The sequence below is a fragment of the Medicago truncatula genome, chromosome 1 (assembly GCF_003473485.1).
Source record: "Medicago truncatula cultivar Jemalong A17 chromosome 1, MtrunA17r5.0-ANR, whole genome shotgun sequence".
In the NCBI taxonomy this organism is placed as follows: Eukaryota; Viridiplantae; Streptophyta; class Magnoliopsida; order Fabales; family Fabaceae; genus Medicago; species Medicago truncatula.
This window is the reverse complement of record NC_053042.1, coordinates 8,459,044-8,593,250: the sequence shown is the minus strand read 5'-3', so window position 1 is coordinate 8,593,250 and position 134,207 is coordinate 8,459,044. Positions and strand designations below refer to the sequence as shown.

Sequence of the window (134,207 nt, the reverse complement as noted above, 5' to 3'; positions counted from 1 at the left end):
TGACTGACTTTCCTTTCTTTGTTTTTTTTCAAAAAATAAAATAAAAAATAAAATAATAATAAACAAAAAATAAAAAATGACAAATAAAATAAAAATAAAATATTAATTAATAATAATAAAAAAAAAAAAAAGGCCCTTTGAAATCTGACATGAGGTACTTCAAAGTATCCTCCCTGCCGAAATTTTGTCTGAAATGATTAAAAAACGCGACTTTTAAAATACAATTAGACCTTTAAAAAAAAAGACTTGACCGTTACGACTAAAACTTTTAAAAATAAAATGCGTCTAAAAGTTATATATAAAAAAACGGATGAAGTGATTTTAACTGTTGTAAAAAGCGAGCAGAGACTTAAATGCAAGATGACAGTTTTTTTTTTTTTTTTAATAATTAAAGACGACACAAAAACGAGTTTTACATGGTAAGAGAAACGGATAAAAGATTTCAAACGGGCCAAATTTGGGGTATGACAGATGCCCCTATTTAAGTTTCTTCGTCACGAAGGTTTTAAAAGGGAAAACTTTTAAACCACAGGGTCGAGGAGACTTAAATATAAACAAAACGCCAATTTTGGACCGTTTGAAATACCAGAGATGCGATGCTAATGAAGGTGATGATATGACCGAATATGATGCAAGTATGAATGTACAGTTGATGCATAAAGACTGACTGGGGAACAAAAGGATAGGTATCACTAGGGAAGGAAATGATAGATAATGCTTATGATTGCTGTGAGGTAGCTTGAAACGACTAGAGTATAAATGATAATGTTTGTTAATATTGCTTCAAGGTAAAGGTAAGGACATGATTAGCCGACGAGTGGCGAAAATAAAGACATGATTAGCCGACGAGTGGCGAAATTAAAGACATGACGGGCCGACGAGTGGCTAAAGTAAAGACATGATGGGCCGACGAGTGGCTAAAGTAAAGACATGATTAGCCGACGAGTGGCGAAATTAAAGACATGACGGGCCGACGAGTGGCTAAAGTAAAGACATGACGGGCCGACATGACGGGCCGACGAGTGGCTAAAGTAAAGACATGACGGGCCGACGAGTGGCTAAAGTAAAGACATGACGGGCCGACGCGTGGCTAAATTAAAGACATGACGGGCCGACGAGTGGCTAAATTAAAGACATTGTACAGCTTGATATGAGTGGGGATTAACTTGACAAAGATACACCTGAGGGGAACAATAAAATTGTCTGAAGACGATGGGGCAATTGTATAGACTGGTTACTGGCGAGACCTGCCACTTTGAAACATGATTGGTTTTATAACATACCTGAGTTTAGACACATTTTGAGGATAATGAAGCAAAATATTGGGTAAAAATGCAACTATGTATGGATGATGTTTATATGCGTGCTATGTATGCATGAATGAATGAATATGTATGAGACTCATATGATGGTGTAATGGTAAGATTGTTGAGACAGGACTGAGCAGGTCTACGAGGAGAATGGCCCGGCATCACTGTACAAACACTCAAAGCCTTCATTGGGGATAAAGTCACGGGGGATGAATCAACCATTGTTAGGGTACAACCCTTAAACATACTGCTGAGGTAAGTCCTCACAAACTGTGGTAGAAGTCGCCATTTCATCAATGCAACACCGTACTGTCTTGTCTGAATAGTCATTGCTTTTTGTATATATTTTTGAAATCCCTAACTTTTGCCTGGATCGTCCTTTCGGATTTTCAATCCACCGGGGAAACATTTTTCTTTTTCTCTTTTTGTATGCCCCTAATTTTACCTGGATCGCCCTTTCGGGTTTTCGATCCACCAGGGCGCTCTCTTTTTTTTTTTTTTTTTTTTGCAATGACTATTTCTTCTTTGTTGAACCTGCTTGTTTCGGACCAACTGTTGACATGTACTTATGTGATACATGTTTTTAAAGATAATATGTTTGTCATTTTTTTTGTTTTTTTTTTTTTTTTTTTTTTTTTTTGAAAGAAAACATAAAATCCTTAGAAAGGTTTTCAAAAATTTTGCTTCAAATACTAATACTAAAAACGAAAGAAAGATTTTTTTTGCACATAGAATAAACAAGAATTCCAACAAAAGGGGCACAAGCTCAAATTGATTTAATAGAAATGGTGACCGGCTAAAGGCATGACACCACAGATTACAAGGAGTTGGAATATGGTAATTATATGGGATAGGTACATTGAACACAATAACCGCTATACTTCTTAACCACTTTGAATTCCACAATTTGGATGCTTCAATAATAGAGAACTTCTGACAGTCAAGGTGTCTCGGGCGAGTGATGTTTCATCTGATGCAGTTACTTGTCTCGATCCTTAATTTTTGCATAGATCGCCCTTGCGGGTTTTCGATCTATCAGGATAATTTCCCTTTTTTTTTTTTTTTTTTTTCTCTAATTTTTGCCTGGACCGCCCTTTCGGGTTTTCGATCCACCGAGACGCTCATTTTTGGTTTAAGCCGCCCTTTCAGGTTTTCGACCTACCGAGCTATTCTTTTATATATTTAGACAAAGTATTTCTTGACTGCATCAGAATTCACAGGACGAGGTAACTCCTCTCCATCCATATTCGTAAGAATTAAAGCACCACTAGAGAAAGCTCTCTTCACCACGTAGGGACCTTCATAGTTTGGCATCCATTTGCCCCTAGGATCTGGTTGAAAGGATTTGATACATTTGAGCACAAGATCTCCTTCCTTGAATTCGCGGGGATGGACTCCTTTATCGAATGCTTGTTTCATCCTTGACTGATATAACTGTCCATGACACAAAGCAGCCATACGTTTTTCCTCAATCAAATTCAACTGGTCGTACCTGCTCTGGCACCATTCAGCTTCAGACAATTCAGCTTCCATCAAGACTCTTAAAGAAGGAATCTCAACCTCTACAGGTAGTACAGCCTCCATACCGTATACCAAAGAGAAAGGGGTTGCCCCTGTCGAGGTTCGCACTGAGGTACGGTATCCATACAGAGCATAGGGTAACATTTCATGCCAGTCCTTGTAAGTAACTACCATCTTCTGTATGATCTTCTTGATGTTCTTGTTTGCAGCTTCAACTGCCCCATTCATCTGTGGTCTGTAAGGAGAAGAATTGTGATGTTGAATCTTGAAGTCATCGCACAACTCTTTCATCATGTTGTTATTCAGATTTGTGCCATTGTCTGTGATGATTCTGTTGGGAACACCATAGCGGCTGATGATGTTGTTCTTGATAAACCTGACCACTACCTGCTTGGTCACATTGGCGTAAGATGCTGCTTCAACCCACTTGGTGAAATAATCGATAGCCACTAATATGAAACGATGTCCATTGGAAGCTTTTGGCTCAATCCGACCAATCATGTCAATGCCCCACATGGAGAAAGGCCACGGGGAAGAGATAACATTGAGCATAGATGGTGGTATATGAATCTTGTCAGCATATATTTGACACTTATGGCATCTCTTGGCGTGATTGTAGCAATCGCCGTGCATTGTTATCCAGTAGTACCCAGCCCTCAATATCTTCTTCGACATGGCGTGACCGCATGAGTGAGTTCCAAAAGAGCCTTCATGAATCTCGCGCATCAATTTTTCTGCTTCATGCTTATCCACACATCTAAGTAGGACCCCATCAAAGTTCCTTTTATACAAAACGTCTTCGTTAAGGAAGAAACGGCTTGACAATTTTCTCAATGTTTTCTTGTCCTTGTTGGATGCCCCAGGTGGGTACTTTTGAGTTTGAAGGAAAACTTGGATATCATGATACCATGGCTTGTCATCATCAATTGCTTCAGCTACAAACACATAAGCAGGTCGGTCGAGAAATTGGACATTGATTACTGGCACAGTATTGTGACCATTCACATTGATCATTGAGGATAGAGTAGCTAAAGCATCTGCCATTTGATTCTCATCGCGGGGCACATGATGTAACTCTACTTTGTTGAAGAAAGTCAGCAAACGCCTTGCATAATCTCTGTAGGGAATCAATCCAGGATGACGAGTTTCCCATTCTCCTTTGATCTGGTTAATCACAAGAGCGGAATCTCCATAAATGACAATTTTCTTGATCCTCAAATCGATGGCTTCCTCGATACCCATGATGCAAGCTTCGTACTCTGCGATGTTGTTTGTGCAATCAAAACGTAACCTCGCAGTAAAAGGGATGTGAGTACCCTTAGGGGTAATGAGTACCGCACCAATTCCACTTCCATAGACATTAACAGCTCCATCAAATATCAAACCCCATTCGGATTCAGGATCAGGACCTTCACCGAACACTGGTTCGTCACAATCTTTTGCTTTTAGATACATAACCTCTTCATCTGGGAAGTCGAATTTGATTGGTTGATAGTCTTCGATTGGTTGATGAGCCAAATGTTCTGCCAAGATGCTACCTTTGACTGCTTTCTGAGTGCGATACTCGATATCATACTCGGACAATAACATCTGCCAGCGAGCAATCCTTCCAGTTAAAGCTGGCTTCTCAAATATGTACTTGATAGGATCCATCTTGGATATCAACCAAGTTGTATGATTAATCATATAATGACGGAGACGCTTGGCAGCCCAAGTTAAAGCACAACAAGTTTTCTCAAGTACAGAATATCGGGACTCACAATCAGTGAACTTCTTACTCAAATAGTAGATAGCGTGCTCTTTCTTTCCGGTTTCATCTTGTTGACCCAAAACACAGCCCATGGAATCTTCCAGTACTGTTAAATACATGATCAAAGGTCTTCCGTCAACTGGAGGAACAAGAATTGGAGGTTCTAACAGATATTCTTTGATTTGATCAAAAGCCTTCTGACAATCATCATTCCACTTCACCCCTTGATCCTTGCGGAGTAACTTGAAAATTGGTCCACATGTGGCGGTCATGTGAGAGATAAATCTGGAGATATAATTGAGTCTACCAAGAAAACCTCTAACTTGCTTCTCTGTCTTTGGAACAGGCATTTCTCTGATGGCTCTGACCTTGTCGGGATCAACTTCAATACCCTTTTGACTGACGATAAAGCCTAGGAGTTTACCAGATCTAACACCGAAAGTACATTTGTTGGGATTCAACCGGAGCTTGTACTTTCTCAACCGCTGAAACATCTTCAACAAATACTCAACATGTTCTTCTTCTGTGCCAGACTTAACAATCATATCATCTACGTAGACCTCAATTTCTTTGTGAATCATATCATGAAAGATTTTGGTCATACCCCTTTGGTAAGTGGCACCAGCATTTATCAAACCAAATGGCATCACCACATAGCAGAAAGCACCCCAGGGCGTGATGAAAGACGTCTTTTCTCTATCCTCAGGAGCCATCCTGATCTGATTGTAGCCGGAAAAACCGTCCATGAAGGAGAAAACCTTGCACTTAGCAGTATTATCAACCAATACGTCAATGTGAGGTAAAGGAAAATTATCCTTCGGACTAGCCTTGTTCAAGTCCCGATAATCAACACACATTCTGACTTTGCCATCTTTCTTTGGAACAGGCACTATGTTGGCCAACCATTGAGGATACTCTGATGTGACTAGGAAACCTGCATCAATCTGCTTTCGCACTTCCTCTTTGATCTTGAGGGCCATATCAGGATGAGATCTTCTCAATTTCTGCTTTACCGGAGGACACTCAGGCTTCAAAGGCAGTCTGTGTTCAACGACATCAGGATCTAGACCCGGCATGTCCTTGTATGACCATGCGAATATATCAACATATTCTCTGATAAGCTCAATTACTCTTTTCTTGACAGATACATCCAACGATGCCCCAATCTTGATTTCTTTCTTGTCTTCCTCAGTACCCAGATTGATGATTTCTATCTCTTCCTGATGAGGTTGAATTGTCTTCCTTTCTTGTTCCAACATCCATTTAATCTCATTTGGGACCTCTTCATCCTCCTCTACCACAGCCTCGTAAACCGGGACCTCAAAGTTGGGAGAAAGCATGAGGTCACTGTGTTCAACGGATTCACTTATGTTCAGTCTGCACATGATTCATGATTGATTTTAATGAGTAAATGCAGACCTTTGGTTTTGAAATTTAAAAGAAAAAGAGAATGATTTTTTTTGAATTTTTTGTATTACCATTTTTTCCAGAAAAAGCAACAAAAAATAAAAAGTAATAAAAGCCGTGATAGAAACGACGATTTTTATTTGTAATAAAAGTACTAGAAGCAAAACAAAGCCCTACATGATTTCACTTTCGCCTTGGGCAGAACGAAAGGAGTTTTCTTAAAAACAAAAAAAACAACAAAAGACAAGACAAAAACATTACTTAGAGCGGGGTGTCACAGAAGGAATGTCAACAGCAATCCAGTTGCAGCAAGCTCCTCCAGGCGTCACAAAGACCGGTGTCACTCCTCCAGGTGCATCATCCAAAATTGCATTGGTCTCTGGCGAATCATGAATGAAACCAGCACTGTGGAAAGAACCTCTGGTGGGGTCGAACATCCCAGGCTTACTGTTAAGGAAACCAATTCCCTCTTTACGCTTGTTTTCTGGCAACTCCACTAGCTGACCCCAGCCTTCGGTTTTGCCTTCCTGAATTACTCTCCGGGCATCCTTCAACGAAGCCATACAAGTCTCAATCTTACCGACACTTTCTTCGGCAGAGAACCCTTGGAATGATGGCCCGTCTGAACCACTACCACCGATGACGGAGAAAGCAGACAAATTGCTGATTAAAAAGGCCGATTCGCCACTCACAGTGATCAACTTTCCACGACTTACAAACTTCAATTTCTGATGGAGAGTAGATGTCACAGCCCCAGCGTCATGAATCCATGGTCTGCCGAGCAAACAGCTGAAAGAAGCCTGGATTTCCATGACTTGGAAAGTAACCTGAAATTCATGTGGGCCGACCGAAATTGGCAAATCTACCTCACCATACACCGATCTCCTAGTTCCATCGAAGGCCCTCACCGTCACCTTGCTAAGTCTCAAAGGAGCCTCGGAGTACGCCAATTGGTCGAGAGTTGACTTGGGCATCACATTAAGTGCAGAGCCGGTATCTATCAGGACGTTGGATAACGAGTCCGTTCTGCAAAGTACAGAGATGAGTAATGCTTGATTATGCTTATTCCCCTCCGCCGGGAGATCTTCATCACTGAAAGTCAGACTGTTACACGCGGTCACATTCCCCACGATGCTTTCGAATTGACCCAGAGTTACATCATAATCCACAAATGCCTGGTCTAGTACTTTCCTCAGGGCATCCCGATGAGCACCAGAACTTGCCAATAGGGCCATGATGGAAATCTTCGCAGGAGTTTGTAACAGCTGGTCCACCACCCTGTATTCACTCTTCTTGATCAGCTTCAAGACTTCATCGGCATCCTCAAAGTCAAACTCTTTGGCCTGCTCCCCAGCTTTACCTTTACCGGCGTTTCGCTCTTTTACTGGCTCATCGACCGGAACACTAACACTCTTCGGACCCACCGTAGGAAGGATGCGGCCACTCCTCAAAATCCGGCTATTCTCTGCGATATTATCCACAGCAACAGGTGAAGTTGTCTCACTTCCGGGCTCTAGAATTGTGCCTTCATACTTGTAGGGTACAGCTTTCTGAGCAGTAGTAGGCGTGGGCCTAGGCACACAGATTACCAAGGGAGTACCAACGGGCTTTGTACTGTTAGGGTTTATCACCAGCGGCCTCCTGGCTCTGAATACCGGAGTGACAACACAGACGTCCTTGCTCTCGGGTTCCCTTGTAACCACAAGTTCCCTTCTATTTAGGAGACCCTGCACATCATTCTGGACTTGTATACATCCACGAGGATCCATCGAACATATGTCACAAGCTTCATGATTGTGGTTGAAGAGAGTTGCTCTACACATTTTCACATGTATCGGTACCAGAGGAGTCTTGATATCACATACGGAGAGAATGCGAGCCTCTTCCTGATCGTCTTGAATCATATTAACAGCAGGCCCATGAGTAGGCAGAGGATTGTTCTGAGCTACAGCATCAGGGTCGGTGAAGGTTAACTCTTTACTATTTATCAGTTTCTGAACCTCTTTCTTAAGAGCAAAACAACGCTCCACATCATGGCCTGGTGCCCCTTGATGGTAAATACAATGAAGGTCCGGACGGTACCAGCGTGGGAGAGGGTCTGGAATGCGAGGAGGTGGTATTGTTTGGACCAGATTCTGTGCAAGTAAAGAAGGGAGCAATGCTCCATAGGTCATTGGCAAGGGGTCAAATTGTTGCCTTTGATTCTGCTGATTGTGAGGAGCCTGAGGACGGGGTTGTTGCTGTGGTCTTTGTTGGTATGGTTGTTGGGGGTAATATGGTTGTTGAGGGAATTGTTGTAGGTTGTATAGTGGTTGGTATAATGGGGGATAATATGGTGCAGGTCCTTGAGGTCTGGGTGATTGATAGTTTGGGTTCTGGGGTGCGGTCATTTGTGGGGTGATGTTGGCAACAAAGGGGTGATTAGGGTACACGGGCTGAGGTCCTCCATGAGCCACCATGCCAACCTCTTGAGCATTCCTCTTTGGGTAACCATTCCCAAATTTCTTATTACCATTGGACGAAACCCCTGAAGAACCACCTGAAGAACTTCCCGAAACAGCTGCTCCCTTACGAGCCCACTCCTCGATACGCATTCCTGTTTCCACCAAGTCAGTGAACTTCTGTGATGCACAGACAATCATCTTTTCTGAATAACAAGGGCTCAGGGTTTCATAGAACAAATCTGAAAGTTCCCTCTCATCCAAGGGAGGACGAATCTGAGCAGCTTTTTGAATGAAGCGTTGTGCGTATTCTTTGAACGATTCTTTATCTTTCTGGGTTAAGGACTGCAACTCTTTGCGACTTGGCGCCAGATAGGTATTATATTTGTACTGTTGCATGAAGGCCTCAGCCAACTGTTCAAAAGTAGTGACTCCTTTCAACCCCATGAACCAGGTATGTGCCGGACCAGTCAAACTATCCTGGAAGCAGTGAATGAGTAAGGGAACATTATTCTTGTAAGCTATCATCTTCCTAATATACATAGTTAGATGATTTTGTGGACATGTGTCCCCTTAATACTTCTCAAATACAGGCATCTTGAACTTTGGAGGTATGTTTACATCTGGTACCAAGCAAAGGTCATATATGCTTTGGACGACTGTTTCCTTTCCCCGCATATTACTCATCTTCTTCTCTAGAGCACCGAACCTTTCTTCCCAATCGATTACTTTATCATCCCCCATTATACTGTCGGAGTGATAAATCTGCTCTTCATGTTGTGGCCCAACATGCACAGTAGGACCTGCTTGAGTCATGGTAGCTTGAGGAATCGGTTGACTCATCTGGAAAGGTGCTGAAGTCTGTTGACCCTGTGTGAATGGCATTTCAGTAGCGCCTGGACCAAAACCCCCGTTAGTTGCAATCGGCATGCCCCAAGGGTAGCCTGAAGGCATGGAATACTGAGGAGTAGCAAAGGGACCCTGGGGGCCAAGAGGACGGAAGCCTGAGTTGCCCATAGTTGCCATATTACCAGAAGAAAAATCAGTTATCAGAGGCTGGGTGAGGCCGATAGTTGTAGTAGTAGTCGGAGATGGTTGCGGGGGACCCTCAGGTGCAGCTGTGACAACCACAACAGGAGTTGAATTGGAGATTGCTGCTTGCTCTCTCTCAGCCATCATAGTTTCCATCATAAGTGCCATTCTTTCCATCTCTCCCTTGAGGTTAACCAGTTCCTCTCTGAGCTGAGCGTTTTCCTGTTCTGCCGCTAACATCCTTTTCTTGATATGAGCTCGAGTGTTGTGAATGCGAGTGGGTTTGTACTGAATACGCCGGGCCACTTTGCTTTTCTGAGGCAGAAATGAGGAGAGTATGAGACTTGGATTTTGATACTTTTTATGAATGCAATATGATGCATGATATGCTATATGCTAAAATATGCAATTTTTATATTTTTTTTTTTATTTTTTTTTTATTGAAGGACCTATAGAAGCAATTTTGTAAACATACCAACCTAAACAAATCATAAAAAAAACAAAGTTGATTACAAGATAATTCCCCTTCTAACAACAAAGCCAAGAGATAGACTTTCAAAGTAAAACAAGATAATTCCCTTTTAACAGACTGAGCCAAGGGATAGACTCCAAAGTAAATAAAGGAAACAACTAGTAAAAGCGTGTAAAACAAACTGAAAGACCCTCGAGCTCCTGAAGCGAACTAGTCTTCAAAATCAGAATGCGGCCCATCAAAGAGATCCATACGTTTCTTCTTCCGCCCGGGAATTTGATCAAGTGCGGCATCTTTCTCCTTGATACTTTTTCTCAGCTGGGCGATTACCACATCTTTCTTATGGCTATCATAGGCTTCTTGCTCTAGTAGGACCATTACAGCCTCATACTCCTGATCCTTTTTCTGATACTCTCTTTTCCACCTATGTATTTCACGTTCCGCTTCAGCTAAACGCTCTTGGTATTCCTTCTCGGTGTCAAAGGTCATGGGTAGGGGTGGTGCTGGAGTGATTGCAGATACAAATCTTGATATCTTGTAAGGCATCCCAATTTGGACAGCTCTATCTATCACCCACTGAGTGTATGATTCATGAACGGCACCTGTCTTCTTCCCTAACTGGCCTTTGTCTCTTCTACGAATGGTGTGCCAAGCTCGCACAACCTGCTCCCTCATGCCTTTACTGTCATCTATGTTGAGGTAATATACATTCTCTAGATAGATGCTGAGAGGTTTCCCTTCCATGGGATATCCGAACTGGCGTCGGGCAAGTGTAGGATTGTAGCTAATTCCTCCTTCCAACCCAAGAAGTGGTACATTGGAGAATTTCCCACAACTGTCAATAATGGTTCCTTTGTCATAAACCCGATCGTACCACACTACCTCGGCTGGAGTAAGGGACATGAGTCTTTTTGACCAAAGAAGGTTTTCTGGATTGGTGGTGAAGCGAGGAGTTCGGGGTAAGTGAGAGGTGATCCACCGATGTAGCAATTGTGCACAACAAAGGATAGTTCCACGACCAGCTTGGGTGCGTCTATGGATGGAGAGATAGGTATCACCTAATAAGGTAGGGACAGGGTTCCTTGACAAGAAAATTTGGATAGCCTTGATGTCCACAAAGTTGTCGAGGCTAGGGAAGAGTACGAGGCCATAAATAAGCAAGGCAAGGATGGAGTTAAAAGCATAGGCAACCCCCATTTTGTCAAAGAATGTGGTTCTTTTGTAAAGGAAATCGGTGGAGAAACCCAAGAATTTTCCCCTAGTGATGAGATGTGCTTTCACTTCGTCCGTTTCAAGATGGAGGGCTGCGGCAATGGTTGAATGCTTGGGAGTTTCCTCGAGGCCACTGAAAGGTACTTTGTCCAACACTGGTAAATTAATCCAACAAGAGTACTCCTCCAAGGTGGGAAGGATCTGGTAATCTTGAAAAGTAAAGCAATGGTAGCTCGGGTCATAGAACTGAACAAAAGCGTTGAGAAGCCCTTCGTCAATATCTGTCTTAACAACACCCATCAGATTTCCATATTGCTTGTAGAAATCGTCCGTACAAACCACTTTCTTCCCTAGCTTCCTCAAACTCAAGAGATCTGGCTTCCTGAAACTATATTGCCTAAGGCTCCTCATATCTACAATGTTTACAACAAAGCTTTTATAAGTCCTTCAAAAAAAAAAAAAAAAAAAAAAAAAAATTCGATGAATGGAAAAAATATTTATGAATGGATGCATGTATGCATGATAATACTAAAGCACATAGGATGCTGGAGTCAAAGGGTAACAACGCCATTTGGTAAGGACTAAGGTTTTAAATTGCACTTGTAACAAGGGTTCTACCAAGTTCCCAAAGTCTTTAACCACTTCCGAATATTTATCGGGTGACGGGAGTACTCCCATTCCAATTATATTCGTCGGAAAGTCTCGTTTGGGTGTAGTATCGCGTATCAACTAATTCAAGAGTACTCTCGATTAGCCACCGCACTACGTCCTAAAAGGCCAAGATGGGTTAAATGTGACTAACGGTCCTCAACTTCAAAGGTCACTTGAAAATAGCATGCCAAACATGAGTACTCACGTTGACAATATATACTTCCAAGATCCCTCCGTTGAGTGGGGTTATCACATGTGCCAATACCGAAGAGTACTCTTGGCATGGAACTATGATTATACCACCGTCCTATCTTAAGTTTCCCTCAAGCTCGGGTATAGAGCTTATCTCACCACTCACGTAAACATGTAAGAAAATATTTACAAAGCGTAAACAAATAATAAAGCACAAAATAAAGAAAGTAAGGTGGGTTTAACCCGCATAGGATCTTGTCCCCAGTGAAGTCGCCATTCTGTGCTCCCCGATTTTCGGATATCAAACCATTGATTGATTTGAATCGTCAATCTTTGAACTCTCAATTTTTATTCGTGGGAAGGGAAAAAATGAGTAAAAACCCTTATCGAGACTTTGGATTCGGGGGTTGGTTTCGAATAGGGAAGGTGTTAAGCACCCTAAACGACTTCGGTATTCCGAAGGAACCGCTTACCTAAATTATCTTGTGCTAAATTCAATTGGCTTACTTGAAAAATTATTACCTAAAATCTAAGTGAAAGAATGGAGGGAGAAGAAGTATGTTTTTGGTTATTTTTATTTGATTTGGAAGGACAAGTCCTCTGCCTACGTACCCTTTTGGGAAAGGGATCAAAACCGACGTAGTTCCACTCAAAAATTTCTTTGGTGGGTTAGGTTGATTTTAAGATTTTTTTGAAAATGGTTTTAAGAAGAGAAAGAGGCCTCAAGGCTTGAGATAAAAGAAATGAGTGAGGTTGATTGATTTTAAATTTTGAAAATGATTGAAGTTGAATTAAAATTGATTGAGAATTTGATTAAGAAAATAAAGGGAAAATGTTATTAAGAAAATGATTTTTGAAGTTTCGCATATTCGATTTTTTTTTGAGAAAATGATTTTTCTAAACTAACGGTGAAAACTAACGTAACGTTGTAAAAACTAACGGAAAGCGGTAAATAAAATGTGGTAGTGTCGGTGCATGTGTCGGTGCTTGTGTTACCTAGATTATTACATCAATTCCTAAATACAACCCTAAGGCCTTTATGCCAAAATAAAAATGCAAGAAATAAAATTACATCAATTCCCTATTTATACACACTAAATCAATGACAAAATAAGATGATGAGAAAATTAAATGTGCATGCTATGATTCAAGAAAAAAATTAAATCGTTAGTAAGCATATCATGGTGAATGAGACATAAGAAATAAAAAGCAAGGAATAAAGACAAGCAACAATTAAGATCATCATATAAGAAATAAATAGAAAATTTTAAAAGAAAACAAATAGGATGGGTTTTAAAAATTAGAGAAAATTAAGATAATAAGAACAATATTTTTGGAATTTTTAAAAGCATTAAAATGTCAAAAAAAAGTGTAAAAAGTATTAAAAAATGATAAAGAACAATTAATTAAAAAAAAAACAAAATTGGCTCAGCAGGATCTAATCTGGACCGTTGGATGAATCCAGAGGTCCAGATCTGAATCCCAAGATCTCATCACAGCCATAGGATCTAAGATCCAACGGTTTTAAAAATAAACAGAAAAAAAGGAAGGATATACTGGAAGCACAGTGACCGTCAGATCAACGATCTGACGGTTCAAACAGAAAACACACCACAGTCCATACAGCAGAACACACACAGGATTTAAAGACAGATCATACGGTAGCCGTCAGATCAAGGAATGACCCAGATCTGATGGCTACTAACGCGATGGAGCATCGTATGGTTATGAGTACGCGCGCGTGTGATCCGGCAAAAAAGAAATTACTATAAAAGCAAGTTTAACAAAAAAACAACACAACTCTAAAACACTTCTCTCTCTAAGTTAAACTTAGAGAGAGAAGCTCTCCCCTCCCTCAAGAACAACACGGCCGGAGAAGATGAAGAGGGGCGGCCGGAGCTGCTCCGGCGTGGTGGTCGGCCGGAGCGCCGCCGCGCCGAAGTTTTTTTTTTTGCTTTTTTTCGAATTTTTTTTACATCAAACCACTCCTCTTCCCTTCCTCTACTCGAATCCGGTGTTAGTTTTAAAAAGGGTAGAGAAATTTGAGCTAGATCTACAAATTTAGTTTCAAAAAAACTTCATACAAAACACAACATAAAGTTGAAAGAAAACCATTACCTCTTTTTCCGATCTCCCTCTCTTTGTTTGAATCCGGTCCGGTTCTCCTCCTCTTTTTCCGGTTCGGTTTGCTCCTCTCCTTCCGATCCGGTTTGCTTTTTGCTCCAATCTGGTTCCGGTTCGGTTTGCTTCCTCTTCTTTTCGTTCTTTGTTTCAGATCTGTTTGTACAGTTTAGATGATGATGATTTGTGTGGTTGTATGGATTGATTTGAGGTTTTGCTTAAGTTTTGTGTTGCTGGATTTTGATGAATCTATGAATATTCTTCATGAGTTCATGTTATTTTCTTTGTAATTTTAGTGTTTGATCTGAAAACTGGTTGGGAAAGTAGAAATTAGGGTTTTGTGAATTAATGGCTACTGCTGAAAATTCTCTGACTCATGAACAGTAATTTCGGACCCATTTCTCAATGATTGACAGTGTATTTATAGTGACAAAATAGGGTTGGCTCTGGTACAGATCAAAGACCAAAATACCCCTGTTGGAGACTTGGGGACAAAGACTTAACAAATAACAAATAAAAAATAAAAAGAAAAAGAAAAGAAAGAAGAAAAAGAAGAAAAAAAGGAAAGAAGAAAGAAAGTCACGTGACTGACTTTCCTTTCTTTGTTTTTTTTCAAAAAATAAAATAAAAAATAAAATAATAATAAACAAAAAATAAAAAATGACAAATAAAATAAAAATAAAATATTAATTAATAATAATAAAAAAAAAAAGGCCCTTTGAAATCTGACATGAGGTACTTCAAAGTATCCTCCCTGCCGAAATTTTGTCTGAAATGATTAAAAAACGCGACTTTTAAAATACAATTAGACCTTTAAAAAAAAAGACTTGACCGTTACGACTAAAACTTTTAAAAATAAAATGCGTCTAAAAGTTATATATAAAAAAACGGATGAAGTGATTTTAACTGTTGTAAAAAGCGAGCAGAGACTTAAATGCAAGATGACAGTTTTTTTTTTTTTTTTTTTAATAATTAAAGACGACACAAAAACGAGTTTTACATGGTAAGAGAAACGGATAAAAGATTTCAAACGGACCAAATTTGAGGTATGACACTAATTAAGATCATTTTGGTACTTTAAACCTGGTAATAAAAAATTGTGCACTTTTTGTGAAAATAATATGGTTGTAGCTTCTTATTATTTGGAATGAATTCATTCCTACAAAATTGCCTTATAAAGTGAGGGGTTTCACGTTTTATAAACTCATTTTGAATTATATTGGTTTTGATTTTTCTCAATATACTTCTAACACCACAATTTTGGGTTTGGTGTTTGGAAGTAAACGAGGGTGATCAATCAATAAGCTCTAATACTATCTTAGAATTTAGGTTCGACCTAATTCATAATTTCAAAATTAGCTTGTAAGATAAGATACGTCACTCTTTCAAAATTATCTTTAAATACTAGAGATGTCACTCTCTATAAATTTATTTTTTAGTATGTGAAATTTGAGTTTTTCCCAATATAACTTTTCAGGCGCATTCCTTAGTTTATATTGCTTTTTTTTTTTTTTTTTTTGAAGAATCTTAGTTTATATCGTTAGTTAACTTCATTTATTTATTAATAAGGTTTAACGGTACTAAGAACTTCCACAATGGTACTAAGCTTTCACAACGGTAGTTTTTACGATGTTAACAATATTCACTCAAATACTCTCTTTTAACATTGATTTTTTTATCATATGAAATGATGTGAATGTGATATTGAATATAGAAAGAAAGAAAATAGATGACAATAGAAAATAAACAAATAGTTAATTTAGTCTCTATAAACTATTAAAATCAGCTAAAAGATTACTAATTATATTTTCATCTATCAGTTTGGTCTATAAACTAGTTCACTTTGAGACTTTGGTGGGTGATGCATGAGAATAGACAGTTGATTGATTTTAATAGCTGAAGGGCCACATTTGTGAGAGGATAATTTAGAAACTAATAATTGATTGTTTTAATTTTACAAGGCGTACATGATACGTGCAAGGGTGGATTACAGAGATTAGAGGCATTTTTCATTATGTAAGAAAATAAATATAACATAAACTAAATACTGAAGTACATAATTAATTAATATTGTCTCAATCGTCGCTGCATATATGGATTGGATGGTTGGTGCATCTGTCTGTCTGTATAATGAGATGAGATGGTAGAAAATGATTGAAATGGTTGGCGTATAGTATAGTATATGATAAATTCGTCACATGTGAGGGGATGGCCTACCTTTGGCGTCAGTCACTGACTTAACCACAGTCGTCAAACGAAGCCATGTGATGTGATCATGCATTGAGGGAGACAAAAGCACACACGATGCAAATGCTCAGCAGCACATTTTGTAATTGTATATGACCCCATCCATCACCGACATCTATTTCACAACTAGTCAAGTAAACTTATCATTACAACTAATTACCTGTATCATACATTTTTTAAAGAATGAAAACACTTGGTTGTATTCCGACGCCAAAAATGAGGGTTATGTATTCCCGTTGATTGGTTATGTGTGTTAGCTCTCTAACTTCGTCAAGCAAGTTAAGATGTGTTCTTCTGCTTTGGTCCGATATCTATTCTTTTTAGAGAAATGATATTTGTACAACCATTTTTGTATAACTTTTGTACAACCTTCTCTCTCATATTTACATTATCTTCTTATTCTCTCTCTTCATTTTTCTCTCTCCATTGTTTTTGACCAATGAGAATAGAGAACAACAAGGTTGTCCCAAAAGTTATACCAAAATAGTTGTTCAAATATCATTGCTCTTCTTCTTATAGGCCAACTTGAAATGATGTTGGTGTCAATTCGACTAATGTCATTGCATATGATCCATACAAGAGTTTGGAAGTTTTTTTTTTTTTTTTTTTTTTTTTTTTTTTTTTTTTGTGAAAAATTATATTGTAATGTGATATGTCTATAGAACTACTATTAGATCTTCATCCCATTCTTCTTATGTCTCGTCAAATATCTTTTGTAACCCGCAAATGGTGCATTGTTCGTAGATTCGACCTGCACATTTGTTTGAGGGTGCTCAAGTGAGACAAAGTTTAACTTGATCTTGAGTTCATCGTATAAATCTTGGAACTTTGACATGAAAATTGAGTTTCTTAGTCTGTCATGATAGTTTGGTTGAGCCCATGTAAGTAGATGACATTTTTCATTATGAATTTTTTAATCCTTTTGTCTTCTATCCACTTAGAAAATAGTCAATGATAATTACAATAACTTTAAACTGACCCGATGTTTGTAGGAATGGTTCAAAGATGTCGAGTCCCCATGCATTAAAGGGGCGTATTGCAACAATTTAGTGAAGTCGTTAGCGTGTTTGATATGGCTGATTGGCGAACCTATGACATTTGTCACATTTCTATATAGTTTCTTTACGATCTGCTTGTAAGGTTGGCTAATAATATCTTGGCAGACCTTTGAAGCCAGGGTCTTTGATGTGCAATGGTTGCCATAGATTCCTTTGTGTATTTGTTTCGTCACATATTATGCTTCCTATTCTTCGAGACATAACAATAAAGGTTGGAAAAACCCTATCATGTACAACGTTAGTAATGATAGTGTAGTGTGCTACAACTCCCTTGACTTTCCAAGCTTGCTCCTCGGCGGTGGGAAACATCTCATTTGAGAGGCAGTCTCGTAGTTCCTCGATGCACGTCAAATTAGTGGTCACGAACACACTTTTTTTTTTTTTTGAAATAGATGTTGCTTGCATGGTTTGAAATTAAAACCATAGGCTTATGTTGGCTAGATACCTTCATACTTTCCAGTTTATTCTTCTTTGGTATTTCAATCTCAGGAAATGAGATTTATGAAGACTTCTTTAAACTTTTGGATAAGTATCCTGACCTTTTCCAACTAACTAACCATGGCTTATTCTCTGACATGTTATTCGCCACTGATTTGGTTGACAAATAGTTGCGAATCACTATTAATTTGAAAGTGGGATACTCCCATATCCCAAGAGAGTTGCATTCATGATATTAACGATTAATATTCTTATTATATGTTGGCACTTTTGAAGATGAATCCTTCAAAAATAATGCCTTATCCACTTCCATTGATATGGGATCTAGAATCTGATCATGAACAAGGCTCATTGTTCTTTGCAAGGTGGATGCGTCATCTTAACAACAAATTCCGCTACGACTTAGAACTTAATTGTTTCTCTTGGCTGAAAATCGATCTGAAGTTTGAAAAGCTCAACTAACCAAGTCACCATCCTCTTTGAAAGTTCAAGTTTTTGCAAGACTATTGATCGAAAAATTCATGTTATCTAAGCCTCTGAGTTGTAACCACCAAAACGTATACTAGTTTCTCAAATTTCTAGTATAATATCTTGACTCATAAAAACACCTTACTAACGAAGTACATTGGATAATGTGCTATTTCTCTTTCTTTAACTAGTGTCGAACTAACAGCTACCCTATATATTTTAATTGAAATGTCAACTTGCTTGGAGTTGTCCTAGTTAAGACTAAAGGTGATGAAGGATAGTTGGCACGGTGGGGTCCATTGAAACCATTATGACTTCTTTAGGGCTTGATAAAATGACAGTGAACGATTTGCTGACTTAGAGAGAAAACAAGATATGGATATTGTGAGACCTACCAATCGTTTCCCTTCTTTTATGTAGGTTTAGATTCAGATCCCAAGGATGGTTTTGCACTTGTCGGGGTTAATTTTTATTGTCCTTTGAGTAATCTTGAAGCCTAAGAACCCTAAAAGTACACTTCTTGGGAATAGTCCTCCTCTGTTTCGATAATTGCAACCTTCATTCTAAAATTAGTCATTGTTGAGGGGAAATTTTACAATCTCCCTACTTCGTAAGTGCAATCTCTTCCATAACAATGTAGTATGTTGCTCCTTTTCTTAACTCGCCAAGAGTATTGGAAAGTCGTCGCCAATGAATCAACAAATAGTCATATTTTGAGACATGACACCAGTAAGTAGAGTGTTATAGCATGGTTCAAATTTGTGATCAGACATATTTCTTTGTTGAAAGGATCCATGAACGAGCTCAAGATTCTTTTGGTTTTTGCCTAAGTCTTACCAAGCATGTAGATATTTTTTTTTTCTGTTATATTGTTCATTGTGAACCAAGTCATGCATATCTCCTTCAATTGTTTCCAAGACTTGAACCTTCTCGAAAGGGGTTAGAACCATAAAAAGCGGCTCATTTTAGAGTGCATGGAAAAATGTTTCACTTGAGAGTATTAAAGGCTCGTTGCAGCTTCATTATGGAGTTAAGGGAAGTCGGGTGCTCTCAAGGGTTTGTCTTTATGCCATAATCTTCCAAGGTTGGGAGTCTAAAACACACTGACATGTCTTCTTTGTTAATTTTTCTTGAAAAAAAAGAGTTTCATTGTTGCATCATTCATCGAGATGGACACCGCTCTTTACTGAGGTTGACACACCTCTCCCTAGATTTGAACCTTACAATTGGGTCATTTAACTCATTATCAAGTAGACTTCTTTGTTGGATAATCCATGAGATAATTGCGTTGGTCCATTTAGGCTCGTACCATTATAAATTTATTTTAACATAAATAAATATTTTTAAATATTAACAATTAACTTTAATCCACTATTTTTCTATAAGAAAAAAAATTAAATTGCATTGACCTTTTTTAATGTTCCATATAAGTTTGACTTCATCCTCAATTACCCTCGTCAATTTTTATTGTTATTTTTTAATCTAACAAAGCACCTTGTACTTTTCTTTTTGGTCCTAAGAACTTGCACTTTTTTTTTTTTTATAGAAAAAAAAGAGAAGAAAAGTGCACTTTTCTTTTTATTCTAGCAAAGTTACTTGTTGTAACCTTTATATTATAAAATACTAGAAAAAAGACGGGTCCGTCTTTTCACTCTTTATATTGCACTAACGTTTGAAAATTATGCACGGTGTTTTTTTTTTTTGACAAGTTTTATGAACGGTGTTTTTTAATGAAATTTTGATTTTGATTAAAACTAAAAATATAAATGTTTGTTGCTTTCAAGTTATAACAAACCAAACTAACCATGATTATCTATTTCAATGACACCAACAATATAATAAAAAAATATAAAATAAATTCTTTTTTTTTGTGACACCAACAACAATCTTTATTATAGAAAAAGTTGTTTAAGAGTATAATTGAGATAATAAAAAAGTAAGTATAAATATACTCATCTAGTCTGTTACACTTTTTAAATGATAAAAGAAAAAACTAGACATAAATATATTTATATCGTGTTCGTTACATTTTATTTAATATTTAAATTTATTCTTATCTATTTGTTACATGTGTTATTTGTATTGAAAATTGATGACATTTTTGTAAAGGGAAAAAGTCAGTCCAAAAGAGCTGAAAAATGTTATTTTCTTTATATATAATATAAATTAACTTAAAATGTTTACGTTAAACTATTTTTCAAAATAATTATTAAAATAAACTAAAATCAATATTTGAATTTTCTTCATGAATTATTCAAAAAGACATTTTTTTGTTTTAAATTTAAAAAAGTTTGCCATTCAAATTGACAAGGAACGTGGTTTTTATTAAATTAATTCTCATGTAAGAATTTTATGAATGAAAAAAAAATAGGTGTCTTCTTAAACATATTGACCATTTGACTTTTTCTTTTTTGACTCACTATTTGACTTAATATAATTAAATAAAAAATGTTATATGATACAAAGTATAGTGCAAAGAAAATGATCTATCAGGTATTTGTGAAATTTGTTCTTCTTTTAATTGTTATTTTATTTATTAAAATCGTAAAAGTTAATATTTTAAATGATTGATATATAGTTAAAAATGAGGTGTATACATGGTTTTTTGACTAGAATTTAAATTGGTCAACTTGTGGGAAAAAGAAAATCTATTGGTTGGAGTTTCCCTCTATATTTTAATTTTACTAGTACCCTTTTACGGCTATATATATATTGATATTGATTGATTCTTTGAAACATGATACATATACACTCTGTACCACACTCTTTGTCCATTCCTGGCCATGTGCTGTGCGGTGCCCATTTGATATCATATTCATCCACCTTCCACTTCCCTTCCCTTTGTTTATTTATAGTATTATTAAAAAGGTGTCTTTATTAAGTTATCTAGCTTCTTCACTTCGAGTTCATTCATTCATTCAGTGAAATGGCACCGAACTTGGTGTTATTATGTGTTAGTGTTTACCTCTTTGCCATCACTACAACTATTATTGTTGCTGAAGATCCATACAGGTTCTTCAACTGGAACGTTACCTATGGTGACATTTATCCACTTGGTGTTCGCCAACAGGTATATTTATATTCTCACTTTCATCCTTATACCTTATCGGATCTGAGTCATTGTGATTAATTTGTGACACACATGCAGGGAATACTTATCAATGGCCAATTCCCAGGACCAGACATTCATTCTGTGACAAATGATAATCTCATTATCAATGTCTTCAACAGCTTGGATGAACCTTTTCTCATTTCATGGTTAGTACCTTTCACATTTCCTATATAATTTCTATACCATATGATATGTATAAATAACAAAAAGAATTAAACACGAAAGCATGTTATGTTATTATAGTTGGTTTCTTTTAATGATGTTCCTGTTAGTTAGTATATATTCATATTCATCATACTATTTAGTACTACATTTTGGGATGTTTGTTTGTTGGGTCACACCACTTGTACTGTGTTGTGTGGCTGCAAAGGATAGGAAAATGATGAAACCTTACAAAACACACATACTATCATCTTATCTCTTGTAGTACTATGCTGGTCATGGTGGGTCAACCCGCCAATTTTGTTAACATGGATGGATCCACCCAGATCTACCAGCTTCACTTGTTATATCAATTAGTATTTTATTCATATAGTATATGGAGATGGAAAGTTTACTCTATTACTTTCTAGTATCAATCACTTTGAATTTCTTCTATTCTATGCTTGCTTGCCTCAAAAGTCTTTTTAATTGGGTTGGCCCCATTTACTTTAATCATGCTTTGCTGTTAACCATCAAATTGAGCTAATTATCTCCTTGATTAAGTGAAATAGTAGTATATTAGGGACCACTTTTTAAATTATAGTGAATTTGTGATAATAACTGATAAGACATATAACCTTGCAAGCCAGCCAGAATTAAAATTATTTGAAAGAAAATGTATAATAAATGATGACATGGCATGTCACACAGGAATGGAGTCCAGCAGAGAAGGAACTCATACGAAGATGGAGTGTTTGGAACAACATGTCCCATTCCACCTGGAAAGAACTTCACATACATACTTCAAGTAAAAGATCAAATTGGTAGTTTCTATTATTTCCCATCTCTTGCATTCCACAAAGCTGCTGGTGGTTTTGGAGGAATTAGAATTCTAAGTAGGCCAAGAATTCCCGTTCCCTTCGATGATCCCGCTGGTGATTACACTGTCCTCATTGGAGATTGGTACAAGTCCAACCACACGGTAACTAATCATTTACTATCTTCATCATCATTTTCAGACCATGATTTTCATTTTCAGTAAAATTGATTGTATTGTATTATGTGACAGGATTTGAAGGCCCAACTTGATAACGGAAAGAAGTTGCCTTTCCCTGATGGAATTCTTATCAATGGTCGTGGGTCTGGAGGATCATCTCTCAATGTGGAGCAAGGTACTGCATTACCTACGTGAATAAGAATCATAATGTTGTTTTATTTAGCTTTCCTCAACATTAGTACTAAACTTGTCATAAATGTTACAGGAAAGACTTACAGGCTTAGAATATCAAACGTGGGATTGGAAAATTCACTCAACTTTCGCATACAGAACCACAAGATGAAGCTGGTAGAAGTGGAAGGAACACACACCCTCCAAACCACCTATTCCTCCCTTGACGTTCACGTCGGTCAATCATACTCAGTTCTAGTAACCGCAGATCAACCTAGTCAAGACTATTATATTGTTGTTTCCTCTCGATTTACCAATCCTGTACTCACCTCCACTGGAATTCTTCGCTACAGCAACTCTGCAGGCCCAGTTTCAGGTCCACCCCCCGGTGGACCCACCATCCAAATCGACTGGTCCTTGAACCAAGCCCGTTCTATTAGGACAAACCTGACGGCAAGTGGACCAAGACCAAATCCGCAAGGATCATACCATTACGGCATGATAAACTTAACGAGGACAATTGTACTATCAAGTTCAGCTGGACAAGTTAATGGGAAACAAAGATACGCAATTAACAGCGTGTCTTATGTTGCCCCCGACACTCCTCTTAAGCTGGCTGATTTCTTCAAGATAGCAGGTGTTTACCGTCCTGGAAGCATCTCTGATAGACCTAGTGGTGGTGGTATTTACCTCGACACTTCTGTTATGCAAACTGACTACAGAACATTTGTTGAGATTGTTTTCCAAAATGACGAAGACATCCTTCAGAGCTATCATCTAGATGGCTACTCTTTCTTTGTTGTTGGGTGAGTATGATTTTCCATCACAAACACATATATTTAGATAATTTTCATTTTCTTTAAAATCAGCATCAATCATAATATTAATAATAACCTATATATGAATGTTGCAGTATGGATGGAGGACAATGGACAAGTGATAAAAGGAACCAGTACAATCTTCGAGATGCAGTTTCGCGTTCCACCACTCAGGTATATCCAAAGTCATGGACTGCTATCTATGTTCCACTTGACAATGTGGGAATGTGGAACTTGAGGTCAGAATTTTGGGCACGACAATATCTTGGGCAACAGTTTTATATGCGTGTATACACAACATCAACATCACTCAGAGATGAATACCCTATTCCTAAGAATGCATTACTTTGTGGTAGGGCAACTGGAAGACATACTCGACCCCTTTGATGACTTACTTAGCTACCACATGAATCAATATTACTTACTTAATTAGCCTTTATTAGAAGAATATGATCAAAAAAGCAGCTACCTTGTCTGCTTCTTCTTTTATTGTTCGATTGCTTTCATTAATTATTGATGTTGAACTATAAATGACCCCTACTCGAGGTCACATTCTTTCTCATAAGCAAACAGAAACAATATATTATATTCCATTTATAATCTTCCCAAATTTTATTATTATTTGTTACCACCACACAATACAGAGTAAAAGTAATGAGAAATTTGACCTTGGAAGAGCACTCTATGTTTTGACTGTCTCTTTTCTGATTAACTGCTCTCAAAGTACTAAGAATATTTGGCTATGGAAATGCAGAACTTTAATTTCAGTTTGATTGCTTTTGTTAACAAATGCTAGCAACACACTCTTTTCGTGGGTTCATGTGAATTTTTAACCAATCAAAAATACTATTTATATTTTATTTTCATTATAGTAATGTGACATATGACAATTGAAACACATGATGCTTTGATGGATGCAAAGAAGAGTTTGAGTGAGAGTAAAAACATCACTTTGGTCCTCAAATTATAATGGTCAATCAATTTTAGACACTAAATTTTCCTAATAGGAAAATATGTTTTTGAATTTATAATAGGTATATCATTTTAATATCTTTTTCCTTTACAAAATATGAGCTAAACGATAAATGCTTATGTGACATCCTCGTTTGGACACCACACAATTGTCATGTCATAGAAATCATTTTATCTGAAGATAGTTAAACTACACAAAGATTAATTTATGTATAAATGAGAAATTACCGGGAATAATTTGCCTATAAATAAAAAATTACTAAGGACTAATTTGACATATTTTTAACTTTCACAATATTAGACAACAAGTTTACCACACTCACCCCACTAAACTTAAATGACAAATTCTATGGTACACCCAATAAATTTGGGTGTATCGGTACACCAAGTCGTAAAATTAATAATAAATGAGTTTTTCTTTTGAAGAAAAATAATTATTTTCTATCATTGACAACTAAGATAATTAAATTTTATTTACCAAAAGCTTCGACGAAATAAAATTTAATTTTTAAGAATTTTTATTACTCATAACAATGAATATTGATTATTTTTTATGACAAAATGTAAATTTTTTAATATGATCCTTATAAACAATGAAATGATGATTTTTCTTATGAAATGATGTTTTTTAAATATAAATATTGACAAATACCTTTTTATTTCATTAAATCGTTAATTTATATATTTTGTGAAACAAGAGTACCGTGAGTGTACCATAGAAGTTTCCAACTTAAATAAGTACGTGTAATTTTGATATTTGTACAAATTTATTTATAAAATAAAATAAAAAAAAGGAATAAAATGAATTTGCAGTTTACAGAGTTAGAGTTGAGTGACAGTGTAATCCTGGGAGAGGAGAATGGAGTCGTCGGAGCAGCAGCAGAAGGAGTTAGAAGAAGTGATCAAGTCTCTTCCTTCCGACGTCGTCAACGATCTTCTCTCCCTAGGGGTAATCAATCATTTCGTTACTTCTTCTTCTTCTTCCTAATTAATTAGTAATTATTACTACTAAGCAATTTCAATTTCAATTTCAAATTTGATTGGCAGTTATGTGTGCGGTGCATCTTTCGTGTGTTTAGAGTTGAAGCCAGCAGCGTCTATGCTTTTACATCCCTATCACCAACATATGGTGATAATAATAAACTCTGCACCCTTTGCTTAGGGATCCTTCAGTTTAGGTTTCACGATGATAATAATAATACAAATGTCCCTCTTCTCATTTCTGATATGGTTAAACGTCAAGGCTATCACTCTCATCATGATTCCTTTTCCCTGGAAATAATCATTCCTTCTATTATCCTCAACAACGATAACACTCTTAGGCAATACATCAAAATCAAATATGGTTTCAAAGATAATACTACTTTCATCTCTGCTAAAGATGCTTTCAACTTTTCTCTACTGCCTCCACTTCAAACTCTCCTCGGTGGTCGATGTAATTCAAATCAACAGGATGCTTCTTTCCACATTCGTTTGACATACACCGCTTCTAAAGATGATAACAATAATAATAATAAGAGAAGAAAAACAGGTTTCTCCACTTTTATCATTGTCTTCCTTATAATCATTTTATATTTCCTTTCATTCACAATTTATTCCACATTTTTATAGATGAACACAATACTACTTTCACCACTTCTCTTCAAGATCAATCCTCTCATTGCTGTAAATTCTTGTTGGAAACGGTAATTCTTCATTCTTTTCCTTTGAATGATGTTTTTTTTTTTGCTTTCATACTATAATAATCAAAATTTCTAAGCTAATCAATGGCAGACATTGTCTATTATTATGATTATATATTATTCTATTGCTAATTAATTTTTCTTGCTTTTTAGGCAAATCAACCTTGCCATTTTACTTACTCTTGCTACAGAACACCTTTATATTTTGGTGGAAGATACCTCAAGGTAATGCCTTTCTTATGTTATTCCCCTGTTTTCCTAATTGAACTAACATATTGCAACTCTTAACTATATCAACATTTCTTTGACGTGCTCATATTTTTACTTTTTGAACATCAAGATGGAAAATTTACTGCCATATCATTGGTTCCTCTTTTTCTTACTCGACCCCCCATACTTTGTTCAATCGAGGGAGTTCCCATCTGTGTCTTTGATCTCTTTCTCTTTTTCACTCACTTTTTTCCTATCTCCTTACTACCTCTTTTTCTTAAGGCCTGGCCGTTGTTGATGCTGATCTATTTACTATTTCTCAACTTCCCTTTCTCTCGCCATGTTTGTGTAATACCTGTATATTTTGATAGAAGGTACCTGAAGGTAAAAAAAATAAAAATACTCTAACCAGTTTTCTCAAATGTGGCACCAATAAGCTGACATATTCAAATGTGCTGATATGCATATTACACATACTAAAAACTATGTAGAGATGTTCAACTGTTGTTTTAATGTGATATGCAAGGGTGCTTTCTTTTGTTTGACCAGTTGTCCCAGAAAGAGATTCTCGTATATGGAATATAATTTCCATAATTTTTTCTGGACATTGGCATATTTCTATGACTTTCAAAGTAATGATCGACTAAGATTGAATCTAGCTCGTGCAACCTAAAATTTATACTGATACTTTCACACAGTATTCACGGAATGTGAGTCAATCACGCTGGATCATTGATGATGAAAGAATGGGGGAAGCGTCAGTTGAGGTACTGTCTGCTCTTGCAAATTTCAATTGTTACAAAATACTTCCTTTTAAAGTTGGTTGTGGTAGGTGACAATAGTGTATACTTATGTAACGTTGTAGGAAATAATTGGTGAAAACATACTTCAAGCATGCCAAGCTGATAGTTTCAAGTTTCATGCTGCTGGAAGAGAAGATATTGATGTACTAAAATTCATGGTTTTGATGCATTATTTTTGAAGTTTATTGGTGGATAAATTTATCTGATGTGTAATTAATCTTCTAGGTCCGAATGCTGGGGCCTGGCAGGCCATTTCTTGTTGAGGTGAAAAACGCTCGACAAGTCCCATCTGAATTGTCTGTAAAAGATATAGAGAAAAAGATAAATACCACGGAGAATAAATTGGTAATGTTCTAGCTGAATTGATAACATTTGTATGTACGCTATTTATTTCATGGCGAGTAAATGCACAATGCCATATGTTCATGTAGGTTAGAGTGAAAAATATGAAACTTGTTGGGAGTCAGGGCTGGGACCTTATGCGTGAAGGCGAAGCTGAGAAGCAGGTCTTGCATTTTTCTTCTTAATCGTATACTTATTTTATAGTCAATGATTTGCAGCTTTGATTCATTAATTGTTTCATCCGAGTCATCCTTACTATTCTAATCTTCAAATTGTATAGAAGCAATATGCTGCTTTAGTGTGGATTTCTCGTCCTCTGAAGGATGAAGATCTTCAACATGTGACATCACTCAAGGATTTGGTGAGTTTTATGTTGTTGTATATTACTTGTTAAGTTGTCACCGAACTTGTGCTTTGTAAGAAAAGTTTAACATAAACTGGCAGAACTTTGGTTATTATTTCGGTCTCTGCATGATTGATATAAGTTAAGTAGAGCTCAAAGATGTGTCATCTTTTATTATAACACATCCTGGTTGTAAATTTTACTCGTTTAAATCTGTAATTTATCCATATAATATGCTTGCTCATTGAGTCCATTTCCGAACATTGCTTATATTGACCCTCCGTTGCATGTTGTCTGATGTATCTACTCGTTTCATGTTCAATCAATCACATAAGTTTGTATCAAAATTGTACTGCCTCTGTTTCAAAATGAATGTCGTTAAGGTTTTTACACACATATTAAGAAATGCAATAAATAGAAGAAGATAATAGTAATTTTACCAAATTATTCTTATTAACTATTGGTGTGTTTCCCACTGTCATAAACGCAAAGTGAAGTATAATGCTTTGGGAGTAATATCCATTATATTATTTGGATGGTACAAGTTGAAAAAAATATTACTACTACATTGAAAACTAAAAGTGACATTCATATTTAAAACAATATTTTTTTACTAAAGTGACACTTATTGTGGCTACTATTGAAATATTTTTTTACTAAACAATATTTTTTTACTAAGAGAATATATACAAAAAACTATTGAAAATAATAGGACCCATGTAACAACTTCAAGATTAGATTGAAATCTATTTAAGCAAAAATTTAAAGACTTAAAATGAAAAATTGAACCAGATATTAAATTTCATATTCTTGACTCCTTTGAAGTTTTGCTGTAGCTTGACCGAGGTCTGTTTTACCCTTGGATCATGCTTGTAATCATTGGGATAATCTCTTGTGGGATTTCTGCATAACTGGAGTTTTTTGTTTTAAATTGCAACTCTGGAAACCACGTAATTTTCTCTTGTTTTGTGCAGAAAGTTATGCAGAAGACCCCAATAAGAGTGCTACACCGTCGCAGTCCTTTAGAGCGGGAAAAGATCATTCATTGGTATGACTATATATTGATAATTTTATGCCAAGCTCACAATCAAGGCCACATTTAAACTATTAACTGAAATTTTCAATCCCTTCTGTTTCTCCAAATTTTTAGGATGAAACTAGAGACAATCGCTGGAAGTTCCCAATATTTTCTTTTGCATTTGTGTACGCAGGTATTGTTTTAAAGTTCTCTCTTATGTATTGATTGTAAATGAAAATTCTCAATGACTGAATTTAGTTTTAAATTAGAGCTAGACACAGTTATGTTTTTAACACCAATAATTTGGTAGCTCCAACCATAGGCTGTTAGACTTGATTTGCAATGAATGTTGACAATTTGGCAGAAAAGTTATGTAAGCTGGTTTTTACTATAAGTACTTTATTTGGGCAAATGGAATTACTATCACGTAGGAGTAACTGACTGCCATTTTGTCTAGCTATTTGCAATGAATGGTGACAATTTGGCAGAAAAGTTATGTAAGCTGGTTTGTACTATAAGTACTTTATTTGGGCAAATGGAATTACTATCACATAGGAGTAACTGACTGCCATTTTGTCCAGCTAGAGGACATGGCAAGAGTACTATTCCCCCTTGTACCACCCCATCAATAATTATGGGTCATGATGGTCAGCCAAATCTGCAATCACTAATTTATAAAATCTCTGCAGGCTGGGACCTATATCAAGGAGTTCGTTCATGGGGATCTTGGACGCACGCATCCTAGGTATGACAATAAACACCCAAGACTTCTGGGAATTGAAATAATATTTATTCCTTACATCCAATTATATATATATATATACACACACTACTGCATGCCCTCAACTAAATAAATACCCAAGGCTTATGGGAATTGAAATAATTTATTCTCCGTAACTTTTGGTTTTGCAGCATTGGATCTATGTTGGGTTGTAGAGCTGAAATTTTGCAACTTGATGTGACAGACATCAAAATGGAATGTTTTCTGACTTAATAAGGGTATCTTATTGCCCCAATTTTTAAGTCTTAGTTCTTATTGATTTAGATAGAATTGGTTTTGAGAGTGTTACTTGTATTTTTTATTTTTTTTGAATAATTGACAGTGTTATTGTTTAAACATGAATTCATACTGGAAATGATATTTTATATATGAGTATGAATCTAACTTGATATTCCGAAGTTTACAACACTCGCGCACATTCCGCACTAACTATTTGCAGTAGACTCCAGTACTATTTGAAATGATATTCTAAAAGTGAGTTTAAAAAATTGAACTTGGATGAAATTATGGAACTACTGTGCGATGAACAGGAACTGGCCGCTCTGTTTTGAATCACACACGACGTGTCCATTGCATAATTCGGTTTCCATATTCTTTACTTTCAGTCAAATAATAACATCAAATTCCCGTTCATTCATGTTGAAAAGTGTGTTTCTCATGCGATGAGAAAAACATAAATGAGTGAAATATTGAGTTTTTGACTGAGTGAGTCTTGAGCTAACTATAATTCGATGACTGACGCAATTATTATCTTGAAGTTGAGCAGCTTTTTTCCAGTTCTAGTAAAACTAGCATGTTCTCCTGAACTGTTCCTTCTCGTACTGCCAACCCTATTATATTGGTCCTATTGTTGCATGTTTTGCTCCTATATGGTTACTTTTGAATGAATTAATTTTGGCTGAAACTGAGTTACATTTGCTTTTCTTGTGTCAATGTAACATGAACATGGTATTACTGAAGTAGCAAACACAGTTGAATTGAATCTAGAGAATTATTGTTCCATAATAATATGGAGGCCGAAATTGGCCACCTCCTAGCATGGTTTTGATTGTGTACATTTGGAAAATAATTATCATCTAAAAGTATATTTTTGAAACATGTATGCGTGATTTTTCTAGAAAATTTGAAGGTGAAGAGTAGCATCCTAATATGGAGGCTCATATTATATCGGATCCAATTCATAAGTGCTTTTAAGTAAGGTCTACAATTCCTTAAATAATATATGTTCGGGTCATGCTGACTAGTGTCCTTAAGAAATTTGTTAAGGAAACAAAAGTAAATTTTATATTGAAAAAGTTTCAAGATAGTTTTATTATATTTGATTACTTAACAAGTGTCACAAGTAGTTACCATTTTTATGTAAGTTTTTAAGATCTCTTTAGAAATAAGTATCACATCACAAACCTAAAGGTTTGTCAGTTGCCCGCCACAAGCTGTGGACATTACAAACTAACAATGTAACCAGATGATAGAGGTCCTGTGATTTACATCCATCCAATCCAATAGATGGATTGTCCTCAAAGAAGGACCTCAAATGAGTCAAAATAAAGGGGGTTCGACCCACGTTGCTTCAGAAGATGTTAAGTAAGCAAATTCTCGATCAAGTTTATGTTCAACCACTTTCACCTCTCTGGTGGGGTTTAGTATGGGAAAGAGGAGTTCTTTCCCTTCATGAAAAAGTTGAACCACAACCATGAATTTATTAATTTTTTAATTGGATGGTTAGGATTTGTGACGTGGTAATTGTTGTGAATTGTTGCATGACATTGTGGACTGCAGCAGTGGTCCCCACCTTCTAATTAAACAACAATAGTATTTCATTTCATTTCTTCATATTCTTCCCTATTATTCTCTTCATCTTTAATTATCATCTTTAAAAATAAAATAAAAAATAAAAACCCAGAAAATCATGATAGTAAAATTCTAATTCATTATTTTTAATTAATTAATTTTTAAATCACTAATAAATCCCCAAATCAACCTTAGTTTCACCCAAATCTGGAGAATTAAAGGATAATCCATATGAAGACTTATTAGAGTTTCGGTTCTCTCAACCTCTCCAGCTTGTTCACCTGGATCCTCAACCATGATATAGAGTTTTTATCTGTCATAGGAAACAAAATCACTGGCAAATCACTTCGCCGGAAAAATCCCAACGCATTTAGCTGAGCTTTGTTCGACTCTCGTGGAACTTTATCTTTCTATTAATAATCTCAGCAGTGAAATCTTACGTAAGTTCGGCGCGTGTACTTCGTTGCCATTGTATGATTCGCGGTGAACTTCTGGTGGAGGTTTATCGTTGTTGCTTTTAACAACTTTGTGCCTTTGTGGATGTTTAAGGTTGTTGCTGCTGTTGTAGAAAACACAGTATATAATTATTGTTTTTGTTGAAATTGAGATTGGGAGTTTGTGATTGTTGAAAATGTTATTGTTGTTGTTGATGATTGTTGTTGTTGTTGTTGAAATTGAGATTGGAAAATGTTGTTGATGATGAAGAAAAAATTGTTGTTTGTTTTTGTTAAAAATAGAGAATTTACCTTAGATCTTGAATATGGTTGTTGGAATTGTTTGGAGCAAAATGAAAGATGAATTTTTATGCTGCTGTTTTATGCCAGATCTTATGGTTACTTTCTTCCTGCAATTTTGTATGTTTCGTTTCTGTGAATGTGAACTAATTGAGGAGAGACAATACACTAAAGTAAATTAAAGGGTGCAACAAGAAGAAACAAAAAAAAACATTAAAAAACAAGTTTCATTTTTTTTTTTTAGCAACGGGTTGCATAATGCCAGCTGTCCTGAGAAAGGGAGCTTTCCCATGGTGGGAAACAACTCCTGATTTCCAGGCTAAACGTCACCACTTTCTCTACTTTAATCACAAAAGAAGGTGACATTTAATTTGGGAAAGACTAGTTTTTTCCCATCATGGGAAAGCTTTTTCTGACCATTGGATCAAGTGTATAACACATCTTTATTATGGACTCTCAATATTAAATCTAACCACTCATGTTCCTCTTTTCCCACCACCATCTCACCTGATTCCTATTCTATTGGTCAAGAACTTCAAGCCGGTGAACGTGATCCTCATCGCTGATTCCCTATCAATTAATAATAAACACAGTTCTTGAAAAGAGAAGAAAAAAATTTCAATGTTGCATTTTTCTCACAATTCCCCCTTTTATAGTTTGTTTTCTATGTTGCCAAAAAGGTTGGTAAAAATCATCAAAAGTAAACAGCAATTATCATGAAATACCACCGTCGTCGCCGCCTCGGTTCCAGATCTGTTTCCGTCGGAGCTTCTGCTGCTTACGTTTGGTGTTAATTCATGTTTGGTGTTTGGATCTGTTAATTCACGTTTGGTGTTGTTGCTGTTATTCCTGGATTCTTGTTGTCTTGTATTGATTTGGGGTTATGAGATTTGTTGTTTTTGCAGAAGAAAAAAAATTATGGGTGAATTTGAGGGTTCAATTTCAATCCTTCTATTCCTGCGTTTTTTCCTTCATATTAACTCATTTAATTGTAGATATTTTTTAATTAATAATAGGATTCAATCAATTTAATTTGAGATTCAATAAATGTTGAATGGTGAATGATTCAATCAGTTCTTGTTTTTTATAGGCTTGTTTGTTCACATTATTCCGGGTTTATATGAACACAATTTGAGATGATGAAGAGGAACAAGAGGGAAGGAGAAGAAGAAAGGTATAAAATGAGGTGCATTATATTGTGGTGAGTGTCTATGATAACATTATGATCTATATTTGATCTAATGGTCAAAAAAATACTTTCCCATGATGGGAAAGAAGTCTCCTTTCCCAAATTAAATGTCACCACAAAAGAATGGTGTGTGTTCACATGGGAAAGGTTAATCCTTTCCCACCATGGAAAAGTTGATTCAATGATTAGATTAAGTGAAGAACATATTCTTAACATGTTCTTTCAACACTAGATTTTTCTTCACACTATCTTCTAACAATTTAAAAATTTTGAAAATTAATTTTCAGAAATTAAAAAAATATAAAAATATAAAAAAATTCATATAATTTTTTTTTTAATTCTGTAATTCATCGAATGTTAGAATTTTATTTTTTTTTGCAAAGAAAAATAAAATTTTGGAAAATAAGATAAGTTTTTATTTTTCTAAAAAGAATATATTTTTTAATTTCATAATAAAATAAGAATCCTAAAAAAAAATTTGAAATTAAAGTTTTTTATTTTTCTAAGAAAATAAAATTCTGGAAAATTTTGAACAATTTTTTTTTCATTTTTTAAAAAAAAATTCTAACATTCAATAAATGAATTACAGAATTTAAAAAAAAAATTATCTGAATTTTTTATATTTTTTTAATTTCTAAAAATTAATTTTTAGAATTTTAAAATTGTTGAAAGATAGTATGAAGAAAAATCTAGTGTTGAAAGAGCATGTTAAGAATATGTTCTTCACTTAATCTAATCTTTGAATCCAACATTCCCATGGTGGAAAAGGATTAACCTTTCCCATGTGAAATGCCACCCAAAAGAATAACATGATAAAGTTTTCAATGGTCATATACTGTCCAAATATTTCACGGAAGGAAGGCTGTTCCATTCCTATAATACAAAGGGGGAAATACATTTTTTTTTATATATAATAGAGTGATAAATTTTCTAATGAGAACGTCCCGCCCCCTAAAGAAATCACTGAAAATAACTATCCCTCTATGCCACTGCCATCAAGACATCACCTAATGCTGATTCTTTCTTATCAATTGTCATGGGTGGAAAAGGAAGAAATGAAGTTGCACCACATTACTCAATCCAACGAGCCTCTAACATCTTAGCCATAAAACCATACCGGTCAGCGGCTTCATCAATCTGCAGTCAACAACTTGTAAGTATAGCTTACCAAGCCAGTACAACAATACAAAATGGATGCTAGAAAGAAAAAAAAATATTACAGTTTTCTGTGTCGGACGCCCAGCTCCATGTCCAGCCTTGCATTCAATTCGAGCAATTATTGGGTTCGTCTGGGGACTTTTATCCAGGCTAGTAACAAGGACATACTGCAAGGTCTGATCAATATTTGGAATACAAGTTAAAAGTTTTGAAGCTTGCAAATTAAATTCATAACTCAATAAATCAGAATGCAATAAATTCAATTATGGGAAGCAGACAAACCGCCAATAGCTTCAATGAATGTAATGGCACAACACGATCATCATGATCAGCTGTCAATAGCATTGTTGATGGGTACTGAATCGACTTATCTGGATGCTGTTCCCATGGTCTCCGGACATTATGCAATGGTGAGTACCTGAAACACCATAGTATTATCATAAGATGTCGCATACACATATATAGTCTTACATAGCAGCCTGCAGCATCACTTATTAGCAAAACTTTCAGATATCTGTTTATGTAATGTACAGTTTCATCTTACTATTTAACGATAGGTTTAACGAAACTCACTTGATTAGCCAATGAAATTCTTCTTCCTTGTCAGAACAGCCAAAATCTGAGGTCCAAGCATGACCTGAATAACAAAACACCAAATCAATATACAACATTACTTTTACAAAATAACAAATTAGTAGACACTACAAAGAGCGAATCAGAACAAACCTATAGTGAATTTATGGAACCGTAACATGTCCATAACACCAACATGAGCCAGTGCACAACCAAAAAGATCAGGTCTCTGTTCAAAATGGGGTACGATAGTAAATACAGATAGCTCAATGCAGGGAGCACAATACAAATGCAACTTCCAATTGAATAGAAAATGAAACAAACCTGATTTATGCAAGCACCAACAAGAAGTCCACCATTGCTTCCACCTTCAATGCATAACTTTTTGGGTTGGGTATAACCGGCTGATACAAGGTATTCAGCTGCAGATATGAAGTCATCAAAGCAATTTTGCTTTTTCGAAAGGGATCCTGCTTTATGCCACTCCTCTCCGTATTCTCCACCACCACGAATATTTGCTATGCAGATAACAGAACCTAAATGCCTTGCAAGGACAATACGACTGACACTGAAAAATGGTGTAAGACTGACGTTAAAACCACCATATCCATATAACAAACAAGGGTGTGAACCATTCAAAATTATATCCTTTCTGGAAACAATGAACATCGGTATCTTGGTTCCATCTTTACTAGGCGCAAAAACCTGAAATGTGTAGCTTTATGTCAAACAATCGAACACAAGCAAATGAAACAACAATAAACAAATAGATTCCAAAAGACGGCAATGGCCACACTCATTAAAAGACTCAAGAGTAATGATATTTCACAGGACCTAATTTATAATACAAAATTGGAAATACAGTAACATATGCACATGATTGAGTATTTTTCTTCACTTAATTTCTTACCTGATTGACGTGAAAATCAGAGCGATCAAACCCAGGGACAACAATCTCACGAAATATCTTCACATCAGGAATCCGTGTTCCTAGGTTGCATTGATATATGATACCAGGAGTCAAAAAGCTTGTAAAGCTAAAGAAAAACACACTATCTTCACGCTGTGCAGAAATTTCACCAACTGTGCCTATGTCAATTGGTAATTGATGCTGCAGGGAACCTGTCTGTAAGTTTCTTACTTGTAGAACATATTTCACATCACTCAAGTAGCTTACTATCAGTTGGTTACTGTTTACAACATATGCCGACCCAAGTACATCTTTTTCAGATTCTTGGATAACATCAGTCCACGTATTTGGTTCTCTCAAATCTACTCGGACTAGTTTATATTTTGGAGCATCTTTATTAGTTAAAAATGTAAACACAGCGTCATCATTTGCAATGGGCTGATACTTGGCATCAAAATCATCAATAAGCTTTACAAAAGTGAGGAAGGAATGTTTATTCCGAAAACCTTCCAGACCATTAGGAAGTTCGGACAAGTCAAAGTAGTATATTTTGTTAACTGGATCACAACCCTCTTCAATAGAGAGAAGAACATACTACAAAATCAAATAAAGCAGTAAGTTTTTTAGGAAATTAGTCACATGTTCTCAACCATACAAAAGCAAGGAAAGAACAGTACCTTTCCGTCATCAGTGACACTTGCTCCAAACATATATTTAGGGTTGTGAGGATCTCTCCAGCACAGAATATCTTGTGATTGATCCGTACCCAGAAAATGATAATATAGCTCATGATAAAGGTTAGAATCAGTCTCAGTCCCTGCATCTACTACTTCCCCATCCCTACATTGTAAATTAGTAAAGTAATCAATCAAGAAAAAGGAAGACTGATTCTAGTCTTTCCTACCATCATCAGCAACGCTATGATTCACTTACTGTTATTGAGAAGATCTCCACATAAATACTTAACCGGAAATATGAATTGAAAAACAGAATAACAATTTGAAAGTAACGGCTTACTTGATTGTTGGAGCCGGATAGCGGCTGTAAAAGAAACCTTTGCTATCATGCGTCCAACTAATAGAGGAAAACTTAACCTGAATGAAAATAAATTCCAATCAATCTTGATTCACCGTTCAACTCTTGAGTATCCTAATTTTAAGTTACTAAAAGAGTATGAGATATTACTGACCCAAGACAAAGTATCAGGCTCAACAACCTTGTCATGAACACGCATGACCTTTATGGTGACCCAATCACTACCGCTTGAACTGAGCCCATAAGCCAAAAACTTAGCATCTTGGCTAATCGAGAAGCTGTTGAGTGAAACAGTACCATCTTCACTAAGGACATTGGGATCAAGCAAAACCTCGGCTTCACCCTCGAAACTATCCTGAAATAATTAACACAATGGTACTACTACTAAATTTACCTAATTTAAATTGGATACATAAATATAACTTGAATAGAAGTCCAGTGCAGCTCAGATGATAAAAGGTTGCAGAGTTTATGGCTACTAAGCAACTTGAAACAAAAGAAACAAAAATAGTAGATGAGAAAGTAAGTTACCTGAACATAAAGGACGCTTTGAGGTTGAAGACCAGTATTGTGGAAGTAAAAGTAGTGATTAACACCTCTTTTGAAAGGAGTGGTATAACGAGGATGATCAAACACCTTTTTGATTGTTTCACCAAGTTTGGTTCTACAATCACATGTCTTCAGCACTGAATCAGTCAAAACAACCTGTTTCTGTACAAAGTCTTTGACTTCTTCAGCATCAGGATTTTCAAGCCAACGGTAAGGGTCGGGAACATTAACGCCGTGATAGTTGTCAATGACGGAGTCGTTTCTGCGAGCAATGGGATATTGGATGGTTTCATCAAACACAGAAAGTGAACCCATTTTTCTTCTATAGCTGTTATTGTTAAGAGAAGAAGAGTAATGAGATTTGAATAATGTGTTGGTGGTAAATAAACGAGGAAGAAAGTTTGGGTATCTGATGCTGCTACGGTAAGAAGAAAAATGAAAAAGAATGTGGCGGGAATGGACACTAAATGACAACATTGTTTCGCTTTCAATAGGGACCAAATTTCTCTTTCAGAGACTCTCACTTCACATTACAGAGAAAGGAGGGAAGGATTATGTCGCCATTTTCAACCATTATGTTGTGTCCTCTCACTTACAAGGATAATTAATATATTTCTTTATTTATATATTCTTTATTAATTTTTTGGTTCCGTCAATTTAACCCAGTTTATATGGACGTTGTATATTATATTGGAGTTTGAATCTCATACAATCATCTTTAAAATATGAATTTCTTTTAAAGGATTAAAATATGAATTTTTAGTCATTAGACTACTCGATAAAAAATACCAATTTTTAAGGTATGATACTCAAACACACAAGTTAGTGTATCATCGTAATAATTTAGAGTGACATGCTATTGTCACACCAAAGCACATGACAACCTGAAAAATGATAGATGAGTCAACATATCATAAGGGCATCCTGGTGAGGGATCATCGGTCACGGGACTTCACATAGCGGACCCTTGACGCCCTTATCCAAGAAAAAGGTCCTCCCACATCATAACGAAAAGAAGGGAGAGCTCAAATGATGATGAATACATACATGCCATAATCCCTAGGAAGGAGGGAGCTAGCTAGCCAGTGCACAACCAAAAAGATCAGGTCTCTGTTCAAAATGAGGTACAATAGTACAATACAAATGCAACTTCAAATTGAATAGAAAATGAAACAAACCTGTTTTATAAAGCATTTATAAAATACATCAAATAAAACATTTATAAAATAACATTGGTATGTGACACATTTTAATTGGTACCTTAATGGTACACATCTGCTATCCCTAATAAGTCTAGTAACTACTATTTCCAATAACTTTGTTATCAATTGTGATTGAGAGGAAAAGGAAGAAATGAAATCTCGCACATTACTTTTGACAGCTCTACTCAATCCAATGAGCCTCTAACATCTTAGCCATAAAAGTGTACGTGTCAGCGGCTTCATCAATCTGCAGTCAACAACTTATTAGTACAGTATAACTTACCAAGACAATAACAACGAAGCTAACAAGAAAACAAATTAGTAGTATATTACAATTTTCTGTGTCGGACGCCCAGCTCCATGTCCAGCTTTGCATTCAATTCGAGCAATTATTGGGTTCGTCTGCGGACTTTTATCTAGGCTAGTAACAAGGACATACTGCATGGTCTGGTCTGCTCAATATTTGGATTTGGAATACAAGTTAAAAGTTTGCAGCTTCCAAAATAAATTCATAAATTATGGAAAGCATACTAACCGCTAACAGCTTCAATGAATGCAATGGCACAACACGATCATCATGATCAGCTATCAATAGCATTGTTGGTGGATACTGAATTGACTTATCTGGATGTTGCTCCCATGGTCTCCAGACATTATGCAATGGTGAGTACCTAAAACAACTTACTTAACTATTATCATAAGATATCACATCACATCACAAATAGTCCCCTACATCAAAGTCTGCAAAATTATAGTTTCAACTTAATATTTAATGACAGGTTTAACCAAACTCACTTGATTAGCCAATGAAATTCTTCCTCTTTGTCAGGAGAACCAAATTCTGAAGTCCAAGCATGACCTGAATTACAAAACACCAAATTAATTTTCATTATTACTATCACAAAATAACAGATGAATACACATCAAGACAAACCTATATGAATTTGTGGAACTGTAACATGTCCATAACACCAACATGAGCCAATGCACAACCAAAAAGATCAGGTCTCTGTTCAAAATGGGGCACAATCGTAAATAGAGCTAGCTCAATGCAGGGAGAACAATACAAATGCAACTTCCAATTGAATAGAAAATGAATCAACCTGATTTATGCAAGCACCGACTAGAAGTCCACCATTGCTTCCGCCTTCAATGCATAACTTTTTGGGTTGGGTATAACCGGTAGATACAAGGTATTCAGCCAAAGAAATGAAGTCATCAAAGCAATTTTGCTTGTTTGAAAGGGATGCTGCTTTATGCCATTCCTCTCCGTATTCTCCACCGCCACGGATATTTGCTATGCAGAAAACAAAACCTAAATATCTTGCTAGGACAATATGGCTGACGCTAAAAGATGGTGTAAGACTAATGTTATAACCGCCATATCCATATAATAAACAAGGGTGTGAACCATCCAAAATAATATCCTTTCTCGCAACAATGAACATTGGGATCTTGGTTCCATCTTTACTAGGAGCAAAAACCTGAAATGTATAATTTTGCATATGAAATAATCAAACACAAGCTAATGAAATGAAATAAGACAAACCAAATTCCAATAGACAACAATGGCCATACTCACATAAGAATAATTAAAACTCAGAGGGCCTAATCTATAATTCAACTTTAAGCGTGAGTGAGTTTCATTTTTACCTGATTGACATGAAACTCAGAGCGATCAAACCCGGGAACAACAATCTCACGAAATATCTTCATATCAGGAATCTGTGTTCTCCCAATGTTGCATTGATATATGATACTAGGAGTCAAAAAGCTTGTAAAGCCAATGTAAACCACACTATCTTTACGCCGTGAAGAAATTTCACTAACAGTGCCTATGTCAATTGGTAATTGATGCTGCAGGGAACCTGTTTCTAAGTCTCTTACTTGCAGAACATATTTCACATCACTCAAGTAGCTAGCTCACTATAAGTTGATTACCGTTTACGGCGTATGCTTCCTTGAGTACATCTTTTTCAGATTCTTGGATAACATCAGTCCAAGTATTTGGTTCTTTCAAATCTACTCGGACTAGTTTATATTTTGGAGCATTTTTATTGGTTAAAAATGTAAACACAGTGTCATCGTTAGCAATGGCTTGATACATTGCATCAAAGTTATCAATAAGCTCGACAAAAGGAAGGAAGGCATTTTCATTCTGAAAACCTTCGAGACCATTAGGAAGTTCGGACAAGTCAAAGTAATACATTTTGTTAACCGGATCACACCCCTCATTAATAGAGAGCAGAACATACTGCAAAATAAAAATAGTCAGTTTCTTAGGAAATTTGAAGTCATAAACATAATGAAATTGCGTATTTGGACACACTAATGCACCTGACCACGGAAAATTAAATTATGCCTGACTTATAAAGCTTTGACTTTAACCATAGGAACTACAAATTTGATGATTATCTAGTAGAAACCATAGTTCAAATTTGCAAGACAGAAAAAATGAAGACCTTTGTTCGATGTAAAGGAAAAATAATATCAGCGTATGGTAACTGCCAATGCTATTATTAATGAATATGTTTTCTCATGAAGCATATGCGCATACATACCAATATTTTTCTTAATGGTTTTTCAGACAATAATTAGAATATTGCAACGTTTGAAAGTTTAGGCTTTCATGTGAAGATCCCTATATTTATTTACCAAAAAAAAAACTATTACCTACCTTATGACATGAAATTAATTATAACACTCATCCTTGCATAGAAAAATATGTCTAGCAAGGCTTAAACAGATACTATAAGAATAAACATGTCATTAAAAAGAACAATAACTACTAAACTAGTCACACATTTTCTTACTATGTACACAAAATGAATGAGTATCGATAATATTGATGATTGAAAATTATATGAAAGCACGGAAAAAATGGTACCTTTCCATCACCAGTGACACTTGAGTCAAACATATATTTAGAGTTCTTAAGATCTCTCCAACACAGAATATCTTCCGACTGATCCGTACCCAGAAAATGATAGTAGAGTTCTTGATAAAGGTTAACAGTAGTCTCAGTCCCAGCATCTACGACTTCCCCATCCCTACATTGTAAATTAGCAAGCTACTTGAAAAGAAAAACAAAAAAAAAAGTGAATGATTGAGAAAGGCAACGTACGTATCTGAACATAAAGGACACTTTGAGGTTGAAGACCAGTATTAGTGATTAGCACCTCTTTTGAAAGGAGCGGTATAACGAGGATGATCAAACAACTTTTTGATAGTTTCACCAAGTTTGGCTCTACAATCACATGTCTTCAATACTGAATCTGTCAACACAACCTGTTTTTGCACGAACTCTTTGACTTCTTCTGCGTCAGGATTTTCAAGCCTAACAACAGCGAAAACAAAGCTGGGTTAATGTCTTAGAACGGTAAATAACGATAGGATCATAGGAACTACATGCATATGGATATGGTAACCACATGCATCATTAAATTAAATGAATGAACTTAAAAAATCAATTTTACTTATATTTAAAAATGGATGGAGTATATCTTATTTATAATTTTAATTAAGCTTAAATGCACTTTTATTATCTTATTTTAGAAAATTTAATGTTTTGGTCCTCTATTTTAAGAATCGATTTTTGATCCTTTCTTTTTTTTCATTCTGAATTTTGATCCATCATCTAATATTTGGATCATTTTAATGATGTGCATCATTTATCTATGACAATGCAACATTTATTAGGCCAGATTAAAAATACACGTCAACAAAAATATATATAAATCATAAATAAATATGTCACATCATCAAATAATAGTCTAAAAATGAGATGATGGACAAAAGATATTAAATTGATTTTAAAACACGGGGATCAAAACTTTTTTTTTTTTTTTTTGTTTAAATAGGGAGATCAAAAGGATATCTATGCCTATTTAATTATTTCAATTTATTTTAGAATTGCATAAATTGTAAATACTTCCTTTATAACTAATACAAGTTTTTATAATTCAAAATATTCTTTTTTTATTATTTTAAAAAAGGATTATCTTTAACCCCTTTTAGATCTTAAATTTGGATCCTCGTGAGCTTAGCTCAGTTGATTGGACAATGCATAAAGATATGCAAGGTCCGGGGTTCAAATCCCCGGCCACTACCAAAAAAGATCCTAAATTTGGACACCAACCAAAAACAAATATACAATCATGTTGAAATTGCCTTCAAATTGTGATGTTGTGAAAGCTGAAAATCGTGGCGCGATTTTCAGAGGCGTGGCGCGATTTTGCTGGCAGAATGGATGGTTTCTGCTGAAGCAAATCGTGGCACGATTTTGTGCAGCCGTGACGCGATTTGTGGATAAGGTTGTCGTACCTTGGGTCGTACGCTTCAACCGTGGCGCGATTTTCCTAGGCGCGACGCGATTTTTGTCTGTCACTGTGTACTATTTAAGTGTTTCAGCTCATTTTTGAAGGAAGAGGAGAGAGAACTTCAAGAGAGGAAAACTTGGGAAATCAAAGGAGTTAACTTTAGGGTTAAGGGTCTTTGATTAGAGTTCTCTTGGGTTAAGAAACATTGTAAACACATTGGGTGAGTGAAAATCATTGAGTGTCTTGTTCATTTGTGAGATTGGGAAAATGGGTAGAAATTAGGTTTGTTCTTTGTGAGCTTGTTTAAGCTAATTTCTTGTAACTCATTTGTATCCCTTTGTAAGAACTCATTGATAGTGGATTGGAGAGATCAATCTCTCCTCCAGAGTAGGTCAAGTTTGGACCGAACTGGGTGAACAATCTTTGGTGTGTTTGTTTTCTCTCTTCTTCTCTCTTTATCTTGTGCTTGTGATTTTGTGTTTTTCACTTTGATTCCTAGATTAGATCTAGGTGTTGTTATTGTTGATTATTGCTTGTGTTCACTTTGATATTGGTTACTACTTTCCTTTGCTCCACACATCATAGTTTGTATTGGTGTGATTTTGAGTCCGAATTCACAACAAATCACATTATTTTAGTTAAGGAACCACATTACATTGTTAATTACGAATATTTATCAGATTATATTCTGAATGTATTTTATTTTAATTCATATTTATTTTTAGCCTAAACTAAGGGAAATGTTAACTTGTGCCCGTATGACATATGTTAAGAATTCCACTAATAGAAATTATGTATTGGAAATTGTGTTAATTTATTGCTTAAATAGTTTAATATTCATTTTTTCAATAAATTTTTACCATTAATAAATGAAATTAATGTTTAACATGTTCCCTAAAGCATAAGTTAACATGACCCAAAATGAATTTAGTGCTCGATGTCGCCATTTTGAGCTCAACATTCTATGCGCATTAATAGCAATTCACGTCGGGTTCAATTCCCTTTCCCTGATTGATTTCTTGTCAAAAAAAATAATTCTATGCATAATAATATTTTTGGCGGGTGGGATTCCATACATATTGAGTTTATTTTGATGCCCTCTTATATTGAATTGTTTTTATAATGTTTTTTTTTAATTGTAACAGGATACTGAAACCTCTTGACATTTATTCTTTGTTTGTCGGGATATAATTTTCTTCCGAACCAGATTTTGGCTCAATCAACGGTTGAATTCAACAGGTCCACTTACCATTACACTGCCTTAAGAGTGCTCGAGGAAGGTCACATGTGCGCCCCATCACATAGAAGCACTATATCCTAGAACGATCCCGATTGTTCAACAGATCTTCAACTAACTCCTGCGATCCACGTCGGATTTTGCATGAACAATTACAACGATAGGATCATAGGAACTACAAATTATTGTTTTGTTATTTTGTAGTGATAAGTGTTGACTACAATACAAAATGGAATTAAAGCTTACTAAATCATTACTCAAAGTTGCAATTAAAGGTTAAAATTTGGAGTAAGTTATTCTATTAGCATTTGTTAAAAGACACTAACTAATTTTTATGAAGGTGTTTTTTAGCAAAGTTATAACTAAAAAGTGAAAATCACACCTTGAGGTGTGGATTGCTAAAATACACCTTCATAGGTGACTTCTAGCAAAACTATATATATATATATATATAAGATCCGTTGACACTAAATCTCAACTGTACATTTTATTTAATCAAAGGTTAATATGTTTCTACTATCTGTGTATTCTTCCTCTTAGTGGCATACAATTATTATTTTTGAAAAACTGAAATTAGGAACATGAAATTAGAAACATCGTCACATCTTGATACTCTTTATTTCTTTTAAAAAGTTTGTTATCATCTGCCACTATCCATTAATATTGTTTCTTGTTTGCATCTCTCTTCCCTCTTGATTAATTCGGTATCAAATCCAGGATCTCATGTATCAATCTCGATTTGGTGATTAGCCATGAATGAATTTGCACATCTAAATGTAAAATAATGATATAGAATAATTAATTTTATTGTGTTAGTAACATGGAAAACTCTTTGAATTCAATTGAATTGTTATCAATCCTCGGTGCATATACAAATTTCAGGAGTTATCCATGGCTTTGATGTTCTAACTGAGATAGGTGAGGACACATGATTTCAGGCTTTGTTACCTTACCATGATCGGCTAATTTCATTGTTGGTTTTTCAGAAACTAAATTGATATAAAGCGTGATTATGATTCGGTGCATAAAGAAAGTTGAAAATTTATGGAGACCATGTAATAAGAATTATAAGCCTTTGATTAACTTTAAATGAATGGTTGAGTTTTAGTGTCAACAAGGTGTCAACCGTTTACTATTTTAATCCAAAGGGCAACAATTGTGAGAATTGCTGTTCCCACATGTTGTTTGGCTGTGCCACACGAGTAAAATACGAAAATGCCCTTCGGCAGTTTGCTACCGAAGTTTTTAGGCAACCGGCGGCAGTTAACTGCCGAGGAAAACCTCGGTAGTTAACTGCCGAGGAAATCTGAACTTAAACAATTTCGGTAGTTAACTGCCGAGGAAATCTTCATCTATAAAACATTTCAAAATCATTCTAACAGTATTTTTACACAAAGTTTTAAAATTCATCATAACAGTTCAAATAACAAATAAATATTGGTGCAAATGCACAACTTAATTAAACCAACATTTTTGTACATTAAACAAAGTAAAAAAAGCCCATGAAATTAAAAATAATGTCATCAAAGTAGAAATATACAAATATACATAACTCAATGTCATCAAAAGACTAAAACTAAAAAATAAGTCATAAAAAAGGAAAATAGTACTACTGGTCCTGATCCTGGTGCCTCCTCCTCGGCCTTTGGGCTCTCCTCCTGGTCAAAATCGACGCGATCTGCTCCCTCATATGGGTCATGGCCTCATACCACTGCTGAGGGGTCATGCTCATGACCTCCTCCTGGCCTAACTGCGCATCAGCGTAGGCAACAGCGCCACTAACCATGTCATAGGTGTCAGGCGAGCTTCTCGCCTCATACCGCTGCCACTGCTCTGCAATGATCTGCTCTTCATTTGCAGGCCTCGGAAGATCTCCTGGAATAGGTGGCAAGATCTGAGGGTGAGACACCCTAGTGTACCACAGGACATAGCCATCCGCCACCCGCCATGTATCCTCTCCTGCCTGCTCACCCCGAGCGTCCACCTTAAGCGTGTGAGTGCGGAAGTCGACGAACATCTGCACAATGGAAGGCGGGGGGAGGTCCCTAACATCAGTCGGATGTCTGGGGATGGTCTGCACGTATCCGTACTGCCTCAAAACCCTCTCGGGCAAGTGACGGTACACCCTACGAACGCCGCACATAATCCATCCAGAATACCAGAAAACCTCCTCGAAGTCCTGGATCTCTCTGTGCTCCTCGTACGGCCTCCAGCATACATCATCTAACTGTATACGATCGAGCAGTGACCGATACGTGATCCCCTCCCCATGACCCTTCTAGAGCTTCCACCTCGCTGCAACCGGATAGTTTTCCAGGTAGTCAGTGTTGAGATCAACACTGAAAAACCCTGGAAAATGCGCCAAAAACCATGCCTGCACAAACCAAATAAATAACATTTATAAATTATTACGCACGGAAAAATATAACAAAAAATTAAAAGTTCACAAAAAAATAAAGTTAACATAAATATAAAATTTCAGTTTTCTTACAGTGAGCAGTGTCACGCTCCCCCCAAGCGCTCTGTGTCCAGGCCTACATGCATCCGCCAACTCGCCGTATAGGTAGGCGAGGGTCATAGCTCCCCAGGAATAATTACGCATCCCTGCGTAGCCGTCCGCCATGGTCGTCAAATATATCAGCTCGATGCGCTTGTTGCTTCTATCACCAAACAACAAGCATCCGACCAAGTACAGAAGGTAACACCGGACGCAGTATGTCCTGAACCTCTCCAGCTCCTCAACCTCCTCAGGATCCTCCGTACCCGCCAATACATTGGCCCTACCAAGGTACGAGGTATAGAAGTCCCTCAGCCTGGGGTAGCTAATGTACCCACCGTACTCCTGGTTGCAGATCTTCTCAGCCTCATGATGGGCCACACCCAGATACGTCATCAGCAGCGCCGCTCCCTCATGCTTGGGCATCTTCTTCCCATGGGCCAACATCCGCCCCTCAATAGGAAGATGCGTGAGACATGCGACATCATCCAATGTCACAGTCATCTCCCCCATCGGCATGTGGAAGGTGCTGGTCTCCGGATGCCACCTATCGCATAAAGTAAGCAGCAGGGCATGAGGCACGGTGGAGTACCCCAAGTAGACCAAGTCATGTAGCCCGCTCTGCTGAAGCGCATCCCAAAACCAATTCTCATTCCCGTTAGGGCGTCCGAGAGTGAGAATCTTCGCCCCATGATTAATCGGTTTAAGCACGCGGGTCTTACGAACCTGAAATAATAGAAAAAAAATATGGATATAATAATTAAACATAAAAACACATAACAATGTATAACAGTGTATATAATAATTAAAAACACATATAAACAAAACAATTAAACATAAAAAATAGAATTAAAAAAATAAACATATAACAGTGTATATAATAATTAAAACAAACACACATTTAAAGAAAATAATTAAACATAAAGAAAAAGAATTAAAAAAAAACACATATAGAGGTGGATATAATAATAAAAACAAACACACATTTAAAGAAAATATTTTAACATAAAGAAAAACAAATTAAAAAAAAAACACATATAAAAGTGGATATAATAATTAAACAAACACACATTTAAATTAAAGAAAATATTTTAACATAAAGAAAAAACAATTAAAAAAAATACACTTACATTATTTGAATTATACCAGAGTGGCAACGCCACATGACCGGCATAAGAGTGGAGCAAGGACAAGTCAGCCGGTCCACCAGGAAAGGGAGGGTCCGTAGGTAACACCTCCGGTGCAGCAGCTGCTGCAATGTCATCCTCGTCTCCTGCATCCTGCTCATGTGGTATATGATCCTGGTCATATCCACCGTCCGTCACATCATGATGTACCTGATCTTGATAGTTCAGGTACTCCACCCCAGTCTGGTCAACAGGCTGTGACGGGTCAACAACCTGTGTGTTATCGCGATTTTCGGGTGTCAAGTCATTAATTAGGCTTGAACCTTTCAATCTTTGATATTCTCTTATTTTTTCTTGGGAAGGGCAAAATTGGGAAAAAACCCTTAGAGTCTAAGTTCGGGGGTCGTTTTCGCTACGAGAAGGTGTTAGGCACCCGGAACGATTATGGTATTCCATAAGAACCGTTCTCCTAAATTTATTTCTACGCTTTATTTTTATTGCCTACTTATTTAAAAAAGGAAGTTTTATTTGAGTGAAGAATGGGGAAAGAAGATGATTGAGATTTTATTTTACTTGGCTTGGAGGAGTTTTAACTCATTGCCTACGTACCCTTTTAAGGGATCAAAACCAAACGTAGTTCGTTCTCGAAAATTGTTTTTGTTTTTGTTGGTTGATTTTAAGTTTGGAAAAGGAATTTTGAAGAATGGAGATGAGAGGCCTCAAGGGCATGAGATTTGGAAAATGTGAGGTGGAAGTAGTTATTTTGCAAAATAAAGTCTAAGTATGATTAAAATTTATTAAGTTTTTTTTACTTAAGAAAACAAAAGGAAAATGAGGAGTTTTGACTCCTATTTTAGAAAAAAGGTTTTCAAGTGAGGTTATTCACACTTTTTTTTGGAAAATGATTTTTGTCTAAGCGTTGTAAAACCTAAGCATACATCTAAACATACATTCCCTAATCATGCATCTAGAACATCCATGTGGGGTGTGTGCATGTGTCGGTGCTCGTGTCGGTGTACATCACTTATAGTGTCCATAGTCCTTTACATTGAGTCCTAAATACATGCTATGGTCTTGCAAGGAATTAAAAGGAAACTAATCTACCTAAAATTATTACAAACCCATTTGATATAGAAATGAATAGAAAAAATAATGCCTAAACTATGAGATGGATGAAATATGAAATGAAATGGTTAGTATCATAAGGCATAAAAATGGTAAAAAGGTAAACAAAATTGAATGGAATAGCAAAAAGAGAAGAGCAATGAAATGAAATAAAATGACAAAATATGCCTAAAATTGGTTATAACACTTAGACATGCACATGACCTATAATTCTCTCATCATAGCAATGTCAAAGGGGTTTGATTTTGAGCTATAATGTGAGAATAAATAGGATACATTCAAGCCAAGAATTATGACACATTTTTAAAGATACTTTGTACTTTATTTCTTGATAAAAACACACATTTCTTGCAAAACAAGAAAGAAATGAAAATCTACATCCACAATCAGCAAAACACACATATGATCAGCAACACATTCACCATGAAATTGCACACCAATCATCCACATCACATGCCAACATTTTATGAGAAATATACCACAAAAAAAATGCACAAACTTAGATCCAAAACACAAATTAATCAAGAAAAATATCACACACATTTTTATCATTTTTAAACCCTTAAAAAAAAATCACAAAAGTATTAAAATGTATCAAGAAACATATAACAATTTTTTTAGGAATTTTTAGAGAAAAAATTGAGCACACAGAGGTTCAATTAGCAAAAAAGCAGGGTGCAGATAGCAAGAAAATAGCAAAAAACGAAAAAAGAAAAGTCCAAACCAAAACCAAGGGATCCGGATTCATAGGGAGCGTTGGATTGATCCAGGGAGGGAAACCCTAGATCCAACGGCCAGGAATGAAGGGGATTGGACCGGTCCGGTTCACTGGCTTATATATATATGCTTACACCGGTTTTTCCATTTTTCTTTGTTCTCTCTCTCTCTAACCTAAACCTAGTGAGAGAAGCTCTCATCTCTCTCCTTTCTTCCTCGCCGGATTCCTGGAAATGAAGATGATCTTCATCTTCTCCGGGGAAACTTGTTCCTCCGGCGTGGTGGCCGGCCGCCCCAAGGGTGGCGGCGCCGCCGCCGGAAGTTGAACAACCTTCTCCGTTTTCAAATTTTTTTACACTTTTGGAAATCCTTTTTCGTTCTAAACACGAATCCGGCACTGATTTTTTCGTACAAGGCTTAAATCTTTGTAGATCTACACTTTTATTCACGGTTTTGAAAAAGATTTTTCTTGATTCTTTCTTAGTTTTTTTTGTTGAATGAAAGCTTTGGAACTTTGCAGATTTACATTTGATTCGTGTTTGTTGATATTTTCAAGCAAGAAAGGTTCGGTTTTAGTGTTACCTGAGATTTTGCTTGGAGATTTTGTTGAATTTCTTCGTAAACACTTGATTCTTCGTTTTCTATGTTGTTGATTTGGTTGCTGGACCGGAAATAAACCGGTGCTGTTCCTTCTTCTTCTTCACCGGTTCAGATTCTGCTTCTTTTTCTCTTCTTCTCAAGCTTTCGGATCCTTCGTGATCGTGCTTGAATTCGTCGCCAATGGTGATGAATTCGCACTGGAATTGCGAAGGATTTGATTCGATGATGATGATTCGCACAGAATCTCTGAGAATCACAGAAAAAAATGATGAATTTGATGAATCTGGAAATCTAGGGTTTATGTGATTGTTCTTGTGATTTTTCTGTTTTGATCTGTAACTGCCAAGAGAGAGAAAGTGTTCTCTGTTTGTTGAGGTGGCGTGTGATTAATGGAACTCTCCTGTAAATTCTGACACTGTGTTGTATTTATAGCTGACATGTGTACTTGAGACCCAATGGGGTGATGACACCTGGACTTGCACTGTATTTGATTCAAGGACCTTCCTGCAAAATATAAAACTTGGGGACTGGACTGCAATTAAAAAAGGACCTAAATGCAATTAAAAAAAAGTTTTGGACTAAAATGCAAATTAAAATAAAATTGGTAATTTAAAAAAACGTAAAGTGAAACAAAAAATAAAATCAACAAAACGACTAAAACGAACCAATTACTGACATGAGGTATTTTAAAATACCTCCCTGCCGAAATTTTGACAGGAAAAGATCAAAATGCCCCTAGGGACTAAACTGACCCAAACTGACTCAAATGCAATTTTTGAAATGATTTTTAAACAAAGACTCAACAATGATTTGTACAGACCAGTTGAAAAGACTCAGAGGCAAACATAGGGACTAAAATGGGTTCCACTGCAGGAAATGACCAAAATACCCTTTTGTATGATTTTTGAAATAAAGCGCAAGAAAAGTAATGCGATGTTTCTGAGAGTTCTTAAATGACTTGTAATGCAAGAAAAGACACTTTGAATAATTTTATGCAAGAAAATCGAGCTTGAACGTACTTTGAGACAGAGACAGTAAAATATGCAGATGAAAAGAGAGCAAAGATTCAGAGTAAAACAACAGCGAATTGACAAGTATCAGTGTTAGAAAAGAAATTTGAACGAGTATTTTTAGGTCCAAAATCAGGGTACAACACTGTGACTCCTCAGGCTGTGTAGCCTGAGAGCTTCATGAGCCATCTCCCCTCCGACCTCTACCCCTCTTTGGGATGTGGGCACTCTGTCTCTCCCTGCGGTGGCTCTGAGTCATGGCACGCCTACCACCAATCATCTTCGATAGATCAATGGGGTCCTGATCGGCCATATCTACAAAAAATAAAAAATAAAAATTAATATCATTCAACCACTTTATCAACAAACAGTAAACCTAAACAAAACCTACACTTTCACATTCAACCTAAAAATAACCTAAACATAACCGCTTTCACATTAAACCACTTTACCAAAATAAAGACATTGATTGAACCTAAACATTATCATACACATTATCATTAACATTCAAACGCAAAAAATCAAATGCATTATCATACACATTCAACCTAAACTTAACATAATTCAATATACACATTCAACCTAATTCAATATACACTTTTTCAATATGCATTCAACTTAATTCAACATACACGTTTTCGAATTACAATCAAGATCGTATCCAATACCTAAACTAACTAAATAATCAATAAAATTGTCATTGACACATTTTATCAAACACTTTGTGTGCAAAGTATCAAACATACTCAAAATGTGTTATTTTGCCACCAATCAAAACCACATTATACCCTAACATCATTCAATCATCAATTAAACCAACTACATTCAATTATAAACTACATGCACTCATAAAAAATTCAATTCATACATTAACCCTAACCACATGAAAACTACCATTTTTTTAAAAAAAAAACCTACCCAAACTAACATTATGATTAAAAATGAGTCAAGATACTTACTTGTGATTAAATGGAGATGATGCACTTGATTTTGCTGAAAAATCGAATTTGGAGAAGTTGGATGGTTTGGAAGAATTTTGAAGAATGAAGCAATACTGAAAAACTGAGTTTCTACGTTCTGGTTATGTTCAGTTTTCCTCGGCAGTTAACTGCTGCCGAGGAAATCCTCGGTAGTAAGCTGCCGCCGGTTCACAACAAACTTCGGTAGTTAACTGCCGAAGGGCATTTTCGTATTTTACTCGTGTGGCACATCCATACTATATGTGGGAACAGTAATTCTCAACAATTGTTTGTGAATTTTATTCAACTGCGTTTTTTTACTTGATTCGCACCCGCTCCATTCTTCTTTACCGCAGTCAAATATTCTCCTCACTGATCTAAATTACACAATCAGCAGATTAATTTTTTGATTTTTTTTTTCTCCTGCATATGACAATGGACAGCAATTCAATTGAAGGCTTTACCATTTTATCAAAACCATAAATTTAATTTACATATTCAATTCTTTTTAAAGGATGACACTATCCTTTGAGTATATAAATTGATTGTTCAATCATGGTGTTTAACCTAAAATTCCACCAATTCAATACAAGCAAACTCAACAAAAAAAAAAAAAACTTAACCAAAATACTTGTATGTTCAGTACCCTCGCAAAGAATTATAGCGATCCATACAATTGAATTAATAATGATCCAAACAAACAATTAGCCAAAAAGAAAAGGGAGATGCAAACAAGAATAATATTAAATGTCAAGATTTGGAGTAAGATATTACACTTACTCTTGGAGTCAAAATATCCCCACCCTATATATATATATATATGTAAAAACCTTACTTTGATACAAGATATAAGTTGTTATTTGTAACAAATTGTTCTTGCTAAAACATTTTTACAATTAAAAATAGAGAAATGCTAACCGGTGCCCTTGGTTAAGGATATAAAAAAGGAAATTATATAATAGTTAATGCATTAAAATTGTGTAATTAATTTATAATAAAGTCAAAAACAGTTTCATTTTATAATAATAATTCTCTTTTATGGTATACTTAACCAGTGTCCCGAGGATACCGGTTAGCAGGACCCTTAAAAATATCACCTCACTTCAATTCAACAATGATATTAAGCCCTCATCAACTAGAATACAGTTTTCTACAATTTTTTTCACCGAATATTTGTGACTGATAAATTAAAAGAGCCTTTGAAAAGGATTTTTGACGGATAAATTTAAACAAAACACGTGACTAAATCTGTGAGTAATAAAGATAAAAAATATGATGAGTTCAAAATTTGTCATTGATAAAAATAAAAGAACACTAGACTAATTTTTATCATATGAATAAAATTATAACTGAAATAAATCATCCCCATCAACCCGTACCCGTGCGGATGCACCGGTATCTTACCAGTATAAATTTAAAAACCTTAAACGACATTCATTCTAAAACGGTGTGGACAATTGTTAAGAATTTAAAAAAAAAATTAATAACTTTTATATTAAAAATAAGGGAAATGTTAACAAGTGCCCTCAAGGTACTTATAAAAAGACTAATGAAGAAATGTTGTCTTGGAAATGGTGCATTCAAAGCATTGAAACTTTATGTAACTTTTTCTACTTAAAATTTATCAATTATTTCTATTTGTATATTTTTAATTACTACCTCCGTCCCTAATTATAGGGCTCTTTTAAAAAAATAACGGAAATTAAGAAAGTGGATATTTGTATTAAATATGTTTGTAATTAGTATTGTTTTTACAATTTTATCCTTTAAGAGAGATGATTTATGTTTTCAACATGTTATTTATTGCTGATTGAAGAAAAAAAATGTATAGTTAATAGGGGCATGTATGTAAAGAAATAATTAATGTAGTTGGAAATAACAAAGGGGTCTTATAAAAAGGGACAAAAAAATTTCTCAAAAGGGTCTTATAATTAGGGACGGAAGTAGTAGTATTTTTTATGGTTCAATGCCTTAAATACACCATTTATGAATATATTCCCGTGTGTCTTGTAAGACCAAGTGCAATGGGTAGTTGAAACCAAGCTTCAACATGTTGAAACCATTACATGTGTGTGTTGAAAATGAAAAAAAAAAAAATGATGTGGAGGTGAGAGGAGATGAAGGGGTTACAGGGGACACGTGGCGCCTTCGAATTTGCTGAAGCAGGCGCGTGAGATACACGCGCAAACAGGGCGCGTGACCGGTCAGGAGTTGCGGAGAGAGAAAGAGAAATGGAAAAAGACAGGACACGTGGCGCGTTTCGATTGACTGTTTGAATTTTTATCATCTTAATATTTTGGACTCAATTATTTCATTGCAAATAATTTTATTTTATTTTTTACCAAAATTCGTGATTTTTTCTCTCTCTATAAATAGAGACTTGGATCATTTGATTTGGACACAGAAAAAAAAACCAAATTTTTCACTCTCTTAATCTTATTATTAGCATTTCTTTTGAAGTTTTAGTCTTTATTTAGTGAAATGGATCCAATAACAATCAATTCAACACCCAAAATTCTTCTAATTACCCATTTAGCTACCAAAACCCCAATAATTATCAACACCCAAATCAATTTTCCAACCAAAACATGCCTAATTTTGGTTTTGCCTCAAATTTCAATCACCCATCCTCTGTTCCAAACAACTTTAATCCATATTATAGATCTATGATGGGATATCCATCTCAAACACCCTCATTTAATGGTTATATGCCAATGGTGAATGAAAATTTTCAGAGTGTTGGTGAATATCCTGAATTTTCATCACAAATAAATCGTGGTGGAATGACAAGAGCTAATGAAGTCACTCCAATTCCAGATGATACAACTCCTAAGAGCAAGAAAAACCAGCAACCATCATGGAACACTAAACAAAATTTGGTGCTAATTAGCGGGTGGATAAAATATGGAACATGCAGTGTTGTCGGGAAAAACCAGACAAGTGAAGCATATTTGGGTATAATTGCTGAGTATTGTAATGAGTATTGCTCATTCGATTCTCCGCGCGAAGTAGTTGCATGCCGAAACCGTTTTAATTATATGAGCAAATTAATAAATAAATGGGTTGTGCTTAAGATGGCGCTAAGCGTTTGCAAGGAAGATGATGTTTTGGCAAAAGCCCAGAAATTATATGCATGTGGGAAGAATGTTCAATTTACTTTAAAGGAAGAATGACACGCTCTCCATGATCAACCATGTTATGGTAGTCAAGTAGGAGGAAATGTTGGCTCAGGTAGCGGATCTAAGAGATCTCACGAGGACTCTGTAGGATCTAGTGCTCGTCCAATGGATAGGAAGGCAACTAAAAAAAACGGTAAAAAGAAAAGCAAGAACGATACCTTGGAGAAGACGGAAAAGGAGTGGGTTCAATTCAAAGAATTAAAGGAGCAAGAGACTGAACAATTGAAAGAGTTAACCTTGGTGGAACAACAGAAAAACAAGTTGATGAAAGAAAAGACTGAAGCTAAGAAAATGAAAATGTATCTAAAGTTAAGTTCCGAAGAGCATCTCGATGACCGGAAGTAAGAGCTGTTGGGAAAGTTGGAGCTTGAGCTGTTTAAAAGTTAATTTTAATTAAATATTTGTTTGTATTCAGTCAAAATTATCAGTGTTGTCTAGTCCCCAATGTTTGCTTTAATAATTATCAGTGTTGTCTAGTCCCCAGTGTTTGCTTTAATAATTATCAGTGTTGTTTAGTCCCCAGTGTTTGCTTTAATAATTGTCAGTGTTGTCTAGTCCCTAATGTTTGCTTTACCAATTATCTGTGACTTTTATTTCACATACTATTTGAAGGTCTTCCTCCATTTGTTGGAGCGTGTGCCCACTGTTTAATAAAATGGTACTATCCGTGACTTTAATAATTATCCCCACTGTTTGCTTTAATACAATACAATAACTTATTTCGAATCCGTCAGTGTCCACCACACAATGTACTGATATATAGGGACTCATATCTACTTCTAATATCACAAATCTCATTCATATCTACTTCCAATATCACCAAAAACTATCAATGGATCCTTTTGATATCGAAGCCTACAAACAAAAACATGATATTGAAGACACTTATATCGTCAACCGATTTATTCAACGTCGAAAAAAAATAGAGGAAGGTAGTGGATCTCGTAGTAGATAATATTTAAATAGAGATCATGCAGTGGCAAACCAAAGAATCATTGACGACTACTTTGCCAATGAGCCTACATATGACGATGCAATGTTTCGTCGTCGATACCAGATGCAAAAACACGTTTTCCTTCGAATCGTTGAAGACCTTTCAAGTAGTGATAACTACTTCACCTAACGAGTTGATGCCGCCAACAAAGAAGGTATATCACCCTTAGCAAAATGTACGACATAAATGTGAATGCTAGCATATGGTGTGACAGCAGATGCAGTTGATGAATACATCAAAATAGGAGGTACTACAACATTGGAGTGCTTACGTAGATTCTGCAAAGGAATCATACGATTGTATGAGCAAGTGTACCTGAGAGCACCAACCCAAGATGACCTTCAAAGAATACTACATGTTAGTGAAATGCGGGGGTTCCCAGGGATGATCGGAAGTATTGACTGCATGCACTGGGAGTGGAAAATTGTCCTAAAACATGGGAAGGTCAATTTACCAGGGGGATAGGGGAACCACCACAGTTATTCTTGAAGCAGCTGCATCTCATGATCTATGAATCTGACATGCCTTTTTTTGGATGTCCAGGAACGTTGAACGATATCAACGTTCTAGACCGGTCACTGGTGTTTGATGATGTGGAATAGGGAAAGGCTCCAATGGTGAATTTCTTTGTGAATCAACGTCCCTATAATATGGCATACTATCTAGTTGATGTATCTACCCTTCTTATCCAACTTTCGTCAAATCGATTAGACTTCCTCAAAGTGAACCCGATAAGTTATTTGCAAAACATTAGGAGGCATGTCGGAAGGACATCGAACGTGCTTTTGGAGTGCTTCAAGCTCGATTTAAAATCATCCGTGAACCAGCTCACTTGTGGGACATAGCCAATTTAGGTATCATCATGAGGTCATGCATCATATTACATAATATGATTGTTGAGGATGAACCAGATACATATGTTCAACGTTGGACCGATTTTGAGCAATCTGAGGGGGGAAGTGGATCTAGTACACCGCAACCATACTCGACCGAGGTGTTACCCACTTTTGCAAATCATGTGCGTGCTAGATCCGAGTTGCATGATCAAAATGTTCATCATGAATTGCAAGCAAATCTAGTGAAGCACATATTGATAAAGTTTGGAATGTTTCGTGATTGAAGATGATTTGTATCGTGCTAAATAAATGACTTGTGTGTTGTGTGCTTGTTTGTTGTCTTGCATTTTAAGCTATTTGTGTGTCGTGTGCTTAGTTTGTTGTATTGCATTTTAAGTTAAGAAAATAAAAATAAATTATTTAAATAAATTTTGTTTTTACAAAAAAAAGATTGTTAAGTGTTTCTTTAATCTAATTTAATTATAATCGATAATTGTAATTTTATGTAATTATAAAAACAAAAATATAAAATTAAATAAGAATAAGAAATAAAAGGTGGTGGGGTAGAGTGTTGAATGAAAATATCATCAGAGAGGTAAAAGTTAAATGTGTGTTGAATTAAGAGAGAGAAAATGATGTGGAGTGTTGGGAATTGAAAAAGTGGGTGTTGAGGGTTGTTGAATGTTTTTAACCATTTACAATGGTCTAAGAATGGAGCAACTGTATAATTACCTCTCACGCGCTGGATCTGAAGGAGTGTAGTTTGAATTGAATTGAATAAAAAAGTAAGAAGAGGTTTATAGTTAATGTCAAAATGCAATGATGAGAGTAGGTAGCTAGGTACCTTGAAGTTGAGAGAGACCTCGTGGAACCTAGAAACAAACAAAACAGATAAACAAAGAAATTAAAACTTCAATCTCTAAATTAGGCTTAGCTAGCTAGCTCGCTCAAAGTTTTAGCCGTATTTTTATGCTTACATATAAAGCAGCTTCCCTATTTTCAAATGAAACCCAAAGCAGCTAGCTAGCTAGCTTGCTTATTTTTACTTTTGATATACTGTAATAATGAATATGAAGATATGGCAGTAATTTAGTGTCAGGAATGCATGAGCTATGGATTTTCGTATCTCCTTTCCAACTTTTTGTCATCTATTCAAATCATGATCAACTACTACATGAATAAACATATCAGCATGTCAGAATCATATCATGGAATATTACCTTCATATTCATCTTCTATTATCAATAAAGGACATCATCATCTTCCTTCATTTCATATATAGGAAACAAAAAACTTGACTTAATAATTTGTTTGGTAAAGTAAAGAAAAATAGAAAACTAATTTCCCCCAACCTCGCTGATCTGATCACCATAGATATAAGATGAGCCTCTTCTAATGTAAACCTAGCCTCATCCAAGAATAAATTACTAGAAAATAAAGGCATGGGAAAGTAGGAAAACATAAACCAGCTGCTAGCTAGGGTTTTCATCAAACAAGATGGATTATATGCATACAATGGTGATTGTATGAAATAATAAATGAATTATTAATAAAATAGAACAAGCTATTTTCACAAATTAAGCTCTGACACTGCACACAACCATACTAGTATATAGGAAAAGAAAATAGAAATGGCACGAAATGAAAAATATAAACAAAGGGAGAAAACGAAACTGTGATTCAGGGCAGAAAGCTGGTTGTGCTTGATAGCTCTCGTGGTAGTTAGAGTTAGGCACAAGTTCATCAGATAAGAAAATAGTATATCAGGAAGGCTTTACAAAGAGAAGCTAACAGTGGTCTGTTGGCAGTATGCCCACCTCCTACAGCAAAGCTACAGTGAGAGAGAGAGAGAGAGAGGAAGTGGAGGTGGACAGAATGCCAAAAAAACTCTGTAAACAACCCTTTGCTAAGCCCACATGAACAAGATCCAGTTAAGCTAAATTCATCTGTGTGCACATATATATGGTAGAATCATCAACAACATATGAAACAAGAAGCATTAAGGTAATAAGATGGATGACAGCCAAAGGGCAGCAGGTAGGTAGATTGATGGTGCCCTTATTTAAGATAGATGGGTATGTGATGGAGCATCATTGTGTGTGTGTGTGTGTCACAATAAATAAGATAGGAAGTGAAATGATGAGCAAGATTAATTATTCATTTATTAAGAGAAGAAAACGTAGGTACAAGTGCGAAAAGATTGATAACTAATTCAGATTAGATGCTTCATTCTTGGAGCAAATTTTGGAGTAATGTACTCCATCCATCCGCTTCTTTTTAATTGTTATTATTATTATTTTATTTTTTTTGTATTTTACATAAACCGATGTTATTACTTTTCATATAATATTTTTCTTTTTTCAATTAACCATTCATTTAATGTTATTTCATATATCTCTATGATAAATAATTAAGAATAATATTGATAAAATAATATTTAATATTACATTAAATTTTGAAAGCGATAGTTAAATAAAAATATTTTTTTTTTTAAAAAAAGACAATTAAAAAGAAATAAAGGAATACTTAGACGCACGCAAAATACACATTTCCACAATATAATATCATTTTTATTATTTATTTCTTATTATTATTATTATTATTATTATTATTATTATTATTATTATTATTATTATTATTAGAATATTGTTTCTTTTGGCGTAAACAAACTTAAATAGCATGAACAATACAATTTGATTTCAACGCTAACACTTGAAGATGTGTAATAAATCATAGTCGATTTCGCTAACTCATAAGATACTACACTAGTTTGTCTCTTAAAAAATTCAACCTACGAATTTGGACATAAAACAAACAATCTAGAAATACAATTTCTAATAATAAAGTTAAAATAAGATAAATTGGTGGGAGGGTTAATGAAATTATCAACAACCACTTTGGCCTCAAGCTTAAATAATACATCCTCCAGTCATTATTATAAACAAAACTTTGCATTTTAGATTCATTTATTTAATGATGTATGTGGTCTATAATAAAGACCACATACATCATTAAATAAATGAATCTAAAATACAAAGTCTTGCTTATAGCATACAAGTATTAGCTTCACCTTCCCTTTACCAACACCAACAATAAGGAGGGATAAATCACCATTTTTCCTTTTAGAAATTGCTCTTCATGACCCCTCAAACACATTCCTACCTCCATTTTATTATCCATTAACACGGCGTTGACATTACAATTTAATTCTTTCTGTGGGAGTTTCCTTCACTTGCGCATGTCTAACGGAGTTATAAGAGCAAGCTGTGATGTATCTTTCAAATTCACCCATTGCCATTAATGGAGAAACCCGGTAGTACATTGTAGCAAACTCATACCATAATTTCAAATTACGACTTTTCTTAGTGTTCACTTGGATCGTACACCACATGCTACACTTCACCTGAAACATTTTGTTTGGCAACTATAAATAAGACAATTTCATCAATTGTTAAAATATGAGGTTCAAATATATTCTATTGTTACAAAGTAACAGAGATGCCAAACATTTTGGCCATATATAATTACCACAACGAATACTATTTTGAGCGAAAAAAAAAATACATTTGTAGTTGCAAGTTTTATCCTTGTCGATAAGCAATCTCTAAGTATTCTCCACATGATTTTTCTTAGACCATGTCTAATGATAGTGTTGAATGCAAATCAACATGTATTTTTGCTCCAATGGGGTGTTGAAGATTGTTGAATGATGATGTGGATGAGAGAGGTGTTGAAACCATTCAACAATGTTGAACCTGCAAGCATAGGTATGCATGGCGCGATTTTGTTGGGCAAGCAAGGCGTGTGTGCAACACGCGCCGACAAGCGCGAGTGGTGCAGCAAGAGGCGAAGAGAGAAGATGCTTTGTGGATAGTGTGTGACACATGGCTGATTTTGATGGTTGTCTGATTTTTTATCATCTTAATAATTTCAACTCAATTTATTTCACTCGAAATTAATTTTTTTTTAACTTTTTTTTACCAAAATTCATGAATTTTTTTCTCTATAAATAGAGACTTGGTTCATTTGATTTGGACACAGAAAAAAAAAACCAAGTTTTTCACTATCTTAATCTTATTATTATCTTTCTATTAGCAAACTAAGTGAAGTTTTAATCTTTTTTTTAGTGAAATGGATCCCAATAATAACCATTTCAAGACCCAAAATAAATTATTTTACAAAATTTTGTTTTTCCAAAAAAACTAAAAAATAAATTGTTGATTGTATTATTTTAATTTAATTATAATCGATAATTGTAATTTTATGTAAATATAAAAACAAATACTCCCTCCGTTCGTTTTTAAGTGTCACTTTTGGAGAAATTTTTTGTTCCTATTTAACTGTCACTTTCAAAGTTCAATGCAACATTAAATGTTGTTTTACCAATATTGTCCTTAGTTATTTGAGAAATGATATTTGTACAACCACTTTATTACAACTTTTTGACAATTTTCTCTCTCATACTCACATTATATTCTTATTCTCTCTCTTCCTTTTTCTCTCTCCATTATTTTGGACCAATAAAAAGAGAGAAAATGAAAGTTGTCATCAAAGTTGGCCCAAGTGGTTGTACATATATCACTACTCTAGTTATTTATTGCGGAGAGAGAAATATATGAAATAAGATATTAAATGAATAAGGTCATTATAGTAAAAGTATAGCTTATTGCATCAAAAGTAGTATCAATTGTTGATTGTCTTGGTTTATGTAAAATGTCAAAATGTGACAATTAAAAAGGAACGGAAGTAGTATAAAATTAAACAAGAATAAAAAATAGAAAGTGGTGGGGTAGAGTGTTGAATGAAAAACCATTGGAGAGAGTAAAAATTGAATGAGTGTTGAATAAGAGAGAGAAAATGATGTGGAGTGTTGAGAATTGAAAAAGTGGATGTTGAATGGTGTTTGAAAGAAAAAATCATTGTTGATGGTCTTACAAAAAATATGGCAATAATAACTTTGAATTGTGTGGTTAATGTGTGATCAAATTTTTAATTATCTAAAATATGTTCTTTTCGATAAGTGTTCCTTTTGACAATATGTGGAGTCTAGATAGATTATAATAGACAAATGTTAACATGTGTCTTAAGAAATTTAAAATAGAAATAAATGTTTAAAAGTTGTGCATTCAACTTTATTTACTAACTTTTAAAGTTAAAATTTTATTCTATTTTATGAAAAACTTCTAATTTTAAATTCATTAACTTGTATCCTAACGACACAAGATAACAAGACCCATTATTAGAGTATCCATACATCTAGCTTGAAAGAATAAACTTGTGTGTGCGCGCGGCAATGTGGGTTGGGTACTAAATAATCGATACTCGCATTGTTATTTGAACAATTTTGCAAATAATTGCATGTGTCATGTTTGTATCATAGTCAGAAATTTTACCCTACATGTTGTGTTTTTTGTGGGTACACAATAGATATAAGTCTAAGAGTTATGATTTATTTTTTTTCTTTTTCGACAACTTTTAAGATGATTTTCTTTTAGTCTCTTCTTATTTCCCAAAAACAAGAGAGAGAAATGGAGAGAAAGTATAACAATATGATGATGAAAAGTATAAAAGAGAGTTGTCTAAAAATTATCATAAAATAGTTATAAAGATAATTTTTTTTGGTCTAATTGCATAGTATTATATCCTTTCTTTTTTATTATTATAAATTTAATTTTTATAAAAAAATAATAAAAGATAACATCTTTAGACATTTTTTTTTTGTTGGGAAATTCATGTTAAACAAAGGGATATGTTAACAAGTGCCCCAATAACATTCTTTAAAAACTTTAAATAGTAAATTTTTATGTCTGTGAACGGGTATGCTTGTGTTTCGTCATTAGTATATGCATGCGTCACTTCTCTCTTGGTAGGTCCTTTGGTTTTTGGGTGGTTTTTTAAGGGGTTTTTGTTCGAGCCGACGTTTTTGTGGCAACCGATTTTCCCTTGTATGTATTTTTTCTCCACCCGAGCTAATTAGTGCTTCTTGCACGAGCTTGTTGGTTAATAATATTTTCCATTTCAAAAAAAAAAAAAAAAGAATCGGAAATTGAAGTGTTAAACTTTTTCAAATAATAATTTTTTAGTTGAAAAATCTTAAAGAGTGCTCTAAAGACACTCGTTAACGAGACCCTTAAACAAACCATCATAACCTAGCTCTTTTTATGTGATAATAAACTGCATATTTTCTCTAATAATTTGCCTAGGTTAATTGATGTATAATTGGAAATGGACGTCGTTTATTTATTTTATGGACTCTAATAATGGAGAATAGTGGCATCTAGTATATGGCAAGGAACGCAGCCGTACTAGCTGATTTTCAAAAACTAAATGATGAAGTCTATTGACGATGATTTATTCGATGTTGATGTGGGTCATTCTCATCCCAGCGAGATCCTCTCTACCTGGATAGCATTTGTGTACCATAATACTCCTTCCGTTCCAAATTGTACGTCACTTTAGAAAAAATATTTGTCTCAAATTATATGTCGTTTTACAATACCAATGAAACATTAATGTTATTTTTTCTATTATATCCTTAACTATTTATTACTCTCTCTTCTTTCAATTCCTTCATTTATTATTCTCATATCATTTATTAAGGACAATTTTGTAAAACAACTCATAATATCTCTTTCCCACATAATATTAATTACATTTCTTAATATGTGTGAAATGTCCAAAACATCATACAATTTGGGACGGAGGGAGTAGTATATACCATTGTCCAATTAAAATGTGTCACGTGGCACGCCCTTTAAAAAAGTATATTAAATAAAACATTTATAAAATAACATTGGTAGGTGGCACACTATAATTGATCAATGATATATACCATTGGTACTTTAATATACACAAGTGGAATCCCTCTCAACCTCTTCATCTCTATGGCACATTCTTTCTAACAGTATCACTCTTTGTTAATTTATCTTGAACCTTATTTTTTATTGAACATGAGACTTCAATTTTCTTCAATATATTCTCTCATATACGACATAGTTAAATTAAAATCTTTAGTTAAAACTAAATTACATTTGTACACCTTAACTTAATTTTATGGCAACTTCTATGGTACATCCAACCATTTGAGTGTATTGGTACACCAAATCCTTAAATTAATAGTTAAATGAGTTATTTTTTGTAGGAAAAAATTATTTCTATCACCTATAATTATAATAACTACATCTTATTTACCAAAAATGTCAACGCAATAAAATTTGATTTTTCTGAATACTTATTACTCATAATAGATAATTTTGATTATTTTTTACGGTAAAATGTAAACAAAATTAGTATGATTTTTATAAAAAATGAAATGATGTTTTTTCTTATAAAATAATATTTTCTAAAATATATATGTCAACAAACACCAATTTTCTTCATAAAAAATGATAGTTAATTTATAAAAATTGTAAGTGAGAGTACCGGTACACCGTAATTTGCGGGTGTACCATAGAAGTTCCTTAATTTTATACTATAATAATTTAGTTGGTCATCGTGAGTTTAGCTTAATTGATAGAAACAATGTATAAATCTTTTAATTTATTTGCATATGAATTTTCAAAATTCTAATCTAAGATTCATAGGTAATCATAGATGAAAGACCATAAATTTGAAGATTGATAGTCCATAAAAAAAGAAAACAATGAATTTGAAGTTTGAAAATCTATATGCAAATGAATCAAAATGACAAATATAATAAAAAAGAAAAAGGACCAAATCGTTATTCATCCACGATGGTAATTTTGCCTCTAGATATTTATTATCAAATGCCTTAAGATACTTACCGCTCTCTTCATTCACAATTTTTCGTTTAGAACGAAGCGGTTTAAGAGGAAGGTAAGCATTAGAAGTTTCAAGAGAGGAGTTTCTCTCCTCGCTCCAAGTTTTTCTAGGATATGTTTTAATATAAATAGGTTAGTCTCCTAGCCACCACATAGTTGCAGTTTATTGTTACATATTACAGAAACAAGCAGCTATTATTTCCACAAAGCCTACTAGCTGCCAAAAACAAAAAGAGCTACATTTTCATCATGTATTAGAGTTAGAATTATAATTAAAAGCATACTATTAAGAAGCACATAATTCCTCATCATTTCAGTACACAACCAACCATGGAGAGGAAGGGTCAAGCTACATGAACACTACTTGTGCCATACAGCATAGTTATAGCCACATGTTGAGAGTGTCCATTCCCTCCCAGATGGGCTCCATGAACCATCTCCAATCTTCATGCACACTTTCTCCCCAATGATTGCAGAGTAAACGTTGTGCTTGGCCTCCAGAATCCTAATAGGTGATCTGCTATGAATATCTTGACGCTTGCGAGTGTCAATCTGCAGTTAAATGCAGATTGGTATACTAGGTTCTTTTTGTCAAAAGAAAATGCGGCATAATACTAGTATGTTTTTTTATGAACAAATGACACCAGTATTTTACGTACCAACTTCACAATCTGCTCATGAAATGAGTTATTCCAATCATAAAAGTGGTCATAGAAAATTGTTGGTGTCCCAGGATGAGTCAATATGTATGCATACCCCTGCAGTAATCAAAAGTAGATGCAGATCAACATTTTATAATCATAATTATACTCTGTTTGATTAAGAGTGTAATTAGTTAGCAGGATGGGGGCTAAAAGTCAACACTATTGTCAATTTTTTGCAAGTATCCCAAATCGAAAGTCACGATAACTAAAACAAACATGGACATGAGGCAGTGTAGTTAATTGAATAGGTAACAGACAAAGGAAAGAGAGAATTGCTGTTGACACATTCTATAAGGCTGAGGCACATGAGTAATATACGTTTTTGTCCCCTCGGTAGTTAACAACCGAGGAATTTGAAATCGGCTGCAGTTAACTGCCAAGGAAAATCTCGGTAGTTAACTGCCGAGAAATATGTTTCATCAGATGAAACAGCCACCTGCTTCCCCTACACACTATTTTCATCATCAACTTCAATACTACCATCCAATCCCCAAATCCAATATTTTTTTTCATCAAATCTTGATCCAAAATCATTCAAGCATCAAGCATAAGAGGTATCAACACACTTTTGAGGTAAAAAAAGAGGTATTGAGCATTTTAATCCGTTCATTTTTTGGTTTTGTTATGGGTATCTACGTCTGTTACGTAGAATTCTGTCATAGGAAACCTCGGCAGTTAATTGCCGAGGAAAATTTCGGTATTGTAATGTTACGTAGAACACTTTTGCAATACTTATTTATTCGTTATTAATGTTTACGCATTTGATTTATTCGTTATTACATTTCATTTAATTTTGTTCTAATCTATGATTCTTTTCTTAAAGCTTTTGTCAAGTGAAACATGTCCGGGGTTGCAAAAATTGAAGGCCGTGTTAGGTACTCCGCTTTTAAAAAGACAATTAAGCTTATGATAACGCCGACAGACTCTCTTGATGATTTGAAGGCACAACTTAACACTTATTTTGAGCATCTTGGTGAAAACCAATATACACGTCACTTGTTTGGTCAAATGCCATACATAGACCTAGGAGAAGATAGAGATGAATACGCATGGAAAACGACAAGCTATATGTCTTGGCTTATTCGCGACGATAGCGACGTCGGATTTATGTTTCAAAATATGGTAGAAGATAATATATTATACATGTATGTTCGTTCTATATGTAATTGCGTTGAATGTAAGTAGGGATTTAATTTAATCATGTGTAATGAGTTGTTTAATTATGGACACTTTTTAACGTTTTGATGAATTTCAAACGTTTGTGTAATTTGAACCAAATGTCGGTTTGATTTAATTATGGACAATTGTAAAAGATATTGTATTTTTCTTGTTTATGACCAAGTTTCAATGTTGTATGATTTATATTGCCTTTGGAAATGCTATGGTTTAATTACAGGTAAAAACTGGTCGAAAAATGGCTTAGAAATGCTTTAGAATTATGCAGAACCCACTGTCTGCATAATTGTTTTCCTCGGCAGTTAACTGCAGTCGGTTTCAAATTCCACGGCAGTTAACTTCTGAGGGGATAAAAACGTATTTTACTCGTGTGACACAACCTTAAGCAATGTGTCAACATCAATTCTCAAGGAAAGACAACGTATAAGCGACAAAATTATTAAATTTTAAGATTTTGACTGACAAGCAATAAAATTTTTTATGCACATACAAATTCTTGGTATCATATGTAACTACTTCTCTCTGGACTGGAAAGCATTATTATTTAAAAAAACACTAACGGCCAAAAAATATGTACCTCCATAACATGATCAGAGGGGAAGGGCCAGTGAGCCTGCACAGAGAGTGAATCAAGAGCATGAGTTTAGGATTTTAATCGGAAAATGCAATGTGTTATTGCCAAAAAAATTATAAAAAAAGAAGGTATAAGTAAAATGATGTAGAAGAAAATGTCATATTCGCAGTGGTTAAAAGGCACCTTATTAATCAGTAACCTTTAAACCTAAATATCCCTTCTATTCCTTAATATTTCAATTCACATAGCAAAATTTATTTCCAAATGCAAAATTAATTTTACATAAATCAATTATACCATAACCAGGCTTGTAGTTTCCATACGAAATAAGAAAAATGCATATAAAGTTGCGCTGACCATACACACCCCCACTTGAGCATGTATTTCAGTGTGTTATTTTGAGAAATAGTGAACTAAAAACCTGAGTTGAGCCAGTATCATGATTATCTACAAATGTGACTGATCTTGAAGGCCACCATCCAATCACACCAGGTGGCTTCCCTTGAGCATCACGCAGACGCCAAAATTCTCTCTTGACAGCTTCCTACAAATAATGGTAACATGAAAAAATGAATTCAATACCTGATATACATGAAACTGCATGCGTATCAAAGTTTGTACAAAGAAATTAACTTATTGACTAGCAAAAAAGGGTAAGATCTAACTGCAATGCTTAGTTTTCAAACCTTCATTTAACATACTTAGGACAAAATGTTGGGTACCTGGAGAATTCCCTTCGTTGTGAAGTCAAATGCAGTTGAAAGCTGTCCAGTGCCATCAATCCAATTGATTATTCGTTGTCTATGGTTATCTGCAAAGAGTAAAAAATAAGAGAGCTGAGTGTAAAATGAAAAAGAAATATTGAAAGGCCAATGTATTCATATACTTAGTAACCAAAAAGTATTCATTTATTTGATGAATTAGAATTTTAAGCAGTATACCTTGGTTATAGTCCAAAGTAGAACCGTTGTAGTTGCATGTATCCCAATACTCCCCAACAGATAACATTGGCTTTGGTCCTTCAATATATTCTTTCACATATTTTGGTGAATATCTACAAATGACAGAATTGAGGTATAAAACTATATATAACTCCTGAATATATAAAGCAAGAAGCCAAAGGAAAACCCTCAATATTCTAAAGGTGTAGTGTAGCACATCTTACCCTTTTGCATAATCAAAACGAAAATCCTGAAAGCCTACATTATGGCGAAGCCACTGAAGCCATCCTATGATATCCTTTCTCACAAAATCTTGAGTATGGTCGATATTGGGAAACCCGTGGAAAATGGCCCCAGTGTTTCGATTACCCTGAAATAAACAACACAAAGATACAACAGGAGGAACATGGGATTCAAATTCGAATAAAATGAAAATATATTTGGATGTATCATATATGTTACCAGTCCACCAGTAGATGATGTTACAGCACGTTCATCCCACGGTAATGGAATTCCATCAAAACGATTATACATCCCTCCATGTCCTTGGGTGGTACCAACACGATGATTGATAACTATATCAGCCATTGCTCTGACTTTCTGTTGCTTCAACTTTTGAAGTAAAGCTTTTAATTGATGCTCAGAACCATATTTACTATTAAGAGAGTAAAGGTTCTGAGGAGTGTAACCTGCAAAACAGAGGAAAGACAATAAATTATTGCACTTCAAGACCCTAGAATCGTATGCCTAATACTTCAAAGGCAGTTGATTTAACCTTCAGGCGAGAAGGAATGAGTTGGCGGTGGCAACCATGCTGAAGTGATTCCAGCTTTAGCTATGTCCGGAACTTTGCTTTCTAAATTTGCCCACCAATCGTATTTGTGAGACTCCCAGTTAAATGCCTACAAAGCAATTTTCTTCAATTGTGAGATTTATTGTATGCGAAGTTCACGTCAGACTTAGATTAAAAGACAAAATATGTGACATGATAAGCATGTAAACAAGTAATCCATCCTATTAGTTTTACGATCATCATATAATAGTATCAAAACAGACAGAAAAATGTTTCAAGAAAAGTGAAATAGACAGATGAGGCAGTAATAGCAACATCAACAATATTATGTATGATTACTATGGAACAACCTTGTCTTGAACATTCTTCTTCTTCTTCTATTATCATATTAAGGAGGTATGACAACATGAGACTTTACCTGAAAAAGTATTTCCTTTCCATCTCGCAAAACTGCATCTGGCCCTTGGTGTGAAGAAAGATTGATGACTTAAAAATAAAATAAAAAGGATTGATGAGAAGATGAGCTCAATAGTATATAGAGTAATTGAAATATGATCTAACCAATAACATTTAAGCTTGATGCTAGTCAAAGATACTTGAAAAAAGAATTGGCTAAAGGAAATTAAGCAAGTCCCCTAAGTTAGTAGAACAAGGAATTCAATATTCAAGATTGTATAAAATCAATTTTCACGCACTCACCTGAGACCTCGTTATTGTGTGTGTGAGTTTCAGGTGGTTTTTGTCCCTTGGTCGTCTGCATAGAAAATAAATAAAATTAGTTAGTGAGGTTGGTTATAGGGAAAGCACACGGAGATCATTCGGTCAACCACAATCGAAAAATTATAAAGTATTTGTTTTGTTGCATACATACAGTTACACTGGTGGAGTTACCCATGTTGATCAGCTCCAACGCAATGATCGAATTGAGTTGTTTAGAGTGTCACATGGAATGGTATGGTATTAAGAGGTTATTTGTGAGAAATAAAAATAATAAATATCTGGAATTGGAATTGGAATAACAGAAAGATAAGAAGAAGGGAATAGGCATTTGATTCATATTCTCTTCTTCTTCTTCTGTTAGCTTAGAATTGCAAAGCTTCAATAGTAAGCGCCCGATAGTTACTTCTCATTTTTGTCTCTTTTCAAATCGTGTCTATTTTCAAATTACACCTGGCTACCAATTCTCTAGAACACTCTTTAATATTTTTTTTTAAATTTCACTCAATTAAATTAGATCAACAAGTAACATAAAAAAGAGTCATGCATGCTTCAAAATAACCACTCCCACAATAAGGGAAAGATTTGTAAAAAACATTTTTCACTGTCTTTCCTTTAAATTTAAGAAAAATACTAACAAGTACTTTAAATATTGTTTAAGAATCCAAAAATACAACTCTTGTATAAAAAAATGATGTAATTATGACTTTGACTTGTGTTTGATTTATAATAAAGACTATGTATATCCCAAATATTTGTAAATATTTGGATGGTTGATAATTCTATCTTAGTGGGATAGATTTGTTTGTTTTGATATTTGGTCTTTCTCTTATATAGTGATCGATATGTTGATGAACTTGGCTGCTTTTCCTTGTTTAGCAGTTCAGGTTTCTTTTGATTACAAGCAACGCTTAAGCTAGATGCTAGTAGTATCTTTGCATTTTAGGAGTAGTTTTGGCTCGTTTTCTCTTGTGTTTTCTCTCTTTGTATAGGGTTCAGGCTCTGCCTTTTATTGTTTTCTTGAGCCTTTATCAAAAAAAAAAAAAGGACCTAAGTTCATGTATATTTTTTCCCTGTGGAAGAAAGGCACGATGATACAGCATTAGTTAATTTGTTTTGCTTTGTTATACATATGCAATCATGTAATTATAATGGATTTCGTTAAAAAAATAAAAATAATAAAGATTATATATATCGTTAATTGAATGAACCTAAAATGTAGATTTTTGTTTATAATAAAGATCGAATGAATGTATTTATTATTCTCATATAAAGTGGTGAGATTCACATAAATTTCACAAAATAAGAGAATGAGTGTTGAAAAATGAATTGTTGCTAGAACTTCTCTATTTTATTCATTATAAGTTTACGAAAAGTACTAGTTAAGAACACCAATATGAAAAGATTTGTATTGAGAATATTATAAAAAAGTTAAGTAAAACAAAGTAAAGTATTTAAGTTTTTGCATTTTTATTGTTGTTTTTAATAAACAAAAATATTTTTAACTTTTTAACTAATGTCCTTGAGGCACTAGTTAACATATGAGTTTAATAATAATAATAAGAGAAATGATATTTGTATAATTTTTTATAACAACTTTCTCTTTCATATTCACATTATATTTTTATTTTCTCTCTTTATTGTTTTAGTTTTCGTGTGAGTATATACTTTTCTTTATAAAAATATGGTTGTCCATTGGTTGTCAAACAAATGAATGAAATAACACAACTTTTATACTAATATATACTATATATAAAGAGAATAAGGGATTTTTTGGTGATTTTGGGCCACATTTTTTTTTATTCCAATTATACCCTTAAACAAATTTTCTTATAATAATGTTATGAGTCATGTCAACGAATACCTCGGGTCACTCTTTAAGGATTATAAGAGAAGAAACTATTTCATAAAAAAAAAACAAATAATTTGATTTTCAATGCATTTACTACATGCATTTTCATAAAAAATTACCATTTAAAGGTCTTAAAAATTGCTCCGGAGACACTTGTTAACATTTCCTAATGTTATATTGTCATGTTATTAAAAAAGATAAGAATTTTTGTAGTATTTGTTATATTATTGTTGTGATTGAAAAGGTAAATAAAGTTTGTTGAGTTTGTTACATTTGAAAGTCATAAATATCTATATTTTTAATTTTAATCTATACCAAAATTTTTTATATAAAATATTGTTTGTAATTTACACGCAATTTTTTTTATAAAATATAGTTGATAATCTACACACGTTAATGCATAAAAAGAGAGAAAAGACGGATACAAGTCTTTTCCGTCAGGAATAATAATAATAATATTTGTTCACATGAGAATAAACATCACATTCATTTTGTCCATTACTTAGGTTCGGATTTCGAACCATTTGGTTATTTGATCAAAATAAAAAAAAAAAAATTTATAATTATGCATAGATTTATTGTAAAAAAAGAAAAGAATTATGCATAGATTTGCACAGGAAGCGACATAAACAATGGACGCCCACAGGTTGTTTTTCTGTCCTTTGAAAGGTGACAAAGGATTGGTTGTTGATTTGATTCAATAAAAGGATTTAAAACTTGGTTAGTTGATCATTAGCACTTATATTTATTATAATGGTGACAGTGTGATAATCAAGAAATGTAAAGGAAACATACATTGTCTTTGTCTAGTTTATTTATTTTTGAATAATGTCTTTGTCTAGTTAAAATCCACGTAGACTAGGGGTGCACACTGCGCTACCTCATACATTCATTTAAACTCATATAACTAAGTGTTGTTGAATGAAAAGTGTTAAGTTAATTATATAGAGAGATCATGGGAGATAGAGAAAGTTGCAACAGTAGAGCTTTGATCAATTGTGGATGGAGTCGTGGTCGGATTGAGAGTCTCAAAATTGAAGTATACAATGAGATTCTTGGTAGACTCAAGGAATTGAATGTCTCAGAGGCCACACTTCCTTATTTTGAAGATGAGCTTTGGGGGCACTTCAATAGCCTTCCAACTAGGTATGCACTGGAAATGAATGTTGAGAAGGCCAAAGATGTTCTTATGCATAAAAGGTTACAACATATGGCACGAACTATTTCTAGTACACCTGCAATTGAAGTCCGCCTCCTCCAGGTGATTTATGCGAACTTTATGGTGCCGACTACCAATTATCCAAATGATCATGGCATCAATATCTTTCATGCAGGTTCGTTCTACTTCTGGTGTACATTCGAGCAAATCCTTTCATTCCAACTTACAAAAAGAAACCATTACTGATATTCCAAGCAACATGAGGCATGATTATGTGAAAATTGACACATCCTTTTCCTCTATAAAGTAATATTATCTGCTCTTCATTCTTCTTGTAATGTCTTAAATATGGATTTATCAGACTTTACCAACTGTTGCCTTTTCTCTTATCATGCTCCTCAGTATCCAATATCCATCCATCCTTGGCCTTTGATTAATTATTTAACTTGAACTTGATCTTGGTGCAAGCCGGTTACAAGTTCAAGATAGGGATAAAGGTTTGAATTTTTATTACATTTAATTTGATGATCATTATGTTGTATTTCCTATTGTTCCTTAGTTTACATTTTTCCCCCCCTGATAATTTAATATCCCCCTCTTCATCCTTGCCTATGGTATCATGTCGGCTAAGACTCATTAATAGAAAACAAATATATTATCTTCTCATTTTCAATCTCTATTAGTCTATTTTACTTCTTGCTCAAGTAATCTTTTTGAAAAACAAAAATGATTGTTTAACACTTTTATTTCTGTTTATATATCACACTCTGCTAATTATAAAATCGCAGACCAATGCATGAAATCACAATTTCAACCAGCGATAAGCCAAAACTATTCAGTCAGGTATCAAATCTTATTATTTTCTGTACAAACATTTCTCTGTAATATTTTTCCTACATATTATGGTAATGTTCGTAATAATTACAAGGCATCACAGTAATTTATAATGGTACTGAGATTACAGTTGACTACCTTACTCTCTGAGATTGGGCTGAACATTCAAGAAGCACATGCCTTTTCCACATTGGATGGATATTCATTGGATGTTTTTGTTGTTGATGGTTGGGCAGGCCAGGTAGTTTTCTTTTCATACTTAGTCTTAAAACAATAGCTTATTCAATTGAAAATTCTCTTCACATTTATATAGCCACCTTATAACTTGTTTTGAAACCAATTGTGCACAGTCTGACAACCTAATTGTATCACTATTAGACTTCGACAGAATGTACTATACAAATTCTTTTTCGCTCTACTTTTTTTTTTTTGAATTACTTCGTAATAAGTTACTTGATTAATCTTCACGCATGCATTTTTATAGGATATTGAGAGCCTCAAGCATGAAGTGACAAAGAAAATGCAGAAACTCGAGGTATGCCACATTTGTGTGTCCCTTGTTACACCTCTGCTCACTGAATATATTATAAGATATAATATTTTTACTTCTTATCAGGAAGATCAATGGTTACCCCTGCACCTTTTCCCCAAGGTATACATCGTTATATTGCGTCTATAATCTCACCTATAGCTCATGCATGGTAGATAGTTTAATGCTCTTGTTAATAAATTTATCAATTTTGAAGATATATTGGAATAATAAGTTAATTAACTTGACTTACTGAGGTAAAAAAGGGATTTATTATAGCAACAACTAAAGAACTTTTCTCAAATCAATTGCACATATGTTTGGTAAGGTAACCTAGTAGTTGTAGACCTCAATATGATGTACTAGAGTACTTACTTTGGTATCTAATTTCTTTGCTTGAACATAATTAATGTTCATATGTGAATTTTACAGGAGACTGGAACACTTAAACATATTCCAACAAAGAATATTCCAACAAAGAAAATTAAGAAACTCGAGGTAGTTACACCTTTAGCTCATTGAATTTGCTTTCAGATTTAATTTTTTTACTCATCATAAAAGATATTGATGTTTCTCTCCCCAATTACTACATGCTTTGTTTAGGGTAGATGTCAGTTGTCACCCTTGTTAGTAACATAAAATGATCAAATTTAAATGTATTAGTATATAAGAAGATTAGTACCGTTTGGTATCAATTTTTTGTTTGCTTTTGCTTTTAATTTTAATTATAAAATATGTCACTTTGATTTCATTACTTTTCAAATAGTTATTTTAAGATTATGTACCAATACACATCTACAAAAAGTTCACAATGTTGAAGAACAATACAATCTTTCTGTAAATAATATGAAATTATAATTAAGTTTCATTACTATCGAAGCTTACCCTCATCTTTCTGTGTTTTTTATTGGAACCAAGAAGCAGCCATGGTGCAGTCTTCCTAAGGAGAGACCAGAGAAAATTGGAATGAACTATATCTTTAACCATGTAAACAAACCCATCAGTAGAAATGATGTATGGGAAATTGAAGCAAGTTGTTTAAAATATGAGAAGAAAATTGCCTCTGGATCAGTCAGTGATTTGTGAGTATTAAGTAACATGTAATCTATTTGGTATTGTTTTGAATCAATACATGTTGATTTATTGCTTGATTGACACAGGTATAAAGGCACTTACATTAATCAAGATGTGGCTATCAAAGTATTTAAGAATGGTAGTCTAAATGAAAATATGCACAGGGAGTTTTCTCAGGAAACCTTTATCCTAAGGTTTGTTCTATAAAGTCTTCATGCAACATACTAGGTCTATTATATAAAAACAGAAATGCTTTCATCCAAGATTAGATACATATGAGATGAAAGACATGGTAGAAAGGATGCATTACTATTTTTTATTTATGTGTGCAATGGTCACTCTTTACTTATTGTGGCTTTTCCATCAAGAAAGATTCTATTTTCGGTAATTCTTGGATTTTTCTAATTGAACTATTGCAGTAAAATTCAGCACAAGAATGTTATCAAATTTATTGGTGCCTGTACAAAACCAAGTTTTCATCTTGTTACAGGTAAATGTGGTCATTTTGGGTACAGTTAATCTTGGTTTTCATTGTTTGTTTACAGACAAAAAGTATTGGGAACTCTATTGTCATTTTCAATACATATATGTTTTTTCTCAGAATATATGCCTGGTGGAAATATGTACGACTTTCTGCATATACAGAAGGTCGTGCTTACCCTTCCTTCATTGCTCAAAGTAGCAATTGAAGTCTCCCAAGGAGTGGCTTATTTGCATCAAAACAACATTATACATCGAGACCTCAAAACTGCTAATCTTTTGATGGATGAGAAAGGGGTAAGTGACTATTAATTTGTCATTTCTTTTGATTTTACAGGTTCTTGTTCTTGAATAATGCTTTCAAATCATACTATAACAATATAAACCACTCTAAAACTGTAGTTGTGTATATTATTGCATGCTAGCTTATTATACATTAAAGCTCATGTCGACTGGAAGGCAAATCATTAGAAGTGCAAAACAATTTCATATTGATTGAGCCAAAAAATGAAACAAAATTGTCAATAATTGGCCACCTTAATAAAAACCAGGAACTAAAAGCAGCTTGATTTGTGAAGATTTACAGTAAACATCATATGAACTTATGTCAATGTGAACATCGTTCAAAAACTTATCCAACAGGTAGTCAAAGTTGCTGATTTTGGTGTAGCCAGATTGCAAAATCAATCCGGTATCATGACTGCGGAAACTGGAACGTACCGGTGGATGGCTCCAGAGGTATGTGTATATCGATATATTTGTATATAACATTGATCGCTATTGGCTACTTAACTTTAAGAACATCCCAGTTTGCCATATATTGAACTTATTATAACTTGTGATTCCCTTAAACTTTAAAAGGTTATTGAGCATAAGCCATATAACCAGAAAGCTGATGTTTTCAGCTTTGGGATTATTATTTGGGAGCTGCTCACAAGAAAGGTAATTATCGCTACATCCAATTAAAAATAACTGAAGAAGCTGGTTAATTTCAAAGACTTGATTTATGTTGGTTTCATTTAATTAAGGTTTCTTTGACTTCACTTATGATCTATGTTTCATGATTGAATCCCAGCTTCCCTATGAAGATTTATCCCCGTTACAAGCAGCAGTTGGAGTAGTACATAAGGTATTCGCTTAGAAATTTTATTGCTATGTACATTAATCCTTATACCTATTGCTTCTTTGGACGGGTGGTATTGGTCGAACTTATAATCTATAAGTTGTATTTTAGAATTTTCTGTTACCAAGAAATTGCCAGTGTCAATGAAATGACACTAATGTTTTGAATGAAGGGTATCATATCGTATCACAAAAGAGAATTCAAGGATGACAAACCGCTGTCACTCACTGGATTTGCAAGATAAGAAAATGTTATTAATTCATAATCTCGACAAAAATAATTCAGTGAAAATTAATTAGATTTGAGGCATTTAAAATGCAGGATTTGAGGCCTGAAATTCCAAGGGATACTCATCCAAAGTTAGTCGAGTTACTTCACCGCTGTTGGCACAAAGATCCCTCCTTAAGGCCCGACTTCTCAGAAATTATTAAGTTTCTACATCACATTAACAACATGGTATGGGGAGGAATATAGCTAGATAGACTTCTTGTTACCGTTGCCTTTTTTTAACTTCTAAAATGCTTTGTTTTCGCCCTTATGTACTTGTACAGATTGCAGGGAAGAAAAAGAAGGTGAAGGTTAAAGGCAAAGGGAATGCATGGGCATGCACGATATAGTCATTGGCCAAAGGCCACGGCGTGGTGAAAAGCTTGAAGACACATGTACATATGTGGAAAAACGAACACAATCTGTGTTCAAAATTCCATTGGGATTCAAGCTGTTTTGTATGATATTACCAATAGAATAAGAAAATATCAATTAAAACTCTAACATTGTCACGACTTTAAATTGTATATTGTATATCTGTTGAGAAAAATGAGTGCATTTTTCTGCAAAAGGAGTAATTGTATGCAATGAGGAAATAAATTGGAAAAACTGTGATCTGGTAATTATGGATAGTTATCTTCTACTTTATGCAATGACTCATGAACTAATTAATATTACAAACAAAATAGGACAGGTTTAGCAATAGGAACTTTTGAATGAGTATAAGGCGGCTATATTTTATATTTTTTTTGAATGGAATATTTTGAAGGAATACTTGATCTTCTCATCATGAGAAGGTAAATAAGATTCATAGCCTTCATTTACATTAGGGGAATGATTCAGAAATCCTTATACTTCTAAGAGTGAGGGCAGTAAGTATGTTAAGAATATCTTAGTCAACTGATGTATTGGGTGAAGAAGAGCAGCATGGAGGTGATTCATTGTCCTTTAGGAGATTCTTAGAATTTGGGTTGGGGTGTGCTTGTTGTAAATTTCTTTTTAAGTAGTATAGATTCTCTGAGGATATATGAAAAAATAATTGTTGATGTTTCTGATTCAAAATTGAGGAGTGTTATTTGAACAATCATTTAGTTGATAACTTATGTGACAATCATAATTTACAAAGAAAAAGTTGATATTTGCACAAAAACTAAAACAATAGAGAGATAAAGTAAAAAATGATGTGAGTATAAGAGAGAAAGTTGTCACAAAAGATTCAAATATAATTTCTCTTGTCTATTTTGGGTTAAAGTGAATTGGGAAAAAAAGAGTGGGGATGTAGGAAGTGGGCCCCGTCAATAAAGGGGGATAGGAATCAATAAAGCAAGCCAACTGGTATTACATTCATATTTGTGGTGTAGAACATACCAACAATAATACAAAAGATAAAGCCTTGCTTACTTACCTAACTTCACAAGTGCAGTGCAGAAGAAATGGCGACACCAGTGAAAGTGTACGGACCAGCCTTGTCAACCGCCGTCTCAAGAGTGTTGGCATGTCTCAATGAGAAAGAAATCCAATTCCAACTCATCTCTCTCAACATGTCCAAAGCTGAACACAGAAAACCTGATTTCCTCAAAATCCATGTAATAATAATAATAATAATAATTCATACACTTCACTTCTTCTACCTTGTTGTTAGTCATCATCATAATTTTTGACATTGCTTGTTTAATTTTCAGCCATTTGGTCAAGTACCTGCATATCAAGATCACGACATTTCTCTCTTCGGTAAGTAATTCATTAATTAATTTAATCAGTTGCTTCTTACTTAATTAATAATCAATTAGTATTTTCAATTTAAATTGTATAACATCAGAGTCAAGAGCGATATGTCGGTACGTATGCGAGAAAAATATAGAGAAAGGGAACAAACAACTGTATGGTACAAATCCATTGGCAAAGGCTTCAATAGATCAATGGTTAGAAGCTGAAGGACAAAGCTTCAATCCACCTTCTTCAACTCTGGTGTTTCAGCTTGCATTTGCTCCTCGAATGAAGATCAAACAAGACGAAGGAGCAATTCGACAGAGTAAAGAAAAGCTCAAGAAAGTGCTTGATGTGTACGATAAGAGGCTTGGGGAAACTCGCTACTTGGCTGGTGATGAATTCACACTTGCCGACCTTTCACATCTTCCCAATATTCACTACTTGGTGGCTGCTGCTGATGCCGACACCGCTGATTTGTTTACTTCTTCGTCAAGAAACAATGTGTCAAGGTGGTGGACGGAAATATCCACACGTGAGTCGTGGAAAAAGGTCATCGATTTGTACCCAAAACCTTGATTCATTAATCACATTCACACATTTGGAACATTGGTAGCTCTTTGATATTCTAGACCAAACAGTCCAACCATGTCCCTAATGCTTGAATGCGAGATTTTTTCAGACCGGAGCAAGTCCCATTTCCTTTTACCCCCGCACTCATAGACGTTAGATCAGCAGATTAATAACGACCAGTACTATGCTTTCTATGCATTTTATAATATTTTTCAATTTCTATCGTGATTGTTGACATGGCTCCTTTTCTTTATTTGTATGATGAACATTTTGATTCGAGTGATTTAGGATGCTAAATTGTTAAGCTTTGATTCTAAATTTTGATTATCTTGAAAAATGTCACCTCCAGTGATCTAGGAAGCTAAATTATGGCACACTAGCTATTCCTTTGGCATAAAAACTAATATAATCTAATCTAAAGTGGATTTCTAGGGGTACGAACATAAGAGACTAAAGTATCTAATTTTTGTAAATTACAGGGATCTTCACCTCTATTCTCTATTGTTCTAATCTTGTCCCTAACTCTTTCCCTTTGTAAATTACAGGGATCTTCACCTCTATTCTCTATTGTTCTAATCTTTGTCCCTAACTCTTTCCCTTTGTAATCCCTCAACTGTTTTCTTCCCCGTCTCCCTTTGATCTTGTTTCTATTGTGGATTTGGAATACTCTGTCTCCCAAAAGCGACATCACCCCTGCCCATGCTTTATTCAAACTTGGGACCATAGCATACACTAGTGGAGTTCCAGGGTTTTCATTCAAGATTATGATAGCAACAAGTATAAATTAGTAACAAATCACTTAACTTGGATAATAATAATTAGAAGGCCTTTGTGTGTGCTTTGGTAGGCTTAGAGCGCCAAATATTATAGGGAGGTTCAGTCTGTGCTGCACTCTGAAGTCAGCTTGTGAATCAAGCAATCCACATCAAACAACCAAAGTTGAATATATAGTAATTTCTTTTTGTTTTTTTTTTTGTTTTTTGTTTTTTCCACACATCAAAGACCTTCCAACATCTTAATGCCCCTATTTAGGTCACAAGCTTGCATTACCAAGCTCGGCGATTCTTCTAATTTGTCAATCTATTATAAATATTATAATCTTACATAAAATTAACGATGTGGGACTTCTTTAAATTGCTAATTTTTTTAAGTGCACTATTTGCTACTATTATTATTATTAGATAAGTGGATTCAAGGATAATTTACCTCTCTACTATATATGTCAGTTGCAAGAAGCAAAGATAATTCATTGTTTCCGATCCTCGTTGAAGACTTGAGGGTAAAAACAAAGACATTTAGCAAGAAATAGAGGAATTGTTGAATCCACAGATCCCCCTCTCCAAGTGCTGAAAGAAACGCCAATGGGCAGAGAGATAAAAAGAGATTGGTTTGTGTAATAAGAGAAGAATGAATGAATAATATTTAGATATGAAAGTAATGTTTATGTTTATGAGAGTATTATTAGAGATGATAGAATTGAGTTTGGGACGTGTCAAGTACAGATAGAAGGTTATGGAAGTAGATCTTTGGATTTGTATGGCAGTGGAATTTGGTCGGTTAGACCATCTACAATGCATGCCTTCAATTTTAAGGTAATAAACGGATCTTAGGTGTATACATTATAATTTACTTGTATACATTATAATTTTTTAACAACAGGGTATAATAAGCATTCAATCATTCAATCATTTCAGTTGAGATCCTTTAACAAAAGGTCTAAATAAGTCTCATCAATAACTCTTTATTATTTACATTTCAACAAAAACAATACTACGATGATTATTTTAATAAAAAGTATCATGGGATCCACTTAAGAAATTGAATCTTAAGCGAGACCCCGGGTTTTAGAAGATTCCCAAAAAAATTCTTCAATGAAGGTATCTATTAAGTGCCATGTCTTAAATGGTAAAGACCTCACCATTGAAGATAATCTTAGAGATATTCCATAGACAAAATATATTCATGTTTCTCTTTTTCTTAATCAATTTCGTCCATAAAATTATAAAAAGAAAAAGTTAATGGCAATATATTTTAAATTTCGATACTTTTAAAATGGTTGTTTATTCATAAAAAGTTTATATAAGTGTGATATTTTTTAAGGTTACATTATTTTTTCAACATTGAAGCAAAATATACGAGTTATTTAAATATGATATCGTATTGTGAAAACCACTAGTAGTTATGAAACTCATTGTGAGTTCCTTACCTGTTGAATAAACTATCTTTCATATTTACATGTGGATTGACTCTAAACATTGCTAATAATGAAAGGTCCTTTCCATTTTCCAAATTTAGGATTTTTAACTCCAAACTGTAAGATTGATACCTAACATATCATGGGTATGGTTGAAACAAAGAAACAGGAGAAAGCCAACAAAGAACGATGGTGAATGTAAAACATGATGATAATCATGATGGATGATATGGAGAGTGCATAATCTTCTATACAAGGAAGTTATTTTTGACAATTATACAAGTCAATTGATCTTATCTCATATTATAATATATTATTGATTAAGATTCATGTCGGTCCTTGACAAATTCTGTAGGGGTCAAACTAATCCTCAACAAATAAAAAGACTCTACCGAGTCCCTTACAAAATTAAACCGAGATAATTAAGGGACATTAAAGGCCTTACTAAAAAAAATTAGGACAATTTGATCTAGTAAAAATAAAAACCGAAATTAGTCATTATTTTTTGATTTCTTCGTGACAAAAAATATAAAATACAGTGTTAAATTTAAAGAGACCAAATCACTACTTTCATCTTTTTGTCGATCCTCTTCTCCGTTTGAAAAAGTCATGGTCGCTAACACTTGCCAAAAATGAAAGGGTGTTGAAGAAAATGAAAAGTATGAAACGAAATGCAGGAAATCAAAATAGAAGGATATGTTAAACACAACCAACAATTCTCATATTGTGAAGCAAGAATTGATTCTTTCATTCTATTTCAGCGTTAAATACGACAATTCATTCTCTTATCGTGAAAACGTGAAATTTGTTGTTTTATTTTGCTTTGCTTTTTTAAACGGGATACTAGCTTGTCCTCTAAAAAAATTCTTTTTAATCCCAACACTTAATTGACATTGTTAACGCCACATAGTTAAGCTAGTTCTACACGTCATAGGTTCGATGATAAACAACGATCCATGGACTAAATTGTCTCGAATTTATTTTATAAGGGACTAAATAGGGTCTTTTTATTTGTTGAGGACTAAAAATAGGGACTAAATAGACTAATTTGGGCTCTATGGAATTCGTCGATGATGCTCAACCTTGTACGGCCTCTTCGCAAGCCGAAAGATAAAAGTGGTAAGCTTTATGTTGTGTCTCTTGTGGTTGGGACTATCTCTGTTTATTTGCTAGTTTTTTGGTGTATTAACGGCTTTCAAGTTGTCAAAGTTAAAATATCACATTATGTGTTTGCTGGAATACCAACAAAGATGGGTTATTTGGAAAAATAAGGTTTGGCTAGGTCCCTATGATGTTGAAATCAGCTTTTGCAACCCTTTCATGCTTTGGTTGTTGATCAAAATTGACATCAAATAAAATAAAAGGTTGACCCAAGAAAACATTGTGTTTGTGCTGCTCTCTGAAGTCAGCTCGTGTAGAGACCTACACCAGACACACTGTGTGACGAAAGAATTAGTTTTTTTTTTTTTTTTTATATAGTTTTTTTTAGCTTTTGTTTTGTTTTTTTAGCCCACATCAAACACCTTCCAACACCTTATTGCCCTTACTTAGGTTACAAGCTTGCGTTACAAAGCTCGGCAATTGTTAAACTGTGTCAATCTATTATAAATCATATAATCTTCTATAAATTTTTCGATGTGGGACTTTTTCCTTGAATGACTATTTTCTTAGCCGTATTTGCTATTTATTATTACTCTACTAAAGAAAGCAAAAGATAAGGGAATTTAAGAATAATTTACCTCTTCTATGTATCTAAGTTGCAAGAAACATAATATAATTCATTGGTTCACATCCTCTTTGAAGCGTTAGAACGTCTTCAAAAGAGAGAGAAATTGAGAGATTCAAGAAGAAGAACGATAAAACACAAGAGATTGACAACTAAAAAAAGGATCTAGAACCCATAAATCAACAAGAGATCCGCCTCTCCCACTACAGAAATGTCAATGGTGATGGAGATTTGTCAAACGGGGAGAAGAATAATGAAAGATGAAGGAAAGGAGAAGTGGTCAAATCGAGTTTCAGTTATGTATGTACATATGGAAGGCTATGGAGAAATGGGAAGTGCGACGGTTAAAATGTGTTTTTGTTACACACCCATTTCTCCATCATGGTCAACAATTGATATATGTGTTAAAAACTTCAACGGATGAGATTGATTCTCTTATCGTGAAAACGTGAAATTTTTTGTTTTATTTTGCTTTGCTTTTTTAAATGAGAGACTAGCTTGTCCTCTAAAAAAAAAGTTCTTTTTATTCCCAAGTTGACACTTAATTGACACTATTAACGCCATATAGTTAAGCTAGTTCTACACGTCATAGGTTCGATGATAAAAAATGATCATGGGACTAAATTGTCTCAAATTTATTTTCTAAGGGACTAAATAGGATCTTTTTATTTGTTGAGGACTAAAAATAGGGACCAAATAGACTAATTTGGGCTCTATAAAATTTGTCAGGACCCAAAATGGGCCTTAACTCTATACTTTTTTTTTACACACATCAAAACACGTTAGAACACCTTAATGCCACCACTTAAGTTACAAGCATGAGTTACCAAGCTCGGCGATTGTTCTAATTCGACAATATATTATAAACACTACAATTTCCATTAAATTTAACCATGTGGGACTTTCGTTAACTTAACGATGATGTTTAACCTTGTACGACCTCTTCGGAAGCCGCCAGATAAAGGTGGTAAGCTTTATGTTGTGTCTCTTGTGGTTTGGACTATCTTTGTTTATTTGCTAGTGCTTTTTGGTGTATTAGTGGCTTCCAAGTTGTCAAAGTTAAAATAACACATTATGTGTTTGTTGGAATACCAACAAAGATGGGTTATTGGAAATAGGTAAATGATATATGAACAACCAAAAAGGTTGTCCACACCGTCTATCACGACGGTTTGCTATACAAATTTATTTTTTAATTATTTTTAATTACCTTGGTTTGCGTGCCAGGCTTAATTGTTTTCTATGAAAGCTACGGTGTGAAATAGGTTGTAGATATTTGGTTGTCAATATAACACTGCTGTTGAAAATATAAGGTTTGGTTAGGTCCCTATGGTGTTGGAATCAACTTTTCAACCATTTCATGCTTTGGTTGTCTTTTAACTTGTTGATCAAATTGACATCATTGAGATCACTTGTAGTTGTGGTCAAAACGCGACTGCAGTAAGATAAAATAAAAAAGCTGTTGGTTAGAGATTGTGTGTGCAGTAAGATAAATAAAAAGGTGTTGGTTAGAGATTGTGTGTGCCCCTCTACGGGCTGATCCAAGCATAAAACTGTGTTTGCGCTGCTCTCTAAAGTCAGCTTGTGTAGAGACCTACACGAGACACACTGTGTATCGAAAGAATTAGTATTTTTTTGTTTTAATTTTTTTTTGTATTTTTTTTTGTTCAGTTTTTTTTATCCCACATCAAAGACTTTCCAACACCTTATTGCCCCTACTTAGGTTACAAGCTTACGTTACAAAGCTCGACAATTGTTAAACTGTGTCAATCTACTATAAATCATATAATCTTCTATAAATTTTTCGATGTGGGACTTTTTCCTTGAATCACTATTTTTTTAGCCTTATTTGCTATTTATTATTACTCTACTAAAGAAAGCAAAAGATAAGGGAATTTAAGAATAATTTACCTCTTCTATGTATCTAAGTTGCAAGAAACATAATAATTCATTGGTTCACATCCTCGTTGAAGCGTTAGAGCGTCTTCGAAAGAGAGAGAAATTGAGAGATTCAAGAAGAAGAACGATAAAACTTAAGAGATTGAAAAAAAAAAAAAAAAAGGATCTAGAACCCATAAATCAACAAGAGATCCGCCTCTCCCACTACATAATTGCCAATGGCGATGGAGATTTGTCAAATGGGGGAGAAGAATAATGAAAGATGAAGGAAAGGAGAAGTGGTCAAATTGAGTTTCAGTTATGTACGTACAGATGGAAGGCTACGGAGAAATGGGAAGTGCGACGTTAGAATGTTAAAAATTGATATATGTTATATGTGTTAAAAACTTCAACGGAGATTGATCAAGGGTCATCATTGGACACAATTTAAGGCCAAATTCGCAAGCCACTTTTTACAAATTTGAGATTTTTTTTTTATAAGCTTGAGATAAATTTATGAAACTGCTTTGTTGATCGGCTTGCAAAAATATATTATGGCAGATATATACAAGAAAAATCATGGCAAGTATATTTTTCAATAAATAAATGGATCATGGGTGTATTGCATCAAAATAATATGTTTCAATCCTTTTCTAATCATCAAGGATGGCATATACCGTTCCCTTAAAAAAAAAAAAAAAAAAAGGATGGCATATATACCGTATGTTTTGATCCAAATAAAGATTGCTCTTGTTTGGTTGAGGTTGTTGCCTTGTAAATTTTGTTGACACTCTGGTTTCGGTTTCCTCCTTCGCACATTTTGTGTTAGGAGGATCTTTTGTCGTGGTAATATAATTCATTTTAGCCTCTTCAAAAATAAATATAAATACCCACTGTATGCGGTTATTAAATCCCCATGAATGCTTAAAAAATAGTGTTACACATGGCTAAAATATTAGCTTCAATAGCACTCCAATTTCCCCTCCAAAAACCAAACCCCTCCATGAATTCAAATCAATAAGCCTCAAAACCCATGAACAAATCAAAGAATATCTTTACGAATTAAAAGCCACTCTCTTATCTTTTCAAAAATAAAAATAAAAAGCCACACTCTCCTAGTAAAACAACCACAAACTTCTAAAAAAAATTGGAACAGTTATTACTCTTGTTTTGGTAAACACTAATGTTAGTTACAGTGAAAATATGTGTCACGAAGAAATCACGATGTTGTTTTAACAAAAATCATGGCCCACCTTTATATATCACACAACCTATGTATTCCATCGGCATAGCATCCAACGGATTGGAAACAGTTCGGGATGATTTCAAGACGTTTTTTCTCGGGATAAATAGCATCCCTCTTTGGTAAATTTGTTGTTTTAAAATATGTCCCCGAGTAAATATGCATTTTCATTTATTCACCACAGATGCTTTTAAATTGTGGTTTGATTTAACTCTTTTCCATTTCGTTGAAGATATAATTCAATTTCATAATTGTGGCGCGTTTACATGTTTCCTTTGACAATAATTTTGATTCTTGTTTACATGTTCTTCTTTTACAATAGTGAATGTTTCTTTTAAAATTTAATATAGGATTTAAAAAATCATGGTGTTGTTTGAAATCCTTTAGTAGTATTCTTATTCTTCTTTAACTCTTATTCCATCCTGCATCGTATATCATACTTCATCGGTTTGCAATCAAACACCATGTCATGAGCTCATGAAGCAACCAAAGGTCCGGGTCTTCTATGAGAAAGGTATTTGATCAATGCAATATCATTATTTTCCTTTTCTATTATTAGTGATAAAATCACCACTGAACAAATCTTTTACAATTATTTTAAAATGGATTGGGTCCCAGCTGAAAGAAGTGAATTCCTTAAGCTTATTTACAATATCATTGGCTTGAAACGATTATCTAAGTAAAGATAGAAACAACCTGCACAAAACTTAGAAATACAATAAATAGGGGTTTGCCCCTATGTCTGATCATCACATTCATATCTCACTTAAACTATATTTAAATTAGGTTAGGATTGTCTATTTTTGATGACTTTCTCTCTATCCTTCTTTAAACTAACTCTATCTCTCATCCAAAATATTGTGAGTACATAATATATTTTTTACTATTTTCTTGATAATATATATATAAGATGATAATAAATGAAAATGAAGTGGAAAAAGAAAAATGAAAAGACACGTGTGGTGAATAAGTACCACATATGAATTAAGCAAAGAGGATATGATTTTTTATCAATTCCCATACTCTTCTTTCCCAATCTCCTCCAACTCTTGTTTCTCTGCTTTCTCTTCTCCGATGGCTACAATCAATTTCATATGCAAACCCTCAATCCCTTCTATACCAATTTCATTCCCTACCCTTCATTCCCTTCCTTCTTCTATACCTAAAATTTATTCTCGGGTAGGACCCTCTTCTAATCTGCATCTCCAGCAGAGACGACGTGTTGTTATCACCAAAGCAACAGGCACAGCAGCTTCAGATGCTAAGAAGAAAAAAGATGCAAGAGTTCAAAGAGTTCATAGCATAGAAGAGTTCGACGAAGCACTTGAATCAGCAAAAGATAAACTCGTTGTTGTTGAGTACGCTACAAGCGACGACTCAGAAAGCATAGAGATATACCCTTTCTTGGTTGACCTAAGCCGAACATGTAACGATGTTGAGTTTCTTCTTGTTATGGGAGATGAATCAGAGAAAACAAAAGAACTCTGTAAAAGAGAAAAGGTTGATAAAGTACCACACTTCACTTTCTACAAGAGCAAAGAAAAAATTCATGAAGAAGAAGCTATTGGTCCAGATATGCTTGTTGGTGATGTTTTATACTACGGTGATAACCATTCAGGTGTAGTGCAACTTCACAACAGAGAAGATGTTGAGAAACTTATTGAGGATCATAAGATTGATCATAAGCTTATTGTTCTTGATGTTGGTCTTAAACATTGTGGGCCATGTGTTAAGGTTTATCCGACAGTGATTAAGTTGTCGAGACAAATGAATGATACTGTTATTTTTGCAAGGATGAATGGTGATGAGAATGATAGTTGTATGCAGTTTTTGAGGGACATGGAAGTTGTTCAGGTTCCTACTTTTTTGTTCATTAGAGATGGTAAGATTGCTGGTAGGTATGTTGGTTCAGGGAAAGGTGAACTCATTGGTGAAATTCTCAGGTACCAAGGAGTTCGTGTTACTTATTAAAATCAAATCAAATCAATTGCTTGTTCATGTGTGTATTGATCATAAACATATTTTTGTGAGATATATAGTTAAGGATTTGTCTCACTGATTTCATTTTTCGAAAGATATATCCTTATCTTTTTTGTTTACTGGCAATATATTTCCTTGAGAACAAAACTAAACTGTTACACGTTTCAGCATACGCCCTCTGCCCTCCACACACTTCACTAATGTAAAAAGTTATTTTTTGCTTATTATAGTGTGTACATGTTTATATTTTCATTTTGACAAGATCAAACTTAACTAGAATTGTATCAATGCAAATAAGAGGAAATTAAAAGAAGCTAGTGACTAATCCAAGAGCTGACCATGAAAAACCATATTTGTTTAATATTACTTACTTTTCGTATAATCTTATGGTATGGCATTTGACAAACCTCCCTGGTGAACCCATTACAATATAGCTAGCTGTAAGGTTAAGAGCTTCACCTTCCTTTAAATGGGGATCAAATTAGGAATCCAAGACGTATACACATCAACAAATTGTCCATAGTAGACCACACCTTCCTGCCAAAGCTGCACCAAACCAACACTTGCAGATCATTCTCCAAACCATCTTCACAAAAATAGCAATATTTTGGGGCATTGAATTCTACGAATTTGAAGTCTCACTCTAGTTTGTAAGCACCCTCGACTAATTCTTGAATTTAAGTTACGAACCTTAAGGGGTACTTTAACACACCAAAGCCTCTTCCAATCTCCCAACACATGATATTGGTTACCATTCAAAAACTTCTCTAAATAAAGTGGATACAGGAACTTGACGGTGTACTTACACTAGAATCGGCAGTCCAAAAGAGTTGGTCATTAACCAAGAAATTTCTAGAGACGAAATTGGAGTATCTTCTCGACCACATCCAAAGAAAAGACATTATTGATGAAGTTAAAAAACTTGCAACTTAATTTGAAAGGATTTCAACAACTCAGGTATCAACTTGGTAGGTTGGCAAAAGACTGCTCAATCTAAGAATATGTGTTTGGTGCCCACATTCTGTCTCATTCTGCCACTATAGGTTCTCCAACTTGAAATTCCGTTAGAGCATCAGCAACACTGGTTCTACGTATTGTTCTTAAAATACAAGAACATAGAATTTTGTTCTAGGCATTAGAGGAGAATGACATGGAAGGACAGGTTGGAGAACTGTTCTCGCAGGGGAACACGTTCTTGTGCAGTGCTATGTCAGACAAAACAAACAACGAGAGAGAAAAGAGGAAATGAAAAGAAAATATACTATGTGAAGTTTATGGTAGACCCCATATAAAACAAATTAAGAACTTAAATGCATTGTAGTGAAAATGAGGGAGTGATCTTGAATCCTATGTGGCAATTATTGGCCTACAAAAATTAACTTGAGAACATCAACATTGTTCTAGCGGTGGAGATGATCAGAACATTTTCAGAGATAGTTTTGATTATCGTGCACGATCTTGTTCTTCATCCTTCTGGTTTAGCCATTGGAATTATCTTGGCTCGCCCGTCGCTCTTATTCCTTATGTGCAAATCAATCACCTCGATTTAACTATTAAAGATGTCTACTCATCCAACCCTTCTTACCATAACCATCTCTTACTCAAATTCATCACTATATCACTACTGAGACTAATAGCAAACATCTTTACTTCAATGCTAGCATCAAAGATGTTTATAGTTAGTCTGATCATACTAATTATAATTACACAGCCAAAAGTGGTTGCTTGTGGATCCAATCTTTTCTTGGATTTGGAACCTCTATATTCCAGGAAAAAAATATGTTTCTGTTTTGACTTGTTTGTCATAACTCAGCCCCCCTCTATCCATGCTTCACCATCTTCATATACATATGTCTGCTTTGTGGACACATTGCAGATCTGAAGATGAACCCTTCCTCCAGTGTATCTGAGATTGCAACCAATCTAGAAACCTTTAGTTAAATCTTAGATTTTCCAATTTTAAATTTTATCTGCTCGAAATTGTATCAGATGGCTTAAACTGGTCTCTCTAACCTCCTTGTTAACTTGCTCGCCGCAGACACTTGGTAGGCCTAGAAGAACCGTAACTCAACTTACCTTGATCCCGAAACCATACCCATTTACCGTCCCGCGTTGGCAGCTTGATCCATGGCAAATACGGTCCATAATTGCTTCCACAATTCACTCACTAAGGTAATACTAATAGTGATGGAAGATGATAAACTTTTAGCAAGTGTACTAAAAATATATCGAAGTAATAAAATTTATAAGTTCGCATCCACATGGACTGTTTCAATTTCTACTCTGCAAAAGCGTTAAAATAAAGGATGTATTAAATTCAAGAGTGCCCTAGGCAGTTGAGTTGATTTTTGTAACATAAACATAATAAAAACAATAAAAGTTGGTTTTTAGAAAATTAGAGAAAGAACTAGGTCTTTTGAATCATTCATTAGTAATCTGCACCTAAATCGTATGGCTGTTATTCAGTTTACAACAATTAACAAAATAGCTCAGGTCAATCCCTTGACTCAGGGCCCTCTTTTCTAATTATAATTCCCTAGTGAATCTATAATCATCAAAGGTTTTAAGTCCGTTAATTTTATAATCGCAACCTAACAACTTTCCATCCCTAGATTGTCCGTTAAATTGAACAGCATAAATAAGTCTGAGTTATAAGCTGGTGTCAGCAGTCCTATAATCTCTAAGATCAATTATATTGGGGTCAGAATCATAAAAGCATTACACGCAATCTATACTGAATAAACTATAATAACTTTCATAATAATTCAGAGCTACACATTACATGGTCATGAGCTAGAACAGGATCATCTATGACCTGATCAATGGAAATTAGGCACTCATAATAAAAGAATGTAAACAACAAGGTTAAAAGAAATTACAAAGAGATGTTTTGCTCATCAGAATTTCTTTTATCCGTGGTGCATACTGTCTTCTATCTCTCTATGCGTGCGTGCATTTTGCTTTGGCATCCATTCTTTCCATTCCGTGCTCTCTCCCCCAAAACCGTAATGCATAAAACGTGAATCACCTGGTGGTATGTGGCTAGCTTCTTATATATATCATTGTGACCTGGTTGCTATTTTTAATTCTTCTTCGGGTCACATAATCTTGGGTCAAAGCCCACTTGTTTTCCTAATGCAAATACTTGAATTATTTTCATTCACCACTCATTCAATTATTATCACACTTTTGTTTTTTTTGGTTGGCCAATAAACTTATTTCCTTCCTTCAAGTGGCACACCAATTGACCAATAGAACACTAGTAGACTTAATAAATTAATAACAACAATTTATTTAAAATGACTCTAAATTAAATATTAAACTAATGAAAATAGACTAAGTACTTAACTAAAAAGACTCTAAAAAAAAAAGTATGACTGACTGTCATCAGAAGATTCATGAAATGGGATATTTTTAATCTCTCATACACTATCATCAATGTTGATGGAAGTTGTCTTGGTAACCCAATTCGAGCTGACTATCAAGTTGTCTTGGTATCATTTGTAACTCTTCATGTGTATGGCGTGTTGGCTTTTCAGGCTTCATTTCAGGTTCAACTGACATTCTTCAAGTTGAGCTCTATGTCATCCATCGAATTTTAACTCTTGCAAAGGGTACCAGCTTCTACAACTCGATTTAATTTCCTACACCGATTCTTCATTTTACATCAATCTCATTGAGTCTTCTCCAAACAAACTCCATTAGCATGTTGTGTCGATGCAAGACATCAAAGATATGTTAAGAGAAAATATTCACTTTAATCAGAAGACTTCTTAAGTTTAATTAGAAAATATTCACACTCTTCATGATTGTAATTAATGTGATGATTTCATGGTTAAGTTTGATTCATCTTCTAATGCAGCAGGAACCTTCTTAAGATTGTAGTCTCTTTCTTTGCCTTTTGTTTTCTTTCTTAGCCTTGTAAAAAAAAAAATAGTGTTGTGTTGATGATTTAGGAAAATTGAATTGTTTTTTATTTTATTTTTACAAACACATGAAACCAAGGGTAGTTTGGTCATTTTTTAATGATAAATTAATCTTTTTTTACTGCAAGAATGATAAATTATTGTTGATAATTAATGTATTTTTAATTTAAAGAATTCATATAGATCCTCCATAATCATCTTTCAATATAATTTATGAATTCTCTAAATTATGGAGATTTTGCATTAAGAAAGCTAACCCTCCAAAGTTCTTCATTCCAAAACTCTTCATTCTTTCTACTTATCTTTTTTATCCAAAGTCTTACCGTCTCTTCTCTTGTTCAAATTCACAAACAAAACTTTAGTTTTTTGTCGAGGTCTTGGAATACTTAGCATTTTTCATATTTTTTTAATTAATTTATGTCAAAAATAATATCTTTGTAATTAGTTTTAATGAATTTTGATTTTGAAAAGTATCATAATTATAAATACATTTAAATGCTATTTTTATTGATGTCATGACTTTTTTTGGGTACAAATGTGATGACTTTATTATATAGTAGTAATTCAAAACTTGAACCTCAATATATGAACGAATTAATTATTATTATTATTTTTGTGTGATCATAATAGATGGAAAAATTATTTCTCAAAAGATTTACCATGATTGTATTCTCGATGCTACATTCGATTTCAAAACCTTTGGATAGATTGAAAAAATTATATTCCTTACAATCCCATCCAATTTTTTTTTTTAAAGCTAAGGTAAGGAAGTTTTTATTCAGATGCATTGTATTTTTATTTTTTTTGGTCAATTCAGATGCATTGTATTAGTGTTATGTTGATGATTTGAGAAAATTGAATTGTTTAAATGGAAACAACAAGGAAAGTCATATTTTTTTGGTTGGTAGCACAAGTAAACAACAAGGAAATTGATTAGAAAATGCAATGGCAGACACATCATGTATAAGAAAATGACAAAAAGCAGCCTCACCAACCAGTGCCAATGCGTTATTGCGTTCACATGCGTCCATAAACATCAACAATTATAATAATAATAATAATACTATGGCCCATTCATTGATGATCGATGCCATCTGGGAAAACACTATATATGTAATTATTAATTGAGCATACATTTTCTTTCAAGTAAACACAAGCAGTCCCCCAAGGGATTTTAATTTGAATTTTGATTGTTCATACATCATTGTTTTGAAAATTCAATATATTTAATTTATCTTATTCATTTTACTATTTTTTATTTGACTTGGACTTGATGAATCAATAGTAGTAGTAATTGTTATACACATATACTATGATCTGGGTTGATTACTTGAATCTGAGTTTAACCAAAAGGCTATAATTTCTATACAGTAAACCAATATTCATACATATTTGGCACGTAAACCTATTAGATGTGCAACCAAAGGAAAAAAAATATATAGATAGAAGAAAATAGAAATAATCTACAATTTGAAGAAAGTAAATAAAAATGAAAGAATAATGATAATTTATTTAGCTTTAAGCACAGGATTCAACTGAAGAGGCCTAGGTGGAGCCATTGTTCTTCTCTTCCAAAGATTAATTTCATTCCTTGGCTTAAACTTGAAATCAGATGTACCAGTAGTATTTCCACCAACACCTAAAATAGGTGCAGAAAATGGAATCAAAATTTCATCATCCTCTCCATCAGTAAAACATTCCCTTTGATCAATTTCTTCAGGCTCAATCACTGCCTTCCAATCAAATTTAGAAAAAGCCTCACGTCCACTTGCAAATCTCCTCATATCACCCATAGGCGGTGCTTTGTTGTTCCCTTCATCAACAAATCCAGAACCATCTGATTTCCTTTCCGCAAATTTTGCTTTAGACCTCTGCGAAAAAATCCTCTGAAACTTGGATCTCTTTACCTCAGTATCCACCTTTGGAGTGAAGAGATCTTTGTTGGGTTTTGGAATATTTTTCTTCTTGTGATGCTTGATCTGTCCCATACAAGAAATCTTTGGTGAAGTGGGTTCTTGAGTTTCATTGCCACCACCATCTTTAGGTTTTCTTCTAGCTTCATATGGAATCATAGTAACCATAGGTCCAGAAAAACCCTTACCAACAGCATGAGTTTTTGCACCCCACTTTGTATTACTATTTTCTGATCTAAATTTGTGATCTCTTCCTGGACTGAAAGGAGCGTTTTGAAATGTTATTGTGATTGCTTTCATGAACTTGTTCCTTAGCTTACTTTGTTTATCTTTCTCCATGATGATGATGATGATGATTAAATTGTTTGTTGGATTTGATTTGAGTCACAAAGGTAGATACTATATATAGATAGATAGATAGCTTTATGTGTTTGCGTTGAAACTTATAACATATGGTTTTGATGTGTGTATGTATGTATACTACTGGTATAGTGAAGATGATTACGTTAGCATGTAAATTGATATTGACTCTGTCAATTTTGGTAGGTAAGAGTTTTGTTGGTCAAACATATCGCTGTGACTAAATTGATAAAGACAAAGACAAACGCACTTTCCTTAACTCAATAAACAAACAAACAAACAAACATAATTGTAATTTAATTCACATTAATTAAAAAACATGCGGTTTATAAAACAAGGTTGCTTGCGGTTGATGCATGCAGGATATATTGAAATTGAATGAATGATTGTCGTTATCTTATTTGAATTTTTGATGCTGCACAAGCATGCCTTTTTAGAATCCTTTGAATGTAAAAGATTTTTTTTAACTCGAATAGATATTTTTTATTTTATGGTGCCGCTAATTTCATCACTTCCTTGACTTGTTGAGTTTTTCATCTAACAATCAAACATGGCACGTGGGTACCTATTAAATTAAGGTAGTACCTCATTTTTTGTTTGTTTACTATAGCTTTACACGGCAGCTCGTTATCTTTGAAACACGGTCAGAATTAAAGAATTCTCTTTCATGAATAACATGAGGGTACTTCTCTTTCATTGGTCAAACAAACAAAATACCTTTATTTCTCGTCTGTATAGTTTCGTTTTCTTTTCTTCCTAAAATAGGTATCTTATCTATACGTGGATCCATAATTATTATAAAGTTTGGGAAAAAAAATATTGCAACACATTTTTTCCTCTCCAATTTTTAAGATGTAAGCCTCTTCCACATTTTAGGTTTGGGATAAATTACATTTAATTTGTAGCAAATAATCAAAATTCAGAGAGGTTAACATAAGAAATTGCAAGCAAATAATAAAAAAATTTAAAGAAATTATCCAACAAAAAATATATATAAGAATTTATATAAGAAATTGAGAAGAATTTACATAAAAAACTGTAAAAGTTTTGAGTTAGAGTCCGGGCAACTGCCTAGGCTAGCTGGGCCTTGGATCCGCCCATGTATACGCCTAACTCACACTAATCTCTCAGGTTTTGTCGGATTTAAATGAGTGATAAACTCTCAACTCTCGTAAGAGTTTTAACGATGTATGCTCAAGGCTTAAAACTCTCCATATAAGTGTTTTTTTTTAAAGAATATAAGCTTTATTTTCTTGTTACCATAATATTTGTATGAAGTTTCTACCGCAACATAAAAAATATTAATTTATGCCGAAGAATACGTGAAACTAAAAGTTGATTGGTAAAAATTTAAGTGTATAATGAGTTGTTAAGCAAAGTGATTGGCCTCATACTTGGAGTTACTTTTTTTTTTTTTTTGTAGTGGCCGGGTTTAAACCCCGGTCCCCAGACCTTGCATATTTTTTGCATTATCCCAACCAACTGAGCAAAGCTCACGAGGACACTTGGAGTTACTCTAAAATAACTTGATCCCTTTTCAATATTTAATTGAGTAAAAATTTAAAATTATAATAAAGTAGTTTATATATGTATAGATTATTAATAAAAAGGAAATGTTAACAATCACCTTAGGGGACATTTGTTTGACGGTTGAAATTTCACTCATGAGAAATAATAATGGGTATCTTATTCTTGAGTATTTTTTGAAAATGGGTATCTTTGGCAGTTTGGTCCCTAAGGTCAATTTTGATTCGGTCAACGCACACGTGAACGCCACGTGTATTATTTTAATTTTTTTATTATTTTAAAAATAATTTTTTTATTTTTGTAATTAAAAAAAAATATTTTTTTATTTTTTAAAAAGTATATTTTTTAATTAAAAAATAATTTTTTTTTATTTTTTAAATTAAAAAAATATTTATTTATTTTAAATTCCCACATTAGCGAAGACCAAATCAAAATTGGCCTTCGGGTCAAAACTGCCAAAAATCCAATACATAAGGGTTGTTTTGTATTTTCATTAGTTAGGGGTCAAAACCGCAACTTTTGAAAAGATAGGAGACTAAAAGGCAATTAAACCTATAATTTAAGCTTGAATTTACTCAAATAACAATGGTGGGTAGTGGGTCCATTGTAAAGTGATTTTGGTTTGTTTGTTAAGATTAAGAAGATTGATTGTAGTCGGTGAGTTCGGGAGGCTATCATATCATCATCGTCACATAACAGCAGGCGCAGGCGCAGGCAGTAGCTAGAAAACAGAGTAAGCTCTCTTCTTATTATTTAACAGAGTAGGCACTAACTAGCAATTCTCTCTTTTCCGCAAATACACGAAAGTGCACACCACCTGTTTGTCAAAATGCAGAGACTAAAATGCTTCTCTTCAATCTCCTTTTTGGTATAGTTTGTCCATGGATCTGCAGGATTTCCTTATTCGCGCTCGAATTTTCAAGCTTTACAGGCAAGCTTTGAGAGTTGCCGCTCGAGCTCCCCCTCCCGCTAGAGGTAAACTTTCTCATTTTGTAAGTGTAATCCCAATCATGATGATGATTCATGACATGACAATGCTTGAGATGTGCAGGTGAACTGAGACAAACTATTAGACAAGAGATTGAAATTAATCGAAACTGCAATGACAAACAAAGGATCCGTTTCTTGATCAGTGAAGGCTTGGAAAAATTGAAACGACTCGATGAAATGCTTGATATGCAAGGTCACTGACCTGACTCAATCAATGTGTATCGCTATGTATTAAAACGATAAAATCCCCATTCCAAAACTATAACAGAATGATTTGATCTTGTTACTTGTTATTTGGTGTATCGCTGGTTTTTTTCCATTATTTCATCTTAAGATTTATCAGTTTGATTTCATTTCCTGTCCTTTGTTAGGAAGTGCATATGTTATTGCTTTTGGTTGAGGGAAGGGCTTTAGGTTCTGTCAAGCTTCATGTGGACTTAGAGATTAGAGTTATTTTGAATAGTTTTGGAGGTTAGAGTTAATCACATCTATAGATAAATAAATCGTCGTCCTCATATTTTAGAGGATGGATCTTATTTCTTTTTAGGGCTGGCCTCTTTGTTTACATAAATATAACACAGATTCGTCTTTTTTTTTTTTTTTTTTTCTTCAATTTCAAATTTGTCATTTATGTTAATAAAAGAGAACAAGTACTTTAATATTTTTTTATTTTTTTTTGTAACAAAATGATCCCTTTTTTCATCCGGCATAGTCAAAAAGTGCTTACATGATTATTTAAAATTGAGGTGAAAAGTTCAAAAGTTGTTTATGAAACCAAACAAGAATACTTCCATGCAGTTCTTCATCTTGTTTCCCAATTTAATCATAATTTTATAGATAATATTTTCATCAACAAATAAATCAAGTAATCAATCGAATCGATTTTGTTTCAAACTAAGATTAAATAATACACATATGAATCCTAGTTTAAGAGTGGTGAATTTAGACACATGAACTTAGCAATAAACATCTAAGTAAACACTTTTTATCTGAGTTTGATGGAAAGAGAGTAACGGTGCATATTTTTATGACATAACGCACTAGGTAAACACTTTTACTAACATAAATGACTATTTAAAATAAATAAAATGATTAATATGATACAAACGTTAAATTTGGACCTCAAAATGTATGTGGCCAAATCTTTACAAATATCAGTAGAAATTCAGATTTCTAAAGCTAAACAATCACAAGAAGTAGTTTTTTAAAACATTGGTGTTAGTGCGAATTTTTGTTAAATGGAGGCCCAAAAATGACGTACTAAATAAGAAGGCCGTGAGAACAAACACACCTAACATCCAGATGTTGTTCATTAGGTCCCTCAAATTGCTCAACCGATCAAGTCGTAACTCACGATCAATTTTAGATAAACACACCTAATGCATCCGAAGTTTTAATATATGTTGATGTAAATTCTTATTTATATGAAAGAATCTTTGTTGAAAGGAATGATTTTGATTTTTATATGGATGAGTATGAGAAACTTCCCCCGTCAACAACTCATGTTAGATAATTGAACATTCTTTCAAGAATTGCAAATATCGGATTCCTCCAAAAGCCACTAGAAATCCGATAGTTGATCATAAATCCAAAGTGTAACACGCTGCTAAGCCTATTGCATCAAATCCTAAAGTTGGGAATGTTGATGAATTGATCACATGCCCTATGCAGGTCCAACTCCAAACAATGTTGTAGATTGTAGTAAAATTGTTGTAGAAGAAGATCTTATTATTATTGATATAATAAGGTCTAAAGAGGTTGGAACTTGTGTTTGTTAGAGATTTCATAAACCATGGGGATGAGATATTTCCTAGTATTTATGTTGGAGAAATATTCTTGGTTTATGTTATGGGTGACGAGCAAAGGGGAAGGACTAACAAAGTAACAAAATTTCTGATATGTGTGTGTATCGTTTGTCCTCATCTTAGAGTGATATGGCTTTCGATGTCATTGTCTCTAATGATGTCATAAATCCTAACGTTTTTCATGAGTTTGAGATTTTAAGGAAGTATGCTTGGAAGGGAAATAATGCTCCAAACTCCTAAGCATAGGTTTTACACTTACGAGGACCAGATAATGACAACTAGTATTCCTTTCATCGTCAATTACTATAAGTAAATTTTAACTTTTTAGATTCATTTAATTAATGATGTATTTGGTTCATAATATAGATCACATACATAATTAATTAAAAGAACGTAAAAAATTAAAATTTACTTATAATTGACTACGGAGGGAATAATTATTGAAATAATCCTTGTGCTTCTAGCAAAGAGCCTTTTATATAAGTGGTGTCTAAGGTCAAGAAAAAGTTTAAGCCGAAGGAAGTTCAGTTACATAATACTAGCTCAAAGGGTAGAATAGAAGACTATTTGTAGAAGCATTTGCTGTGTTTTTCTTAGTTTTTTTTTCAACTTTTTACATTTCATTTTGTCTTTTTTCACTTTTTATTTTGTTCTGGGTTAGGTCCTCACAATTTTTTTATTTCGCTTTTTTTTAATTAAACTTTTTTTTTTTGTGATGTTGGGATTTGAACGTCATACATTACATATATTATGTATTGTTCTTACCAACTGAGTTATACTCATGAGAATAAATGAACTTTTTTTTAGCTTAAAGCTTAAGAAGAAAAGTGACTTACCTAAATCTTTTCACAATAAAAATCTTTTCTAAGTATTTTTAACAAAAATATTTGTCACCATATTTATACATTTTGAATTTATTTTGACTAAGTCACCCTTTACACTAACGTAATTTAAAATATTTTCTTCTATCTTAGTTTTATGCATATTTTTTTTTAACACAGTTTTATGCATATTTAAAAAAAATCAAAGCTATAAAACTTGTGAAGATATTGATAAAAAAATTTGAACTCAAAAAATGTAGGGTCTGTTTGATAGTGACAACGAAGTAGACATGATATGATAAGTTATTATATCTGATCACAATTTAGCGTTTGACGAGACAACAAAATATAATAATTTAATCTTAAACCTATTATATTTCATCTCTCTAGTTAAAACTCTTATCCTGTATATGAGTTGGGTAAAAAGTTACTAGCATTTATATTTTAAAAAGATTGGAGAAGGTGAAACAATTGTTTATCAAACTGGCACTAATAATCATTTTACAACAATTTTCGATGAACTTTAAACTCTATACTTGAATTGAGATTACAAGACTAAGTTCTAACCACTGAACTTTGATTCAATTCTATCTTGTTTGAATGTTAATCTAATCTAATTAGGACATAGCACAGTATGATTTGATAAAAAGATAATTTACTCATTTACTCTAATATCATGTAATTTAATATTTTTTTTATCCGACCAATTAATCATCTTCTAAATCCAACCAATTAAACATAAGTCAAGGAAAGACAAAATGGTGACAAAGTTTAGGCATAAACAAAATCTCTTGAAAGACCTAAAAACATAAAGATGATTCTCTCTTGTATTAAAATTGCCACAATGGCATCGGCACTACTTGCAATCTTGAAACAGAATCCACACTCATATTATGGCATTGGCACTTGGCAGCATTTGCAATCCTAGGCCAAAGATCAGCACACTCCTTACCAATTGGTCCAGTGATAGCAGAACCTTTCATTTCTCCCTTAGGATTCACAATAACACCAGCATTATCTTCGAAGTACATGAAGACACCATCCTTTGGGCGCCAAGGCTTGCACTGACGAACGATGACAGCTGGCAAAACCTTCTTCCTGAGATCAGGTTTTCCCTTCTACATAGTAGCCATCACCATGTCACCAACACAAGCTGAAGGAAGACGATTCAACCTACCTTTGATTCCCTTCACGGAGATGATGTACATATTCTTTGCTTCGGTGTTATCAACACAGTTCACTGTCGCCGCCACTGGTAGACCCAGTGACATACGGAACTTGTTCCCGGCGGAAGGAACCACCCCGACCTCTCTTCGACATGGTTGTGTTATTTGTTACCACTCCATGTAATTTAACATCTAAAAACTGAAATATGAAAAAATATAAATAAAATGAAATAACTAAATTAGAATATGATATGAAATCAAAAACATGGATCAAGCATTAATAAAGAAATTTAAAATACCTTTGATTTTATCACAAAGGTAATTTTGTCATTTTATATCATAAAAAAAATTAAAAATATATTTATGTTGTTTCAAGACTAGCTCTTCATTTAAATATGACATCTATTTCAAGTGCCATTTAAGTATGCATCTTGCTTTTCTATTTAGTTATCATCGTTAGTCGGGATGAGAATAATTAGGTCGAGCTAAGCTTTGGAAGGCTTAAGTGTGGCCTGCGAAATTTTTTTGAGGCTTAAGTCTGGCCTGCGGCCTGTCATAGACTTACTTTTTAGGCATGAGTCTGCCCTTCTGAAAGCCTGATACGACCTGCTAGCCTTCATATGAACATCTTTAAATAAACAATGTGATCAAAATTTAAATAGACTAACGAACTAATATATCAGTTAGATTAAACTCACTTTTGATAATCAACATGAGTTTTTAAAGAATTTGACTATATATTGTATCATATTTCAATTTTAGTTTATAATAATACATTTAAATAAAGTTTAACAAGTTTTTATTTAAATTTAAAGTATAAAATATAATATAATAATAAATAATAATATTAAATTTACTTAAATAGGCCGGTCTAATAGGCCTAAGAGGCTTTTTGAATGGTCTATGGTCTGACCTTTTAAGTTAAATAGGCTTTTAAAAAAACCTAAGTCTTCTCTATTTAAGAAAGAAGTCTGGCAAGCCTGTAATAATAGTTCTATGAATAATTAAAATTCTATAAATAATTAAAATGCAAAATAAAAAATTAATGAAAGTTCGAAAAGAAGAAGGGGGGGAGGGGGGGAGTAACTGGAAGTTGTTTGTTATAGAAGAAAGATATCACATCAGTTTTATTTGAAAGAGAGGGTGTGCGTGAAAAAAATAAAGAAATTTATTGGTAGATTAAAATGCTAGTATAATTGGAAAAAAAAACTCCTCTTCTTGAGTTTGAACTCATTATTCTAAAACGGCATTTAAAAAGAACAGATGGAGTATTATCATTTGCGCAACAACCAAATGGACACATTCAGGCCTTTTTATGCTTCATAATTTAATTAAGCTTTCATTGATTTCTATAGTTATTGTTTTATTGATTATTACTCCATATAAAAACTGTGTGCGTGGTTGTGTATTAAGTTGTTCTCCATATAAAAGAATATGAGTCTATTTCAAGATTTTTTTTCTTAAAAAAAAAAAGTTCAAATGGACCCATATTCTTTTATCTAAATATTTTTTTAATTTTCTTCAAAGAGTTTTTTTTTTGTTGTAAATACAATCTTTTCTATATAAATATTTTTAACGAAAATATATTTTCTCACCATTCATACTTTTTTTATTTTTTTTATTTTGACTGTGTCACCCATATATTTGATTTAAAATAGAACCTTCTATTTTATTTTATTTTTTATATTATTAAGTCATATGATAGTTGACTGATGTATGACTTTCTTACATATTCAAATATATTATATGTGATTTACATATATAAAAATATAACGTTTTCATTTTATTACCTTATTGGAAATTCGCAAAACTTATATTTTTCAAATTTGTAACGGTCTCTTTCAAATATATAATAATGCCAGTATAAGTGATTTTCACATAGGTTTTTTGATGGGTTCAATTTCCAAGGAGAAGCCAAAATTGATTTCATTGAAGGATTTGATGCCTTTGCGTCCATGGAATTCACCACCTTTGCCACTAAGTGAACTTAGAGGAAGGCAATACATGAAGCTCAAGAAACCAATTTTTAAAGATGGGGTCGAAGTTTATTGGCTACCAAAGATCTTAGCAAATGAAGATGAAGTCCCTGAAACTGTAATTCCATTTCAAGGTGTTTTCAAATTTATTGATAGACATGTCCTTACTGTTGTAAAAAGGTGGATTGGTAAGATTGTTGAGTAGGAATCTAGCACATGATTTCTTTATGAAACTTTTCCATTGATGATGAATGAATAAATGTTAAGTACTTTATGGTTTTGTTGAAGTTTTTATGTTGGATCTTCGAAAAAAAATCTATAAATATATTTTAGGTGATGGTGCCATCCATGATAAATTTTAATGCTTTATTTGTTTCAATTTTAATCATTCTTTGGAGTCAATGGGAAAAAAAGAATCAATTATTGGAAACTAGTAAGTTACATAGATTTTTTAAAAAAAATATTAAACTGTGTCTAGGTGGTAACTAAGTAAAACAATCCCTTCTATGTTGCGAGTGAAGTGTGTATGGAGATTTTCATTTACGGTCGTCTATTTAGAAGGGATTGTGAGAAATTTGAAAGAAAAAAAAATAAAGTAAGGATGAAATGGAAGGTGTAAAGCCCCGGATTTTGATCCAAGATAATCTTTCTCATTTTTAGAAAATCACTACTATTTTTTTGTTTTGTTTAATCATCATTAAAAAATTCTTAATACCTATACAAAAATTCTCAACATAAATTTCCTTCAAAATTACAATTCAGATCAAAAACCCAATTTCAAGTAAAAACTTCAAAGCATAGACCATCTCTTCTTTGGTACCTAAAATGTTAGTGTAAGGGTCAATTTCCTTATCCAAATTGGTTCATACTCAAAGCACCAGAAACAATGTCATAAAATAGATAATATCAAAACTTATCAATCAAAAAGAATTAAGAAAATTACACTAAGTCACATGCTTCAAAGTAAAGTTCATACACATCTTGTTTGCAATAAAATAGTTTTAAGTCAATTATCAATCACATGTATACAACAGACTCAATGCACATATGTATAAGATGTATGCTCTTATAACTATATGATCCGGATATAACCCGCAGGCACCACACAGAAATATAATCACAATTCCCGCCACTAAGGCATCCACACAGAATATAATTGCAATTTCCGCCACTAAGGCACCACATAGATGCATATGCCATGCATGATCATGAAAATGCAGACTAAAACCCGCCGCTAAGGCACCACACAGAATATAATCACAACCTGCCACTAAGGTAATTACAGGTATTAATGCATCATCAAGCACACAAACCAAAAGTCAGTCATTTCACAAACTCACATTTTCATCTTTCTCTTCTTTAATTAATCAAAAAAATGTAACATTTCTTTTCCAACATCACAAGAACATATAAAGCGCATTAATATAAAATATATCAATTCACACCACATTATCATACACAACTTTCATATAAAACATAATTAAGAATAATCACTCATAATTAATAATACTCTACTTAATACGTTTTAATTATTTTTCTTTTTAAAAGACAAGAATTGCTACTTCTACTTAATAACACAGCCTAGCACTTAGTATGTACGTATGGGGAAAAAGCCCTTACCTTGAGAGCTTTTCTTTCTAGTCGAACTCTAAACCACCTCAAACTCACAGCTACGGTGAAGACATGGTTTCTCTCAGTCCAGGAGTTAGTTTGACGACCGGACCGTTGAAATCGAAGAACCGCATGTTGGGAACACGCTGTCCAAAAATGAGCTCAATCGGACGGTGAACGAAGGCGTAATCGCAATTCTACGATGACATGTTTGAGGAAAACGAAAATGGCTTCAATGAATTTAGAGATTGAAGTATGGAAGTAAACAAAATAAAAAGGACATAGAGTATACCTTAGACTTCCATGAATTTTAAAAAGAGAAGAAAGGAGTGGCTTGATTGACTTATGAAAAGGGGTTTGTGTCGCAAGAATTGAGTAAGGTCTTGGTTGTCTCTAAAACTTTGTTGTTTGCAGATAGTAAAGAAAGGACCACATGCCAAAGAGTATAATCACAAATTTATGTTTTTCTTTTCAGGTCTAACAAGAGGAGTTTGACGTGAGTTATGTAGAGAGGGTAGGTTACACTTTTCTTGCTCAATTGTGATTGGCAATGGCTTTAGATGTATTTGAAATAGCAAGGCTAAAATTGAAGAATGAAACTCATGAACTCAAGTAGAATAAATTGAAAACAAAGTGGTGATTAATTATATTATGGCACTATACAGATCTTTTAGAGGAGGTGAGCGTGTATGTTGTTTTGTTTTGTGCAGCAGAGAGTAGGAAATGTTCTCAGTCTCTTCCTAATTGTGTGTTATCAAATTATTATAGGTAGATACATATACAAATAACCGTCCCTTTTGAACAAAATCAGAATAATAAAGAAATGAAAACTAGGTTTATTTTAATTGAGTCACTCATAGCATAACTATAACTATAGGAAGTAGTTGAGGTGGATTCCTTATCTTTAGGAAGGCATGCTAATAAGTAAACAACAGCAACGTGATTAATAGGAGAGTAGTGTTTTGACTCAGCAACAAAAGGAGACACTCATAGTCAAATAAGTAGAATAAATTGAGTGGAAATAGGAATGGAGTAACCACCACAATAACCCACGTAACTAAAGAGGTGGACATACATAATCTTTCACTAATTTTACAAGGAATAATAAAGAAGGTTGAATTGAAATTAAGACTCAAACCTAAAACGCATGGCTTCTAGTGCATAGAGATGATCTAGCAACTAAAATTAATAGTATTATAATCAGATCAAGCAGATAATTTGAATTACATAAACTATTATAATAATTTAACAAAAGGAGGATTTACAATATTCTAAAATTCCTTGCACATGAAATAAATCGGTGAATAAATGATAAATAAATAAAAAAACATACATAAAATATTGGAATGTTACAGAAGGAATGACATATTTTGTGAGGGGAGCGTTGGGGTGGGGGGTTATTTCTCACTAATTTGAGAAAACTTAAAAATTTGATGGTCGTGATTTGATTGGAATTGTGGCTACCAGGTCAAATTGAAAAGAAGAAGAAGATTCAACCCAGATTTGAATCACTTATCTTCAACTCTAAATCTCTTAAACCCATCTTGAAAAGAAGAAGATTATGAATCTGGATTGAAGAGAGTAAAGAATGTATGTGAGGGAAGAATAAGAATAAGAGGGCATAATGGTCATTTCATTTTTAGTTGAAGTCCCAGGGGGATTTTTGTCAGTTCAAGACATCTTTTGCTAACTCATCATCTCATTTAACCAATCAGCAATGCCAAGTCAGCTAATTAGTGATGTGGAAGTGATTAATTGGGTTGAAGGACTAATTTTAAATGATTAAATTTTGCAATGGCTGTTTGAAATAATTAGTAAGTTTAGGGACCAAACTTCAAATGAGTCATATTTACAAAGACTAAATGTGTAAATAAGTCTATTGAAAATTAAGAGACGTGCATAAAAAGACTAAATGTGTAAATAAGTGGATAAAAAGAATCAATTATTAGATATTAATAAGTTAAATAGATTTAGATGACTAAAATTTTTCTTTCAATGTTACGTGCATAAGTAGACTTTCATTTAGGGAATATTTTGGAGGTTAGGGGAGGGAAGATTCAGAAAAGGAAGGATGAAGTGGCAAAAATGAAGAACTTTGGGAGAGGAAAAATCTACGGGGTTATTTTCCTGAAGATACTAAATCCCTATGATTTTTGGGAACTAAGAAAATTGTATTAACAAAGGGTGTTGAATTTTTTTTTTTTTTTTTGAGGGGGGGGGGGGGGGGGGGGGTGTAGATATATTTTTTTGTCCCTATAAATATTTTAACTTTTCGTTTTAGTCGCCATAAAAGAAAGTTATCCCACAACTACAAAGGAAAAAAAAAAAGTAAAAAGTAAATGCCTCTAAGAAAGGCGAAAAATCTCCTCTGTACCTTTAGATAAAGATAACTTAAACTTCATAAAAGCATTCGTTACAAAAGGTGTCTTATGATGGACACGACTAACCTAAAATGTGCCAACTTCATAAGCATCAAAATGATATCATATACTAGAGAAAAACTCAGTTGTATATATTGACACACTAGAAATGAAGGACATGGTTATTTTTAGAATCAAACTCCATTTTCAACTTCCTTATACCTTAAGGGACACCTCAAGACTTTTAAACATGACCACTGATATATGTCGCGAGAGTATATCTCGCGAAAGTATCCCAGATGAATTTTTCACATGTGCGCTGTTTTTTCTAAGAGTTGTGCTAAATAAAGCGAAGGGAATTGTCCCGAATTCATCCTGATACAGCCATTAACCAATTAAAATGCGGCCTTTACGGAATACATAGAGGAGAGAGAAAATTCAGCATGAGTGAGAAACCAAAAATTGCACTGTATTTTATATTCGGGAGATATAGCAATTTTCTTTTTCTAAACACGTATTTCTCCTACTTTTTATGAAAATAAATGGGTAAGTAACTGTATGCTGCCATAGTACCATCACTTGGGGTTTTTGTAAAGTTTATCCCCGCACTTATTTTTTCAATACTTTTTTTTTTTTTTTTTACTTTTTTGGTCTTTGAGGATGTTTTGTCCCTTTCATCACAATGTAATATATCTTATATATCCTACTCCATAGTTGTGTCCATATAGTAGCAGCGTTATTAGTATCAACATATGACCATTCTTTTCTAAGTGGTTTGTGTTGTTGAAGTTCCACTTGACTTCTAACACTTAATTGATTTAGAAGAAATCATTCTTCTGTTGGTTCTTTCCATACAAGAGGTAACTTTGAGACATTGCAATGTTGGTTGATAAACTTATATTCTTAGACAACATTAAAGATGAATATATATATATATATATATGTATGTAAGCAAAAATGAAATGGTCTAAGATATAAACGAGTATGAAATGGACAAACAAACATGAAAGCGATGAAATTTGGTGCCCAGTCAAGTCATACTCATAATCAATGTCTCCGGCAGTGGTGGATAAGAGTTTTATGATGTAACTTAGTTGGATTAGGATAGCAAGTTTTGCAATGACAAAAGTGGGGAACCCAATCTACCTTGTGTTTTCTACCGTTGTAAGAAGCAAAAAGAGTTGTTTTCTGCATGTTTCTTCTTTGACAACTCATTAATTCGCGATGTTTCCACGAAATACATTTTGCGATATATATCATTTTCCTTTAACCATAGCCCACATTCATGACGATAAGAGAAACCATCATGGTCACAAACAACTTTACTGTCAAAATGCATGAATGTACTATCGTAGTTGAGTAAATGACTTACATAAGAAACTTACTTGAATAGATACATGTCAAAAATGGAATCAAATTTATCCTTCATAGTTAATGTAACGACAATAATTACAAGTGTAGTCCCCATGTGGTTGAAGATAGGGTTGGGAATAGGCCAGGCCGGCCTACAGGGGCCTATGGCCTGGCCTGTTTAAGCCTGACCTGGCCTGGCCTGTTTATTAAAAAGGCTAGGCTTAGGCTTTTTAAAAAGCCTATTTAAGTAAATAGGGCAGGCTTAGGCTATCATAAAAGCCTATGAAGCCTAATAGGCCGGCCTGTTTATGCATGTTAGGCTTCATAGTGGACTTTTTTAATAGGCTTTAAAGCTTTATAGTGAAATAGGCTTTTAAGGCCTTATAGTAGTGATAGACAAGTCCTACATTGAAATAGGCTTGGAGGCCTATTAAGCCTATTTAAAAGTAGCTAAAATGGAATGTTTAGTGACTTTAATAGTAAGTAGGCCTGTAAATAGGCTTTCAGGCCAGGCCAGGCTTTTAAATAGGCCAGGCCAGGCCAAAAAAATAGGCCTATGAAAGGCCATAGGCCAGGCTTAGGCCTGCAAAATTTTTCGTAGGCCAGGCTCAGGCCTATCAAAGCCTGGCCTGGCCTGGCCTATTCCCAATCCTAGTTGAAGATATAATTATTTCAACATCTCTATAAAGTCTCCAAAATATCACGAATTCAATATTCTAATCCTTCTTCTTAATGCTCCAAGCTAACCCTGCATATTGAAAACAATCAAATAGATAAACCATATTCCAACAATCAAGTGAAATGTGTGACCATATTTCTTGAATGCTTGCAGCAAAATCTAATAATAAATCTATGCAGAGAGCAGCTCGAATCCTGACTCATTCTTATAGGAACTTGTTGCTCGTTAATCAACAAACAATTCAGTGCCAACTTTCAAATAAAACCTATGACAACATCATATTTTATCGACACTTGTCCATTAAAAAATGAAAATTGTTGGAGAAAATAAAAACCACACCATTATATAGCCAAAACATTGAAAACACTTCAACATCTGCAAATTATAACTACTCTATGTGTCTTCATATTTTAAGATTGTATTACAATTTTTTCGTATTTTATAAAAAATCTTTTCCTTTTTAGCATTATCAAAAATATTCGGTTAGTAAATAAAAAAACATATAGATATCTCACTATGCATGTCACTAATCAATTTTTCAATAAATTATCTTCCATATGGTTTAACATTTTATACTTAAAAACTTCATAAGTAAATACGTAATTGGGAATACAATATTTTAACAAAATCTTTTACCACCATTTATACTTTTGTTTTGCTAGGTCACCCTTATACTTGGGGAGGTGTTTTGGATTAAGAATTTTTAGGATTTTAAAATACTATTTTATGATGTAAAATTTAGGTGGTGTTCAATCAAGACTTTAATAAAAAATAAATAAGTCTTATGATATTCAATTTAGATTATTACGATGTTTAAAAAAGGAAGTACAAATCTAGTGCTATTCTTTCATGAATTTTTACCGCTTACAAAAAAGTTTTGTGGTTCCTTCAATTTTTTTTTTTTTTTGTGGTATTAAAAAAGTACTTCAAAATTTTGATGGACATTGTTAGTGATTTATTAGTGCTTAAAAGTCTCCCTTTACAACATAAGATTGAAAATGATTGCATATTTTTATCTCCATCATTTCTCCTCTATCCTACTCCTTATTTTTTTTCTTCATGTCTTTACATTTCTCTCTTCTCCTTGCATCTCCTTTTCTCCTCCTTTCTTATTTCCTTCCCCCGACTCCCTCATTCTTTTTTACCATTGCTTTAAGTACTCATATAACTTATGTTTGAGCATTGTTATGATATATGCATTAGTATTTATAAAAAAACATCCTAATCCCACAATCGATTAAAATAGGTATCCTCAATTCTCAAATTTGAACAAATTCAACAAATTTTGATTCTATTTTATGATGCATGTGAAAAATAAATTACACTGACAAAGCGTAATAGTTTTTTTTTATCAAGTAGCCTAGTGGTTATAGCTCACACAATTATATTGTGGAGAAATGGGGTGTCGGGGTTTGAACCCCGACCCCTGCATATAATATGCAATATCCCTACGAACTGAGCTAAGCTCACGTGGATGACAAAGCGTAATAGTTATTTCATTATAATTATTAACAGCACACAAAGGGCGCAACTATGCGTAAGAGAGCGGTATTTTTTATTTGAATTAGTAAATGTACTTTATGTTTATCTATCCCAATAAAATATATTTAGCTACCCTAAATAAGTTTATTTGTGCAAAGTTAAGAGAAATAAAATACTCAAAAGATTACATTTTGTCTTATTTTGATATCTTAAGCAATTTTTTTTTTTTAAATATATCTTAAACAATTAAAAGCATTGTTAGTAATGAAAATTGCAAAGACAGAACTAAAAAATAAAATTACTTAGTTATTTACATATTGTAATTATAGACAAAGTAAATTATAGATGAATTTGACTTTTTGAAATGTTGAAATCAATTTTTTTTTTTAATAAATAGCTATATTTTTTTAGTGTTATACTTTAATTTACAATTTATATAAGTAAAATTATTGTGGTTTTTTTTTTTTTTTTTTATAAAATTATTCTTCTAAGTTACAGCTGAAGATTTCATTTTATATTTTAAATTGATTGATTAATAATAGGTTTGTATCACAAAACATAAAATGCCTTCGATTGTTAAATCTATATTTTCACATGTATTTGCAACCTACCGTATATGAATCGTTTTAATTTGAAGGGAAACCGTTTATGATATTTAGCATTGTATTGTGAAATTTTAATTGATAAAATATTCCACAATAAGAAAAAAAATTAATACATCAATATTTTATTGAATAAATATAAATATATATTAACATTTTAAATTTTACTACGTTTGTCCTTAAATATAGGGTTATATATTGTATTGGATTGAACAATATTTTAACTTTTAAAAAATCAAATTCATCACATTTCACCATTTTCTAATACAATATTTTTTAATTCACTCTTCTCACCTGTATTAACTCATAAAAATAAACTTCAGTATAAAATAAATTTATAGAATGTGATTGTTAGGGATGTAAGTGGTTCGGACAAAACCGATGAAACTGAAAATCCAAACTGAACAAAACCGAAAAAGTATCCGACCTTGTTTGGTTTGGTTCAAAACTGAACCGAAGACACATAAACCAATCTAGTTTGGTTCTATTCTCGGTTTTTAATTTTGAGATCCAAAGAACCGATAAACTGAACCGATGCCACAGTCACTCTCTGTTTTAGTCACACACACTCACTTTCTGTTTTAGTCACACACACACACACACACACACACACACACGATTAAACTCAAAATCAAAGTCAAACAAAAATACTCTTTAATTCATTCACTTTTTACCATCATCATCCTATCTCATCACTCACACTCTATTTCGTTTCTACTAAAAAAGAACACTAGTCGTTAGCCACACCTAACCCATCGTTTCTCACCGCTGTTGGGATCGTCAATCTCTTGTTAGTTTTTCCATGTTAGTTGTAAAAAGTATTTTGAAAAATAGAGTACATGAAAAACAAAGTTCTATGAAATATTTGAACATGTTGTATGTATGAAATACAAATTTGTGAAAATATGGATCATTTTAATCGTATTTTCAAACAAACCAATAAACCGAACCGATTCAAACCAACTAGTTTGGTTCGATTTCTTTTTTAAAAAACAATAAAAATCGAGCCAAACCAAACCAATGAAGATTTAATTGGTTTGAACATTTTTTTGATTAAAAACCAATCCAAACCAAACGGTTATAGTTATCAAACAAATCTTTTTTAATCAAATGAAATTATAAACTCAAAAACAGTTCTTACCAACTAGACCCGACTTGAAAATTGGGCCCAATAAATAGGGAAAGCGTTCCTTTAAAAAAAAAAAAAAAAGGTGAAAACGTTGAAGAAAAATGGCGAAAGACAGAGAGTAAAAATAAAGAGAAAAAAATGAGAGGAAAATGGCGAAGCCTTTGGAATTCGAATCTGAAACCAAAAACCGTAAACTGTTGCGCATGGCGGTTGTTACACGACGGTCCGGACACCGTCGAGGAGCTTCTCGAACGGCATCTAGTGAAGAAAGTTATCAACGATGATGAAGAAGAAGAGTTGCTGAATCGGCGGCGACTCACAAGCACGCGCCGAGAAGCACTGAGTCTCTACAGAGACATTCTTCGTGCTTCACGATTTTTCACATGGCACGATACCAAAGGCGTTCTATGGCGTGATCTTCTTAAGGATAGCGCTCGTAAAGAGTTTGAGCTTGCCAGGTTTGAGACGGATCCAGAGATTGTCACTCGGTTGCTTATCGGTGGACGTGAGGCTGTGAATAACGCTATTGATAAGCTTGCGGAGAAGCAAAGGGAACAAATTCAGAAGGATCGTCGCGGTGGCGGTGGCGGTGGCGGTGGCGGTTTTGATCAAACATGATTTTACTTAATAATTTAAAGGTAATTAATGCATTTTATTGAATCCTTTTGTTGTTAATAATTGCTGTATGTATATTGATAATTGTTTGATTTAGTTTTTGGACACTGACACGCCTTGAATTAGAATTGTCAGAGTGCGAAACTTGGTAAAAGCATAGTCATGAAAATGAAAGGACTGAATCAAATTAATCATTTTGTTACTTAACTTATCCATGTCTCAGTAATTTACTTAGCTTCAAGGTTGTCAGGACATTTAGATGCCTTTTCCCCGGATGCCACATTCATTGATAATTTTGCAAGGGAAGATATTATTACTTCAAGCTAATTTTAATTTAACCTAATAACTAAAAGCTAATTATTTGTTTTACACGAAAAGAAGGGGAAAAGAGAATCACAAGTGGAGGAAGACCCAAGCTACACTTATATGAAGATTTCTGAATCCCAGGTCTACTATTATACACCTTGCATATTCCCTCTATCTGAGTCATTTGTTCTTTGTTTTAGTCTTATTCTGTTGGGACTTACAATAAAGAGAGTTTGTTAGAGTTGAAGTTAAAAATTTATGGGAGGTTATCATAGTTATTGTGTAATTTGTGTTCATTAGCCTTTTTGTTTGTAGTAAAGTTGGTCCTATGGATTGGTACTAGGGGAGGGAGGAATTCTTATGAAAGTTGTAAACTAGAGAATGCTCTCCCTTTTCATCTATGTATTTATGGGTTTTTTTTTTTATCACCTTTGGTGTTCCTTTTATCTTTGTACGTTTGCTCTCCCTTTTCAACAAAAAAAAAAAAATGCTCTGGTGAGGGGAGACTGGAGAGTGCTCACTTGGGGTTGTGGTAACCTTGAGTTCAAGGTTATCTATCATCTTGTTCATTCCTATTATTTCCATTTAGTGATAATACCAGAACGCTATTCAAGGAATCATTCTTTTGATTTATCAATTCTGTGTCCAGTTTTGGGGAATTCTTTTGGAATTCATTTCCTGGGGTCCTAACATGTTCCCTTTTCTAAGTCATCTCTAGAGCAGGTCCAGTGATTAGATTCACATTATTCAATGACTGGATTTCAAGTTCTAACTCAAATCTCAGTCTAAAGACTCAGATCATTACATAGTCTCCTAAGCCCTGAGCTATGCGGCGGGCTTGTAAACCCCAGCCACTCAGATGGTACTGCTTCCCTCTTTTGATGAATACTTAAATTATTCTAATAGAAACAAGCTTCCTAAGGACTTTTATTTCTCGCTCTATAATTCTGTGTCATCATTAGTTAGTTTTGAATGTTTAATGGAGTTTTAACTGTGGCCTTTTGGAAGGTAAAAGGAAGATTTTTGTTGATGTTTTATAACCATATGTGTTTAAAACTTTATTTCATCTTTTGAAGTCCTAAAATAATAATAGGATATTAAAAATCAGCTGTCACCAACACTTGAAGATTTAGATAAAGGAATTTGTTCATTGTTGATCATTATTAGTATTGCCACTCAGTTTCGTTTCCTTTAATATAGAGAAGTGTAGTACATATTGTCTCCTAGTGATGAATAAGGCTGAAATTTTGAAAATCAGATGAAAACAATATCATTTAGAGAAATGATATTTGAACATCCATTTAGTGACAACTTTTGCAACAACTTTCTCTCTCATACTCACATTATTTTTTACTTTATCTCTCTATTGTTTTGGTTTCCGTGCCAATACCACTTTTTTCTTTGTAAAATATGGTTGTTAAATAAGTTGTCACCAAATTGGTTGTTCAAATAACACACCTCTATAATTTAAGCGTCTCCCATAAAAAGAGAACAAAATTTACTGCTCCAAATACAAACAGTTGACCAGTGGAATCAACCCTACCCACATTTCTTATGATGATTTGCGATCTGGCTTATAAGATATTCTATATTTTTCATGTGCAATATCCTCAAGCTGCAAAATGAATAATGCATCCTGCAGTTTTACATTGTTCCTTCAGATAGGGTTATAATAAGTTATAACAAACTTGTGAAGAGCTATTTATATACATGTATGGGCTTGGTCATGCAAATCATGATTATGTTCCAAGCTGATTTGTTCTGTTGCAGTATGTGGTCCGTGTTTGTTTAAAATAATAATAAAATCATGACAAGTGAAAATTGATTGTAGGAGTTTTTCCTCGATTTAGTTTCTTTACTTATATTCACTTTTCAGTTTTGGAAGGACCTGTTCTTCAAGGAGAGGCAAACGTCGAGTATTGTGGAATATGTGGCCAAGTAAGCAGCTGGCTGCACTGCAATACTATCTTGTAAAAACTGTTAGAAAATTGTGATAACAAATTTGTTATGTATTCCCAACAAAGTTATATATATGTATTAAATTGAGTTGTTTAGTGAGTTTCCACACTGAAATCAATGTCTGGAATAACAGCTGAAATTTGCACATGCTCTCTTGTGATTATAAGAATACGATTATTTGGAATTTTAAAGTAGTGCTTTTTTAGCATCTCTTTGCATTGTTTGCTAAAACGGTTTAGTCAAACCCCTTTTTTCTTTGCATCTGTTTTGCTTTACATATTACAGGCACTAACTTTAGTACAACAGCAGTTGCAGTTGAGGCTGCGTTTTGAATTTTGATATATCCAACTCTCATTGCATTGAGTTCTTGGTTTAGATGAAATCTGGAAATAATAAATAATTGTCTTTTCAACTTTTATCCATAATTTTAAAAAAGTAGAATGAATTATTTCAAAACATTTGAACCCAACAACTCTTGAAACTAGTAGCTTCAGAGTTTCATCTAAAAGGAATGGGGCAAACCACCATTTTGGTCCCTGGAAGTGTAACACGCTGTCATATTTGGTCCCTGATTCAGTCGAAAACTTGAAAAAATCCTCCACTTTGTATTCTGTTAGTTCCTTTAGTCCCTAACGTTAATATTGAAGTTAAGTTGGTCAGAAAACGCTCGCATGACTACTAAGAAGACCAAACGGTGTTATCGATGTATTTTTTATTTTTTTTAAAAAGGTCATAAGATGTCACCTCAATGGTAATTGTAAACTCAAATAAACGGATTTTCTTAATAGATTAGCTCTCGTTTGGATTGAACTTATTTTGAGCTTATGAAAAATAGCTTCTGTAAATAAATAAGCTTTTATTTTAATTTACAAGCTCTCACTAACGAAAATTGTATCTTCATAAACTACTTTAAAAACTTATGAATAATACATAAAAACTTATTTATTTGCATAGGCTCTAAAATAAGCTAATTCAAACGAGCCCTTAATAGGAAAAGTTTGTTATGGGTGAGATAAAGTGCATCAAAAAAACGGAGTTTGTTGGAGAGAATATATCAATTGTTTGTTTTATTTTGTCAAAACAAACATCAATTGAAAGATATGAAATCAAATTTATTGAAAAGAGAAGTGATGGTATAATATTTTATGAAAAAAAAATCAAACCTTTTTTGGAAGAAAAATTAAAATCTTATCCCATACATATCGGATCACATGGTAACTAAGTGCACTATGAGTTTGTTACATAATGCATATTATATATTGTACCGCCTTCATCCGATTTGATTACCCAAGAGAAATCGTAGAAAAAAAATTACTTTTAAATCTTTAACTCTCTAATTTTTTATTTTTGCAGCATAGTTAATCTTCACATTCTAGATGGTGTCTAATAGCAAACAAGATCAACCAAAATTGATACAATTGAAAGATTTGATGCCACTACGTCCATGGATGTCACCACCTCTACAGTTTAGTGAAGTTAGAGGAGTGGAATATATGAAACTCAAGAAACCGATTATCAAAGATGGAGTCGAAATCTATTGGCAAGCAAAAATCATAGCAAATGAATATGAAGTCCATGAGGATGTAATTCCATGTCAAGGAGTTTTCGAATTTATTGATAGACACGTGGTGAATGTTATAAAAAGGTGGGTCGACAAGTTTGTTGGTCAAACTTTTAACTTTAAATTAAACTATCGATGATGATGAATCAATGCTATTTACTTTATGAAAATAAGATGTTTTGTTGCCGACTTGCGGATTAGTGTAATATAGGACCCAAATAACCTATTAAACCTTAATGAGCGTTTAATGGAAGTCAAAGAAAGTTGATAAGATAAGATGTACTACTACAGTGATCCCCCTTCAACAATAGTCATCATTCTATTCACAGTGTTTACAATACTCAATAATGATCTATACAAGTTTTTCATTGATTCGGTCTATTTACTTCAATGTTTCCATAATATTTTTCCAGTTTTGGGAAGGAGGGCCCAAGTCTAGTATTGTGCTGCAATACTACCTGCTAGAAATTTTGTTAGAAAATTGTAATAGCACTTTTGCTATGTATCGCAAAAAATTACACATACTTTTTGTGTGATAGATAGTAAAAATACGATTTGGAATTTTGGAATACTTCTTTTCTTAGTATCTATTAGTAAAATCCCTATTTTCTTTGCATCTATTTAGCTTTGCACATTACAAGCTTTAACTTTAGTACATCAGTAGTCACAGGTGAGGTTGAGTTTTGAATTTCATTGCATTGAGTCTTTTTTCTTTTTTCAGATTAAATCAGAAAAGCTAATTGTCTTTTCACCCTTTTTAAAATTTTTAAAGGTTGATTAAGTATAAAATGAACTGTTCCAAAACATTTGAACTCAATATCTATAGAAGACTAGTAGCTTATCCCTTAGTCTTTGGAATTTTATTTATATTTATTTTTTTGGGTACATCATGTAGCTTATTTACCAGATAGCTGTACAATGTTTTGCATATAATTTTACACACGTTGATCAATTCAATCTCTTGCAGAAAAACCAGACTGCAGCAAGAAAAATCCAGAAAACACACTGTTCATATCATAATTAGTAATAGACAACACAATTATCGCGGTTTCTCTTTGTCATCATTATCCAAGGTCCCCTTTCTCATCATAGTTGCAAACTCCTGGTAATTAATTCTGCCATCCTGCAAATAAGAAAGCTCAACCATAAGTAGCAATTCACATAGAGAAGCACTTATAAAAGGTCAATACTCAATAGTATAGTATATGTGACATACATTGTCGGTGTCAACATCATCAATGACTTCATCTATAGTTGCTTCATCTCCCATTTGATATTCAGCCAAAGCTTGTCTAAGTTCCTCTCTTGTTACATAACTGAACAGTCACCCAAACAAAACTTAAGGTAAGCAAGAATCTGAGAAATAGACGAAAAATCTGATAATACTGAATTTTTATGGACCAAATCTGTCTTGATTTTATCATCTGAATTACTTGTTAATCAAGCAATGTGTGTCATAGTTAAGGATAAAGCAAAGGAACCAAATACTGACCCGCTGTTATCCTTGTCAAAGTATTGAAAAGCCTTGAACAAATTCTCTTCCCTCTCAAGTTTATGCCGGTTTATTGTGGCAGTAATGAATTCATGATAGTCAATAGTTCCATTCTTGTCAACATCAGCCTGACCAAACATGTGAATTAGGAAAACTATGTAAGTTCTTATTTTATACTTTCTTCATGAAGAAAAAAGATCAGAAACACTAGTGTCTGTTTGATGTGAGAAAATTTTTTTTTGTTTATATTTCTATTTCAAATTAGAAAATCATGTTATTTCATTTTGCTATTTTTATTGTCAAAGTTTTGTTAAAGTGAAAACAATGTGTCAATTATAAAATAAAAAACAAACATGAAAATACAGCAGAAAATGTTGTCTCAAATCAAACTTGTTCTTAATTTCTAAAACTGCCGGAGACTGAACTTACAGCATCCATTAGCTGCTTTATTTCAGATTCACTAAGCTTGGATCCCAATTTGGACAGTCCAGATTTTAGTTCTTCATATGTGATTGTGCCACTTCGATCGGTATCTATATTGTTGAACATTTGTTTCAAGCCCTTGATTTCCTCATCTGAAAGGTTTTCTGCTATTACCTTCCATATAAAAAATAAGAAAAAATAAATATTATTAGCAAGCAAGTATAACTATCTAAGTGGTTTTGATTATACGATGTTAATCTAAATTTAAGACACCTTTAAAGCAAGTTTCTTCATCTTGTTCATTGCTCTGAATTGTTTCATCCTAATTAAAACAGCATTATCTAAAGGCTTGTCTGATGCCTCACCACCTTCCTTCATCCATGGATGTTCTGTTTCAACTTAATAATGTGAGTCTTGGACCTTATCGATGATAAAAATTGGTCAAAACAATAATACATAAAATACAGCTGATCATGCTAGGCATCAACACAACAGTTAATCAATTTTAATTGGTTTCTATAAGTACTTACCAAGGGCATCAGAAGCTGTAATGCGTTTCTTAGGGTCATAACTCAACATTTTCCTGATCAAATCTTTTGCAGCAACTGAAATAGAAGGCCAAGGTGCACTCTCCAGATCAAGCTTACCTTCTAAAATTGCTTGAAATATGCCTTTTTCGGTTTCTAAAAATGTTCAACAAATAATGTCACTATCTGTGTAAACCGAAACAGAATTATAACATTGTGTTTATTTATACTTACCAGCCCAAAATGGAGGCACCCCACTTAGGAGAATATATAAAATGATTCCTGCACTCCATATATCAATCTCCTTTCCATAACTCCGTTTTAACACCTCTGGAGCCACATAGTATGCACTTCCAACAAGCTCTTTATATACTTTACCTGTAATAATATAAAATGTAGATACAGATGACACACAATATATGTTATCAACCATTACGTAAGAGTTTATTTTTTCAAGGCATAAAAATCAAGTGACCATGCATGCATGATATGAGTATATGTCACAAAGCAGTGCATGATATAACATGGTTTTCCAGCACACATGTGCATTTTGCAATGCAAGAGCAGAAGGCAACAAAAACATATAGCAATAGCCAATTTTTGTTGCCACCTAATTGTTATGGTGGGAACCACATCCCAAATTTAAATATGTATGTCTCTTTTAAGTTCTAATAATGCAATTTTGAATCATATAACAGGATGGTCCACTGATGAATTATAGGTTTCACGTATTAAGTGCTTGGCTTCTTGTCCTTGCTTTTCTTCTGTTGCTAATTTTTATAATGTGAAAACGTTTACTTGATTGACCTGTCCTTATCACATGAGATGATGATCGTTTACTTGGTTGACTCAATGTTTCCCATAATGCTAGTTGACTTGGTCCATATCATCCAAACGTGTTTTTCATTTCATCAAAGCTTTAATAACTTAGGGGATTTAATCTCAAATATTTTTGCAAGCTAATTAAGTTATCCTTGTAATAATAGACATTGACACTATCTTGTGACATCATATGTTTTAGTCTAAGAACATAAGCCTAGGTTAACAACAAGGTTCGCTGGTTATCCTGTTTGGGAGATAATCTAGTATTTTGCCTATCGTGATTGCCTCACGAGCAAACATTTCAGAGATGTGGCATTAGTCTTTTGAGAATCGTGTGAAGTGTACCGTTATCTCTCTACCCTTTATGCTTTTATAAACGTTACATTTCCAAGGTTTGGACTTATCCCTTTTGTTAGGTCAAACCCTAATTTAGGCGTATGATCCCCAACATATATTCTCCCATGATTAACAATAATTAGGTGAGGGACATGGAATGGACACACAACTCTGTATGGAAATGGTCTTTTACAGTTGGAGTCTTATCTAACCGACCGAGCATGCTAGCCATGAGTAGGTCTAAGCTTAATATTAGATCATGCTCACTTAACCCGTCCCTCTGCCTATGTCTCAATCAACTAACTCATGAACTGTCAATCCTAGCTCTAGGAACCCTGACCGGTCATTCACAGTGGGACACATTATGATGGGCGACCGTCAACTTTGCTCCATGATTGTTCCACCTAAAGTCTAAATACTAGATACCGAACACAGCCCAGAACGTCAAGCCTAAAAGGCGAAGGCACTCTAACTAGCCGCGTGACCTGATATTAGGTACAGAACACCATCTCAGATTTTGAGTCTAACTAAATATCACAAAACCAATATACAAAGCAAGCACAAACATTGATTGGTTTGGTAATTTTATTTAGTCTAACTCAATGTGTTTGTTTTTCTCAATACTATTCAACTAAAATTTCTTATCTAATTGGAATCCAACAAATTTGAAAACAAATGGTAATGTGTAAAATCCTTTAACTAAAGGAGAGCTAAAAGAAAAGGAGAAACAACTAGAATTTGAATCCATAACAATCATGTTGTAAATGAAAATAAACAAGGACTTGAGAATGCATACATCATCCCAATGAATGAATTGACACCTAACTACTACTAACCTTCTTCAATAAAAACAGACAATCCAAAATCAGTGGCTTTCAAAGGAGCCTTATGATCTTTACTAGCAAGCAAGAAATTCTCAGGCTTAAGGTCCCTATGCATGACCCCCATAAAATGACAAGCATGAACCACATTCATAATCTGCTTAAATATAGAAGCAGCTTCACGCTCAGAGTAACTACCCTTTGCAGTGATCCGTGCAGTGATCCGATCGAAAAGCTCACCACCTAAACACAACTCCATCACCAAATGCACACTCTCTCTATCCTCATAAGCACCCTTGAACTCAACTATGTTTGGTTGTCCACTTAAGTCCTGAAGGATCATGATTTCCCTTTTAACATCCTCAATTTCTTTCTTTCTTGTTAGCTTTCGTCTCGAAATGGACTTACAAGCATAGTTTCTTCCAGTGGCATTTTCGGTACAAAGATAAGTGACACCAAATTGACCCCTCCCTAGTTCCTTTCCAATACTATAGAGTGTCTTCATGTCAATGTATGGCCTTCCTAATATTGGTTGATGATGATCACTTGCATTCGCATTCGATGATGAAGCGGAAGAATATGAAGTCGGGTCTGATTTAGCAGCAATATGGTGTGGATATCGCGGTTGACGAGGTTGATTTCTCTGGGGGGGTTGGGAATTAGTACCATAGTCATAAGAGATAGGTACTCTGTTGTCGTGTGGTTTGGTGAAGCAGTGTCCCATGTTGAATGATGTTTGTTGATGGAGAGATTGATTTGTGACTTGAAGGGTGTTATATAAACTTGAAGGGTATTATTTATGTATATATAATTAACTATGTATTTTATGGTATGGTATTAAGTTTCAATTTATGCTTTGCTTTTTTCTTGGGTTGGGATGGTCCTCACATAGTCACATAGCATAAAAGCAATATTCCTTTCTTTTTGCATTAGTACGCTTTGCTCAAGTCAGTGGGAAACTGGTTTCGTACTTTTCTATTCCATGAGATTATCAGAAGTTGTTTTCATGTTACAGGCCCTTTAGGCCCAAGCCCAAAAGTCAAGGAATTTTGTGAGTGGACTTTAGCTCACTTCACTATAAATCTATGAGAATTACTTCATAGACGCCCTGCTCAAAATTTAGTGAAAACATCGCATTGTTCAGGAATTGAGGTCAATGACAGTTTATATGTAACATTCACGCTTCTCAACCTAATGAGACATCTTTTATAAATGACAAAACCTTGAATGACTTACATCTAAAGCGGACAATACGTCATATTTCCTATTTCACATTTAACCAAACACATGCAGCTAGAGGGGAAATTAAAACTAATCGAGTATAACAGATACTAAAAACAAAAACAGTTGAAGAATATAGAGAATGGGAGTAAAAGTATAGTAATTAAATTAAAGGAAAAGTAAATAAAGTAATAAATTGCACCTTCTTCAAGGAAAATGGAGAGTCCAAAATCAGTAGCTTTAACAGCAGCATTCTCATCTTTTGAAGCAAGCAAGAAATTCTCAGGCTTAAGATCACGATGCATAACACCCATAAAATGACACACATGCACCACATTCACAATCTGTCTCATAATAGTAGCAGCTTCGCGTTCCGTATAGTTTCCTTTTTCAATAATCCTATCAAAAAGTTCACCACCTTTACAAACCTCCATCACCAAATACACATTCTGTTTATCCTCATAAGCTCCTCTGAATTCAACTATATTCGGTTGCCCCGAAAGATGTTGCAGAATCATAACCTCTCTTCTTACATCATCTATCTCTTGCTCGCTTAATAGTTTCGCTCTTGATATCGATTTGCAAGCATATTCTCTTCCAGTTGTTTTCTCTGTGCATAGATATGTCACACCTGATTGACCTCTTCCGAGTTCTTTCTTCATATCGTATATATTGTTAATCACTACGTATGGTTTACCTAAAATTGCACCTATTTGTGGATTACTAGAAGAAGATGGAGATTTTGTGGTTTTGGGAGATGGATCAAAACTTGGTTGATTGTAGCCATAGCCAGAGCTATGCCTGGGAGAGGACTCCGAAGAGGAGACAATGGGAATGTCTCGGTTTGTAGTACAACAGAAAAACGCCTTAAACAATCCTAATCCCATTCTCTAATTACTTTTTTTTTTCTAGTTGCTTTCCCATTTAACATATGTTTCCAAACCTATATATACATGCATGAATTTACATTTTGAGTTTTTAGTATGAATGATTCATTGGTACTATTTCACATTTTTTTATGCTTTTCTTCTTAGTTGGGGCTAGGGGTGAGAATAAAATGTAATTTGTATAACATTGTAAGTTTTGCAGCTTTATGCTCCAGAAAGAATTGATTCTATTACTCTTCCCTTGGACCTTGGTATTTGTTGGTCATGAACGCTTCGCATATATCTCTATGTATTTTGTTCAAGACTCTCTTAATATGAGGGGTATCTTCATTCATGAATCAAACAAGTTTCCTCTCTTTAAAAACAAGTGGCAATTTAGCATATTTTATACAACCAACATTTCTCTGTCTCTAACTACAATTTTGTGGGTACAAAAGGTTATTTGATATATCCTTTATGGTCAAAATAATGTAAATTTAATGCCTTTTACATATGAAAATATCCTTTATGAGAAATTTATCGTGGGCAATTTGATATATAAAATTAAACTAGTCGAATATTTGATTTTCACTTATTATGTACTTTGTCTAGTTACTAGTTACTTGAAGTGGCTTGATTGATCCTTTTCTTAAAGTGAGAGAAACATTGGCAAAAGTTATGGTGGATAAGGAAATTTTTATGCATAAACACTTCATAACCATCAGATCTAGTGTACACATGTAATAATCCTAGGTTTCTCAAACTAAACCAAATCAAACTTCATCTGCTTCAAACATTTCTCTCACTAAAACATAAAGCTCTCTCTCTCTCTCTCTACAATTCAGATGAGTCTTCATCTTTTCCGGCCAAACATGATGATTCCGGCGCGGTGGCCGGTGGTGGCACCACCACACCGGAGTTCAAAACTTCATCCAAATCAAAAAGTTTTCACGGTTTTAGGCATCCTTTTTTGTGTTGATTCCAAATATTGCCTTAGATTTCTAAAAAAAACTCACACGAGCGTAGATCTACGAGTAAAAAAACGGAACAAAAAGAGAAAATAAAACTACCTCTTGTTCTTCACGGATCCGTTTCGCGTTTTGGTCTTCTTCTTCGATCCGGTTCGGATTTGTTGTTGTGTTGAAGTGTTGTTCCGATCCGGTTCGAATCTTGTTGTGGTAGGCTGTACGAACTCTCCCTCTACCTCTTCTAAACCGATTCTGGATTTATTGATGAATTCGAGAGTGGTAGACGATGTTTATGTGATTTTCTGTGGTTTAGTGTTCATGAGGTTCACGGTTTCAGATCTGAAGTTGTTACTGGATTCGAAATCTTTATGATGTTAAAGGGATTTATGGCTGGGAAACTGCTGGAAACCATTAAGTACATCTAATGGTTTTCCACAGCAAAATGGTTTTGGCATTCCGGTACGGTGATGATGATGAACGACGGTGTTGATGATGAGATTGAAGATTCCAATGGTGATGATGATGAACGACGGTGATGATTCAGTTTGTTTTCGCGTTTGGTTCGCTTTGTTTTGTTTTGTTTTGTTTGGTTTCCTTTGGAGGTGTAGGAAACAATTATGTTGGGATTTATGCACGGTACATAAGGAACCGCTCCCAGAAACATTATGCTATATATATTTTTTTCTCATAAAATTTGACCCACCAAAAATACACCAAAAAATGTCCTCCGCATCCTATGGAGCTAAAATTACCCATGGATTTGTAAAATATTAGTTGAATAAACAAGAGTGTCACACTCTTTTTAGCTAAAAACCATTTTGACGACAAAGATTTCACTTGTTCTATCAGCTCTTCAATCATCGAAACCAGGAGAACATAAAGTCGTTTTTTCCGTTCGAAATTAACCACATAGTTATGTGACAAATGAAAACCAAGTCTTTTACCCCTTTCTCTTTTTTTCACCTTTCGGTGTACAATTGGTGCAAACAAAAAAAAAAACTTATATGTACATATTGCATTGGACGAGTAAATAATGACATTCCTCATTCGTCTGATGTTAAAATCTACAGATTCTTCCCTTAATATTTTTAAAATTTACACTAGTATAGCAACAAAAATCTAACGACCGAAGGACGATGAAAAGGATGCAAATCCTTTTTATTATATTCAAAATTTAAATACAAATTTTTCTCTATCTTTTTTTTTTTGAAAAAAAAAGATAGAGAAAAATTAGTATTTAAATTTTTCTCTATCTTTGATACTATATATTATTATTAACATATAGTTTTAAATCTTATTGTAAAATAGGAAACAATACAAATAAAATTAATTTTTAAAAAATCACTAAAAGCAATCAAATATGGGTATCTAAAAAATGTTTTTATATTGTAAATAATAAAGTTAATAATCAAACTATCAAATTTATTTATCATAAACATTGAAATTAAAAAGAAATTAATTATTGTTTTTTGAATGGTAGATCAAAATTTGTAAATATCATGAAAATATTTATTTATTTATTTATTTAAAATGGGTTAGAGTGTCGTACATAAATAACTCATAAAGGAAAGCTTGTAATTCAAGTATTATTTAGAGGAGAGGATTATGATTTATTTTAAACTTTTAATTTTAAGGTGTATATTATAATATAAGAGAGGATGGGTGTAATTCAATCTTCTATTAGCGGATGAGAGTATAATTTACTTTTTCTTTTAAGAAGTTAAATAAGTTCATCCAAATTAATCCCAGAGAGAATTGAGACCTTAGAAAAAAAAAAAAAAAACATACTTTAAAGTCTCAAACCAACGTGATCAGACCAACTCAAATAATGCATTCAAATGAAAACACTCCAAGGGATATTGGATTTAGATTACTTAACTGGATTGACTCACTAAGGGTGTGTTTGGTTAGACTAGAAACATGAAGGAAAGATTGAAGTAGGAAAGAAGGAACGGATTCCAACATCCTTCCTCAGTTTGGAATAACATAAAAAGCACAAGAGGATGGAAAGTTTGGGTGGGACCCACCTCAAATATGTTTCCGCACATCATAGGACAGAAAGGATGCAGATTACTACTTTTTGAAGAAAAAGACCATAATACCTACCATCCTTTTATTTTATTATAAATAAATAAATAAACAACAATTAGTACTTTATTTATCATTTTTAAATTTAAGAAAAGTTAACTACTAAATTATATTAAAATATGGTCATAATGTGTTATCAACCAATCTTGAGCTATTTTATATTTGAGTATTTATTTAATTAGGGTACTATTATTCTTAATTATCTTATTTTTGTAATATATTTTATTATGTTCAAGGATATTTATGTCTTTTCATAACTATACTCCTTTCTTTCTCTCACACTTTCTTTTCACTTTCACTTTTACCGAACAACTAGACAAATCATCTCACTTTCCATGATCTTTTTCTCCTTTCACTTTCTTTTGTCAACCAAACATACCCTAAAGGAAATGAGTTGGATTGATCCATAAAATTAATAGAAAAGTCGCACCTATAAATTAATAACCAACTGTTTCACTAGATAATTTTCATGAGAATAAAGCCCTAACACCAAACATTTCATATTATTGTTTATTTATTTACATCTAAAACTTTTAGGTGAGTTAGGCTAAAGATAGGGTTGAGAATAGATAAAACTGGTTTACATGTATGTTTATTAAAAAATTAAGTTTAAACTTTTCAAAAAGTCTATCTACTTAAACAGGTAAGTTTAAGCTATACAAAAAAAAACATACAAAATTTGATAGGCATGCATGTTTATGCATATTTATTAAAATTTATTTTTTATTTATATTAAAATTTATATCAGATATAAAGATCAAAAAACAATTCAAACATTGAACCATTTAAATAAGTTTTTAAGATCTCCATTGTAGATGCTTTAAGTTTTTAAAATAGGTTTTAAGACATGTTTTAACTTATCTAAAAATAGATAACACGATATATTTAATGGCCTTAACCCTTAGACTCCTAGAGTAAACCAGAGTTAAAGAAAACTTTAAATCTCAAAGTGTTGTCTCTCGAAGAAAAGGTTAACACATAAAAATACAGAAAAAAGGTTTTTTTTTTTTTTTTTGTTTTATGAAATAGTGATCTAAATGCAAAACTCGACAAATAAAATTTTTATTCTTAAAAATGAAATTTAAGTTATCAATTTAGAAAACAAATTTACCAAAATCTTAAAATTTGTGAACGTACCTCAAAATTCTCCTCCATTCAACCTTATCCGTTGTGATCTTTTTCCTTTTTTTAAGGACTTTGCTGGATATGTCTTCATGCATCTTTATTCTGCATAAATTAACTAACGATGCTTTAATTTGGCAGGGTAACATATTAGTGGATCGGTTGTAAACCCACTTCCATATAAATATCCCACACACATATAGTATATATAATATTTGTAATTGTTTATTATGACTCATTGCATGCCTAATATGATTTAAGGAATAATTTAAGAGTTCCGATATAAACAGCATAGGATAAAAAGTTCCGATAAATGAATTTGAATACGACATAAAATTCTGTAAATTCATATCGCTGAACTTTAATCTAACCTCTCATAATAGATTCAAATATGAGACAGTCCAAATATGATACAACACATCGTTTCCTTGTTTGGGTAAAAATTGAACCAACCCAAAAATTACACATTGATTAGTGGTTAGGCTAAACTACCCAAAAAGAATCAATGAAAAATGAAGATGATTGGTTCGGATTATGAGTCTTTTTAAAACCAGTCACCTGGCTGACATACACAATTACTATGCAAGGGTTCTAAAGATTGAATAGGATGGATGGATAATTGCAAATTGACTATTAAATCAAAGGATAAAATTGATAGACAAGAATAAAAGAGAAATGAAAAGATAAAAAAAAATAAAAAAATAAAAGTCCAAATACCTACGAGGGATAATTTAATCAGGCGTAGCATTTTAAATAACGATTCAAGCTTATGTGTTGGTCGGTGTGGATCTTTGGAAACTCATGATAATTTGTTTTTACATTGTCCTGCTTTTGGGGCTGTTTGGCATCATATTTTTAGTTGGCTTGGATTTTCCTCGGCAGTTCCATATGTTGCGGCGGATCTTTTTATTCAATTCAGTTATGGCGGTGGTGGTTCTAAGGTGCGGCAATCTATCTTGCATTTGATTTGGTTTGCTACTGTGTGGGAAATATGGAAATAAAGAAACAACGTGATCTTCCATGCTAAATTAGAGTGCTCCATAACGTTGCTAGAGGACAAAATTAAGTTGCTTTCCTATCGGTGGTTGAAGGAGAAAACTGATTGTCCTTTCAATTACCATAGTTGGTGACTGAACCCACTTGTAATGTTAGGCACGTTATAGTTGTTTTGTTCATTTTTTCTATTTATGTAAATATTGTTAAGACTTTCTTGTTCATTATGGGCACACCTTGTGTTTAGAATGACATTTTATGGTGGTAATATGTTTCATTTTAACCACATGTTTATTTTCTTCAATCACTTAGTTATGTGAAGTGTATTCCCCTCCTACAGAGGGATTGTCTTAGCTTATCTTCAAGGATGATTGCAGTCTGATGTTTTTCACTCCCGTTTTGTTGGGTTTGGTTTGTTTTTGTTTTTGATGTTTTCTTGTATTGTTTAACTCTGGTTCAGGCCTCTCCTGCTTTATTTTTATTTTTAGCTTTGATAAAAAAAAAAAAAAAGTGCATTCCCTCAAAAAATAAAGTTAAAAAAATATATATAGAAACATCATCATTGAATTGAGCCAATATTAAACGACCCTAAAATTATGTATAATAATAAATATAAATATTTCAATCTAAAGGTTTTTTTATTTAATATTTAAAGCTTTAATTTTTTTTTTTTGTTGAGGAAGTTCAATCTAATGACCTATATCCTCCGGTAACTATTGTTTTATTTTGAAGATCCCTCTGATTACTATTATAAGCAAAATTCAATATTATAAAATTTATTCAATTAATGATATATATAATCTTTATTATAGATCACATATATCATTTAATAAATAAATTTAAAATATTGATTTCTGTTTATAATAATGACGCTATGTATTTTAAACAATGGATGAAATAGTATAAATAAGAATGAAATCAAAATTAAAATGACATTGAAATATTTTTCAGAAAGGCCAAATCAATCATTTTATAAAGGAGGCACGGGAGCTCTTAGGTGTTAGAAAAGGCCAAATCTATTACTATCCTTTTCAAAGTATTTGACAATTGTGATGAATAATATCTTAATTTAGAATTCTTAAAGAAAAGAATGCTTCGAAGATATTTATTAGGGAATTTCTACGGTACACTCATAAAATGAGGTGTATCGGTACTCCTGCTTCTTAATTTTATAAATGAACGATCATTTTTTATGTAGTAAATAGCTATTTGTCAATATTTATATTTTATAGAACAACATTTCATAAGAAAAAACATCATTTAATTGTTTATAAGAATCATAATAACTTTTTTTACATATTATCGTAAAAAATAATGAATGTTCTCAATTATGAGTGATAAAAATTTAAAAAAATAAAAAATATTTCGTTGACATTTTTGATGAATAAAATTTAGTTATTATAATTATAAATGATAAAAAAAAAATCAAAAAAGAACTCATTTAACTATGAATTTAAAGAGTGAATGTACCGGTACACTCAAATATAGTGAGTGTACTGTAGAATTTGCCTATTTATTAACACGATTTTTAATTTCTTTAAAAAAAATACCTTTATTTAATTGAGATAACAATGTCATGCAAAAAATTCTTCAAAAAAGAATGTCATGCTAACAACGTTTTGTAGTATTTTTTTTGGTTTCCACGTTTTCGTGTCCTTATCATTCGGAGGGTGGCTTTAATTATGAGGTAATTTTTTTGATTATAAGCAGGATAAAACCCTGTTTTTCTTTTCATTTCCACTTGTCCTAATGTACCTCTATGGGGTTATCTTGAGACAAAAAGTAAGATCTCCTGAGAAAGCAACCTTCATCATACATGTAAGATATCTACAAAATGGTCCTTGTTAACCTTTTTTTTTTTTTAATATTGGGATAAGGTGATATTTTTATTTATATATATTTAATTGGTCTACCTTTCGAATTAGTCGAAAGCCATTGGATATCTATATTAAATATTTTGCAAATTTGTGTTTTGCATTCGATATCATGTAAATATTTATAGAATTGTATACGTGATAGGTTAGCCAACATATAAGAAATGCCTGCTAATTAACTATCCACACTTTTAAATATTTCATTATTATTTAAATTAATTTTATATTAAATCGTACCAAAACATTGCACGTGAAAATACGCTATCTCCATTAAAAAAAATGTTTTACCAGTTAGCTTTCTTCATCCCAACATCGTGTTCTTTACTTATGGAGTGGTGGTATGTGAACCACATTAGATAACACCAATGGCGGATCTTGAGAAAAAAATGTAGGGGGAGCCAAATATTTGTTACACACACATATATATATATATATAAATTAGTTTGATAGAATAAGCACAAATTCTTATGTGGGTGCAATGGTTTGCAAGACTTATTTCGAGTTCTAGGAGATAGAGTGAGTCGAACCAACGACCTGCTGTTGCAAAACACGATCAATTTCCGCTACGACACTTGCGTAACACTAAATACAATATGCGTAATATAATATTTATACTAAATCTGGGGGGAGCCATGGCTATCATGGGCTCATGAGAAAATCCATCACTAAATAATACGTACCTTTTCTACTACCACACATAAATGCAACACGTAATCATAATACTCTCTTTTACATAAGATGAAATTATTAATATATCTTTTCGCATGTGGATATGATGTATAATTAGATAGAGGAAAAATGATGTCAACATAACATTAAAAATACTCAAAGAATATATAGATAAATACTCAAAGATTAAAAATAAAGAAAGATGATATATGAGTTATTTCATTTATATATTAAATTTAACTTGTATATATAGGATGTGAGTCGTAAGTAACAAGTGACAATTACTCAACATTGTTAACACATACATACAAGGAGTCTACCATTGTCATTGTCCACTAATCTTTGCAAATTGCAAAAGTAACGACTCGATGAACCGCTAGCCGCCACCGATATATCCGCAGCTACGTGCGTGGGACCCATGAATTTGATCTACAATCTGAGGGAGGGTATGACGTGGCGCCACCATTTCATGCAATGATATATGAATATGGTTTCATCAATCATCACAAGTAGTAGTCACAAACACAACAACTCTATAACCCCAATAATTAATTAAGGATGTGGATTGGATTCCCTGCAGGCAAGGGAATCTCACATTCATTTTATTTATTTTTGGCCCCATAGGTAAGCTAGGTAATAAATAACACACTCAGCTACCCAAATATAGGTTCATTTTCTGTTTTTTTTTTTTTTTTTTTTTTTTTACAGCATCAAATCATATGTATGAAAAGAGAATTAAATCACTTTCTTTAAACTGGCATGGCATCTATCTAATTTGTTGTCAGGAATCAAAATGACTTTGGTGCATTCATTTCATTTATTCCTCTCTTCGTGTTCGTGCCTAGGAGGAGACAATGAAAAAGAGGCTTCAAGAGAATGGAAACATCAACCACTTGATTCCATTGCTTCAAGAGAATGTAAAATCAAAACTTATGTAATACTCACTCACTCCTATCTTTGCGTATTGTAATGCTACACATTTAAGGAGAAATGTTTTTCTTGGCCACATATAATAAATAAATAATAAATAACAAAAATGATATGTATAAATTATTTATGGTATTTTTAATTTATTTATGTTTGGTCAAGTAATTTTTATTTGAGATTGTGCACCTAAGTCACAACACTTAATTCACGGTTAAAACGGAAAAAGGAAAAAAGAAGAAGTTGAATTTTCTTTATTTATTTCCATTGATGAACAAATTCAATTCAATTGAATCAATTAAAGACTAAAAAAAAATACTTTGTTATTTCTGGAAGAAAGAAGAAATTTCTGGAAAACAAGCTACGCCCATCACTTTTCTAATCTAATTTTTAAACAGCCAACAAAATTAAATAATATTATTTAAAACAGAGAACACAAAAAATAAGGCACGTTGATTTTGATCACCATAGTGTTTCACTTCCAAACAAATGAAAGAAACTTAACAAGATTAGCATGGATTTTGATGATCATGAGAGGAAGGAATGAAAAGAGTAGGATCAAGTTTAGCTCTACAAACAGGACAAATAGGTTGTTTAGAAAGCCATGTATCAGCACATTCCAAATGAAAAGCATGGTTGCAACCTGGAATCACACGTGCAGATTGTTCTTGAGTTATGTCGTCGAGGCAAACAGCGCATTCGGGGCCGGCTGAAAGGTCTTTTCCGGTGATGGTAGGTAGCTTTTGAAGGTCGGATGGAGATAGGCCGGTGTTGATTACAGGTTTGAGAATGATGGTGATGGTGGAAGGATGGGTTGTGGCGTACCAAAGAAGACACATGTAAACTAATAAGATCACACCCATGCCTATGCAAGGCAGGAATAGTGCCATCAGTATTGCATCTAACATCTCCAGTTTGTTTTCTTTGATATATTGCAGAATCAATCAATGAATCAGGTTTTTGGATTGTTATTGTTATATTTTAGGTTGTGAATAAATTAAGTTTTGTTTATTGAGTGTGGAGAAGAAAAGAGAGGGTGTGGTATGGTATGGTATGGGAAATGGGAATCATTGGGTTTGTTATTTTCTCTTGTTTTCTAGTAATTTTGGTGTTCTTTTAAAAGCAATTATATTATATTTGTACACCCTTTTATTTTTTTATTTTTTTTAGATTTGAATCTCATACCTTTAACTATATATTATGCATTGTACATACCAGCTAAATTAAACTCACATAGACACCCCCTTTTATTTTTCATACCAATATTCAACATCTCATTTTCCTTTTACCACTCTTTCTTATTATCATATATTCACCATATGTATTATTTTACTCTCTTGATTTCTTTTTCTCTCTAGTGGTAAAGTAAAATGGTTTTGGGTGTTGAAGAATTATTTTCCTTCTTTTAATTTGTGTATGTATATGTGTGCGCTTTGAGTTTTGGTAATAATCTGCTTTCTTATTGGGACAAGGCCTTACACTCTGCCGCTTGTTTCTCTCATTCTATAACACCTTAGCAACTCTGTTTTAAACTAATCATGCATTTTTGTATTTTAATCATGCTTTAACTTTATTTACTTTTCAAAATTGAAAAGCTTTTTATAAACTTTTTTATATCTTTATTATTTTATTTTAGACTGTACTTCAAGTTAAAATTTATAAAGACTTTCTCTAATCAAGTAAGGTTGAATTTAGTGAAAGAAATTTGACTCTCATCATGTAACCAATTAATATTTGAATTTCAACTCGAAAATTTGTTCTTATTTACTTTTTAATGGTGTCTAGAATATGATTACATTGATTGGATGGAATTTATGAAAACTTAAAGAAAAATAAATATTATAATAAAAAATGAATATAAAGAGTTTAAGTTGAGCTGTCAATATTGACATAGTCAAAACTCAAATGAGTCGTTGTGGTGTGATCCTTTAAGTTATAAAACAAATACACAAGTAGTCTTTTCAGTTCAATCCTCTTAAATATTTGGTCAAATCAAAACTCAAATGGATTGTTGTGTTGGTAATCCTTTAAATTATAAGACAAGTATGCAATTAGTCTTTTGAGTTTAATTCTCTTAAATATTGATCAAATCAAAACTCAAATTGATTGTGGTGTTGTTGGTCCTTTAAGTTATAAGACATTAACATTGTTAGTTTATTTTGTT

The 134,207-nt window shown here is 33.7% G+C and overlaps 14 protein-coding genes, 1 long non-coding RNA gene and 2 pseudogenes across 25 annotated transcripts; 8 read left to right on the top strand and 9 right to left on the bottom strand.

Annotated features, from left to right (window-relative positions):
- Positions 1-2,725: 2,725 nt before the first annotated feature.
- LOC120577927 (uncharacterized) lies at positions 2,726-8,972 on the bottom strand. Its single transcript, XM_039829963.1, has 6 exons — positions 6,250-8,972; positions 5,595-5,958; positions 5,186-5,525; positions 3,259-4,993; positions 2,803-3,162; positions 2,726-2,744 (listed from the first exon to the last, which is right to left on the bottom strand). The coding sequence occupies exons 1-6, from the start codon at positions 8,970-8,972 to the stop codon at positions 2,726-2,728; spliced, it is 5,541 nt and encodes a 1,846-aa protein (XP_039685897.1).
- Positions 8,973-21,059: 12,087 nt separating this feature from the next.
- LOC25482222 (L-ascorbate oxidase homolog) lies at positions 21,060-24,169 on the top strand. The gene is made up of 6 exons (XM_013610763.3): positions 21,060-21,390; positions 21,469-21,578; positions 22,285-22,555; positions 22,643-22,745; positions 22,836-23,547; positions 23,655-24,169. The coding sequence occupies exons 1-6, from the start codon at positions 21,247-21,249 to the stop codon at positions 23,944-23,946; spliced, it is 1,632 nt and encodes a 543-aa protein (XP_013466217.1). The 5' UTR covers positions 21,060-21,246; the 3' UTR covers positions 23,947-24,169.
- A 1,154-nt stretch (positions 24,170-25,323) lies between these two features.
- Positions 25,324-30,104, top strand: LOC25482221 (tRNA pseudouridine synthase Pus10). The gene is made up of 13 exons (XM_013610762.3): positions 25,324-25,480; positions 25,579-26,062; positions 26,143-26,216; positions 26,367-26,438; positions 27,122-27,190; positions 27,289-27,369; positions 27,452-27,571; positions 27,658-27,732; positions 27,849-27,929; positions 28,886-28,959; positions 29,062-29,122; positions 29,619-29,674; positions 29,842-30,104. The coding sequence occupies exons 1-13, from the start codon at positions 25,391-25,393 to the stop codon at positions 29,921-29,923; spliced, it is 1,419 nt and encodes a 472-aa protein (XP_013466216.1). The 5' UTR covers positions 25,324-25,390; the 3' UTR covers positions 29,924-30,104.
- Positions 30,105-34,229: 4,125 nt separating this feature from the next.
- LOC25482220 (prolyl endopeptidase) lies at positions 34,230-38,223 on the bottom strand. The gene is made up of 11 exons (XM_013610761.3): positions 37,632-38,223; positions 37,255-37,455; positions 37,083-37,159; positions 36,743-36,905; positions 36,066-36,659; positions 35,480-35,860; positions 35,309-35,384; positions 35,156-35,219; positions 34,865-35,000; positions 34,645-34,758; positions 34,230-34,561 (listed from the first exon to the last, which is right to left on the bottom strand). Exons 1-11 carry the CDS (start codon positions 38,124-38,126, stop codon positions 34,496-34,498), a joined length of 2,367 nt encoding a protein of 788 aa, XP_013466215.1. The 5' UTR covers positions 38,127-38,223; the 3' UTR covers positions 34,230-34,495.
- Positions 38,224-38,786: 563 nt separating this feature from the next.
- Positions 38,787-46,424, bottom strand: LOC25482219 (prolyl endopeptidase-like; annotated as a pseudogene).
- Positions 46,425-46,648: 224 nt separating this feature from the next.
- Positions 46,649-47,624, bottom strand: LOC120579442 (protein MAINTENANCE OF MERISTEMS-like). The gene is made up of 2 exons (XM_039831679.1): positions 46,899-47,624; positions 46,649-46,781 (listed from the first exon to the last, which is right to left on the bottom strand). The coding sequence occupies exons 1-2, from the start codon at positions 47,421-47,423 to the stop codon at positions 46,686-46,688; spliced, it is 621 nt and encodes a 206-aa protein (XP_039687613.1). The 5' UTR covers positions 47,424-47,624; the 3' UTR covers positions 46,649-46,685.
- A 17,553-nt stretch (positions 47,625-65,177) lies between these two features.
- Positions 65,178-70,502, bottom strand: LOC11412615 (probable alpha-amylase 2). Its single transcript, XM_003589523.4, has 12 exons — positions 70,292-70,502; positions 70,120-70,174; positions 69,839-69,906; positions 69,403-69,529; positions 69,090-69,316; positions 68,852-68,997; positions 68,628-68,740; positions 68,409-68,497; positions 68,108-68,230; positions 67,690-67,725; positions 65,892-65,990; positions 65,178-65,784 (listed from the first exon to the last, which is right to left on the bottom strand). The coding sequence occupies exons 1-12, from the start codon at positions 70,313-70,315 to the stop codon at positions 65,593-65,595; spliced, it is 1,299 nt and encodes a 432-aa protein (XP_003589571.2). The 5' UTR covers positions 70,316-70,502; the 3' UTR covers positions 65,178-65,592.
- A 2,336-nt stretch (positions 70,503-72,838) lies between these two features.
- Positions 72,839-78,087, top strand: LOC11415326 (serine/threonine-protein kinase STY46). 6 transcript variants are annotated; one of them, XM_039833444.1, is made up of 17 exons: positions 72,953-73,250; positions 73,324-73,454; positions 73,551-73,645; positions 73,937-73,991; positions 74,113-74,223; positions 74,467-74,517; positions 74,599-74,634; positions 74,944-75,009; positions 75,430-75,593; positions 75,672-75,779; positions 76,005-76,075; positions 76,187-76,362; positions 76,708-76,803; positions 76,927-77,007; positions 77,141-77,194; positions 77,510-77,644; positions 77,740-78,087. In XM_039833444.1, exons 4-17 carry the CDS (start codon positions 73,941-73,943, stop codon positions 77,803-77,805), a joined length of 1,266 nt encoding a protein of 421 aa, XP_039689378.1. In that variant the 5' UTR covers positions 72,953-73,250; positions 73,324-73,454; positions 73,551-73,645; positions 73,937-73,940; the 3' UTR covers positions 77,806-78,087. The 6 variants fall into 6 exon arrangements, 5 of the variants coding, with proteins under 5 accessions (XP_024631217.1, XP_024631218.1, XP_024631216.1 ...); XR_005645845.1 differs by lacking the exon at positions 73,551-73,645 and having other exon boundaries at positions 72,839-73,250; positions 77,361-77,644; positions 77,740-77,754; XM_024775449.2 differs by lacking the exon at positions 73,551-73,645 and having other exon boundaries at positions 72,893-73,250; positions 75,433-75,593.
- Positions 78,088-78,805: 718 nt separating this feature from the next.
- Positions 78,806-80,062, top strand: LOC11411589 (glutathione S-transferase). Its single transcript, XM_003589518.4, has 3 exons — positions 78,806-79,041; positions 79,138-79,186; positions 79,275-80,062. The coding sequence occupies exons 1-3, from the start codon at positions 78,889-78,891 to the stop codon at positions 79,739-79,741; spliced, it is 669 nt and encodes a 222-aa protein (XP_003589566.1). The 5' UTR covers positions 78,806-78,888; the 3' UTR covers positions 79,742-80,062.
- Positions 80,063-87,785: 7,723 nt separating this feature from the next.
- LOC25482213 (thioredoxin-like protein CDSP32, chloroplastic) lies at positions 87,786-88,875 on the top strand. Its single transcript, NM_001422400.1, has one exon. It carries the CDS (start codon positions 87,851-87,853, stop codon positions 88,745-88,747), a length of 897 nt encoding a protein of 298 aa, NP_001409329.1. The 5' UTR covers positions 87,786-87,850; the 3' UTR covers positions 88,748-88,875.
- Positions 88,876-93,993: 5,118 nt separating this feature from the next.
- On the bottom strand, positions 93,994-95,048 carry LOC11420427 (uncharacterized protein At1g76070). Its single transcript, XM_003589514.4, has one exon. The coding sequence runs from the start codon at positions 94,932-94,934 to the stop codon at positions 94,191-94,193; it is 744 nt and encodes a 247-aa protein (XP_003589562.1). The 5' UTR covers positions 94,935-95,048; the 3' UTR covers positions 93,994-94,190.
- A 2,008-nt stretch (positions 95,049-97,056) lies between these two features.
- Positions 97,057-98,008, top strand: LOC11422501 (uncharacterized). The gene is made up of 3 exons (XM_003589513.4): positions 97,057-97,215; positions 97,357-97,457; positions 97,534-98,008. The coding sequence occupies exons 2-3, from the start codon at positions 97,364-97,366 to the stop codon at positions 97,671-97,673; spliced, it is 234 nt and encodes a 77-aa protein (XP_003589561.1). The 5' UTR covers positions 97,057-97,215; positions 97,357-97,363; the 3' UTR covers positions 97,674-98,008.
- Positions 98,009-100,928: 2,920 nt separating this feature from the next.
- LOC11421516 (60S ribosomal protein L23-like) lies at positions 100,929-101,418 on the bottom strand (annotated as a pseudogene).
- Positions 101,419-112,524: 11,106 nt separating this feature from the next.
- On the top strand, positions 112,525-115,530 carry LOC25482212 (uncharacterized). 4 transcript variants are annotated; one of them, XR_005645841.1, is made up of 3 exons: positions 112,525-113,094; positions 113,461-113,518; positions 115,254-115,530. XR_005645841.1 is itself a non-coding variant. In XM_013610745.3 (2 exons), the coding sequence occupies exon 1, from the start codon at positions 112,595-112,597 to the stop codon at positions 113,072-113,074; it is 480 nt and encodes a 159-aa protein (XP_013466199.1). In that variant the 5' UTR covers positions 112,526-112,594; the 3' UTR covers positions 113,075-113,094; positions 115,254-115,530. The 4 variants fall into 4 exon arrangements, 1 of the variants encoding a protein (XP_013466199.1); XR_003008789.2 differs by having other exon boundaries at positions 113,453-113,518; XR_003008788.2 differs by having other exon boundaries at positions 113,450-113,518.
- Positions 115,531-117,718: 2,188 nt separating this feature from the next.
- Positions 117,719-123,506, bottom strand: LOC11413087 (calcium-dependent protein kinase 29). Of its 2 annotated transcripts, none has more exons than XM_024775444.2 (8): positions 122,742-123,506; positions 119,574-119,717; positions 119,343-119,495; positions 119,086-119,201; positions 118,819-118,986; positions 118,390-118,517; positions 118,114-118,213; positions 117,719-118,020 (listed from the first exon to the last, which is right to left on the bottom strand). In XM_024775444.2, exons 1-8 carry the CDS (start codon positions 123,424-123,426, stop codon positions 117,937-117,939), a joined length of 1,578 nt encoding a protein of 525 aa, XP_024631212.1. In that variant the 5' UTR covers positions 123,427-123,506; the 3' UTR covers positions 117,719-117,936. The 2 variants fall into 2 exon arrangements, with proteins under 2 accessions (XP_024631212.1, XP_003589572.2); XM_003589524.4 differs by lacking the exon at positions 122,742-123,506 and adding an exon at positions 121,334-122,123.
- Positions 123,507-130,660: 7,154 nt separating this feature from the next.
- LOC112421253 (uncharacterized) lies at positions 130,661-132,489 on the top strand. 2 transcript variants are annotated; one of them, XR_003011447.2, is made up of 2 exons: positions 130,661-131,743; positions 131,905-132,489. It is a non-coding gene; the product is annotated as an uncharacterized lncRNA (long non-coding RNA). The 2 variants fall into 2 exon arrangements; XR_003011446.2 differs by having other exon boundaries at positions 130,661-131,752.
- A 63-nt stretch (positions 132,490-132,552) lies between these two features.
- Positions 132,553-132,933, bottom strand: LOC120577925 (E3 ubiquitin-protein ligase ATL23). Its single transcript, XM_039829961.1, has one exon. The coding sequence runs from the start codon at positions 132,931-132,933 to the stop codon at positions 132,553-132,555; it is 381 nt and encodes a 126-aa protein (XP_039685895.1).
- Between the last annotated feature and the right edge of the window lie 1,274 nt (positions 132,934-134,207).

Coding starts and splice junctions, on each gene's coding strand:
- LOC11411589 (XM_003589518.4), top strand. CDS start 78,889: ATGGCGACACCAGTGAAAGTGTACGGACCAGCCTTGTCAACCGCCGTC. Junction 79,042..79,137: donor CTGATTTCCTCAAAATCCAT/GTAATAATAATA, acceptor TTTAATTTTCAG/CCATTTGGTCAAGTACCTGC. Junction 79,187..79,274: donor TCACGACATTTCTCTCTTCG/GTAAGTAATTCA, acceptor GTATAACATCAG/AGTCAAGAGCGATATGTCGG.
- LOC25482221 (XM_013610762.3), top strand. CDS start 25,391: ATGGAGTCGTCGGAGCAGCAGCAGAAGGAGTTAGAAGAAGTGATCAAG. Junction 25,481..25,578: donor ACGATCTTCTCTCCCTAGGG/GTAATCAATCAT, acceptor TTTGATTGGCAG/TTATGTGTGCGGTGCATCTT. Junction 27,930..28,885: donor TGACATCACTCAAGGATTTG/GTGAGTTTTATG, acceptor TGTTTTGTGCAG/AAAGTTATGCAGAAGACCCC.
- LOC25482220 (XM_013610761.3), bottom strand. CDS start 38,126: ATGTTGTCATTTAGTGTCCATTCCCGCCACATTCTTTTTCATTTTTCT. Junction 35,001..35,155: donor GAATTTCATTGGCTAATCAA/GTGAGTTTCGTT, acceptor ATGGTGTTTCAG/GTACTCACCATTGCATAATG. Junction 34,759..34,864: donor ATTCATTGAAGCTATTGGCG/GTTTGTCTGCTT, acceptor AATATTGATCAG/ACCTTGCAGTATGTCCTTGT.
- LOC11422501 (XM_003589513.4), top strand. CDS start 97,364: ATGGATCTGCAGGATTTCCTTATTCGCGCTCGAATTTTCAAGCTTTAC. Junction 97,458..97,533: donor AGCTCCCCCTCCCGCTAGAG/GTAAACTTTCTC, acceptor TGAGATGTGCAG/GTGAACTGAGACAAACTATT.
- LOC11415326 (XM_024775448.2), top strand. CDS start 72,945: ATGGGAGATAGAGAAAGTTGCAACAGTAGAGCTTTGATCAATTGTGGA. Junction 75,010..75,429: donor AGAAAATTAAGAAACTCGAG/GTAGTTACACCT, acceptor ATTGGAACCAAG/AAGCAGCCATGGTGCAGTCT. Junction 75,780..76,004: donor CAGGAAACCTTTATCCTAAG/GTTTGTTCTATA, acceptor GAACTATTGCAG/TAAAATTCAGCACAAGAATG.
- LOC120579442 (XM_039831679.1), bottom strand. CDS start 47,423: ATGCCGATGGGGGAGATGACTGTGACATTGGATGATGTCGCATGTCTC. Junction 46,782..46,898: donor GGAGCGTGACACTGCTCACT/GTAAGAAAACTG, acceptor TGGTTTGTGCAG/GCATGGTTTTTGGCGCATTT.
- LOC25482222 (XM_013610763.3), top strand. CDS start 21,247: ATGGCACCGAACTTGGTGTTATTATGTGTTAGTGTTTACCTCTTTGCC. Junction 21,579..22,284: donor GAACCTTTTCTCATTTCATG/GTTAGTACCTTT, acceptor CATGTCACACAG/GAATGGAGTCCAGCAGAGAA. Junction 23,548..23,654: donor TACTCTTTCTTTGTTGTTGG/GTGAGTATGATT, acceptor TGAATGTTGCAG/TATGGATGGAGGACAATGGA.
- LOC11413087 (XM_003589524.4), bottom strand. CDS start 122,042: ATGGGACACTGCTTCACCAAACCACACGACAACAGAGTACCTATCTCT. Junction 119,718..121,333: donor GTCTGTTTTTATTGAAGAAG/GTTAGTAGTAGT, acceptor ATATTATTACAG/GTAAAGTATATAAAGAGCTT. Junction 118,021..118,113: donor ATGATGTTGACACCGACAAT/GTATGTCACATA, acceptor TCTTATTTGCAG/GATGGCAGAATTAATTACCA.
- LOC11420427 (XM_003589514.4), bottom strand. CDS start 94,934: ATGGAGAAAGATAAACAAAGTAAGCTAAGGAACAAGTTCATGAAAGCA.
- LOC25482213 (NM_001422400.1), top strand. CDS start 87,851: ATGGCTACAATCAATTTCATATGCAAACCCTCAATCCCTTCTATACCA.
- LOC25482212 (XM_013610745.3), top strand. CDS start 112,595: ATGAGAGGAAAATGGCGAAGCCTTTGGAATTCGAATCTGAAACCAAAA.
- LOC120577925 (XM_039829961.1), bottom strand. CDS start 132,933: ATGGCACTATTCCTGCCTTGCATAGGCATGGGTGTGATCTTATTAGTT.
- LOC120577927 (XM_039829963.1), bottom strand. CDS start 8,972: ATGTATATTAGGAAGATGATAGCTTACAAGAATAATGTTCCCTTACTC. Junction 5,526..5,594: donor TGAAGCCTGAGTGTCCTCCG/GTAAAGCAGAAA, acceptor GTGCGAAAGCAG/ATTGATGCAGGTTTCCTAGT. Junction 4,994..5,185: donor TGGTGCCACTTACCAAAGGG/GTATGACCAAAA, acceptor GTAAACTCCTAG/GCTTTATCGTCAGTCAAAAG.
- LOC11412615 (XM_003589523.4), bottom strand. CDS start 70,315: ATGGGTAACTCCACCAGTGTAACT. Junction 70,175..70,291: donor GTAACTCCACCAGTGTAACT/GTATGTATGCAA, acceptor TTTTCTATGCAG/ACGACCAAGGGACAAAAACC. Junction 65,991..67,689: donor CCTCTGATCATGTTATGGAG/GTACATATTTTT, acceptor TGATTACTGCAG/GGGTATGCATACATATTGAC.